We start from the raw sequence: 144,179 nt of genomic DNA, 5'->3' as shown, positions 1-144,179 counted from the left end.
TGCTGGAGTTTAAGGATGAAATTATGCAGCAGGTTGTTGTAAGCAAACCATCTTAAAAAGGATGAAGAAAAAGAAAATAATGGGTCCATAAGGAACGGTGTCAAACTGGAAACAGACCATACAGCCTTTATTTATTTAGACAGACAGAGGATGGATCTTTTAGGATCTTTTCTTTCTTTTGATTGAAGATCTTTAAGGATTGTAAATTTAGGGCTGCAAATCGGATTGCTCGATTTGAAGATTTTCAATCACACCGGGCTCAGGTTAGGGTTCAGGCCCATTAAAAATCTAAGAAATTCCCTACCCAACCCAAGTTGCACCGCTACTTAAAATATGCGATTTTCAAAAAAAAAAAAAGAACTAACAATACTTACAAAGAAGAAAACACATTTAAAAAATCTCAAGGATCTAGAGTAAATATTGAGGATCCTCCCACCATTGGTCACCACAAGTTAAGAATTCAATCAAAGATTTGATTGAAAGAATCAATCCATATCATGTTTAGCTTCACAAAAGCCACACAAAAACCTAGAGAAAGTACAGGTTTAGCTTCACTTTTGTCAGCTTTTGGGCCTGCATTACAGACTGCAATTCCTTTTTATAATAAAACAATCTATTCTAGGTTAATTCCCCAAAATTCAACTCTTGCTATAATGTCATATCAATCCAAAAGAGAATTTTATAAGTGTATAAGATTTCAAAGAATTAGTAGAGCAACCAAATATAACTTACTCTCGAACAGTACTGATTTTCAGTCCATTGCAGTTGACCACAAGCCTAACAGTCATATGAATATCTTTCCTGCAATATTCTCACAAAGACCACGTTAAGGAAAGGCCAAAATCTAACTTGTAGACAATGTGCAAAAGAAAACCCAAGTTCTTTCTAAAGATGCATGAAAAGTAGTAACAATATTTGTTTTGCAAGTCATTTGAAACTTTACAAAAAATCTAAAGCATTTTTCTCAAACAATACGCCACACTCCAGGAAGCATAGTTTTAGACTGTCTTAGTAACTAATCCAGTAAAATATTGCACTGGCATCAGACCACTTATCACAAAGTACACCTCAGAGATATAATTCACATGAAAATAACCAGTACAGTAAAGCATATTTAATCACTACATTGTTATTCATATTGGAACAAAATATATGAACAATATTTTTTAGCTTAAGGCCTTGAATGCTTCCAACCAAAAACATTGCTAGCATTTAACAAAACTACAAATAATTTTAAAAAATTAGGAAAATAAAAAGAGAAAAAAAAAGATATAGAACCAGAAAGCCTAGTCAATATATACCCCACAAATGACAGAAAACATGGCTACCTATTAGGACTATAAATGACTACCTTTATTAGGCCTATAAATGACAGAAAACATGGCTTTTAACACAGCACAATAGCAGGACAGTATTCATGTATATCCCTCAAATGAATCGTATTAAGGATGAGTTGAGTTGTGTTGAGTTATACCTCTGGCTATGAGGCATAACTCCCCTTGACAGAGCAAAGTTACAATTAAATGTGGTGTAACTCAACTGGTAGCATGGTATATCCCATTTGCATATAATCAAGATATCATTACCAGTAACATGGATTTCGAATATTTTGGATGCATTCCCTTTGAAAAGAAATCTTCTGTTTTTCTAAATTGACACTGCCATAGTGCCTCAAATTATAAATTCAACTTTTCAATTTTCGATGAATTTTTGCTTTGTTTAATTTTGAATGGAGCCAAAAGCACTAATAGAAGACTCAATTGTTGATAAATGATAGACACCCCATTAATGTCATTACTATTTTGGAAAGGCAAAATCTGCCTGCACATAAACTTTTTTTTAAACAGATTGTAGTAATTAACTTTAGAGGGTGAGCATTGATGTAACAGTTGGGTTACTCCATTGCAACCTGGCCACCTGGGTGACCAGGGTTCAAATCTTGGAAACAGCTTCTCTGTATGTGCAGGGGTAAGGCTGCGTACATCTGTCCCTCCCCAGACCCCACATTGGCGGGAGCCTTGTGCACTGGGCTGCCCTTTCTAGTAAGTAGTAATTAACTTTTATTATCATAAAATGGATTTTCTTTGGGCTCTCACATATGTACACTGCTAATAAAAAATGAAATGTCTCCAAACCAGCATATGGATATAAATGACTGTGGTTTTGATGCTTTAATCACTATAATCTCTTCTTTTTTATTTTTTAATAAAAATCCTTCACATATTAAAAAGTAAACAGGACATGAGATCTAGCAATAGGATATTCTTTTTTGTTTTTGTTTTTACCAGCAACAGACAAAAGAATTTATTAATTAAATGAGAACAAAGTTACAACAAGAGGTTGCAACTCAAGGAAAGTCCTTGTTACTCATGGAATGACTCAAATTTTAAATTTTAAATTGAAGAAATCATAGATTAATTTGGAAAACTAATTGCTGTGAATTAGATTATCAAACCAAAGTTCTCAAATGCTCCCAGGGTATCAATACAAAGAATACCTGATAAGATCCTCAAAAAATTCCGGCCGGTTGTTCAATTCACTGACTGACATAGAAGCATATTTTGGACCCAGTTCCTCACAGACAGAATCAGGGTTAACATCTATAAGAGAAAAACCAACCAAGAATAATTTGATTATTGGAGAAACATATAAAAATCAACTTTAGTAAAATGTAGGGTGAAAATTCCGAACAGGTGCACTAAGCTACAAAAAAGTTAAAAAGAAAACTATCACAAAATAAATAAAAGAAATTAAAAACAAAGAAAATCATCACCATTATGCTCTTCATTCCAGCTAAAATTAAAATACTAGAAGTTAAAAACATCAAGCAGAATTGATTTTGGTTTTAATACTAGAAGTACTCACAAAAGCCAAATGCATAAACTTTCAGAGATTTTATTTTGACAATTGTCATAGTTCTGGAACCAGTTCCAACAAGGACCTGAAATGCAAGTGGATGTTACTTTATAAAAAACTGACAACACACCAGAAAAAAATAAAATAAAAAAAAATCAAAGAAACCAGTAGCATTTGGGGTGCAAATGGGATTAAATAAAAAACCACCCAAAAAAATGTATCATCTGCAAATTTGTATTTGCTTTATAAAATTCACATGTATTCTGTTAGTCATCCTTTCAAAAAGTGCCCCTTATATAGCGCTCATGGAGGGTCATCTACTTAATCACCAAGATATTTTTTACATGATGCTCGTAGATAGTTTTATATTCTTAACTTTTTGATATTATGATAATAAAATAAACATTATGAAACTAAATTATTCAGTTTAAATTAACATATATACTTCCTTGAACCCATCATCATTTCTTTTCTTTTCTTCTTTTCCTACATAGAGGCTCAATCCCTCTATTTTCTGAAATTTATTTTTTCTTTCTTCTATTTTTTCATGAATATGTTAATTTTCTATGTTTCAAATGAATCTTATATATTTTTTATGAAGATTATAGACAATTAATAGCAAAGGATGGTTGCTGCTTGCTATGAAACCTAAGGAATTATCCTAGAATTCATGGTTTATTTGGAAAAAAAAAAAAACCCTCACCTAGGAGGCTAGGAAACAAGTAATAGTGAAAGATAGATTTTATTAAAAAAAAAAAAAAGCATCACCTAGCCTCACCTCAGCACCTTGAAAACCATGCATCCAAGGTTCACTGCCTTACTTTGACAATCAAGAAATAAAAAGATAGCTTAACATGTGGAGCGATGAGTTGACTTGATGATTTGGTTTCAATGTGTTCACATAGACACAAGTGAAAAAATAGAGATTGCCTCTAGGGTCTGCTACACTACTATGACAATTTAGAAACACCAAGGTAGTCTAACATGTTGAACAATAAGTTCACACAACCACAATACTTTCATGTGACCTTCCAATGAAACACAAGCATGTTATCAACCAAATGAAAAGAAAAATCATTGAATGAGTGCATGCCTAGGTGATTTGGAACCCTACAATAAAATACGTGCTACTCAAACAAAAAATCAAATCACCCAACAAGTGATACAAAAACAACCCACTAACATATAAAAAATAGAGACTACCTCTAAGGTCTACTGCCTTACTATGACAAGCAAGAAATGCCAAAGTAGCCTAACATGTGTTGTCATGTGCTCACATGGTCACATACTTTCTCATGACCTCCCAGATTGGGGCAGACAGGTCGATTGCCTACGCCTTCGAGGTGGTGTGCTTCAGGGTGCCGTTAAGCAGTCTATAAGTCTTCCCATTGGTCAAGGTCTAATTCATAGAGGCCAGTTTAGGCCGGCCTAGCCGGATGAGGTCCAGCCACATGTGGCACCAAGTGTCATTAAATGGTTCGGACTTGCCACATGGCGCAGCATTACTAGAGGGCCAAATCACCCCTCATCAAAGATTAAGACTAAAAAAAAAAAAAATCTCATCACCTAGGTTACTAAGCGACAAGGCGCCCCCTATCACCTAACCTCACCTTGGCACCTTGAAAACTATGCTTTATTACAAGTGAGAAGTTAAAAGCTAGTAGTCAATTACTAAAAGACAAATTCATACATCATCAAATCCCCATGTTTGGATTATAATCATGACTTGGTTAACATCCACATTGGCATCCCTCCTGAGTCCTAACCCTACTTGGACACTAAGAAGTAAAATTAAACTTATTCAAAAAACAAAATCATGCACCATCAAATCCCCACATTTAGATGATAATTATGTGTTGTTAACATCCCCATAGGCATCCCTCTTGACCCTAATTGGACTCATCATCATCTAAGCATTGTCCCAACTCCCAACTATATGGAGCCAGCTACATGAATTTTGTTCTCCCATTCTGTTCTACTCAGTACCATCCAATGTTAAATTGTGGGCCCTTAAATCATTTCTCACTCTATTGTTCTATGGACCAACAACCTCTATTGTACCCTGATCTCCACTCCTATTATTAAATCTACAATTGCATATATTCTGTTTTACTCCTACTATTATTAAAGCATTGCCACCAGAAAATTAAAAGCAGGAGTAACAGTAAAATTAATTGGTATAGGATTCCAAGATGCAGTAGAGGCAATGAAACCCCAAAGCTTTGGAAAAAAATGATAATATCGGATATTACTATTGTTCCAACAAGAATGGGTGATCACTTATATACTATTAAGTTTTATAAATTGCACATGCAAGATTTGAAAATTTTCTATAGATTTATTTATCAATTTAACTCCTTATATTTTCTAGTCAATCATCTTCATTTCAAGTCATCATTCAATATAATAGGTGCCCATGCTGCAAGTCAATGTCTAAGACCTCATGGCTAGGGCACATAATGGAAACAAATTTTCATCCAAATAAATCATAAATACCAGTGAAAGAAAGTTTTCAAAAGCACAAGCAACCACAAAAAGATGAGGTTTCAGCTTGCATAATCATTATGATCATTTATATGGTGGTTGTTTGACCATGTCGCAAAGAAAACCTCAATAATTCATAGAAAGTCAAATGGTGGAATGCAGAACAGTAACCTCAGAAGGCAAAGTGTATCTCTTTTCCCCAGCTAGAATGTTGTCTAAAACTATAGGGAACTTAACGCCTGTTCTTGGCTCAACTGTATCCCTGCTCCAGTTCATGTCCAGAAAAGAAAAACCAGCACATCCTTGGTGCTCATCTGCAGAGGATCTTTGATTCACGTTCCCACTAATTTCTACATCAGTGTTCTCCACTGGGACATTAAGGACCTTTGGGGATCTTGAACCAGAAGAAAATGTTAGAGTAGGAAGCAATTGATATGGAAAACAGAGAAATAATATTACTGAACTCCAGCATACACTCTCATGAAGATCTATTTACTGCTTCATGATCAACAAGGTTGCATGCAAAAAACTAAAGCTCAATTGCTTGAATGGATGTTAGATATCATGTTTTCATCCCTTCTAAAAGGCACAGGATATTCAAGGAAAAATCTACCAACCATAACAAGTGATCTATGTCAAAGAAACGAACACCTACCATGCAAAGATGAATAACAGGAATGAACTTAAGCAGATTAAATGGCTGGCAAGCAGAATGAATGTAAAGATACAATGGGTACAAAGATTTGCAAATGGGTTGGCTGGTGCTCTAGCCAAGCAAGTGGTCTACAAAAATCAGTTGTATTGGGCTTGCTTGTAATCTGTTTATTTTTGTAGGGTTAGGCCATTAGGGTAGTAGTCACTACCCTATCCAAGGGTTACTTTAATTGCCTTGTAATATTGCTGATTTCCATTTATAAAATTTTCTCAGTTCATCGTCGTTGTCGTCCAAACCTTATCCCAACTATATGGGGTTGGTTACACGATTCCTGTTTTTTAGTTATTTATCAAAAAAAAAAAAGAAAAATAACAGGAAAACAAACAAGGGCAAGAAAAGACCTTACAAGCTTTTGTCAAATGGTGGTACCAAAGCAGCAGCTAGCGAGAACACAGAAAAGGACTGAAGCTGTACAACTTCATTGCACAGGTATCTTATTTTGGAACTTACTGTCCTATCAAAAAACAAAGGAAAAGCAGCTTCTCTTGATCTAGAACTGAAGTGCAGTCTAGCTGGATTATGTCTACAAGAATTTACGTGCTTGACTTGCATACAGGATTTACAATTTCTACGTTTTGATCCATGCAGGCTGTCCGATACATTGTGATAAACATTGGAACTTGATCCACATGAAAACCAGAAAAATAAAGCTCCAGCAAATTTCGCAATGCAGTCAAAAGTTCCTTGAAGTGCTAAACCTCCATGGAAATATAAGCATCTGGACTGATAGAGAGAATTGTCAACGAACAAACCAATCTTGGACAAAAAATTGCCCCCAAAGCTTTGAAGAACAAGGGGATCCACAGGAAAAATGTATTGAGATCCTTCATCAAGATCCATAAAAAAGGACCAACTATTCCACATGGTTTGTTATGTGCCGATTAATGCTAAGCTTTAGAACAAAAAACTGCCAGGAAGAAGGAAATCCATGAAAAGCTCAACATAGTGACTGAATACCTGTAGAACAACAGAAAGAACATATACATAATTTCATGCATCCATGCATATCAATACAAGACTGGAGTGCTCAATGATCGATAACAATACTAATAACAATAACAATGACAATAAATAATGGTTACAACAATATGAGGAAAGCTCAATAAAATTAGGCGGGGACGTATACAACTTTTTGAAGCACAAATTGGTGGAATTTATAGAGACCGTACAAAGAAGACCAGCGTCATATATATTTCACAAGTAAGGTCAATACATTTTCAGGAGTCCGTTACTCAGCAGAAACAATGTTCAGAAAGTCCATACCAACCGGCATTCTGTTTATGCATTTACTAACTCCAAAATTTTGGATAGAAAGAGTTTGTTGAGGGAGAATAATAGGGTTCCCGCCAAGCTAGTACTTTGGCTTCTTGTGGCTATGAATTGTATTATACTACCTCATTTATTGACACTCCTATGAAAAATTTCAGCCTGAACGAAAAACGTGCATTATCTTTTACTCATTAATAGGATGTTGGAATCTGGAAAAATCCCATTACTCCCAAAGAAAACAGAGACATTTGATATGTGCAATAGAGGAAGAAATTCCATTGTTATCTGCAATTGTCCAAAATAAAAAACATCAAAAGAAAATCAATATCTCAACAATTCAACAGACCAGCAACAACTCCAGGCAAAGAAAGTAGTAAATGATTTAATCTACTAGTGGTGCAAAACAGGTTAAGTGATTCACGAGATGGGAAAAGCCTAAGTTAATAGAAAACCAAGAATTCCCAAGTTGTTAAAGAACAAAGCTTAGCTGCAGATACTGTACAAAGCTTAAACAGCATTGTAACTAGGTTGAATTCATTAGTGCACGAACAGTCAAATCGATTAAATGCTAATGATCATGAAGATTCGAAGAAAACCTCGAACAACGTCCGACGGGATTCCACGGCGAGATCGAGAGCTTCCGCATAGAATTGGTGGAAAATGAACGCGAGCCGCGAGGGAAGTGAGGAGGGAGTCAGGGAGAGATGAAGAGAAGGTGACGGAAGGAATATACTTTCTCTCTCTTCCAGGTCTCTTTTACACGGTTTTTTCGTTGGGAAGGTATGGTCTGCCGTCCGTGTTTATTTGTTTATAGTTTAATTACTTAAATACCCCTAGTCCGTGTTTATTTGTTTATAGTTTAATTACTTAAATACCCCTAAGGTTTCATTCATAGTTTTTGCCGTTAAATGGGACAAAAATACTATTTTGCCCAAAAGTAGTATTCCTCAAATTTTCAAATGACGAACCACTCTTGAATTGCACTTGCAGAACGTGGGTGAGGTTAGGAGTGAGTTCGCGGTGGATGAGCGGAAGACTTGTCATGAGTGAAATTATTTAGTGTCAGTTTGGAAAAAGTACAAATACATATAAAACATAAGGTTTGCATTCTACAAATTTGTATTTATTACTCTATTTGGAAAGAGTATAAATACAAATATGTAAAATGTAAAACCTTGCATTTTATATTATTTTGTATGTATTTGTACTATAAATATTTGTATTTGTATTCCTTCCAAACTGAGCCTATATATTTATACTCTTTTCAAACTGAGCATTAAGTAATGATGAGATACAATTTGAGGTCCAACATTCATCTGACCTTTCTACAAAAACGGCAAATAACAAAAATAGTGAATTTTGTTTTTTCACATTGCTTAGTTTGGAAAGAATATATATGCAAATATGTACAGTGAAAATGCATTCAAAATAATACAAAATATAGGGTTTTGCACTCTACACATTTGTATTTGCACTCTTTCCAAACTGAGTACACACAAGCAAAACAGAATAGAATATCAGTTCTCTTTTTAACATGGGTCCGGGTCTCATGCCTACGGCTACCCAAATTACTTTACCCCAATGAATTGGGAACATCTCCCCCTACATAATACTATGTAGGAGAATGAGATATTCTCCATGTATGACAAAATGGCTGGGTTATAATCCAGCTATAGCTTAAAAAACCCAAAACCTTTTACTCGAATTGTAGAATAGGTTCTAATCCAGATATTCTCCATGCTTCCGCTCAAGTTTTCACACGTCTCACTTCACATGCCATCCCTGTTCACATGTGTGGGACTTATTACACGGTCATAAGTTTTTTATGCTCACATACAAACAGAGGCACGCTTTGCAAAACTCCAACCCTTGACTAAGATTGAAAAACAAATGGAGTTTATTGCAATATCTTCTGGCTGAGGTACGAAGAAGAAATTGAGGTTTGCGATCGTCTATTAATGGTGTCTACCTAGTCAAGGTTGGGTTTGCAAAATATTTCCCTTATTTTGTTCTATCTTGAACTTTCCTTCTTTCACTTTTTCTATATTTTAACTTAAAAAAATATATAAAAGAATATATATATATATATATATATTAAAACAAAGTGGTCAAAAAATTTTCTCATTTTTTCTCATTTTTTTATTTTTTTTATTTTTTTAATTCCATGTCATTTTTGAAATAACTAATGAAATGCACTTTCCTAATAACCTAAATAATCTCGTCTCCTAAAATTGATCCTAAACTACCTCCCCCACTTTCTCCAAAACTATCTCTAATTCCTATTTATCTTCACAATTATCTCTAATTTAGTAGAGAGTTTCTCCCCTAAATTATCTATAATTTCTATTTATCTTCTCCCCTACTTTTTATCTATATTTATCTAAAGAAAGTTTGGATTAAAAAATTTAAGAATTATTTAAATATTCTACCAAAATTATATAATAAGCTTAAAATACTTATTAAAAACACAAAAAAATAATTTTATATTTTTACAATAGTCAAACAGAGCTTAAGGCTCCGATTTGATAAGTTATTTACCCATATTCTTTTATTTATCAAGTAAATAAACTAATGATCATTTTATTTATGAAAATCCATTATTGAAAAGGGCATTTTTGTCTCATTTAAGTATTGGAAACTTTCCCCTACATGGGAAAGTTATTTACCCACCTTGAAGATGGGTATCACTTACTTGAGTAAACGATGCCAAGGAAAATAAATTTTCCCTAATCCCTACATAAATCTAAAACAAAAAAGAATATAGGTTTCTTGGTCAATTGGATTCACAATATCATTAACCAACTTTTCCTCCTCCCAAAATCCAAAAAAAAAAAAAAAGCCCCTTAAAGGTGGATTTTTCCAAGGTTTGAAGTTTATTAAGACTATGCCAACAACATCAGAATCATCATATAAAAACTATAAAGATCTTATTCTCAATCAAGAAATCTCACTTCCGAGAAGAAACAAGAGAGACCGAGGCCCAATGTGAGGAAACCAAATTAATGGGCGGACTAGTTAAAATTCTTATTATCTTAGTGAATCAAAAACAGAAACTTTTAAATTGAGATTCTGGATCTCCTACCAACAAAATACATTCCAACCCCCTACCAACATGATATGACACCACACATCTCATTCATGGCAGGCCCCACTTTTATACTAGGTCTCAATCTCATGATGAAATGTGTAGTGTTAAATGAAGTTGGTAGGGGGATGGAACTTGTTTTCTTGGTAGGAGATCCCAACTCTTAAATTGAATCTGTGTAGATTGTAATATCCATTCCATTGGCGAGACTGGATCTACTCCTCACAGAGCATGTCTTACATTGATCTTGCAGGCACATCCCACCATGTAGTGGGAACATCTCCCATGAATAATAGCATATAAGTATAGGAGTTGTTCCCGATACATGGTGGGATGTGCTTATAGGGTCGGTGTGAGAATCAGATCTAGTCTCTCCATTGGCTTTTTGAGAACTTATCAGTCAATGTAGTCTCTCTCATTGAAATAGCAAAAACATGTGTTTTTTAAATCAAACCAGACCAGCAATCAAACTAGAAAAACTGGGAACCGGTCACCTCACTGATTCCATTTCACTCCAAAACCACTTTTTGCCAAAAACCGTTGATTTGGTCAACAAACCGTTGACCCGTGTGGTCAACCCAAACGACGACTTTTGATCGTTTGTTTTTTTATTTTTATCAAAATGAGTCATCCATTCAGACCAGATGGTTGGACCATTCAATCTAGGAACCGGTCCCATAATGGTTCCTTGTCCGGTCTGATTTTAAAAACCTTGGTAAAAATAAACTAAAGTCATAACTGGTGAAAAGCAGTAACAACAGGACACAGCAGTTCGATTTGCCTCATTTTTCTACAAAATCTCAACTATTTACAATATACTTAGGTTGTGTTTGGTTGTGATGCAAAAGAAAATATGTACTCTATATAATTACCTTCTTTTCGGTTCATGAATGCAAACATGATTCACATTTTTAAATCATTTTTGCACTCATCTTATTTGTTTGAAATCGACGCAAAGAATGGGCCCCATCATTAATGCTCCAATTCCTTAAACTTTGGTCAAGAAGCAAAATTATGAAATGCACAAAATTGTATCAAAAAATAGGTCTATTAATATTGTCTCCTCATAATACAAAAATATAAGAAAATACATTTTTAATATCTTAATCATTACTTTTTTAGATGTTAAATAAATGCTCACAAATGCAAACCAAAGTACTTAAATACCCCAATTTGACATTTATATCACAAACAAACGGAGCCTTATGTATATTCCTACTTAAGCATAAATACACGCTTTCATGAAAATTCTACATAATAAACTATCAGTCCTCTCTTATGCCGCGTTTTGTCACCGCTAAGCTTCGTCTCCTTGCTTCTCTATTTCTATCCATCTCTTTCTATTATTTATCATGCTTTCTACTATTTCTCATGAAATCATCAACTAGAAGCTTAGAAAGCTTCAGCTTCCAGCCCACCTCCAACCAACAACTAGAAGCTTAGAAAAAGGATTAAGATCACTTCGGGTGTTTGGAAAAAAACAGTGTGGCCATCAAGATATCTTAACTAATTCAGGTACTCATTTGTTTTTTTAATTTAAAAAAAAAAAATTGAGTGCAAATGCTGTTTTACCCTCACTCATGATTAGATGTCATTTAAAGCATGTTAACAAAAGAGCCAAAGTCTTTCCTTGTTGCCGCTGTTATTGGTGGTAGCAGTAGCTCCATAGGCCCTTGCCCTAGACCTAGTCACCAATAATCCACTTATGGGGGCAATTCGTATTCTCATGTTGTTCTCATATCTTGTCTAAAGTTTCCATAATTTGGACGTGTAGGCATAACAAGAATAATTAACCGTGTCAAATTTTCAAGCACGAATATGATGTATTTATTACACTCATAATACAATAATTCAAATTGGCATGATTAACCTATTTTATTCTATATTAATAAATAACATGTGTGACTTGAATTAACATGAAACCAATATGATTAACCTATTTAATTAAATAATAAATAAATTTAACTAGTAAAATAAGCCTTCAATCATTCATTGTCTAGACTAACTTATAAAAACATTTAATGTCATTTTATCTATCATAATAGTTTTTCATTACATGATCTAATACTTGAAATTGACATATTTATTAATCTTATTAAACAGGTCAATACAATTTAGTCACGAATATGATTGAAGTAAACCAAAACCCACCATGCTCACCCCTATTTTCGGACATGAACAACAACCATCCCTCCTCATGCACCTCACCTCATTTGTGTTTTCAAATTAAGGTGAAGGGACAAACGTAAAAACAAAGGTGCATAGTATTTTACCAATTTGTCCAAGACAATCTAGGTAGAAGTGTGGGGATGGCGTGATGAGAAATGATGTAGGTGCACATGGCTCAGACCAATAGCATGTACGCACGTGGCAGATGGCAGCGCTCAGGGCAGACCCAATGAGAGTGTGTGCAGAATAGAAGTTGACATGCGACACAGAGCCAATGGTATGGCCGCATGCAGCGGCCTCAGATGGCCATGCTTCTCAAACCCATGCCACATCCTGACCATCCGAGCCCACCTACTTCCAGGCGGCCTTGAGTATAAACAAGGGGCAACCCTCGATCTCAAGGTAAACATCTAGACTCTAGACTAGTAAGAGATTTATTGCTTCTTGTGTGACCTTGTCTGAGCACTCCTAACTCAAGCCTCATCCACCTCCTATTACCCCGTATTAACTTGACCATCGGAGTCTCCTCCTCGGATTAACACCCAGGGCCTCTGATGTCTTCTCTCTCCTCGCAGGTTTGACCTACCAGCCCTCAGCCATGACAGACCTCGGACTCCTCAGCCAGCCCTTGGCTCGAAAGCGAAATTGCCTTGTTGCCCTCAGCCCATCTTAAGTCGCAAGAGAAATAATATTGATAATCTATGTTTTGCATTTCAAAGCTTCTTGGGGATAGTGACTCCAGGCTTGAGGAATTTCTTGTTGTTCATGATGGCCTTAATCTTTGCTTTATCCAAAGACAAATTGAATGCCGACGTTTTGAGTGATAACAAGTACCTCATTGGCATTCTTCTTGGTAAGATGGAATACTCTTGGCAGATCCACCTACATATTTTGAGAAAATAAGAAGTACAGGTATTAAACATTCTTTTTGCCATATATACTTCAAAATTGTCTTTAGTTTGAAAGAAAAGGTAAGAAAAAGGAAGAGAAATATAAGGAAACCTGTACAAAGACAACTTTTCTTTTAAACCAAAGACAACTTTAAAGTATAGCTGGAAGCTTTTCATCTGGGTCATTATGGCCGGAAGCTTCCCTTCGTACAAACCTTAGTCACTACTTTGTAAAGGTTACTTGAAGACTTCCTGTTGCACATTGTAGGATCTATAATGGCCTTTGTTCTTTTACTAGTTGTATGCTTTGTTCTTTTTTAAGCCTTGTAATGGGTTAGGTGGATTACCTCCTCCTCTTCTATTTTTATTTCATCCTTTTGATAACGGTTAATAAAATTTAAGGTGGTTTAGTGGTAACATGACATCCTACAGCTAAAACCTCTACACATTCTGAGGGCATCTAATTACATATTACCCAATATTCAACTGGATGCGCCATACACACATTTTTGCTTGCAATAGATGGAGGCTTGACTTAAGGATTAAAAAGAAAAACTCTATAAACCTTACACAAATAGACAGTTTTGGTGAAATTATAGCTAAAACATAAGAAACTACAAGAGGCAATCTAAAAATAATTAATGAAAAGAAAAAAAGATATTACTAGAAAGAGTTATTTTCTTTTTCTCTTGGGTCGGAATGATATAATGGACAAGGCCCCGCGGCAAACCCATATGGCATACAAAGCCCAGTACTGATCCATACTATCCTTACTTAAACTCAGCGGCCCTATAATGAGTGCTCTGAATTCGGTTTTCTCCATGTGCTATCAGCAATGACCCCTAGAATGAGTGCTCTGAATTCGGCTTGACCAGTTATAGAGTTTCCTGCGCGTGGCAAGTTATTTATCCCAGTAGAGTCACAACAAAATCTGCGCCGCCGATTATGTTACAAAAATTTTGCTCGTTTGCTTATGGTGGAATTGTCGTTAGAGCTTTCCTTTGTTGCGTCCTAGATAGGGGTGTAAATGGATCGAATTTGAATTGAATAAGGTAATATTCAAATCTGAATTCGATATCTGACAGATATTAAAAATTAATATTTGAATTCAAATTTAGTTAAATATTCAAATATTTGATACGATTTGAATTTGACCAATTAATTATTTTAAGTAATTATTAAATATATAAAATAAAATATATTTAATTTATATAAAGTATATAAATACATAAACTATTATGTAATTTAATTATTATATAAATTATATAAAACATTTAAATATTTTATATTATATATATATAAATTAAATAATCGGTCGAATTTAGGTATTTATCGAATCGAATCAGGTCATATCCGAATTCAACCGATTAGATATTCAAATTATCTAGTTTCGATCCAATTATATTTTTCGAATACTATTGACACCCCTAATTGTAGAATAAGTTGTTCATCTATGGAGTTTAATTGTTTTCTTATCTCAATCACATTAATTAATTAGGGCATCCAAGTAAACCCAAAATCAAGGTCGGTTGCCAAATGGATTTGGTTGATAAGTTTGAAATTTTGGTGATGTTGATACAAAAGGTTGGAAGATTCCAATAGTAAAGGAATTGTTCCAATGGTATTAATACTTGTTTAGAAATTTAAAAAAAAAATCAACTACTAATTTTGCTATATAGTTGAACAACTACTTCTCATTCTCTACCGAGATCATAAACCTTTCTTTAGTACAATATGGATGGCACCCCATTTTGAGACAACACTTTTGAGAAAGATTTCGAAAAATAAGTGACTGACCACCCTTTGTGCATGTTTTAGAATGGAAGAGGGTTTATGGAAGGTCTCTCATGTCAACTATCGAGAAAATGTAAAGGACCTTTTTGGATTACAATGGTATTTTTGCAAAAGTCATCCAATTTACTAATTAACCGCATATCTCTGACATGGAGTTTTCTTAAGATTTCAAAATGTAAGGGTGAATTTAAGAAAATTGAAAAAAAAAAAAAAAAAGAGTGAATGAAAGTTCTAGATAATAACTTTTTTTTCAAAACAGTCATACTTTTTAAACAATATGCCATGTGCCTAAAGCATATTCTAAATGTATGACTGCAACATACTGTAAGGTTGGTGTAAAGTATGTTTTTTTTTTTTTTTTATTTTGGTATTCGGTGTGAAGTATGATGTGTGAGGAATAATCCCGATTCACTCAAAACAAATCTCATGTATGGCTTATGCACAGAACACTTATCAGTGAAATAATTATATAATAAAATTTTCAAGGTTAGTGGTGTACTGAACTTCAATTTCAACTATTAAGGAGTTCACAACCTCCATGAAAATCTTATTCGCAAAAAGACAAAGTAATATTTCAATTAGACATATCAAAGGCCCCTAAATCTGTGACAGGCTTCCCATTATAAGTGTAATAAATAGAATACCTATCACAAACGACTGTGGGAGAAAAGTAAAGGAGATGAGTAGAGTGCAACGACTCCAGAAGTCCAGATCTGTGGATGTGAGCAATCACAAGTAGTGTGCAAATTCTGTTATATAGTTTTTGTCCTATTTTGTTTGATTGAATGATGATGAAAGATAAAAAATAGAACCTGGAACGTAAGTAAATTGCATCCTTTTATATTTGAGTTTGTCTTTTATGGTTAGTTTGGAAGTAGTACAAATGAAAATATGTAGAATGTAAAACCTTATATTTTATAGTATTTTTTATATATTTGCACTGTATATATTTGTATTTATACTTTTTCTAAACTAAGCCATTCCTGCACCATTTTCACAGAAAGAGGGTGCACCTTTAACCTCGTGTGACCACTTAAAGCGTGCGGGCTATAGGAAATTGTCTCCTATCCATGCCGTTACATTATTTCAAAAATGTCAAAAATTTTCACACTTTCCGCTCCTCTCTCCCTCTCTTTCTCTCTCTCTCTCTCTCCTTCCAATCGGCAGCGACCAACAACCCTGTTGTTAATACTACATCCATATAATTCTTAACTTCAAAAATTGGAATACTAATAACAAATAATGTCCAATCCTTCCACTCTGCATTGACATCCGACAGGACCAAGAGGAGAAACAGATCAGTGCTAGCTATTAAACACTTTTTGCCATTTTGGAGCCTTTAATGTACCGGTAGAGCAGAACCTTTGTGGATTTTAGTTTCTTATCACCCACTAAGTCAAATTCAAAAGAGAACAGAGACCTTCGGCTATTGCATAATGAACAAATAAAAAATGGACTTAATTAATACATACCTAAGCACTGAATAGTGAAGACAATCCTAATTTTTGTGTATCTATCTCCCCTGATTTTCGTATTTTCGTTGCCACTACAATTATTGAAACTTTCGGTACCCCCAATTGAAATAGGATTATCCCGAATACTGAAATTCTAACCACTGTCATTCTCCAAGCCCATCTCCGAGCTAACCTCTTTTCCTTGTAAGAGATTCCTCCACAACCACCACCCACAAGTTTATACTATTCACTCTTTCAAACTATAGAAGAAAGGCTAGAGAAATGATCATTATGAAGTAGATCTGGAGCTGATATTGTTAACAAGACTTGATTGAACTGAGTAAGAGCTCTAAAACCTAATATACCCTTTAACTTTGGTTTACAGGCTCAATTCTAACTGAAAAATAAAAATGGAGACAAAGAAGAAAATAAACTATAAGGTATCCCTTCCACCCTCAGCCCTACAATTGTCACACAACTTGTTAATAAAACATGTAGAAAGAGAGAGAGAGAGAGAGAGAGCCTCAACCCTTCTTCAGCCACGCTTGGCTTATAGGATTAGATGAAATGAAACAGAAAAAAGGGTAGATATGTTGATATCGTTTCTCTCACTGCCAAGATTGTAGAAAGCCCATCGGGCCATAGCAGTTAGCTCCCCTACTACAGATGTAGATAATGGGATTTATAAGAAGAAATAACAAAGCATAAAAGAAAAAATAATGGACAACAAAAAGACGAAATGCAAACCGTACACGAAACTTGGGAGTTGATCCATTGGCCATTGGCGGGTGGCTTCTTTCTGTTAGTTCTAGAGCTTCCATTGATTACACCCGCTTCATTCTTAACTCACAAAACCTTTTCTTCTTCCTATACAGAAAACCATAACCATCATATAAGAAGCTAAGGAACTTTTTTTCTGCTCTTATGGTACACCGTTTTTCTTAAGACTGGCCAAAGGAACTTCAATTTCCATGGTGACTATTGTAATAGGGGAAGAAATGCAAAGGAGAAGGAAAAAATACTTGAAAAAAATTAATACCTAAGGTTGACCTCCTATATCTTAGTGATGGTTGTTGGTCGCCACCGATTGGAAGAGAGAGAGAAAGAGAGGAGATAACCGTGCTGAGTGCTAAGCGAGAGAGTGGGAAATATGCACTACAAGAAAAAAAGCCGGTAGTCTCAAAACCGCCGGCATATCTAAATCCGGCGATCATATGCCCGCCGCCTTTCCTTCCAGGTCAGAGAAGGTTCAAAATTACCAAAAGTGGCAGTTTTCCATGACCGCCGGCTTAACCTGGTAAAGCTGGTGGTCCAAACCGCTGCCTTTGGTTTTGTTAATAGCTAGTTGGCAGGCATTCACTGCCGCCTTAGGGCCCGTACTTCTATCTTGCTCATAGTAAGCTTGTGGATACTGACCGCCAGTATAGACCTTTTTCTTTTAAAAAAATAAATATGCCAATTTAATTTCAGCATTTTTGGTACTGGAATTTTTCTAATGATTCAGCATTTTAATATGCCTACTTATTAGAAATCCTATGACAATTGATACATGAACACTTTGATAAATAAAAAACAACTAGTTATTTAAGGATTAATTATATTAAAAAGTCCAAAACAAATTGTTCAAATACAATTTCCAATTGACATACTAACATTACAAGAACCTTAAAAACTTTCAAATTTTCCAATAATATCCAATTGACATATTAACGATACACACCACAGATGGTAATGATACTTGTCTTCCTTTTGGACATTCAACTTTGGGTTTCTTGAATTTCCTCACCGCACCTTGCAAGTCAAGCATTAGAATGTTAGCAACACTTTTCATTCAATAGATGTGTTGAAGTCAGCAAGCATTGAATATGGTAAGAAGAAACGAAGAGTGCTCTCCAAAGACTGAACTTGCTATATTTGATAAAGCCAATTAAGTAACAATAGCAAGGCAAGCCGGCCTTTCTGCAATCACAGAATTGAGATAATTCTTTATAGACTCTATTGGAACAACCTTGAACTCCAAATTCTGTGTTGGATCAATTCCAATTGCTCAATTGATTCAAAATAATCAATAAAAAGGTTATTACAAACAAAAAATATGTAAAATAACTTCAAATCTCCTACTTATATTCAAGCCAACATAAGATGCTAGGGTTTCACAAACCATGAAACTGAGGAAAAGGAGAAGATGCAATCACTCCTACCAGCCTTTCCAGATGCTTCTAGCAGGAGAAGAAATGGTGTTGACATTTCAGCCACAAGCTTCTAGCAGTCACAAAGAAAAGGTCATTAATCTCTAGCTAGACTTAGCCCTTTTCCTTTTCCAAAGCTAGGCCTTGAGCTGGAGTTGTCTCCTAAGTCCTAACTATGTGGTTTGAAAGTTCAGATCTAAAATCTGCATGTACTCTCATTTGCAACCAGTGACCATCTTAGCCTGCACATAAACTCCTCTTGTTGTGGTCCAGGAAGATATGACAAAGCACCACCCCAAAAGTTGAATATTTTTATGTATGGCTCATTTTTAAATAAAAAAACAATCGAAAGAAAAAAAATGTTTGTGGTTCCTTCCTTCATAAAGTACCTAACACCTTGGTCCAACTTTCCTTAGCTTTCCTTTCAAAAAAGATAATTCTAACCAAAACTGAATAGATAGTAGGAGATATTTTTTTATCACTAAAACAAAAATGGCTTAAATCAAACATTGCTACAAATGGCATGCAATTACTTAGCAGATTATGGATAATGTATTGAAGAAGACATTTTAGTGAAAAAACATAAAGGTTCAGTTTTTCACAAATAATTTCCAACTTAAGAGAAGAAATTCTGCAGAGCATAGTAACTAACAGAGGAAAACCAGCCAATATATTTGGATTCTCAGTACTAATTCCTCCAACTATTCTACATTTCCATTGCAAACAGAGGGAGAAATAAAAAACAGACATCATGAAGGAAAAAGGAATACATTTAAGAAACATCTGACTGGATGGCAAAGTAACTAAATCAAATCCTCCACTGTCTTTAGCTCCGGAAAAATGCAAAATCAAAGACACCAAATGCATGCAACATAAAAAAATCTAATCTCTGCTATGAAACTAGCAAAAAGCTTCGTAGTTGATTCAGAGTGAACGCCACCACCATGAAAGTGGTGGCTTGAAGTGTTGGACAGATTATTTAATATTTTCTAATTTCTAATAAAACGCAAAATCCATAGGGGAAACACCCTAGCATAGTTTATGAGATTTGTCTCCGCATGGTTCAATATATAGAAGCATCTAAAGATTCAAAACATCCTGTCAAAACAAGAATTAAGATAAAAGACTAACATCCTATTGAATAACTTTATTCGTGAGATGTAATATATCTTCCTCTTAACCATCCAAATAGAAGTAGAAGATACAATATTCTCAATAATTCAAGTCAATGTACAGACAAAAGTAAGGTTTACCATTTACACATCATCTAATAAGAGCTTTTTCCAATGCATAGCCTGGATTATAACAAAGTTCAATTAAATAGGTGAAAAGACATGAAGCTACATCCATGATGGGTTTCAAAATTGTAGTTCACTCCTTGGTAGAACATTGCAAGTTAGACATACTGACAGCTGCTTACAACTTGACTTTAAGAATAGAAGAGAAAAACAATTTAGCAAATAAAGAATAAAAAAATAAACCACATAAAACAGGTAAATTGAAAGGTATCAGTGTCCATCTTCTCTGCCAGCTGGGAGCCAAACTTTGGAAGTCCAGTTTTCAGTTCTTCAATTGAAACAATACCATCATTATCAGTGTCCATCTTCTTAAACATTTCTTTGATGTCTTCAACTTCTTCAAAGGATAAATGATCAGCAATAACCTATTTGAAAGCCCATTTTAGTAATAAATTCTTGGACAATTTCCTATATCAAAGAAATAGAAAATAAATAGGGTAGTGCTACAGGTCAACCAACCCTTAATGCTTTCTTCTTGAATTTGTTCATCATAGAAAACTGCTTAAAACTTGACTTGACAACATCTCCAAGAGGAACAATTGGAGTTTTTTAGTATTTTGGAGCCAAGGATGTTCTGTAAGGGAGGAAGAATGTAGGCATCAGATCCTAATTGTCTAGTGTTCAATAATTCATCTAAATGTCAGAAGTCTGATCATCATACTAAGCAGAATGATAAACCAAGTGCAAGCTGTAAGTTATTTATGCTGATTCAATAAGCAGAATGATAACCTTGCGGGTACTATTCATGAAATCAACTGGCTCAGCAAAACAGAACCAGGAAAGAATATAATAACAAAAACAATCAACTGCAAGTATATTCAAATCAACGATACTCTTGTGAGTCCATAACAAAATGATAATGGCACAAGTAAGAGTAATACTATCAGATGAAAATTGCTCTTGATGGAAATGAAACCCAAGTCTATGCTGTCACCACTCATATATCAATACAGATTTCTGCATGTGTTCTCTTCAAAGGATGTACATTTCTTTAGAAAGTCTATATAGACGCCCTCCCATTCTAACATGGGCATAGAGCTTACCTTCCATTTGGGCAAGACAGTTTTAGGCATGGAACCTATGGCCTGGCTGCCTGGAGCATCATAACCCATGAGAAATATGCCCCGGATGTTTTCCAAATAACCAAATCAGTACATGTAAGTTTGTAAGGAGTGTTCCTTAAGTGTAGCTTTTTCAAGAAGTTGATTTGCATTATTACATGTTCAACATGTACAGTAACACAAAAGAAGTAGGAAAATACCAAGAACTTGCTTTGCAGTCAACCAAAGTTTTGGGTCAGGCTCTAACATCTGTCGAACCAAATTCTTTGCACTCTCTGAAACATTTGGCCCTGGATCCCGTTTAAAATCTATAAGACCACGAAGAATGGCCTGCGCAACCCCTTGCTCAAACTGCATTTTATAAGAGAGCATGTCAACTTGTAGAAAAAGATCTAAATATTAAGTTCAAAATACAATTAAGACAGGAAGATTAATTGTTCTAAGTATCAATCAGATTCCAACATGTGTCCAAGAGTTTGACTGAGAAAGACAAGAAAACGTGGATTTACGGCATGTCTATGGAAACGTAAATACTATTAAAATTGTTAATATTGTTTGAACTTAACAACAATGGACGAACCCTCCATCGTTAAACCCTAACAAAGAAGAAAAAACACCCACAAAAACCCTCAAAAATCAGTTTCAGGTTAGCTAAAAACTTCAATGACAAAGAAGAGATCGATTGAGATGAAATTTGCGGGTGGACAAAGAAGCTGGAACAGAAACCATCCATCCCAGCCTAGACTTTTTCCGTGGTACCCATTGCATTTCCAACAGTCGCGGTTTCAAATCTCTTATCAGGTGAGCAGCTTTTCTTCTCCCGAAACTCTGCCTGAACTCAAACGTCTTCTTCCCTGTTGTGTGTTCTCTGGTGAGAAGATGGTGTTATTAGCTCTTGCTGCAGATATCAACAGAGAACCCAACCAAAGCCCGGCATCGCCACTGCCTCCACCACCTGCAAAATATGAGAGAACGATGATCAGAAAACTTAAAACACTAATCAAGAGTGGTGAAGTGGAAGAACTACAAAGAAAAGGGTACAACCCCAACCAGAAACCCAAATAAAACAATAACTTAGATCTTGGAAGATGAAGCAGGGGAGAATCGTGTGAAAAACCATCAAAACCCTAATTGTAAACCCTGCAAAGAAAAAGAGCTAGGGTTTCTTGTCATGATTTCGAGAGGTACAGAGAGGGAGAGGGACTCAAATGAGAGAGTGAGAGAAGAGGGAAGCAGGGAAGAAAGACGTGTGAAGAGAAGGCCCATCCCACTGTTTTCACACGAAAAAAAAATGATGCAGAGGACTATTTGTGGAGACCTCGAACGAAAGTACTCTTCTTGGTCAAAAATAGTCTTCTCTCCATCAAAAGTACTTTGCGTCTACATCTCAGTGGAGTTTTGCCTCAGTGAAAGGAGCAGAATCCACGCAGGAAGGAGAGCTTTCCTTTTGGTGTTTTGCTATTGAAGGAGAACAACGCAAAAAGAGTAGAGGTTTATTATCAATCGAATATAATGGGGTTCATGCTGGCTCAATTCCGATTCAATGTTATAAACGACGGAAAGACCGCCGCCCAATATACGGACGTGAATGTTTTGGTTTTCTACTTATTCTTGTAGTGACGGAACTCTTGACAATTTCGAAATAATGTAACAACGTTGATAAGAGACGCCGTTTTCAATAATCTGCACATTTTAATGCTTTCTCCATTTGCGCGAACGGTTCAAGTAAAGAGCGTACCCTCGCTGAAGCCGAACTCTTTACATTTACATGAATATGAGTACAAACAAAACAGGACGTACAGAAATATAGATGGATTCATAGGTAGGCCAACCATTAAGGTGAATAGTGGGGACTGGAGGGATAGTTTTACATAAAAATCTATATTACTACGAAGACTTTCTAAACCATAAAAGGGGCCAATCATTAGGCTACCCTGAATCCCCCTACCTCCGCCCTGTATAGAATACATCTCTCGAGAGAAGTAAAGACAATAACGTACGACCTTACTATTTATTACCACATTACCAACCGCTAACATGCTTATTTCTAATAGTAATACAGAGATCCAGAGCCTGCAATAATATGATACGCTCAAGTTATCTAACAAGAGGGAGAAGGATCTAGAATAAGCAGAAGAGTGAGAGAGAGTTTGTTTGTAGAAAAGCCAATGCCAACTCCATTCATTCCGGCTATATTTATAACCTTATGGTGCTACAAACTGGGAGTAGAAATAGGAACTACTGTCCCTTAATCTTAGGAGTTTATCAACAAAAAAACAGAATGCACTTATCTAGGAACAGAAATTGAAGACTTATCTAATGCACTTATCTAGGAAACAGAATGCAATTATCTAGGAGCAGAATTGAAGACTTATCTATTCTAACAGAATTAAAACTGAATGGATAAGGCTTATCCCAATTAAGAGCTAACATGACCGGGTCTTCTGCTGCTATCCACTTTGACCGGATCTTCGGCTGCTGCATGCATGCACGTATCATTCTCCTCCCCCCTGAAGGACCCTTGTCCGCAAGGAAGTCGGGATAAGCTTTTCTGAAGCGCCATTCATTCTCCCAGGTTGCATCCTTAGCTGGCGCCCCAATCCATTTGACCAAGACTTCGGATTTTGGGCGGTATTTGCCCTTGTGAATAATACGGCGATCCAAGATTGCTTCCGGTTGGGGTAGGATGGTCGAAGTATCCGAGATTGGAGGAAGCTGAGTGGAAGTAGGGGTGATGGGTCCCAAGTGCTTCCGCAACAAACTGACATGAAACACATTGTGGATTTGAGAGTCAGGGGGCAAGGCTAAGCGGTAGGCTACTGGACCAATCTTCTCAATGATTGGGTACGGCCCAAAATAACGTGGGGCGAGCTTCATGGAACGTCGAAACGCTACCGAGGTCTGCCGGTAAGGCTGTAGCTTCACATACACGAAGTCACCTGCTACGAACGAGACTTCTCGTCAGTGCTGGTCCGCTTGACATTTCATCCGGTTCCGGGCTACCTGGAGGTTATGTTGTAGCTCGCGTAGGATGATGTCCCGGTCACGCAAGTATTCATCAACTGCCCCTACTCGAGCTGTACCCGGTACATAGGTCAGGAGACTAGGGGGTGGGATTCCGTAGACTGCTTCGAAGGGTGTCATTTTGGTGGAAGAGTGAGTGGAGGTGTTGTAGCTGTATTATGCCCAAGGAACCCACTCTACCCATTTTCGCGGCTGGTCACCTGCAAAGCACGGTAGATATTGCTCCAACGTCCGGTTAACAACTTCGGTTTGCCCATCGGTTTGGGGGTGGTAACTGGAGCTCATACACAATTTTGTCCCATGCATCTGAAAAAGTGTCTGCCAGAATGAGCTGATGAATACCTTGTCACGGTCGCTAACAATGGATGTTGGTACTCCATGTAGGCGGACAACGTTGGCAACAAATGCCTTCGTGACTGTGGTGGCAGTGAATGGGTGTTTCAAGGGAATGAAGTGGGCATATTTTGTCAACCGATCCACAATTACCATGATAACCGTGTACCCATTGGAGGAAGGCAATCCTTCGATGAAGTCCATGGAGATGTCTGTCCACATTTGAGTAGGAATTGGTAATGGCTGAAGCAATCCCGTTGGTCTCATGCAATCTGTTTTGAAGCACTGACATACGTCACATTGTTGCAAGAACTCCTTCACCGTCCGACGCATGTGGGGTCAAAGGAAGCTGTGCTTGATGCGAGAGAGGGTCTTATGAAACCCAAAGTGTCCCTCTACAGGGGATGAGTGGCAGTCCGCCACCACCTTTGAAATCAAGGTGGAGGTGGGGCTCAAATAAATCTTGTCCCCCTTGAACCATACCCCATCCCGTTGAAGCAACTTGTGGGAGGGTCGCTTTTTCATCAATTTCCCATAAAAGGTGTCTTGTTTGACCTCTTCTTGTAGCATCGGCCACCAGTCTGCGTGTGGTATAGAGATGGAAAGAAACTGAAATTCAGCCATACGTGACAAGGAATCCGCACCTTGGTTCTCAGCCCCTTTTTTATACTCGATCTCATAGTCGTAGCCCAGTATCTTTGGCAGCCACTGCGTTTGTGCCGGTGTGGTTATCCTCTGCTCGAGTAAATATTTAAGACTTTTTTGGTCGGTGCGGACTGTGAATGGTTTCCCAAGCAGATATGGGCGCCATTTCTTAACGGCTTTGACAATAGCTAACATCTCCTTCTCATAGGTGGATAATGCCAAGGCTGAACCTTTCAATGCTTCACTGAAGTAGGCCACCGGTCGGTTTTGCTGGATGAGGATGGCGCCAATCCCGGTTCCACTCGCATCGCATTCAATCACAAACTGTTGGGAGAAATCTGGTAGACGTAGGATTGGTGGTGAAGTGAGTGCCTTCTTCAATTGCTGAAAGGCCAGCTCTGCTGCCTCGTTCCATTGAAATCCCCCTTTGGTCAACAGTTGGGTTAAGGGAGCTGCAATGCTTCCGAAGTCGCGGATGAACTTCCGATAATATCCTGCTAACCCGAGGAAGCCACGGACCCCCTTTGCTGATGTCGGTGTAGGCCATGCGAGAACAGCTTGTATTTTGGCTGGATCAACGGACACGCCTTGTTCTGAAATCACATGACCCAAGTACTTGACCTGCGAAACCCCAAATTGACATTTTGACATTTTTGCAAATAATTTGTTAGAGGATAATACAGTTAGAACAACTCTCAAATGAGATAGGTGGTCTTCCCATGATTTAGAATAAACCAGAATGTCGTCGAAGAAGACCAAAATAAATTTCCGGAGGTATGGGCGGAAGAGGTCGTTCATGAGGCTTTGAAAAGTTGCAGGTGCATTCGTCAAGTCGAACGGCATCACTAAGAACTCGTAATGCCCTTCATGTGTTCGGAAAGCCGTTTTAGGAACGTCTTCTTCTTGCACTCGAATCTGATGGTATCCCGACCGTAGATCTAGTTTGGAGTAAAATTTGGTGCCGTAGAGCTCATCTAATAATTCATCAATCACGGGAATGGGATACTTGTTTTTAATAGTGATTTCGTTCAGTGCTTGGTAATCCACGCAAAACCGCCAAGCTCCATCAGCCTTCTTCACTAGCAAAACCGGCGATGAGAATGGGCTATTGCTTGGTCTTATCAGCCCTGTCTGCAAAAGCTCCTTCACCATCTTCTCTATTTCGGTCTTCTGGTAATACGGGTATCGATATGGCCTCACACTCACCGGTCCTTTGTTGGGAAGCAGTGCAATCCGGTGGTCATGTGGTCGTTTAGGAGGCAGGCTTGTGGGCGGCTCAAACACATGGGAAAATTTGGTGAGAAGGTGGTCCATCTCGGGTGGAAGAAAACCTGGTTGGCCGCTGCTATGTGAAGGAACTATTTGAAAAAAAAATCCCGTACCTTGTAACCCATTGCATTCCTTGTTGGTTAAGGCTTCGATGCTGGCTCGTCCCAATCCTTGGAAGGTGCAAGAGAGTCCCTCCTTTTTGAACGTCAAGGTTAGTTGTTTGTAATCCATCTCGACGGGTCCAAGCGTCTCTAGCCATTGTACTCCCAACACCAACTGGCATGCTGCGACGGGAAGAACATAATAGTCAGCGGTAACGGGGTGTCCTTGAATGGCGAGGGTGAGAGATCGGCACTGCCCCATACACTCGATCTTTTCACGATTGGCCACCATAACTTGAAATTTCTTGTCTCGGTTCACTGGCAACCCGAGCTTGGAGACGATGGCTTGGTCAATGAAGTTGTGGGTGCTGCCGCCATCAATTAATACGGTCACGTTCTTGTTTTTCAGTTTCCCAAGAACACGTATGGTTTGCGGGTGCTCAGCTCCTGCAATAGTGTGGAAGGAGATTTCAGGGATGGCTTCTTGGTTTTCCTCCTCTGATTCGACAGTCTCCGCGTCCGCCGGTTCCGGATCCTCAATCATGAACAGTTGTGGATGTGCACAACGGTGGCCGGAGGTGAACTTCTCATCACAGTAGTAACACAGCCCCTTCTCACGACGTTCTCGCGCCTCCTGGTTGGTGAGTCGCCGTAATGTTGAGGAAGTAGCACTGGAAACCTGGTTCGCGCGCGAGCTTGGTGGAGGCCCAAGTACACCGGCCATGGGGTTGGGCGACGCCTTCTGGGTTGTCATGGCTGATGGGGATCGAATCGGTTGGCTAGCTTTCCGCTGTAAGTGATTTCGTTCCTCAATTAACCGGGCCACTCCAATCGCCTCTATCAAAGTTCGAGGCTGCTTGATCTTCACATCTAAACGAACGTCATCACGAAGTCCTGCAATGAAACAACCAATGAGAAAGCTCTCGGGCAGGCCGTCAACTTGGTGAGAGAGCCTCTCGAAGGCTTCTTGATAAGCCGTCACAGTGGTGGTTTGCTTTAGGCGGGTTAATGCCTCTGATGGGTCCTCGTAGTCGGTGGGGCCGAACCGTTGTAACACCGCTTTGGAGAGTTCTTCCCATGTGAGTGGTCCGCGATGCTTGGTCAACCACCTGTGCCACTGTAAGGCGATGCCTTCCAAATGGAAGGAAGCTAGCTGCACCTGTTGGTCCGGAACAATATTTTGAAATTCAAAATACTGCTCCGCTTTGTAAATCCAACCGCTCGGATCATCCCCATTAAATTTTGGGAATGACAGCTTGACGTGTTGATGAGGGTGGTCATGGGTGGAGCTTGAACGGGAAGTATGGGACTGTGAGGATTCTTCATGGGCGAAGGGGTTGGTCTCGGGAGTGGTATTGGGAGTGGTTCGTGAGGCTCGAAGGGCTTGGAGTTCAGTTAACACTGCTTGCAAGACAGTGTTCATCATTTGGTCGAAGCTCGACTCATGCCGTGCTAAGGTTTCATTGACCTCATTGCGGAACTCCGCGTTCGTCTTTCCACGGGTGTCCATGGTCGAACCGGCTCTGATACCAATGATACGCTCAAGTTATCTAACAAGAGGGAGAAGGATCTAGAATAAGGAGAAGAGAGAGAGAGAGAGAGAGAGAGAGAGTTTGTTTGTAGAAAAGCCAATGCCAACTCCATTCATTCCGGCTATATTTATAGCCTTATGGTGCTACAAACTGGGAGTAGAAATAGGAACTAATGTCCCTTAATCTTAGGAGCTTATCAACAAAAAAACAGAATTCACTTATCTAGGAAACAGAATGCACTTATCTGGGAACAGAAATTGAAGACTTATCTAATGCACTTATCTAGGAAACAGAATGCACTTATCTAGGAGCAGAATTGAAGACTTATCTATTCTAACAGAATTAAAACTGAATGGATAAGGCTTATCCCAATTAAGAGCTAACATGACCGGGTCTTCTGCTGCTATCCACTTTGACCGGGTCTTCGGCTGATGCATGCATGCACGTATCATAATAATACACTCACTTTACACATATTTATTTCTTTCTAATTGCATTTCTATACATGTCTTGTACGTTAGATTCTACTTTGTCCTCTTGTACGTTGGATTCTTTAATTTATTGAAATGCTCCGAATCCAATCTTCTATGGTTTTTGTTTGTTCGGAATTGCGCCTCAATATGTCCGAAATACCTTTTAAATACAAGTTTTACCCTTTTTAAACCGGTCTAATATTTTTCTAGAATATACGATTAATTAAAGGGATTTTTAGGAAGACTGGGTGCTGCCGCCGTCACCATAACAGAAGCCGGGACTTCTAAATTCGATTAAGACTGGGTGTCGCTATCGCAGTATCGCAGTAATAGAGGATGGGGACGAGTTCAAATCTATTCTATTTCTATGCACCTTAAAAACGTCTCAATCGTGTATTGGGAAAACCTCCTCTCCAAAATCAATTTAAATAGATTGAACATATTAGATTAGACCAATTGGGTCTAAAATATTTATTAGATTGGATTGGACCTGATCCATTTATAATAAATTTATAGATGTTAATGAATTAGGTTTGGATTTAAACCAATTTTAATCAAAATAAATTTGAACAGATTAGATGGTCCAAACATTGAATTGGACCGGTCCAAAATATCCATGGGACTTAGTCCATTTATAATAGACTCACATTAGACTGGATCGGATTGGACCAAATCCAGTCCAATTGACACTCCTAGATGTGCATATGAGACGTTTTTGAGGCGCATTCTATGGGGGGGACGGCAGATGTGAACTCATTGCCGACTTCCAAATTCCAAATTCCATATCCCCTCTGCCAACACGGCATATTAAACAGATCGAGCTAGTGAAAGACATCGTGATGGAATTCGAGCTATTCTATAACAAATTGATGAACACGAAGCTGGCGGTCGTGATTTCGATGGTATTGTTGGAACAACAGCACTTGGCATAGATGGCAAAGGGAGTGCAGAGGTTGATGGGGGCAAAGAACGTGAGGATCAAGACCGTGTTGGATTCGTTGCTCATTGTAGGGTGCCTTTTCAAGTTAAGGACTTCAAGATTTAGAAGATAGTTGGCTCTTGTGAAGTAAGATTTCGTATCGGGCTTGAAGGTCTTGCATATTCTATGGTGCCTTTTCAAGTTAAACTCAGTTTGGGAGGAATACAAATGCAAATATGTAGAGTGCAAATCTATGTATTTTGTATTATTTTATATGTATTTATATTGTATATATTTGTATTTGTATTCCTTTCAAACTGAGCCTTAAGGAGTTCAAAATGTATGTATTCATGTTTTTTTTTCCTTGTGAGCATGGTTTTTAAAAATGAACTGGACAGGGGTCCGGTTATCGGTTCAAATAGTCCGATCATTCAACCCGAATGGCTAGACCGTTTTGACAACAAAATAAAAAAAAAATTAAAAATTTGGAAAACAGTCAAAATTGTTCGAACAATTCGAACGATTTACCGGCTGGTTCAACGGTTTGCTGACCAAAATCAACAGCTTTGAGGGAAAAATCAGTTTTGGAGGAAAATGGAACCGGTCAGATGACCGATTCCCGGTTTTTCCAGTCCGACTGTCCGGTCCAATCCGGTTTTGAAAACAGTGCTTGTGAGTGAAAGAGAAGCCCAAACTCGCAGACAGGAAAATAGAGTTTTTTCTTAAATGTAAACTCAAATTGTTTAATAAGAAATTAGTTATTGAAATTTGACGTCTGAAAAAAAAAAAAAAAGATTTGCAAGCTTTGTGGGAATGCGATTCAAATATGTATCTGAATTTGTTCTTGTTTTTTACTTGAGCTTTTTCTCCAGAGTAATTTTGCAAAGATGGTTTCTTCTATTTTCTTGTTAAATTCTGCATATTATTCTATTTATATTTAATAGGGGTATTAGAAAAATGTAGCCTAATCTCATCATCATGAACAAAGGTTACAAAGAAACCGATTTTCATATTCAATGGGTGTATAAACAAAGATTGAAAAAGAGAATGGCTACTCTGCCAATTAATCTGGACCAGTAAATCTGTGGCACTATGTCTCTGGCTGGAGTTGTCAAAGGTGGAACCACCGATTTTGTTCCGATGATCCGGCGCTATGTCTCTGTCCGGGCGTTGTGTCTCTGCTTGACTGTAGAAGTTGGCGCTAATGGCGCTGCTCCCCCAAGAACTCTGCCTCTGGCATTAGGTATGCCATCTTCCGAAGTGAAAGTCTGAACAGGATATTCGTGGGCGTCGACCTAGGTGAGCACGGACAAGAATTCTTCTTGGGTCATGAAGTTTGGGGCTTTATGGCTATGCCCCCTAGCTCCAGTAACAAGATTTTGTACTAGAACAAATAAGGAGATTTTTTTTTTTATGCGAATACAGAGAATACATTACGGGTAAACCAAGGGTTTAAAAGGGGTAATTTATCAGCAGCAACAACTGAACACACTGGGATTTCTCTCCGGTAATGATTTCTAAGATGGAGTCGTCGGGGGCAAACGCTGCAACTTCGAACAGGACCTCTGGCGTTTGTTGTTAACAGAGGTTCTCGGTCTAAATCAATGAGGGTTTAAAAAGGGTAATTTCGACATTAAAAAAAAACATTTTCTCTCTTCTACAAATACCGCTAGGGTATTTGTGTCATTTTATTTATCCGTTAACGGTTTGACCAAATTGATTGTTTTTGAAAGTTTGGGTAATGCAATGATACATTTCAATCGATTACGACACTATCCCCAAAGGGTATTAAGGTGAAATTTTACACACTCGTAGGGGATTGTATGGATACAATTTATTCTCCTATCATACTACACTGCTTTCCACACCATGGTTTTCAAAATCGAAATGAATTGGAAAAATCGGGAATCAGTCAAGTCCGTTTTTTCTAAAGACCGGATTTTCCCCTAAATCATTGATTTTGGTCAGTGAACCGCTGAACCGGGTGGTTAATTATTTGTATGATTTTGATCATTTTTTATTTTTAATATTTTTTTTTTGTCAGAACAGGCAAAGCATTCAGTTTGAGTGGTCTGACTGTTTGACCTGGTAATTGGACCCTTGACCGGTTTGATATTCGGGTTGGTTTTAAAAATCATGCTCCACATATTAACATTTGATATGACTCAGTGATCAATACTGTAATTTCCATGGTTTTCAAAACTGGATCGTAGTGGAAAAACCAAGAACCAGTCAAGTGATTGGTTCCATTTTACCCCAAAATCATTATTTTGTCAAAATTTATTGATTTGGTCAGGAAACTGTTTATTTGGACAATCAAACCATTCAAACCATTTGAATTGTCTAACGGTTTTGACCATTTTTTATTTTTTTGTCAAAATAAACCATTTGTTCGGTTTGAACTATGGGACCATTGACCCGAGAACCAGACCCCTGACCAATTCGTTGGTATTGTCACTGCAAGTTTTTAATTTTTGAAACCAGTATATTAAAATGAAACAAGAAACTAATCCTAAAAAAAATACATGGAGAAGGGAATCTTAATATTTCCGTTTTTAACAATTGAGAAATATGGAAGTTTCTTTTTTTTTTTTATTTGGTAAAGAATTAGAGAAGCTTTTAACCCTTGATAATTGTGAAAGAGAAGGGATCATTTCCTTAATTGCCTCTTCAAAAAGCATAAAATTCTAATCAAATCCCACAAACCCGTCCACTCATTCCAGACTACCCTACCCAGTCCTGTCGGCCACAGCTCGATCTATGGAATTCGGGCTGGAGGGTTCATCTCCCATGATTGGGCCTTAAAACGGTCCTACCTCCCAAAACTTGGATCCCGACCCACCATCAAACGTTAGTCATGCATTCATTGACCAAAAAGGATTGAAAGTATAGACTCTATAGAGAGAGAGCAAGCAAAGCGGCTACTTTGTGGCAGCAGTATAAATGCTTAGTGGCAGGAAGCTAACCTGAATATTGGAGAATTTCCTAAGTACTCATCTGCATGTGGCAATAGAAATAGTGAATAATGTAGCTTCAGCTTCAGCATGAATTTGGTATATCAAAACTTCAAAATGTGATGGATCGCTCTTAGACGACATGAAATTACATATTCCCTCGACTCGATTAATAAACAAGCCTATACTTTAAGTTTGAGTTCATCTCAAAACTCAGTTTAAACCAAGTTCGAATAGCTCATGAGAATATCGACTCGTGACCATCAAACACAACCAGCAACTGGTTCAATGTTGATATATTATCACACATTATTATTAGATAAATTACATATATACTTTTTCAAACATAAACATTAACATTTCTGTCTAAAATGATTTCGAGTTTGATCTGATCTCTAAAATTCAGAAAACCATATCAAACCGCCAATTTTTTATTTGATCCGGCGCAGGTTTGATGGTCTAAACCATGCATGTAATCAATACCCGTACATCCATTTCATCCACCGTGCATTCAAAATTTTGCTAACAAGATGGCCCACACTGATATTTGGCCCAACTAATCTCCGAAGTCGGGCCCGTTTATTGGTGGTCCCAATTCTACATTCCACACCTCGTACCAAGTTATGGAGGGCCGGTCCATGGTTCCAGGCTTTCAGCCCCACGATTCCGCCAACTGGTATTTAACCATGTACTTACACGTGTATATATGTAAGAAAGGGGAAAATCAGAAAAAATTCCAAGTAACTCCACTCCATAAAGAACAGAGTAAGAGTTGAGAAGGACTTGTTTGACGATTTCATTTTCCTTGGGTTCCCCACGTCTCAATTATTGGCCATACGGATATCCTTCTCGAATCAACTGTGCTTAACTTATTATCTTTCCGAAACGTGGCCTGGCTGTCATTTCAAGTGAATAAGATACCATTCTGTTCCACGTGCTTTAATTGATGTTACACCTATCCCAACTGCTGTATCCAGCTAGAACTACAATTCCCTCAAGTTTGAAAGGTTGACCAGCTTATTGTTATTGTATAATAATATTTACATTAAAAAAAGAAGCAAAAAAGTAGAAAGGTAAAGGCAATTGCCGTAATGGAGTCTTAAAAAGGAGCTTCTTAATGAGGTTAACAGAACACCAACTCCGGTCTCCAGCCTATCATATCAATTGAAAAGGATAAAAACAAAATGATTGGGCAAATTCCTTTTTCTATAAACCGGGAGTGAGCAGGACAAAAGTGCTTTTTTTGCATGCATGGTCTTTCACATTTGAAATAGAAAGTAGTTTGTTTTATTTTAAAAATGCTAATAAAAGGAAATAGAAAATTGTTGATATGGGTTATAGTTTAGTTAAATGTATAGTAAACTATTAAGACTAATGACTATAATAACATAAATAAGTGGTTGCAACATACCAAACTCATCGAGGGACAAAGGGTAAGAGCAGAAATATACAAGGTGATAGTTCAACTAGTAAGGGATTGAAATTAGAAAATAATTTTGTTTTTCTTCTCGTATTCCTTTGAATGGGGTGACGAGGTATGTAGAAAAGATTGGCTTGTCCTTTCAACTACTTGTATTGTATTATATATATTGTATTATGGTGTTAATTTCTAACAAAAGTAAAGTTAATATGACATTTTATATAAATAATAACAGATGTAATTGTTTTTGGCCACGTACCAATGTTTTGTGATGTAAATTTTTTTGGCTAAGTACCTTGTTATTTGACCTGGTGGTAGCGTGCCTTAGTGATGAGCTACCTGGTGGTGAACTGCCTACTCGCAAACTGCTCGGTGGATAACTGCCTGGGGGCAAACTGCCTATTGGCGAACTGCCTGGTGGCGAGCTCCCTGGTGGCGAACTGCCTGGTGGCGAACTGCTTGGTGGCGAACTACCTGGTGGCGAACTGCCTGGTGGTGAACTGCATGGTGGCGAACTGCCTGGTGGCGAACTGCTCGGTGGCGAACTACCTGGTGGCGAACTGCCTGGTGGTGAACTGCATGGTGGCGAACTGCCTGGTGGTGAACTGCTCGGTGGCGAACTGCATGGTGGCGAACTGCGTGGTGGCGAAGTGCTTGGTGGTGAGCTCCCTGGTGGCGAACTGCCTACTAGGCGGTCGGTGGCTTAGAGAATGCTGGAGCTCCCAGGTGCGGCGCAATCCGACTGCCCTCAGCATGAGGTGGTCTTCTTTCCTTTGTAGGCAGCGGGAGCTGAGGGACCTGCGAGAACTCCATCTTTTCCTCCTCTTTGTAAGTGGCGGGAGCTGAGGGACCTGATAGAACTGAATCAGAGGTCCCGGGGGTATTTTCCCGGCGGGGGCTCTCCGAAGCTTAACTTAGCACTCTTATTGTAGAGGGCTTTGAAGATAATATGAGAGAGCTAGAGAGCAGGGGTTACTTCCCTTTCTTCCTCTCCTTTCCCCTTGGGGGGTGAGGTCATTATATACCGGAGTCCTCGCGGGTTAGGTGGGTGAAAAGCCTCCAAACGGTAAGACTCATCGCATCCTGTCAGAACTGGGGTACGGTGGTGAATTCCTCGAGGTCGTCAGGCTAGCGCTTGTGTCAGGCGGCCAGGTCGGTGCTTGGGTCGGGTTGTCAGGGGGGTGCCTGCGTCAGTCGGCGGGTCGGTGTCTGGGCCAGGTCGTCAGGTTGGCGCTTGTGTCAGTCGGCGGGTCAGTGTCTAGACCAGGTCGTCAGGTTGGCGCCTGTGTCAGTCGGCGGGTCAGTGTCTAGGCTAGGTTTGTCGGTGGGTGCCTTATGGGCGGCTTGGCCGGATCATGCGCTAGGCTGGTCCAGGTCGGCCAGGTCGCGCAGGCCGCACGCAGTTCACGCAGGCCGCGTGCAGGTCGCGCAGGCGCACGTTAGGCCGCGCGCAAGTCGCGCCAGGCCGGCCAAACTGGTGCCCGGGTGGGTCACCAACTTTGTAAGTTTGTTGGCTGGGTATTTTCCTAGTTGTCACGAGGTGCCACGTGTCACAATTTCACTGGAGGGCCAAACTGCCCTCATCAATAGCCCCCCACTCCCGAGCTGATATTAACTCAACGAAGGGAGTAGATTTCTTTTGGCCCGTAAGTCGATGAGCTAGTAAGTGCTTATCCAATTACTAGTGTGGCCCGTAGGCTTTGGGAGCGACTCGTAGTCTACTCTTCTTTGACTTTTGCCCGTGCCGGAGAGGCGACCCAGTCTTAAGTAGTAATGTGGCCCGTAGGCTTTGGGAGTGACCAATGGTCTAATCTTTTCTAACTTTGCTCATGCCGGAGAGGCGACCGTGTCTTAAGTAGTAATGTGGCCCGTAGGCTTTGGGAGTGACTAGTGGTCTACTCTTTTCTAACTTTGCACATGCCGGAGAGGCGACCGGGTCTTAAGTAGTAATGTGGCCCGTAGGCTTTGGTGTGACTAGTGGTCTACTCTTTTCTGACTTTGCCCGTGCCAGAGAGGCGACTGGGTCTTAGGTAGTAATGTGGCCCGTAGGCTTGGCCTGCATCAGCTTCGTAATGTCGGTCACCTACTCCTACAAGAAGCTACTAGGGGCTCGACCTTCGGGGGCAGCACTACTAACTTTAGGTTGCCAGCTCACACGGGAACCTTGGAAGGCTCGACCGGTAAGGGCGCCTATGTAGTCAGTTGGCCGCCAACTCCCGCGGAAGCCACAAAGAGCTCATCTTTGTAGAGGGACCTTGCGGAGAGGACTGATGTGGCATTATCTGAATCGAAAGTAAGGTTGGTGGAGCTACTTAGTCCGTTAGCTCCCTGCATAGTCTTTGAGTTCATAAAAAATGTAAATTATAAAGCGATAGCTTTAATTTCTAAAAAGCGAGGACTTAGCTTTGGCAAGATGAGAACTTAGCTTTTGTAGGATGATAACTTAGCTTTTTGTAGCGTGTTCCCACAGACGACGCCAATTGATGTAACCGTTTTCGGCCACGTAACAATGTTTTGTGATGTAAATTTTTTTGGCCAAATTACCTCGTTATTTGACCCGGTGGTGGCGTGCCTTAGTGATGAGCTACCTGGTGGTGAACTGCCTACCGGCGAACTGCTTGGTGGAGAACTGCCTGGGGGCGAACTGCCTGGTGGCGAACTGCCTGGTGGCGAACTGCTTGGTGGCGAACTGCTTGGTGGCGAACTGCCTACTAGGCGGCTGGTGATTTAGAGAATGTTGGAGCTCCCAGGTGAGGCGCAATTTGACTGCCCTCAGCATGAGGTGGTCTTCTTTCCTTTGTAGGCAGCGGGAGCTGAGGGACCTGCGAGAACTCCATCTTTTCCTCCTCTTTGTAGGTGACGGGAGCTGAGGGACCTCCGAGAGCTGAATCAGAGGTCCCGAAGGTATTTTCCCGGTGGGGGCTCTCCGACGCTTAAGTTAGCACTCTTATTGTAGAGAGCTTTGAAGATAATATGAGAGAGCTAGAGAGCAGGGGTTACTTCCCTTTCTTCCTCTCATTTCCATTTGGGGGGTGAGCTCTTTATATATTGGAGTCCTCGCGGGTTAGGTGGGTGAAAAGCCTCCAAACGGTAAGACTCGTCGCATCTTGTCAGAACCGGGGTACGGTGGTGAATTCTTCGAGGTCGTCAGGCTGGCGCTTGTGTCAGGCGGCCAGGTCGACGCTTGGGCCGGGTTGTCAGGGGGGTGCCTGCGTGAGCTGGCGGGTCAGTGTCTGGGCCAGGTCGTCAGGTTGGCGCCTGTGTTAGTCGGCGGGTCAGTGTCTAGACCAGGTCGTCAGGTTGGCGCCTGTGTCAGTCGGCGGGTCAGTGTCTAGGCCAGGTTTGTCGGTGGGCGCCTTATGGGCGGCTTGGCAGGATCATGCGCTAGGCTGGTCCAGGTCGGCCAGGTCGCACAGGCCGCGCATAGTTCGCGCAGGCCGCACGCATGTCACGCCAGGCCGGCCAAACTGGTGCCCAGGTGGGTCACCAACTTCGTAAGTTTGTTGGCTGGGTGTTTTCCTAGTTGTCACGAGGTGCCACGTGTCACAATTTCACTGGAGGGCCAATTCTACGCTCATCAATAACCAAAATGTTGATTTGTAAGTAACTTATTTTTTACTGAAAAATATATAATGTGGGAAGGATATAATACCCGAAAGGCTTTGATAAATCAAAATCCCCTGTGAATTTTGGTGAAAAACCATCTTATTGGTTACCACTTTTTTTCTGGATGTCAGTTGGTTTATTATTAAATTTTTCTGGTATCATAATCAAACCCTTTTTACACACCTGAATTATTAAATGATTTAGATTGGACTTTGAATAATATTTACATGTAAATAAATGAGATGTGCATATATATTATACAAATATATGAGAAATATAGTCCAATATGTAATTATATACATAAAATTCATTATAAACTTTAATTACTGGATATTAGGGAATATTAATTGTAAAACATATAACCGGATTTTTTTTTATCAGCAAACCAAACCATAGAACCAGATTGTTTAATTAGAAGTTGCCTGTTAAAAAAATATGGTTTTATTTAATTTAGTCATATTCATTCATGCTGAGCAATTAAAGATTTGAAGACGTCTGCTCCACAAAGTAGATATTTAATTTGATTGAAGACCGATCCACTAATGGCTTGCTTCTTACAGCAATAGTGGTTATTAGTACTGTTACTTCCTTCATTCAGAGTTGTCCTTTCGAACTTGTAGGTCTATATTTTGTGACGCGACACAATCTCTACATGAGAGATGGCAATGGTTTTCTTCTTTACTAATTTCTGACAAAATCAAAATCACCATTAAAACCTTAACGTGCTTTTCTATCTCCTTGAAGGAGACAAGTAGTAGAGAGCACATTTATAAATGTCTCTATGATCAGCAAAGGTAAAGCCCTAAAGCCCGTTAAAGTCTTAAATGTGACAAATAATTTACCCAGACTAAGATCTTGCTATGAGTGGAAAAAAAATTTAATGCTTTCTAACTTATCATTCACAAAACTATTACTATTTTGTAAATCTGTAGATGTATGCATGTTCCGTGCTGTTTCAACACCCAAGTATATATCACTTGCACGTCTCATCTTCCTTGGAAAGTACCAACCGATGGGTCAATTGATTGTAGTAGAGACCTCGAATCAAATCTCATTGTTATCAGGGATGGGGAATGGTCAAATACCTATCCGACAACCCTCCCTCTTCCACACAATCGATAAAACAAAAAATAAAATAAAATAAAATTCCTTAAAAATATTTGTACTTTGTAGACCTGTGGATATTGGATGGATTTTACGTCTATTTCAATCATAAATTACAATTTATGGTAAATCCTTCTTTGGAATAAAAGTCGTTGAGATATTTTCTTTTCTTCTTTTTTATAACAGCCGCCGTTGGATGGGCCTAGATCAACCAAGCTAGGGCACTAGTTCAAGCTCCTATCATTCGACTCATCCTTTTTTGAGTTGCCTCATTTAAACCCAAAATCTAAGGCCCACTACTTAAAATTATTATTAAGTGAAAAAAGTATGATAATAAATATAAATGTTTAGGCCTCGTTTGGTTTGGAGGAATGGAGGTTTGGAATCAAGAATTTGAATGGAATATTCTGATTCTAACTATTTGATTGGGCGGAATCGAAATTCCATTCTCATTTCTGTTAGAACGGAATGGGATAATAACCATTCCTTATACCTCTCTTGGAAATAAAATCTCATTCATACTGATTCTAATTCTCATTCTCATTCCTGTTTTGAACTAAATAGACTATAAAAATAAGCCATTCCAATTACAAACCAAACGACCCCTTATATTAAAAATTTAGAATCTTAAGCTCATTTTGATAATGCCCATTTCGGCTCTTGGCCAAATAAGCTTAGATTGATGCTCGGGTTAAGTCATGAGCGAGATTTGAATTCAGGCTCGTCTGATGTGACGATCTTAGTGTCATGCTGGCCTAGTCAAATCATTCAGAGCCCTAATTAGGATTATCTTATCACCAAGAAATAAATAAGCTAATAGAGTTTTTTGTACCTTGAACATTTATTGCAAGCCTGAAGCCTTTTATGTATTTCAAAATTCAAACATTGACCAGTGAATGCATTACGGTGGTTAGGTTTCGCAGGAAGTTGAATTTCGATAGTTTATTTCCAAATTGTGAGGTTTCCAATTTGATAATTTAGATATTTATCGGCGATAGGGGCTTCGACTAATATATTAGCCATATTACAATTGCTCTTAGTTAGGTGCAATATAAAAATGACTTAGACTTGACACGTGACAAGGATTTTTAGGTTGGAATGTTCCTATCAATGGTAGCGGTTGGCAAGGGTAACGGCTGCCACAAAAGAAAGAATATTCCTGGGTGGTTTGCATTTCTCCCCAAATAGCAAACTCGTTGTGTGTATAAAAGAAAATCTGTAACGTGTGATTAAGCTGTGTTAGTCATCCTGACTTCAATCCGGTGAGGTTATTTAATTTGTTCTGGGTCGACTGCTCCATCCATATGGATTTATCGCTTAAACCACTCAAAGAAAGAATGCAAAGAAATTCAGAAACAGTAAACATTTTTTATACATGTTTGCACCTTGTTATTTGTCGATACAAACCCGACATTTCAAAATCCAGTTTTTGGACTGGGTCAGGGTCAACCGGTTCATCCAGCTCCAGGTATCAAGAGCACCGGTTACAAGCCGCCTCAGCCATATGGCACAAATAGGAAATAGCTCGGATCTTAGGGTACGTCGTATATGACTATTTTGCAATTTGAATTTCATCCATGTTTGTATTTTAATTGCACAGATGATAAATTTCGGTTAATCTTAAGGTTGTGTTTGTAAAAGTTTCCACCAGTTTGGTTTTATTGGCATTTGGAAAGAGTATAAATGAAGATCAATGTAAAACTTTATTCCAGTTTAAGTTTGTTGATATTTGGATGGATTGGAGTTTTATATTACGGATGGATGTAAAATCTCATCAAACATAAAGTTTTATATGGATAGTTAATATGAATATTATATTATTTTTATCGATGTAAAATTTTATACTTTGGTCACTTATTATACGGTTCAATGTAAAAATCAGTGTACTTTTACACGGATAACAGTTTACACCGGATCCAAACGAAGAATAATATATTCCAAAAACCAAAAATAGTCCATTTAAAACACGATGTCACCAACTTTTTAACGTGCATTGGAAGTTATCTCGCATCTCGGATCTAACCCGCTCCGTTTATAAATAAAAATGATAAATTCCAAAACACCCCTTATATTATGTGGAGCCTGTCATCCTTCCAAACTTTCACAAAATAGTTGAAAAATGGTTATGCACATATCATGTGACATATTAAGTTTTTAAATATCCAAATTACTCTTATACCGTATTTGTTCTTATCTTCTTCATTTGACATGAAGAGGAGAAAACTCTGCTTCTTCTGCATAATTGACAATTAGGGTTTTGTTCCAAAGAAGCATTAGTTTTTTTTGTTCTCTTGGATCTGAGAACAAAATAAGCAAATTTAATTTGGTCATTTTACGGAGCTACACAACATCCCTCTCCCACCCCCTTAATTCTTCAAATCCTGGTGGCAGCGAAATTTGATCCCAAAGTCTATTTTACATTAATGAATCAAAGGATCTCACTAATAGAACCACCATTAATTATCAGTTGACGATTAATTTATTAAAATTTGGGCTTTGAGTTCAATTTAAAAGGAATACAAATATAAATATATCAAATGCAAAAAGCTGTATTTTGTATTAAATATATAAGAGTGTAAAATTTTATATTTTGTATGTATAACAATTAGAGAAGATGTACAACAATCAAAAGCGACCTTTCTGGCTTTCCATCACCATACGAACAATTCAGACAACGTAACCTAACCAATCCCCTTGACTTGAACGGGATGGCTTCGCAGAGGGGCCTCAATTATGAGGGCGTCATTCAATCACTTAATGCGTACGCTATGTTCATGAAGAAAATGATCAAAATTCCACTATTTGCAGTTTTAGACACGGTCTGATCCATGGGCCGGGTTCTTTTCCATGCAAATGGGGCAGAAAACAAACATTTGACCGTATCAAGGGTGGCCGACTATAATTCAAATTTCACAGTAATAATTGGAAAAAAAAAAAAGTTATGCCCCATCTACAGCCAAACAAACAGAAGCTCAACAATTTATTGGTTGGTTGAGTAAAGATGGAATATGATTGTGTTCTCCTAAATCAAAGTCACAAAGCAAAACTAAGCAATATATATATATATTACGTGTTAATGTAGTTAAGACGTAGAAGGATAGTGAAATTCTAGTAACTTCAAAGTAACTATTTTCCGAAGAAGCTTGCATGCCATAACTTGCATTGAAGTTCAAAGAACGCGTTGCTTTCCAATTAGAAATTTGAACCATCAGCATTGTCCCGAGAAAGAGGAATAGCAAGAAATGAAGTTTTCAATTAAGAATTAATTAATTAGTCTATTTTGTGTCTCTACCTCTCCTAAGTCTTCTGACAAACATTAAATCCTCTCGTACATTTTCATTTTAACAAAATCCTCTTCTGTAGTTTTGAAAAACCATGCACTTACTTCCATTGTCCCATACAAAAAGAGCTGATTTAATGTGTTTATTTTTTAAATACCTATTTTGCCCTTATATCTATTAATTAAGATATTAAAATACTAGCATACCACTATTCATCTTCTTATCCAAGAACTAAGAACCAGAGGCAGCAAAGACAACCAAGTGGTTCATCCTTCCATCTTTTCTAAACTCTACCCTACTCTTTGCCATTTCCATCACAGACCCATGGCCTTTCTTCTAAACGGCCATAGGTATGGTATAATGATAAATTACTTGTTCCTTGTGGTCAGTATGATATAATGATAACATACTTCTTTCCGTTTTTGGTATGCTATAAATTTTCATCATTCCATGGAAATATATACAAATATTCAGTGCTATCTTTCTCTCTCAAACATTTTCCTCAAATCTTCTACAAAACCCCCATTTTTTTAACTTTTTTTTCATCTTACAATGCTTGCGTCTTGGCTTAAATCCAAATTTCCTTGTTAGAAATCAAAAACTTTAATATATATATTAAAGTTTTTCTCAAATCCTTTAGTTGTAGCCTACTATTTATTTGTTACAGAAATTGAAGTTCTTGCACATCTTTTTCTCTGTCCGTTACTAGGTAACGACAATATGAGAAGTGAGAAAAGTGATCACCTGCTTAGATACCTACTTGTTACAATGTTTGCAATTCCATATTTTGTTGGATATATATATATATATATATATTGTCTTTTTGCCTTTATCCTGCTCCTATAGCAACAAGTGATCAAGGATGAGACCTCCAAAACTTAAAACTTGAGGCTTTCATGCTGATGCTCTCCCTTTGGGGTAGAGTCTTAAGCGCTTCATTGCTTTTACATGAAGTTTTAGGTCTTGGGTTTTGGAAATGGAAACCATAAAGAAGCCTCACTCGCATGTTGATTTAGAAGAAGGAGGTCATTGTCGTTTTGTTGTTGCAAGCAACTCAAGGAGTGAAGGAAGCATCTGCTTCTCCATTGGTTGTGGCATTCCCAATTTGGTTCCACTACTGGTGGGTCATATGATGAGCATAGGTTCTCCAACGTGTTTGATCTCGATATTGGAAGACTTTGGGCCATTGCCATAATTCTTTGACGATAGATTGTTCGGTTGGGGTAGATTTGTAAAGTGGTGTACAGAAATTAGGTGCATTTGGTTAAAGTGGACAAGGATTGCATGGTTTGTCATTTGAAATCGAAGAGTACTAATGATGAATTTGAAATTCCTATTGAATCAGGTTGTTCTTGCAAGGATGATTTGGCTACTACTCATAAGAAATGCACTGATGCTTAGTTCAAGATAAGGCAAATAAGTAAAAACTCAGGGGAGGGAGTTGAAAAGATGGAGGGATGAAGTTTTTGAAGAAGAAGATGAATAGTATTTTGAAGTATTTTAATTAATCTATATCTGAATTAATAGATATAAGAAAAGAATAGGTATTTTAAAAAAACAAATGCATAAGGTCAGCATTTTCCGAATAAGACAACGATACAAGAGTGATAAATGCATGATTTTTCAAAACTACAGGGAGGACTTTGTTAAACTGAAAAGATGGGAGAAGATTTTATGATTGTCAAAAAAACTTGGGGGAGGTTTTATATTTTATCCTAAAGAAAATTCTGCATCATGAGGTGAGGTATATTCCCATTTAGATGATCCGATCCCAATCCCATTAATTCTCAACAATATTTTTTTAATAGTCCTCATACCAAAACCATAAATAAATAACTATATATTTATCTTAACATCTCTCCGGCAAAAGAAAAACAAAATAAACAAGCCAAAGGAAAAGGACAAAATAAATTTGGTGGATGGTGCCAGGAGGACAATCGCCTACGATTGCGGGAGTCAAGTGGGAATCAGACGGCTCTCCAATTGAATTCAAATGGGCACATAGGTGAACGAACATTCGTGCATGGGATGGGATCCAATGATTAACCATTTATTGGCGATCATCGTTATACGAGCTGAGCAAAAACAAATATGATCTGATCAAATGATCCCAGCCATTCATCGGTTTACAAATTCAGAATATGTCAATTTCAATTTATCAAGCAAATAATGGTAATACAAAAAATAACAGTTTGGATGATATATCAGTGTAATCTTACGAATTTTCTTATTTTGGTAAAAAATCGTAGGAGTTGATTTGGCCAAAGAGAAGTATTAGGTAGACGACCTGGACCAGTTTAAAAACGATGGACCACCTCCAACAATATCACCCCTTTGGTATATCATATATGCCGTTTACATCTCAGAATCTACGTGTACAGAACTCATATGAAGGCCTGTCTCTATCGCAAGTCACAACTCAAAACGATGTCATTACTTGGTGGGAAGGGATATGTCGATTTGGTGACCATTTTAAGTAAGAAGTCTTAGGAATTCACCTGGTGCCTGGGGCACAGGGTTGAAGATCAAGTCAAAGAGACATGAACCGCTACAACTCGTCCGAGTCGCAACTCGCTATGGGTAATGACTGGTTTAATGTTGTCAGTTGTCATACCACTTTCGTTTCACCATTTTTACCTTTTCTTTTTTCTTTTCACTGCAGTAATAATTTCCCTCTTTTTTTATCCATAATACATAGTGCTGAGTACAGGTGGCACAAAACTGTAAATCTGTAATGTGCCCAACGGTATCGGCAGATCCGAACTCATGAATGAGCGAACATCCACCATCTTATTATTTATCGAATATTTAATCGTTCAACAAAAAATTATTATTCGTCAGGCTTTTCTGAATTTCAAAGCCAATGATTGACGAACACCGTAATGGAGCTTTTGATTTGTTCAGTGAGAGATGGCGCTCGTTTGACCACCAACACTGTTGTATTAACCCAAAGAAGCTTTTAACTTGAGACTTTTTAAAGGGTGTTCGCCAACGTATATGGTTTTATCGTTCAAAACAAAATTATTTACCACGTCATCAAAATTAATTGTGGCAGTTGATGTGGCATTTATTTTTTGTTTTCAAAAGCGAAATCGTACGGCCAACACCCATTTTATCTTTAAAGAACGCTTATAAAAGTTTCAAGTTGCCACGTGGCATGGGCTTATGCGCGGAACCTTTTCCAAAGAAGAAGGGAGGGAAATAGGGAATGAATAGCTGGGCTAGGGAGACGACGTTGTGCCCCAACAGCAGTACTGTTACGTGGAACATTCATGAGTCGTCTAGATTTGCTATCCAAACGACTCGACCAGCAAAAAATATTAATTATTATTATTATAAAAATTAAAGATTATAGAAAAAGAGAAAAATGAAAATCTTTACAAATTTTCTTATATATTTTTTCCTTTTCTTACTTTTTCCTTCAAACCAAACACAACGTTAATAGCTAATAGTTCGAACGAGTGTTCTTGTTCACGTTTGTTTTGATTCTTTTTCATCTTTGGTCTCGGACTCTCGGTAATAAAACAGCTAGATAAAAAAAAAAGGAAAAATCAAAATTTTCTTACTTTTGTTTTGTATTTTTGTGTGTGAGGATTGAGCGGTCTTCGAAGCTGTGGCTTTCGTTCGCTCTGAGGATCTGAGTCTCCTTCCCCCTTCTGTCTCTTTCTCCCTCCCCGAAGAACAGCAATTCTTCTTGCTTTGTTACCATATATTTCTCACATAGAAAGCTTAGGTTTTTTTTTTTTGTTATGCTGCAATTTTTCTAGATATCTCTCTCTTTCTCACACGCGCAGAAAGCTCCTTATAGGGCAGAGGAGCTTCTGTCTCGAATTACACTGTGTTTGAATCTCTAATCGATTTTGCCTTCAAGAATTGGCTCTTCAAGACAAAAGCTCGCTTTGTCAAGACAAAGAAGTTCTCTTCGCTTCGTCGCTGGTTTCATATTTCTCTTTCTGTGGCGTTGTCTTTTGTTGGTACGGTCTATATTCTCTTGGTCGCGCTGGATTGGTTGGTTGATCGCGCTTTGGCTGGTGAATGGAAGAGGAGGAGATGTTGTTGCGGAAGGTGTAATAGAGGGCTGAAATGCTGTATCTGGAGCAATCGAGTTTCGTAGCCGTGTTAGGGTTTCGGAGCTTTCTTCTCCTCCGGTGATCTATTCTCTTGCATGCCCCTCTGACTCTACCCGAGCCTGGGAGGCTCGGGATCCGGACGAACCATGGCGTCAGAGAACGAGCCGCAGGCTCGGATCGAGGAGGAGCCGGATCCGAGCACTGGCTACCTGCAAAAGTTCCGGTTATATGCGACTCGATCGGTAATTTGTTTTCACGAGTTTTGGTGATTTCTTTTGATGATTTTGATTTGGTCTGGTGGTTCGATCTTTAGGAACGCCTTGGGAATTCTTCGATTTTTTATGATAGTGATGTTGATTTTGATGCTCAGTTTAGGAGACATGTTCAATTTGCTATTATGTGCTGGTTCTGTAAGGCAAATTTGTAGAACTAAGTTGCTTGGGTGTTATGAAGTTGTTCTTATTGATCGAATTCTGTTGTTCACCTGGTCCAGAATCCAGATATGTTTGTTCTTTGATGAAATCTTATTTGGTGATTTGATTTTTCTCGCTATTTTTTCTTATATGAAAATTTGAGAATTTTCTTTTGTCGTTTTTCTCTCAAGGGTTGAATTCTCTTTGCTTCAAGTTGGAAACTTTAACACATAAAAGTTTGTTTTAGAATATGATAGGCTCTGATAATGTTCTTAGCCGTCCTGAGATTCACTATTATAGAATATACCCCTCGGAAGAAAACTAATAGAAAAGGAAAAATCTGAGCTTGTTTATTGCAGACTATGTTGAGTACTGACATAATTTTCTATGACCTAGGAATCGACTATCTTGTATATACTATCAGTATTGTGGTGTGCACTTGAAGAATTGAAGCATCACATGTATTTCCAGTTAAATCAATTTATTTATTCTTGAGTCTTGTATTCTCAAATTGAGACTTTAATATACTTTTAGAAACTTTCTATATCACTAATTCAAATTATTCAATATAACTTGGTTTCCCGGAAGTTATTGTCATTGATTGAGTTAATTTCTCAGCTCGCTTCTTGAATTTTGTCAATGCATTATAATCACATCCAAATGTTTGGGATCACATTACGTTCTTTGGATTGTTTTCAAAGTATCCTCCATGAAAATACTGCTATGATAGTCGGTGTAGTTAAAGCCTTGAGGCAGTGCCTAACTGTTTTGCCCTGTCATCCAAAGAGTTGACCAGCCTGTGCCTAGGCCATAACAAATTGATTGGAAAATGGAACTGCTAATTTAAATGTAATGTAGCAATCAGGGCCAGAACGAGGAATTTTATCCTTGGGCACCAGGTAGTGTGGGGGGGGGGGTGGGGGTGGGGTAGGGTAAACCTATTTATCATCATGTTTGAGTCTAATTATATTCAAGTCCAAATCCATAAAAATAAGTGATATATGACTACAAAAGTAAATAGTCTTGTAGGATACAGTTAATATTGGATATTTTAGGTTTCACCACCATTCTGAGCTTGCTTCCTGAAGGAACTGCATTATGACCACATCATAGCATTTTGAATTGGATACCATTATTCTCTGTCTCAATTATTCTGTTAATTGATCCATACAAAGCTGTCAGGTGGTGACCAGTCGTTTTGACTTAGGCAATAATGAACTAACTAAATGCCTCAGTTATGACTTAGTGGAATGGAGAAAAAAATCTGCTAAATAATGATACAATGCAGCCCAGGCTCCTGTCAATGCAGGGTTTGGGGAGTGATAAATGTACACAACCTTACCCCTGCACATACAGAGAGGTTATTTCCAAGATTTTGAACCCTGGTCACCTAGGTCGCAATGGAGCAACCAAACCATTGTGCCAAGGCTCACCCTCAGTTTTGGTTGAACATGAGCTTTCCAAATCCGGTTCCAATTGTAAGTAGATTGACCTGGGTTCTCTGAAGATAAATAAAATTCTTTGGCTGAGAAGACACCGGATCCGATTGCTATCCAAACTCTAGAATCCTGTCCCCTGGTTGAATGTGATACCCATTAAAACTCTCCAGTAGTATCATTTGGGAAACCACCTCCCAGTCATTCATATTTTGTCGAGAATGAGGCATCCAAACAATGCTGCTGCTCACAGTCTCATGGCATTCCTGGGCTTGTGGTGTTTTTGTTTATACTTTAGAGCAATATTGGATAAATCTTGATATGCAGAACTTAGAAGCTTATCTCCACATCACAAGTCATTCCAAAATTGGACTTATCCCTCCACATCCAGTTTGAACCTAATGAATTCGGAGGGCTTCTTTGATCAAGCCCGAGCCTCAAGTTTGACAGTTGCTTTAAATCCATGTCTGTCAGGTATAGTATTAGGTAGCCACAAGGGGTAATTCTGCAGGCTCATTTGATTGGATTTGGTGATTTGGTTTGTGCATCTCTTACTAAGGGCCTTCATCTCATCTACATCTTGGTTCTGTTTACACGTAAAGGTAGTGGAGGACTCCTAAGGTGGTCATTGGCTGGATGAGAGATGGTGGCTCTGGGCCCTTGGCATCTCCAGTAGTTTATCTGATAGGGTAGCTCTTTGGTTGGGAGTATCTGGTTCCACTTGATCCTAAGGTCTGCCAATGAGCTTGTTAGTTTTCTTGAAAGAGTTTGGACTACATTAGTGTTTGGGTGTAGCCAGGGGTTTTCTATAGTAAGCCGAGTGTTAATATTTGTCTTTTCAGTATTATCATTGGATTATGAAGCAAAAAAAAAAGTACTATCATTTGGCTTTTTGATATTTATAATACAATGTCAACTGATAAAAAACTAGTGAACATTCTAAATAATATATTTCACTGGTTGTGATCAACATGTCCAACTCACTATAGTCAAAGTGTCACCTAGGTGTTGATGCTTCGATGATCAACTAGGTGGGTGGTATGGATATAAACATGTTAGTGGGGCAAATAAGCGATTATGCCCCCTTTATATATTAATATGAGTCCCATGCAACTCATTTTGGATTCTTATCAGTCTGTGTAAAGCTAAATATTAGGGCTTTTGGTCCCTCCATGTTTATGTTTTCTTTATGTTGAACTAGGGAAGTTATTCAAAAATCTCATTATTATTTTTTTGAAAATGAGGTTTAAGTTGCCATCTTTAATGAACAATGATAATTTTATTAAAAGATAAACTGATTTGAGACTGAAATCACAAGGAAACTAAAGGATGACAAGGAAACTAAGGCTATGTTTGGTTTGAAGGGAAAGGTAAGGAAAGGAAGGGAAAGGCAAGGGAACCTATACAAGTTTTGTAAAGGTTTCCTTGCCTTTCCCTTCCTTTCTTTACTTTTTCCTTCAAACCAAACACAGCCTAAAGTAAAAAAAAGACAGAAATCACAACTGAGCCCAGAACAAGACTTCCCTGTTTGCCCCTTGCTTGGCTAACACATCAGACAAAGCTTTTACTGATCTCCTTACACACTGTATAGCAACAGACATATTCCTTATCAGCCATATGAACTTCCTAACTTAATTTTTGTAACACCAAACAGCGTTCTTGGGGTTCTTCAACCAGCCCACCACTACCTTAGAATCCCCTTCAATAATCAGTTGCTCTATTCCCAACTGGTTTGCAAATTGCACCCCTTTAGGCTGCATTTGGAATTGGTGTAAAACGGCATCGGTGTAAAAGTACATCGATGAGGTTTTACATTGAACCATAAAAAGTGATCGTTGAGTTTCGAAAAGTGTAGAGTTTTACATTGATTTTATCGATGTAGATTTTACATTGATTATCAATGTAAAACTTTACTTTAGATGAAGTTTTACATTGATTTATCACGTAAAACTCCACTCCATCCAAATGCAGCCTTAAGTTGCCATCAAATCATTTCCTTATTTAATTTGTAGTTTGGTATTCTGTAATAAACATGTAATTACCTAATACTTTTGTGTGATTACACCAATAAAAAATACTTTTATTTATTTATATCTATTTGTTGTAAAATATGTATATGTTTATTTATTTGTTTCTTTTCTTTTCTTTCCTTTTTTTTGTTGCCTAGGTATTCCTAGTTGTCGCTGAGGTGCCAACTGACTTTGGCAGGCAAAAACACCTTGGTGTTGCCTGGCCACCTTAACTATCTTGGTTCAAAGTAAACAAATAAGGATTAAATGAGAAATTTTACATGTGTAACTGGAAGAAATTTTAGGAAAATTCTAATTACTGATAAAGAAAAAAAATTAAAAGATCTGATAACCTTTTAATTAGATATTTTATATGAAAATGGTTTAGTATATACAAATACTAAAATCCTTAAGCACATAGTTGGTCAACTAACTGGTACAAGTCATAAACCTCTACTATGGCGATTATTGAACATTTTGACTACACTATGATTAATAAATTAATGTTAGTATCCTTAATGACAAAATGGTAGAAAGTATTTACAGTAATTTTGCACCCTTGGTGTAGTATGACTGCATTCTTTATATGATCCCAGAGATTTTTTCCTCTAAAGTCTTCTCCTAAATGTGTTTTTCTTGTTTTATTGATTTTCATGAAAAATACAAATTTCTTATTGCCTTTTTTTTCTTTGCTACAGAATTTTTATATGATAGGAAGAGACAAGAGTAGAACGTTATGGAGAGTATTAAAAATTGATAGGTTAGAGCCTTCTGAGCTGAACATTCGTGAAGATTCCACCACATACTCTGAAGGTGAATGCTCTGATCTGCTAAAGCGGATACATGAAGGGAACATGTCTACTGGTGGACTTAAGTTTGTCACCACTTGTTATGGAATCATTGGTACGTAATATTGAAGGGCAAACACTTAGTTCAATGCCTTAAAAGAATCTTGTTCTCTTCATTTTAACACTTTTTGCTTGTTCTTAGGTTTCATTAAATTTTTGGGGCCTTACTACATGCTGCTTATCACAAAAAGAAGGCAGATTGGTGCAATTTGTGGCCATACAGTATATGCCGTCACCAAGAGCGAGATGATTCCACTCCCAAACTCTACTGAGCAGTCCAATGTGGCTTATTCTAAGAATGAAAACAGGTCTTTTGTCCATTCTTATGTAAATGTATAATGTCTATGGTGCTTCTGAAGGAGACATTAGAAACTGGCATCTGGAGTAATTCATTATCCAACATGTATAGACATTGAATGTGTTCTGATGTGTTTGTTTTGGTTGTCTTTTACTTTACTATTTTGGAGCCAATATTCTAAACTTTGGATGTCTTTCTAGAAATGCGCAAAGCATGTACTGTGGAGGTAAATATTCAAGCAATATAATATTTGTGTGATAAACCATCCAGTGTTAATTCAATGATGTTGGCCCTTCTGCTTGAAGAAGGATCCATGTTTTGACCAATAGTTGACGTGTTCATAAAAAATGAAACAAAAATTAATGCAAAAAAAGTTATGTAATAAATAATTGTTTATATGGCCCAATTGCCGCATTCCATTTAGTTATTACAGTTTAATAAAGGTTATGTGACATTTCAATTCCTTCAAATGTACCAAGGCAAACTTCACGCTGTTGTGAGGTTGATATGTCATTTTGAGTGAGACAAGGTGTTACAGGGTTTGAGGACACAGGTTACATTTTACTATTTTCTTATTAGGTTTATTATTAAAATTGACTGCTTTATGTTCTATAATCTCTCCTCTTGTCTTATTCAGACCTTTAATTATGTGTATTCATGTATTTCTGTTTTTTTTTCTTATTGATGGCATAGATACAAGAAGCTCCTATGCACAGTGGATCTTACAAAGGACTTCTTTTTCAGCTACTCATATCACGTAATGCGTAGTCTTCAAAAGAACTTGTCTAATCATGAGACAGGGCAGGTACTTTATGAAACGATGTTCGTCTGGAATGAATTCCTGACTCGGGGAATCCGGAATCACCTTAAAAATACTCTCTGGACAGTTGCATTGGTCTATGGTTTTTTTAAACAGGTAAAGGTTTTGAGATGATGGCTTAAGATGTTGCCTCTAATCCGCTCATGACAAAATGCTTTCTTAATGTAGCATATTTATTCATAATTCCTTCGTTTTTCCTTTTTTTTTCTTTTTTTTTTTTCCTTTGTGAATGAATTACTGGCAAGTGTGTTCCTCTAGTCAGGTTGCATTGTGAAAATTTCTTGGATTCTGCATTGTTCTCTTGCTTGTTTCCCTCATCCTGGACTTTTTTGTGGAAAATGCCATACATATCCAAGTTACTTTTTTGAGCTTTAACTTCAAATTTATTTACTTAATAAAGCAGTGGTTGTGTTTGTATTTCAGGAGTAATTTATTACTAAAAGTATTGGTTTCATATCGGTCAATGCCTGTTGGGGACACCTGAATTTCATTTTTTTTGGATATTTATCTCATAAAATGTGATTTAATAATTAAGGACTAAATGTTTAGGCAGTTGTGTACAAGACTTGGTATTTACAGGATTGCTTGTTTCTGACAATGCTTGAGAAGTTATAGATGCAGCGTTGTAATCTTGTGATATCACTTAGTCTGATATTGTATTGATGGATATATGCTTTATTTTTTCAGGCTAACCTTTCTATATCTGGGAAAGAATTCAAGTTGACACTCATTGCTAGGCGTTCACGTCATTATGCTGGCACCAGGTTTTCATAAATTTGGATTTGTAAATTTTATTTTATGTTCTCTTGGTTAATCATAGATCGGTCATGTTCTTTTGAGGAAACATGTGATATTCCTTGGCACAGAATTGTCCTCAAGAAAAAATGAAGCCAAACTAAGTGATGGTTCCTAACAAATCTTTATTGACCATACTAGCAACTATTTTCCCATGAATATATGCTATCTGGTTGGTTTAATTTTTTATGTAGTAGATATGACCAATGGGTGGTAATGAATGCTGGATTTACACACCATATGTCCTACTTTTGCAGTTTGATTAAGAACATAAAAAATTCCTCTCTTCTCAAGAGCTTCAGCATTTTTTTTCCACATTTGCTATTGTGTTGAAAGTCAACATAATTCTGACTTGTATGCTGATCAAAAACAAAAACAAAAACAAAAACATAATGCTGACTTGTTTATTTCTTGTTCTAGGTATCTGAAACGAGGTGTAAATGAGAAGGGTAGAGTAGCTAATGATGTTGAGACAGAACAAATTGTGTGTGAGGATGTTCCTGAGGGATGTCCAACACAAATTAGTTCTGTAGTGCAGAACCGAGGCTCAATTCCACTTTTCTGGTCCCAGGAAACATCACGCTTGAATATTAAACCTGATATCATATGTAAGTCTCACACTCATCAGACTAACATTTGAGAAGTAATTCTAGTTGTATAACTTATATTTCTTTCTCATCCAGTGTCAAAGAAGGATCAAAATTATGAAGCAACTAGACTTCATTTTGAGAATCTTGTCAAGAGATATGGGAACCCAATCATCATTTTGAATTTAATTAAGGTAGGTACCTTAATTTTTTTTTTATTGCTGGACCAGTGGTTTTAATCCACAATCATTCAGAGAGCTTCAATATCTGAATTTTAACAATTGTATATTATGTTTTATTCTTTTACTAAATTATATATGTCTTTGCACAGACACGTGAAAAGAAGCCCCGGGAATCTATCCTCCGTGCTGAATTTGCTAATGCTATTGATTTTATCAATAAAGATCTATCAGAGGAGAATCGCCTAAAGTTTCTACATTGGGATCTACACAAACATTCTAGAAGGTGCATGACTTTTATGTTAAATCTATGGCTTCTAATTATTTTGTTGGCACTCTTTTTTTTAGGAATTTATTACTGACTTGCATACAACTTGATTACTTTTCCAGCAAAGCAACAAATGTTTTGGCACTTCTAGGCAAAGTGGCTGCATATGCGTTGAACCTAACAGGCTTCTTTTATTGTCAAGTAACACCAGGTCTGAAGCCCCAAGAATCTTTAAAGGGGTCCTACTTCGAGTGAGTACTCATGAAAAGTCCCTTAGGTATTTTGTATTGGTATACCTGATGGAAAACCTCATTATTTGGAAACATGGATCAAATATGACCATACAATGTGATGCCCGGAGCGCATAGATCTATGCCTTGGTACACTTCGGTCCACCTTCCATTTGATGTAAAGTTCAACAAAACATTAGTCCAGTTAATAATATTATTAGATTTCTAATATCCACACCTAGTCACCATTGACATTTGAAAGATGAAATTTAATACATCCTTCCAGTGGATCATAAGGCTGGTCAATCAAAAGGCAATGTGTTACAAATGGTTCACACTAGGCATACGTGGCAGGCAACTTCATGGTCATCAACTTTACCATAATATCATGGTGTTTGTGTAGTGATTAGTGCTAGCACCACTGGTCTCTGAAATCTAGGATCTCCTTGGCTGCTGCAACCAGAGATACATGAAATCTGCATTCAGAGCTTTGATTCCCAACAATTCCAGATTCAGGAATATTGAATGCAGATTCATAAATGGGATGTTAGCCCCAGGACCTAGAAAACTTGGCTAGTGGCTGGCTCTTCTCTGAAACTTCAATCCCCACCTTGGACTTTCTCAAGGCAAACCTTAGATTTATAGTCTCAAAAGAGACAACTTTAAGTTTTACCAGTACTGGACAAATGGTGCCTATCAATATCTTGTTGGCTTACGGGTTTTGTTACAGTTTCAGTGCTTACAGTTCAATATATTACCAGAAAGATGATGCTGGTGACCAGTCTCCTTCAAACCATTTTAACAACAGTGCAGATGCTGATGATTTGGAAAAGAGACTTAATCAGCATAGTAGTGATGTCAATGGAGACCATTCGGTTAAGCCATCCATGTTTCAAAAAGGTGTTCTCAGGACAAATTGCATAGACTGCTTGGATCGTACAAATGTTGCACAATATGCCTATGGCTTGGCAGCTCTAGGACATCAGCTTCATGCCTTGGGATTTATAGATGTGCCAAAAATTGACTTGGATGCCCCTTTAGCTGATGAGCTAATGCGGTTTTACGAGACAATGGGCGACACTCTTGCACTTCAATATGGAGGGTCTGCTGCACACAACAAGGTAATTCTTTGAAGGTGTTGGTTAACTTCAAAAGAGTTGATCCATTTTATGCTTCTACTATATCTAAGTAATGGAACTGAAAATTTGGGGAAATTACAAGCAGTAGAAACATGCATCTAGATGGAGTAGGCTTTGTATGCTAGACTCAACCATTTTAGTAATTGACCAGTCCTCTCCTTTTTGCATTTATCAATCCATTGAATTATTTATCTACTCTTCTCTACTAATCCATTTCTCAATATGACATTATATGGCTTTATATCTAACACATCCTTCATACATTTGTGACCTAAATAGATATTCTCTGAGAGAAGAGGTCAATGGAAGGCGGCAACCCAGTCCCAAGAGTTCTTTAGAACTCTGCAGCGATACTACAACAATGCCTATATGGATGCTGAGAAACAAGATGCGATAAATGTGTAAGTCATAACCTTCTTATTTACCCCTTTTTCTAAATCTTATTTCATTTTTCTTTCATTGGCAATTATTAGTAATCAATATGCTTATTTGCATTTGGCTTTATGAACAAGCAGGTTCCTGGGGCACTTCCAACCACAACAGGGTAAACCTGCACTGTGGGAGCTGGATTCAGACCAGCATTACAATGCTGGGAGGCGTGGACACACATATGTTGATGAAAACACTAGGTACATCATTACGAATAAAACTGTCTATGGAACGGTTGTTCTATACATTCTTACAATCCAGAATGTTATTACCAAAAAATCTAGAATTTGTTTCTGTGCACGGGTGTAATTTCTCTTTTCATTGGAGATGCATCTTGGGCTTCCCAAGAGTCCCAACCTAGTTTATGCATCGATTAAGCTTGGGTTTTTGGGCTTTGGCTGGACTTTGAAAATTGGATTTTACCTAGATTGGGATGAAACCTTGGTAGCCTGATCTGAGTCAACCTGATCTTGTCTGACCTATGTTATAATTTATGTTGCATAACTTATACTTCGTACTGTATAGATATACAAGTATATAACATAGGTAAACTTTCCATATATGTATAATATGCATGCCTTGTTTAGTGAGTTTCCCCAAATGACCAAGGAATCTTATACATGGCAAAGTATTTGGGGCTCAATAGGAGTCCTCTAATTCCTCTCCCCATCATTTTGGCCCCAAAGACATTGATTCATGATCTAGATGAGCTCTACATTATGGCAATGTATGGTCTAGGCTCTAGATTAACGTTGACTATAAGATTCTTGTTACATGGCTAAAATAGGGTAGGTCATCTTGGGAAAGCCCCTAATTTATTTGTTTAGGAATCTTTTTTTTTCCTATTTTCCAACTCCCTACTCTCAGGTGGAAGTTACTACTGCATTATATTGACACAGATGCCTTCTTAACATAAGCATCTATAATTGAATGAGGGGATGTTTTTGTCATTTCATCATCATCTTTTTCCTATAATCCATTATCTCTTGATGACAGAATTTAAATGGAATGGAAAGCTCTCAAGGGATTTTTTTAGTTGATCTGAATAAGAGAGATGGTTGTAGGGGGTGGAACCCCTATTTTAGGTATCTTCCAAGACCAAAGCTTAATTGGACATTTAATCCAAAAGAAGGTTTATGGTCCAAATGATTGAAAAAATAGATGTAATTCAATGCTTGATCCATTTGCTTTGAGATAATAGTGGTGACTGTGAGACATGAAGGTTAGAGAATTATTGTACTTGTATTATTGGAATGAAATGAAAACAAAATTTCAATAAAAGATATGACTGAAAAGATTACAAAATGTTGGAAGATGAACATTATGGTATTGCAGTTGCTCTATGCAGACAGTATGTTCATATCTCAACAGAAGTATATGTTGGACCTACTCAGAGGCACAAGTAAACCAATTAACAACCTTGAAGATTTTTGGCATAAGATTAGTGCTACTAGAGAGGGGGAGGCTACTGGGAGATCATGACATGCATTAGAGATTGGTGGATAAGTTGTTTTATCTGTGTATGACATGGCCAGATATTGCATATGTGGTGAATGTCAATTGTCATACATGCATGCTTTTCATAGTACATGGTAGTTAAGAATTCTTCAAGGGGAATCCTAGAAAGGAAGTTTTATATTCACAACATGATTATATGAAGGTGGACATCTTCATAAACACACACATGCACACACATATGTGTCTCTGTATGTGTTATTTTATTTTGTACATAGTATAACACGTATTTATATATACTTAACATAATATATTTATAGGCCGGGACTTAGCCCATGTAGGGCTGGCCCTGGGCTTATATTTCAGGCCCTAGGTGTAGGCTGGACCAGGCCTAGGCCTGAGCTATGCCCCTTATAATAGGTGCCAAGCCCAGCTCAACCTAGCTCATGATTATCCCTAGTTGTTAGATGACAGGAGATTGGTATCTAGGTATTATGATTTTCTCAGTGGTAATCTTCTGTCACAGTCTGATGGAGTAAAAGAAATTTATTGTTGCTTAGTCAAGTGTAAAGGTAGAGTACAGAACCATGACACATGTAGTATCAAAGGCCCTGTGGTTGAGTTCACTACTTGAAGAGCTGGGCTGTTGATATACAGGTATTATTGCTATGTTGTGACAATCCTATACAACATGACAGGACAAAGCATACTGAGGTCGATCACCATTTTATATGGGAAAGAATTTGTCTAGGGAAAAGTATGTCATCATCATAATCATCCATGCCATATCCCAACTATATGGAGTCAACTACATGAATCCTGTTTTGCCAATCCATTGTATTTAAAGCCATAACTCTTAAATGAATATATGCATACTAAAATAAATAGAGTAAAAAGGTCAAAAGTACTGGCATCACTTAATTGAAGGATAGGTAAGAACATTTTTGTCCATGGAACTATGCTATCCCCTCATAGTATGGGAAGGTTAGCCTTTACCATGTCTACATATAAAGATAAGAGGTATAGGAAAAATACAATAGACCATACACTTAAATAGCAAAAATGGCCAAACCTCAAACTCAGCCTCAAGTTCTACAAGGAATTAGCTTGGATTGAGTTTGTGCTTTCTAGCTTGGCCTTTGCCTTGGGTTAGGCCAGGACTTGGGCTGACCTAGTTCTTAAGGTTAAGCTTTGGATGGCCTTAAAATCAGCCTCGGCATGCCTAATTACCCCCAAACTTTTAGTAGAGAGCTTCAACCTCAGGAGTGGTTTTGGGCCCCATCTTTCTCATTCAACATGTTTTAGCAAGATCCGTGCTTGGGCCTTGGAACATCCTTTATATAGTAGGTCATATTTGAGATTGGGCATCTTAACATCCTATATTACTCAGATTGGGTTTTTATCTGTATCCCTTCAATTCAGACATGATCAATATGGGACTTAATGAAATTTATCAAATTCAACTTAATTGATTCTCTCTCTTTTCCAATGCGAATCCAACTTGATTAACAGCCCCTTGATGGGACTGTGGCACATGCAGAGATGTTTGGAACCTTAGCAGATTGTGAATCCTATTTAGGATGTTTTTATCAGGTCAACCCTGTTTACAAGGTAGTTCTACTGGAACAGGCCATACCTCTCTTTAGAAGGACAAGGGTTGTGATTCCATGAACTTTTTCAATAAAATGTCTAGTTAATACTTTCATTTATTTCACACAAAACATCTCTTCCATATTATTTTGATTGGTGAGAACTATTGATTAGTAATTATTGAGTTTCTCTATGTAGGTCATATTTCAAAAGATCCTTATCAGATGGAAACATTCTTTGTGAAAGCAATATACCTGCATCAGCCACAAATTCTGGGCAGAAGAAACTTTCTAACTCAGCTTTGCCTGAAAGAACACAAGGAGGCAGCAAGGGACTTTCTGACTCTACACCAGAAATCTCAACCTGTGAATGTGATATATCATATTCCAGGTTGGCTTTCTTAACTTTGAATTTGATGCTGAAGAGCTTTTTATTTCTCTGGTTTTCTTTTCCTCAACACTAGCCAAGAAACACGTTTTATTTCTTAGTTGATGGATTGCCTGTTGTTCCCAATGTATATGTATTTATTTATTTTTTGCTTTATAATGAAGTGGAAAAATATCTTTACATCTTATTTTGTCTATATATGTGCAGCATTTCAACTCGGTTCCTATAGCTGTTTGATGTCTGGGTGAGCTTACTTGTTGTCATTTTGTAGGTTCACACCCTCAACTCGAAGGCAACTTTTTGCAGACATGCAGAGAGATAGATGTCCTGATAGTGATCAGTTCTATTTCCACGAAAATGGGGATGCATCTAGCTTCTCAAACTTTCTGGACCTTGACTGGCTATCTTCCTCTGGAAATTCATGTGAGGAAGAAACCTATGAAAGGTAACTTTATTGTGATCTTGTCCAGTTAAGCTACCAGTAGTTGTGCAGTTTTAAGTGGGTCTGTGAAATTATTTTGATTTTCTTAATGTGATAGATGATTTTTTTGGTACTTATATAGTTATACATGTTTAATAATTGCTAAAATCATGTTATTCTGATTAAGTTATTCAAACAACCAATTTGAACAACGTATGTTTATGGTTCTATAAGTAAACCATAAAAACTCTCTTGTATGTGTGTGCACCCACGTGCATGCGAACATGCTCAAATTTCTGATAGGAGGCTTCTAGGTGGCAGCTTCCTTGAAGTTTGACATGCATTGGAGAGAGCACTATTGGTAGAACAGTGAAAGTTTTTCTTGGCAGTAATCATTATTGAGAGGGTTCGAAATTAAGGTCTATTCCTTATTATCAAATATATTTGTGGTTAACTTAGATGGGTTCTGATACTTTCAATTGTTGCAGATCTACCCTTACAAACTCTCCAGTTGCCAGCCTATCATCAGAGAATGTTGCAAATGGAATTACCATGGAAACAACTCCATCTCAAAGTGAATATGGTTCCAGCATGAAGGTCAGTATTTTGTTAATAACATGTGTAAAATATTCTTTTTGTTGGAAAGAGATTTCATATTTTGTTAAGAATTTGTCAATTAATAGGGACCTGATATGCAAGGGCATTGTTGACCCTGATGATAGGCAGGGCGTGTGTAGTGTGGCAACATGCATCAGATAGAAAACAGTTCATCACCTATGATACTTGAATACCTTTTTATGGATGCCCTATCATGTAACTTTAGTGTAAACTCTGTATTTAACATCTTGACCAGCCATCTGCTTGTGGTGTCTCGGAAAACATAGCTTCTTACAAATATCTGCAACCATTGCAATAGTGGAATGGCCTGAGAAGATATGATTACACCTTATTGATGGCGAGACTCCAAAAAAATCAATTGAATGTAGGGTTAACTGGTGAATGAGTTGAATGTTAGATAAACTTTATTCTGTATGTGTTATGGTATGAATGGTCTGATTGATCAAAAAATAATGTTATGAATGGTCTGACCCGTTTTAGATCCCATCCCAACTTAATTAGCACTGTTCTTTAGTCAAGTAAATTTGCAACTAAATATAAATCAAGTAAATTTGCAATCATTCATTAATGAATTTCAGACATAAGATGAACTCCATTTCTTTAGTCAGAAGTAGCTTATTAATATATCTAGCGCATCATCTCCCTTAAACTCTGCAGGGAAAAGAACAGACAGAGACGGATGTTTGTTATGATGCTGCTGGAGAGAATTTGGACACTCTAAGTGAATTTTCTGACAGCTTTGTGCACTGGGTAACATATGGGGAGACACTATGCCATTGATGCCCAGCTATTCCAATTTTTCCTTCAAAAACAATATTTATTTCCCAGCCTGACTGACCCACCATGGTTCGATGGATGCCAAGCACAGTGAGAATAACGAAAACGATATGTGGAAGAACCAAAACAGTGCTACTGGCGTTATTTAGAAGCTTAGGAGGGCTCTCCCTGGCTTTCATGTATAATTTGCAGCATTGATGCGATCGTGAAATCCTCGATCCGAGTGCAGTACAAAGGTACAGCAGAGTAAATAGTGACAGTTAAATTCTTTCTGGAGCTCTCTATTTCTTTCTTCTTTTGTTTTTTTACAACATACTTCAAAATTCTCAATCTTGTAAATTTTATGTATTTATATATATATATATATATATATATAATATGTTCAACTCGGAGCTCCAATTTACAGTGGCGGGCCATTATTTTCTTTTGCATTTCATATTTCATTATGACTGATCATAATTTTGAGAATATCTGATCCAACAAAAATTATGTTGATGAGAATCCTAACTCCCAAGGACGTGGTGGGAGTTGGGACCAATGAGGCAATAAGAATCTGGTTTAACGGAACAAAAAAAGGCTGATGTGCTGACGGGAAATCCAGCGCCTTTGCAAGTCTTGCTCGTCTCAAATACAAATTTGTAAAGTACAAAACCTTGTATTTTGTATGTATTTGCATATTTTGTATGTATTTGCACTGTCCATATATGTATTTGTACCCTTTCCAAACTGAGTCTAATATTTGTATTTGTATTTGTATAAATATGTACAGTACAAATGCATACAAAATAATACAAATTAGTAAGGTTTTACACTACAACATACTTGTATTCATACTCCTTCCAAACCGAGCCTAAGGGTAAAAGACTTAAACCCCCCTGAAGTTTAATATAAATATTTATACCTCCCCGTGATTTTTGAAAGCCCTTGTCATTAAAAGATACCATTATATCTAACAGAGTCAGTGAAAAGACTTCATTACCCTTGTTTTGGGCTCCTCTGCTTTGTTATCATTATTGATGGGTTTGAATTTGAGACAATTGAAAGGAGAGATTGGTGAAGGTCAGAACAGGTTTGAGTGGTTTAACAAATGGATTGAAGTGTCAGAGTTCAAGTGCAGGTGCTGAGACTAGAACGGGATATGGGTTAAGATGCAAAACGTATACTTTATTTCAAGGTTATGGGTTGAGATGCAATTTCCAAGGCTAACTCTATGATCAAGCCAAACAAGATTAACCAAGTTCTGAGACTAGAACGGAAGGCTTTGGTTTTCTCGTTTCATCATTTTTTGCGAATGGTACTTTGTTTTCCCTCTTTAAATTGAAGCCGGAAGGGTTCAATAATGATTTGATATTCCTTTTCTTAGTGGATGTGGGAGTTGAATACCATGGTTTTGTTAATTGAGGAATAATTTATTACTAAAATAAGGGCCCGTGAATTGTAAAGGGTGGAAATTCATAGAACAATTTGGTGTTAGTTTATTGCACTTCATTGTTAACTTTTGGTCATTTCTGGTAGGCGTTTTATGGAACGATGGAGGGGTATTGTTTGGTGCTTGGAGGTCTCATTCTGTTGGGTAGTATGGGTGGGTCTATGGGAGGTTGGGGTTTTTCTGTAGTAGTTGTGTTGGTGTTCCACCTCTTGGGTTTTTTATTAAAACAAATGCAATCATACTAATTTTGTGAAGTCATCTTCTTTCCCCTCCGATTCTGAGATTAATGCAGAGAAAAAAGATGGGGTTTGGAAGATAAAAACAGGGGATTCACCAGGATTTTTTATGAAATAAAATAATACCATCTCCGGTGGCAAGAAAATGGAGGAATACACTTTTACGATTTCTAGTGTTTTTTGAATCATGGCCAAAGGGCAAATTTGGGATTTTAAAAACATGTCAGGCACAAGTTATATAAAACATATATTATCTTGATGGGTTTTTACTGGAAGTGGAGAGGTATTTGTCCGATGACATCATCTAACAGGGGAGGTCTCGGTCCATTTTAAAAAGAGGGGGGTCTTAGTAAAAAAATCAGGGGAAGTTTAAGTCCTTTACCCTTTTATTAAAATTATTATTAATAAGATGGATCCAGTTTCTGCCAAACTCGTTTTCCATCTTCCTCAAGGTTATGATGGTAACGCGATTGTCATTGTGATCCTAGTAATGGATATTTGTTATTTTCACGAGGGATTGAAAGAGTGAAACGTTCCCAAGTTTTTGATCCGCCTACAACCTTGTTTTCCACGACCACGAGGAATAATTCAGATTTGCTCCTCGCACCAATATCACAGTGCATTGGAAAATGAAAACATCTCCCGTACATTTTATGTTTGTCGTTTTTAGGGAATGTTCGCAATACAGACGGCTGCGATGAACTGTGAAGCAGCAAATCTGGTTTTGAGCAGGTGTCGGAGACGTTTTCAATTCATTAAATGAAAACATCAACCGCCAGTCCACCAGTTGCAGGTGCAGCTGAGTCTAACCTCGTCTCTTGTCTATCAACACAAATAGTGAAATCTTAGTTTGGATTGTCTCTTGATCAGGACGGCCCTGGTATGGGCGTAGCGTCTTCCTAGTTGCTACCACAGATGGGACATGGGAGGGAATTTAAAAGGCTATTGAAGAAGTGAAGTCTCACTCTCACGTGAGTCGATGTTGGATAGCACTCATTGAAGCATATGATATTCAGCCATTTCCAAACAATGCTAGATAAGTCCTAGTTTAAATTGTTTGGTATGTGTTCGTGTTCGGAAATCCATAGAAATCAATTCAAACCAAACCACTAATAGAGAAGAGGAAGTATGCATGCATCAAGAGCAGAGCACAAAACCAGGTCCACCGCCAACATTTTGTACAAATCAGTGCTGAAACGACTGCAGATGAACGAACATGCCAATGGTGTTTCAGGCATTAGAAATTAAAATTTAGAAAGCAAAATGACGATGCTACCTCTTCTTCATAGAGAGTTAAGTGGCGAGGCAGAAATCTTGTAGCTCACCATAAACACAACACAAATTGGTGTTTGGAAGTTAGAACGGTTCTGTTGGCTTGTTGAAATACAGCGACAGCGTCAATGATGCACCATAGTCCATACTCCATAGGTTGCTTACTTACAACCCACATTCATCCTCTCATCGCAGTTTTACTTCTTAAACAACTTAGCAATGCTAGATGTCAATTTCGTAAACAAGGGAAATTTCAAATTTGGCTACGACCATTTTATCTTTGCTTTGGTAAAACGCAAAGACCAGAGTCCAGAGATATGACAAAATCGCCGTCTGTGGGAATCGAACCCACGACCACGTGGTTAAAACCGGCTGAGCTAAGACGGCCGGCTGTGTAAGCATTCTTATTATATAGTGTACGGACACATGAATGTATATGAAGACGCTGTATTTCTTTTCGTTATTTCAAAATTCTCCGTAGTGGCTCGAGCGATAATTTAGTATACGAACTTTAAATTGCGACAATCACAATCTAGCACTCTTGAAACGCATATGAATTCATGTGTGATTTAAGATATTTAAAAATGTTAAATTTATCTTTAAAATAAAATATATTATTCATCATCTTCTCAAGAAAATGAAATAGAGTTCAAGTTCTCAACGGTGCAAACCATCATTTCATGATGAAAGCCCAAGTGTGATAAGATCACAAGCCCTCTCCTCACTCATCAGACTTGGTGATGCAGTGAGAACGATGCTATCGGGCTTCGAATCGGCAATTCAGAAGGATCCATCGAAATCCTCTGGTGGTGACCATCTTAGTCGATATGTGATGAACTACTTGAGCTTATTGGCCGATTACAGTGGAAGTCTTTCCGATATTGATGTGGGCGAATTTGGCCCTCCAATGACAGCATGATAGATGGCATCTCAAAACAGTTGGACGACACCCAAACACCACCTAGGCGATGACTTGCCCTAGCCAAAGTGATGGAATTCCATTTCACGATCCAACTTTGCCACCGAGTTGGCGACCTGCCTTTGCCGTCGACTTAGTGACCTGCCTCCTCCGCTGACTTAGCGACCTTGACCACAACTTAGGTCGACTAGAAGCACCTCGTCACCAGCTGAAGTGACCTCAACGCGAGAAAAGACCTCCCTTGAGGGCTTGCCAACCTAATTGAGGTTCAGGTGGCAACCTACGAGACGTGTTCGCTGACCAATTCTGCACGCACAAACCGTCACTACTGGGTCTCTCGGAAGTTGGCCCCTGTACCAAATGTTTTGGAGGAGACCGAGCAAGGCGCTAAGACTGGTCTGTGTACGGCTACCTTTGTGGACTTCGGACCAGTCATGAGATCTCAAACACAGTGCGTGAAGCCCATGCCAAGCAACGCCTATATAAAGGCCTCACCTCCAACTTGACAAGGTAAAAGAAAAAAGACGTGCGATTTATTTCATTCTAGCCTTCTTGCTATAAACTTTCAGCTTGCGTACATTGAATGTTAACCTAAGCATCGGAGTGATCACATGGAGTAAGCCACCCCGAGTCCTCTCAGCCCTGTTTGCCTTGTAGTTCTACCGGACAACTAAGACATCAACATCCGAACTGCCCTCGGACTAAGAGCAACCAGATCGCGCATCATCATATATCATTGCCAATGGACCTACGCAGGTGCAATCTCCACTTTCATAGTGTTACTACTCGGGCCCAAGTTGGATGGATAACCAGTCATGGACGATTTCCCTCGGATTGGTATGGATCATACTAATCGTCCTTTGCAATCTCGATGGTAAGGCCGAGTTGTACAAGGATGTCTCTCTATCATATCTCTTCCCGTCGTGTCAAAGGTACGCACGTCAAATCTTCGGTACCTCCTGGGAGAGGTTAGGAGATTACATAACTCAATCCGAATGTGTTCCGCATCTTTTCTTTTCCATTCGAAATTCAAACCAGTTTCTTCATCAAAACCAAATCAGAATCATTAAACATCGCCAAATCGATCCATGAGTTGAGACGGAGTTTCACCATTCCTGTATTCACCATTGAGAACGTCGAATTCCGATCGCGCCCGTCTCCAGTTCTCCACTCTACAGTAGTGTGGAGCCCCTGATTTCTCTAAACCTCTCCGAATTTGTAATGCAATTTACAAACCGAGGAACACGATACGAAAGAGAACACATTCAGCTGCGAATCGCTAGCGTGAACTGATTCTTACCATAACCCCGGCGTGCCCGTATTTCATTTGGGTTCGCAAAGGGTGTGGTGCGGCCACGATTGCAGCAATTCATATGGCGCAGGACGATGATGGTGTTACCTGTGTGTCGTTGCTAACATGCGCACCCTATGCCTTGGATCTAAAGGTACGCAACTTTTAGGGAGGGAAAGGGATAGATGACCCGGATCAGTTACAAGTTCCAACTTCCAAAGAAATAGTAACGCCAAAGCGCAAAGGAAAAGGAAAAAGAATCGTCATTAATAAACAACATGAACTCATAGATCACAGAATTGATCATTCACGAGGAAGCATTTATTGACGCAAACAAATTAAAACTCAAGCTCAAGGTCGGAAGACCTCGTCGAAGTCCTTACATTGCATGCCTTTTGGTTCACTTTCGGTTAAACCACAGTCCCAACCATGGTGCCGCCGTACTGAGGAACACTAAAATTCCCAGTTGCGCATTCGTAAACACCTTTCAATGACTGCGCTGAAGTCACCCGTAAGCTATTCTTTTCCACCACAAATCTACCGAGACAGGAACCGCAGAGAAACAAAAAGCCCAGATGAAAAATCATAGCTTTCCCCTCATCCTCTCTCCAGAAGAGAGAATCCAAACCAAATACGTCACTTGCTCAGAGGAACCCAATCGAGAATAGAAAGGATACCACCAGCCAGATCACAGAAGTTCAATAATAAAGAAAACCCGCATCACATTACTTAACAAAATATAAAAATAAAACCCATATCATAATAAAGTATTATTTTTACTCCTTCCCTCGAAAGTTAAAATTTAGATCAGGAAAAAAACAGTATGAAATTTAAAAGGTCTTCATAGTTACAGGTTGATTATCGGTGCATTCAAACTCTAGTTTTGCTAAGCTCTTCAGCTTGCTTAATTGGAAAGGTGAAGTTGTGAAGAAAGAGGAGGATTACTAGATGGTTGTTCCTGTATCTGAACCGGAAACTTCTTTTCAAGATTGTAATTGTATTCATCCACCGCTCCACGATAACAAATAAAACTGCGGAGATCCGTCAATCCATATTGTAATTTAATCTAAAATCGCCATCGCAACAGGAATCATCTTCTCCGACAACAGCACTGGATTCTTCGACTTCAACTTTTCCTGCATCGTGTTCGAGCGCTGATTTCAACTTTTCCCGCAGCGCATTCGTTTGATATCACCAACGTGAGGGAGCTGGTTTTCGGAATCTCAATAACTAGTTCCCACTTGCATTGGTCGAAATTCGAAATAGCTGATGTGGTCATTTTCGTAATTTCAATGGGAAATTCATGCATTACTTGAAATAACTTATGAGTATTTAGGCCCTCTTATCTTCTAACTGATTATGAATTAACGTAGGGTATTGATTATGGCAAAATAAAAGATGTAGTACTAAATTATCACTTTGGATAATAAATTGTCACTCGACGTAAAGTATAGGTACATATCGGAAATTTTCTCTTTTTTTATTTTTTATCGAAAAAGAAAAAAGCATCAAGATGTCCACATCTTTTTTTATTTGGTAAATAACTTAAAACCTCCATAGCTTACAAATGCTTAAACCTCCCCTTGACTTTAACCTTACCAAAAAAAACCCTCCCATGATGTTTGGGTAAATAATACTTACCCCTTCCCTTAGTCCGCCCTTAAAAAAATTGATAAAAATAAATGATAAATTACTTTAAATTTTTCGAAATTCCAAGATTGCTTATTGACCTTGACATTTGATTATAGTATCGGGTGAAATAGCACCATAATAATCTATTTTTAAGCCAAAGCTTAATACTAGTCAATTCATAAGCATTATAATGACAATTCCCTACCTAAAAAAGACTCAATAAACGTACGAGTACAAGAATAATCGGCAATAGAGAGTGCGCAGCTAGATTCCGACTACGAGAAGCAACAAGCTAAGTGTGATTGAAATGAAAATGAAAGAGCCTAGAGGACTCCCCCCAGAAGAAGATTCCTGCACAATATATGACCAACTAACATCTATTACGCCAGAGTCAGCAAATTTGGCTTCTACAGGAAATTAACCATAAACTGGAAGCCTCCTTTCAAGAATTAAAACCAAACACAGGTGGAAGGCCCTCCCTAACCCTAAACATCTTCAAACACCACTCTGCAACTAATCTGCCAAACAAACAGATGCCCATGTCAAAGACTCCCAAACCTCCGAATTCAGTCCCCATAAAATTTATCCTTACATCTTTCTCACAACACTTGCAGCTCTGCATTAAGAATATATTGTCATGGATGAAAAATATATAAATATCCAAAATTTTCAAATGCACTGCTAAGTGTTGTGAAAACAATGTAAGAACAAATTTTGTGAGAACTAAATCTGGTATCAGGGACTTTTCTCTTGTCATTAATTTTTTAGACGGTGTCTATTGAGATCGCTAAAATTTTTTTTTTTCAAGGCAAGAATCATATTTCATTTAAATTAAGGAACTTGGATGAACACAAGAAAGTAATCACAATACCAAGCAAAAAGGCGCAGATACAAATCCTTAGAAAAAATAAAATATAAACTATGGATAAAGAAGAACAAGAAAAAATACTTCTGCAACCCACATAAGGTGAGGCAGAATAACTAACAGAAGAAATAATTGAGCGCATCTCCAACCACCGAAAGTAAGGAATAAAGATAGTAGCGGCTTGCACCAAGAAACTGGAGCCAGCCGGAATTGTAACCACTAGAACTTTACCCCAGGGTGAGTACAATTTGGTTAAAATCGAAAAACCAAACCAAAATTTCGGTTTTGGTTAAATCAGTTTGGCTTATTCGGTTGTTTGGTTGAGTTCCGTTTTTTTATTCGTTGTTGTATATTTTGGTTTTCAATTTCGGTAATCATATTTGCTAGATCGGTTAACTGAATTGGTTTTATAATTATATATTATTAATATTATTTACATTACAATTTATTCTTTTATATTAATAATTAATAAATATAATTACATACGTCAAACTTCGAAGACCTGAGATGTATTTGGCTATATGCCAAATTTCCTTATTAAGCACTAACGTAAAAGACTAAAACTAAAAGTCGGAAAGTTTCTACAGTAAAATCTAAATTTCTAAAATCTAAACTATAAGTTTGTAACTAGTAATTTCGTATTAATCACGAAAACAATGGAAAACAAAATAGAAAAAAGACTTCGACTCTTCGTCTTCTTCCACACTCCACGTCCACAGAGTCGGCTTTGGCAGTTCGGCGCTTACATAGTACATACTCCAAAGCAGACACCACACTACCACAGGCACAGACCAGATCACCATTTCAGTTCTTCACCGGCTCACCGGCACCAGGTAACTCCAAAACTAACTTCTTCTTCTCGAAAAGTCCAGAGTCCTAGCCTCCCAGGCACTCAGGTAGTTTGTGTTGACTCTGTCTGGTGTCTGCCGATTCTTCTTCTTCTTCTTCTTCTTCTTCTTCTTCTTCTTCTTCTTCTTCTTCTTCTATTTTTGATAGAACACAGAATCACAGACTGACTGAGAAGACCCGAAGACTTGCTCGGTTCTACACTTCCTTGTCTACACTCTGTAATGGGCCCTTGACTTTTCCTTGTCTGCACTCCAGGTTCTGCATCAGTGCATCTTCGGATCTTCCTCAGTATTACACGATCCAAAATAAACAACCAAGACACAACCTATTGCATAGAATAATGGAAGTTCTTGGATATTTAACTGTAACTTTTCCTTCTGTCCTTCCGGCCGGTACCTATTGCATAGAATAACAAAACAAAATATTTCGGTTTTAACCGAAATAACCGAACAAAAATTCTGATTCGGTTTATTCGGTTTTCAAATATTTTGGCTTCGGTTTGGTTTGTCCTATAGATAAATCGGTTTTTAAAATTTCGGTTTGACTTTAAACGGAAAAAATTGAAATGCTCACCCCTAACTATACCCACTACAACTATAATTATTGGAATTGTAACCACCAGAACAATAATCATCTAAAACCGTAACCGCCAGTGAAATACACTCTAGAAACAGCCACTAACGGTGAAAGTCAAACAAGCGATGAAGGCCACCGCCCAAAACCAAATTCTTCAAGGAAGAATTAGCCTCTTGTATCAAAATCCTTGAATAAAAGAACAGAAAGAAAAAACAAAATATAAAAGAGAAGAATGAGTGAGAGGAAAGAACGAGTACTGGGCGAAGAACGGAGAAGCAGAGAAGCGGAGAACAAAGAATAGAGGGGGGAGGAAAAAAAAAAGAAAAGAAAGGGGATAGGAGTAATTCTCAGAGGGGAATCACCCCAAAAACTACCGAAGATGGAAGAAAGATGACGGAGACTCAGGAAACCAAGAAACCTGAGACGACGGAAGAAGGACAAAGACGGAAGGACGACGGAAGAAGGGGAAGGTGGACGAAGAAAAATAACCAACGAAACCCTGAGACAAAGACTCTCTCAAAGTAGAGAGAGGAAAACTCTGAAAACCCAGATAGAGAAACTGGAAACCCCGAGAGGGAATACAAAAAAGTTTTTCTGATAAAATGGATTAGGATAATTCAGTAATTTAACTCTCCCTCCATTGAATTGACGGAAGCGGTTAGTATAAACCGTCAGGGGAGGTTTTGGGAGTGGGACACGTCAAACCGTCAAGTTCGAGAAAGGTTGAGCATTTTTCAGAAACGTCACGTCAGGGGTGGTTTAAATAATTTACCTATTTTATTTGGGCTATTCTTTAGATTATGGAGGGCTACACGGTAACCTGGGGTCAGCCCGTTATTGAATATTGATCCACCTAATCTTCAACCACAAATTTAGTCCTTTGAAAAACTCGAATGGCTAATCAAATTATCACTTCCATCAATCTTGGATTCAAAAACAAAGTACATACTTAGATGAGAAAGGGGGTTAAAATCGAATACATTGTTTTTGAAGGAAAAATCTATGATACAGGAAAAACTTTGATCAATCAAGCATTCCCGTAAATTTTGATTGTGGTTTTTATTATTGGGTTCAAATTGTAAAATCAAATCAAAACGAAGCAAATTAAATTTGTCAAATTATAAAATGCAAAATAAAATTTTATATAATATAAGTATATAAATAAATAATGTTTAAATATATAATATAATATATCTAAACAGAATGTATAAAATTATAACTAATAAATAAAAGTTTTAAATTGTAATTTTTAAGATACTATTTGGGTTTTCTAATTGGATTAAGCCCAATAGAATAAAAAAGGGTAAAATACATTTTTTTGCAGCCCACTCTAGAATATTAGTAGCGCCCCCCCCCCCCTCCCCCTCTAGTAGTCATCCCTTGTTTGGTAAATAGTCTCTGTTATATCTTGCATACCAAAATAATAGTAAACCACAAATTTCACTCATAGAAAAATAGAGAGAAACAAAAAAACGAACACACAAAAAAAAAGGAACAGAAAAACCAACAATCGAAACCATAACGACCAAAAACTAGGAAACAAGTTTTTGTCCAGACGTTCCATGTTCCATTGTGCATAGAGCATCGTCATCTTGAACATCTCTGCATTCATCTTAAAATGTTTCGATTGAAAATGATATGCTCCGCTGTGATTCGGAGTAACAAAAAATGGCAAAAATTTTAAAAGAAAAGAAACTATATGTGGCGTATATGAGACCACTGTTTTGCTCACATTAGAAGCTTTGAAACTTAATAGTTCCACAAGATTGCGTGCATTTCCTCGGTAAAAAAAGCCACCACCCACTCGTCGGACGTTCAGGGGAGGCATTTGTTAAAATAAAACTAAAGGGCAGGTATTTGTTAAAATGAAACCGAAGGTTTTTTTTTGTCAGAAACTTCGGGGGGGAGATTTATGTATTTCACCCTAAAAAAAATACTCATAAGTGTCCTGTAAGTAGCATTAAAAATCATATCAAATCGTAATAAATTACTGATTTTATCTGAAAACTTCTCTAAATCAATGTGGTTTGGTTTAATTTTAAAAAAATTCAAACCATAATTTAATGATTTTAGCAGAAAACTTCTCTAAACCACACCAACTATAATTTCCAAACCCCTTCTATGATCACAGTGGATAGTAGTACACTTTTCAAAACTATGTTCCGGCAATTTGCCTAGTGCCAATAAACCAAGGCACAATCCAGCTCTATGAATCGTAATCCAGATAACCCATTAAACCAAGGCTTTGCCTCGAACCAACATAAATTGTAATGTTTCTCCTAAAAATATGAAATTATGAAACGAAATACATTACTCCCAAGTCATGTGACGTGAATCGTGTAGATATTTGTCCAAGGGTGTCGATCCTTGATTTCTTCTCTTCAAGACTTCAACATTAAATTACATGGTTCCGCTATCAATGAAAGTCGAGCCAAAATCCATCGCGATCCAAATCAAGAAATACGGTATTTAATCTTTATTCTGTTAGGGTGGGGGGAGGGAGGATTTAGCTCCTATTTGAAAGAATATTTCCAACGAAAAGGGTTTCAAATATTACCAAGAGTCAGAGAGCCAATGATCAAGGGTCCAAACAATCCAAAGAAAATTTACCATTTTAAGAAATTGCAGATATTAAACTAAGAATGTAAGATCACATAGAATCCATGGCATCATATATGCAAGCAAGGGAAAAACAATAACAGATTCGCCTTACAAGTAAAATCTCCAAAAAAAAAAAACCCTAAGTCTCAAACTACACTCTCTCAAAACTCTTGTCCGTTCATTCCCCATGGAGAATGATAGTACTTTAAAAAAGTTTTAACTTACGGAAAGGGATTTGAAATGATGCTAAAAAAAGGAATGTTTCAAACGAGAGTAGCTCTATCATTCCCAACCTGTAGCGGGAGCTGGAATATCAGTCACTGGTGGTGCAGCTGCTGCATCCCATCCATCACCACCAGACAATGGAACTGCTGCTGTACAAAATGAAGCAGAAATGTCACAAGTTAGAACAAGTAACGATTGTCTAAAAGATCTGAAAGTGAAATAATAGAAATAATCAAACACTTGAAATACATATAGATTCCATTCGAGTCTGGATCTGCCGAACACAAGACACAATTATGCATCTACGAGGTCCAGGATTGGAACACTGCCCAACATTTTGTTCTCAGAAATACGATCTCCCGTTCCATTAGGCAGAAAACAGCGAGTACTTACTACATACTTAGTACCCAAAGAACAAGAAAACAGACAGGTTTTCTGTATAGTTGCCTAACTGATAAAAAGCAGCCAAGTGGATAAAACACTTACAGCAAGCACAATATATGGCTTCTATTTTGGAATAACCAAAGAGCTGTGATGCCTATGTTTTATGACAACTTAAAAAGATATGCATCGGATTCATGTTTTGGACATAAGGATGAGAACTTATGATGACCTGGAGCTGAGGTCCAATCAACAGTAGCAACAGGAAGGGCGGGTGCAGCAATTTCTGGAGCCCACTGAGCATCAGCTATTTGAGCAGGCCATTGATCAGTTGGAAGACCAAGTGTGGCTGACGAAAATTCTTGTACTCCATAATCAGGGGCAACAACCGCCTCATCTTCTTCATGTTCCTTTGCTTCCTCAGGTTCTCTGTAGAAAAATAAATCCACCTACACATAGAACAGATGGATGAACAAATACGACCAAACCTGTTCAATTCTCTTCACAAAAATTCCTGAATGGCATAAAAATATTGGGCAAAATCTTTATGATTCTCCACCAACTCACGTAAATGAAAACCATACCATGGAGGCATGGGGTCTTAGTGGTCCATTTTTGGACTCGGACAACAGGGCAAGATTTAGGTTTTCAAAGTCAATTTTGTGTTTCTAAAAAAATCACCAAACTAGTTATTTTGATCAACTACACAAATCAATGAAAATCATCTGGATTAGTGATTCATCCAGGACCCAAAAGAGCAATGTGGAGACTATTTCCTGAATCCAAGAATTTATAGTTGTGATAAATACCATTGAGTCACAGTTTTATTGCAAAAAAAAGCAGGTGATGATCCTCAATCCTACATGTATTGAAGACTCTTAGAATGGCCAATCCACCACATCTAATTGCACAATGTAAAATGAAAAACATTTAAATGTTCTAAAATATCACACTACAATATGGAAAAACTTTGGCTGTTGGAGTAAAATAGTAATTGCCCCTATTTCCTTTTGACCAAAAACAAAGCACCAATAACTTTTACATTTCAACATATTCTAAGTGATTAATGGAAAGGATGTTTAAGCTAAAGTGCTCAACTAAAAATCTGGTTTTGTCAAAAAAGCAAAATCTAGGAATTTTCCCCATTGTGGACTAATCATATGGAAACCACCTACTCTTTATTCTGAAGCATGACCCAGAAAGAAACAAATAAAAATGCGGATAAGCATTCACTGGATCTTTTCAAATGTTTAAAGAAATTGAACTTATTACCATGACATCCCATTTCTGCCCAGGAAGAATAGTGCCACGCATTTGAAGAACCATCCTTGCCAATAACCAAAATAGGCATCCAATGCTGTGCTTTCCCTTGTTATTTGCTGGAATCCCAATATCAACATACCGCATAGGTGAATCAGTGTCACAGAAAGCAATGGTTGGAATGTTACTAAGAGCAGCTTCCTTAATAGGCTGCAAGAAGTCACCGCATGATTATGTCAAGCAGAATCCTATAATAACAATACAGCATCATCATAAAGTTCAAAGAAAACAGGGATTTACCTGATGATCAGTTCTAGGATCTGTGAGGATCAGAAGACGAGGCTCACTAAATGAGGTCTGCAACTGGTTGGTGAACGTTCCCGGGGTGTGCCTACCCGCTATAGGGTGAGTACCAGTGTATTGTGCAAACTTCAATACTGCCCTCTGACCATAAGGTCTTGCAGATTGAACAATAATATCTTGGGGATTTTCTATTGCAACAATAACCCTAGCTGCAAGTTGCAACTTCTCCCATGTTTTGCCAAGGTTAATAATGAATATACCTGAGAATTAGGAATATAAATAAGTTATGCTTAAGCGTAGTGGCAGAGAAAATTAATACACCAGAACATCGCTAACAATATTCAAAATCAAAAGATAGTCACAAACCAAATGCATGGCATTTTGAAAGAAAAAGTTTATTATGCATAACTTAACAATATAACTTGTCAAATTATTTGTCACCTGCAAGCAAGTATGAAGTTGAAGATCCTATATGCATCAGGCAACGTTGCAACAAATGCGGAGCTAAAGTGCTAAAAATACTGTTAAAATTTAAATATAATCCACATGGGGAGGGGGAAGTAAGATCATTAAAATAAATAATAACAGTTTCAAAATTTACTAGTTAAGCCTTGTATAATTTTCCAAATACAGCACACAACAAAATAGATACAAATGGAAACCATAAAGAACACACTCATTGTCACTCCAATTCTTCCCAGTCTATACAACTCCATAAACAACCCATAACTTGCACAAACCACTCGTTAAGTTTTGCTATGCACTGTTAAATACTCCTTGGTCAACTTTTAGTCGCCTAGGCCATTCCATACACAATTTACATAATACACAGAACGACGCAAATTTTGCTTTTTTTCAAAATGCCATGAAGCAGCTTCAAGTATGTAAGCCTTAATTAACTAGATATATAAATTATCAATCTGAAACCCACATAAATATTTTATACAAACGTATTAAAACTAAAATAGAACACGAATTTTCCAATAAATAATCGAAAAGAACTTAAAGTACCAGATATAAACAAAACACGAACCAAGAAAAGCTAACTCCTATAAGATAACACAAAAATCACAAGACCACCCCTCACGTCTCCAGAAAAAAAAAAATCCAAATTCATGAAAAAAAAAACAGTAGGAAAAAAGAAATAGATGGGATGCTCTCACCGTCAGTTCGCCTCTTGAAGACATAACGTTCCATCTGGAAATCGCAGTTCTTGGTCCCGAGATGGACGTCCGCGGCCAACATCATCTGGATGTCAGCCTCCTTCTGTGACAGCCCCTTCGTTGCGGTCGCCATGGCTGCTGTTAGAGTCGCTCTCGACCGAGTAGATCTGACGGTAACAGAGGAAGAACGAAAAGAATGAGTGAAACCCTAAACCTCCTCTTCTCTGTTAGGGTTTGCCTCAAGTACGTACCCTTATATAGTGAACTATTGTAATCTAGGGCTCCAAACGGTATTCGAATATCCGAACTCAAATCCGAATTCGATCCGTTCACAATTGGATCAAATATGCACGTACCACTATCCGATCCTCATATAATCTGGTGCAGTTCATTTAAATATATATGTTCATATATTTAAGTGGGTATTAATGTTTTTATATCAATTAAATTGGTATTAGTGTTATAGTTTCATTAGGTTGTCATATTTAAGTTTTACAAATTTTAATTCATTTTTGTTCATAAAATATAATGTTAAAGTATTTTTAGGTTCATCTTATTGATAGCATATAATATTTTGGTCGTTTTTAACCTAATTTATTTATATTATTTTTCAAATACAAATATCATATTTCATTCAGAAACTTATATGAATACAGAATAATAATGACAATATCAAACAATAAAGTACAGAATAAAACATTCATAGTGGATAAAAGAGGAAATGAAGAAACTTTTGCACTAGATAAAAGGTGAGGCAAAATCACCAACAAAAGAGATAAATGAGTAAATCTTCAACCATCGAAAGAGAGAGATAAATATAATAGCGATTTGTCATAACTTTAACCATCTGAAACCAAAACTGTCATAACTTTAACGAATCAGAACTAACTAGAACTTTAAAAAACTAGAACTATAATCGTTCAATTATTATAGTCGAAGCTAGAACCAACTAGAAGTTTAACCACCCGAAAAAAATAACCGTTGGAACTATTATTGCCAGAAATGGAACCAACTAGAACTTTAATAACTCGAAACTGAGACTGCCGAAACTATTATCACAAAAAGTGGAATCAATTGGAACTTTAACCACCCGAATTTGAAATTGCCGGAACTATTGCCGCTATAACGGGAACCAATTGGAATATTAACCACCCGGAATTGTAATCACCGAATTTGTTAATATCGAAACTGGATCCACCCAGAATTGTAAGTGCTGGTAAAGTAAAAATAAGGAAACAATCACAAGCGGTGAAATTCAAAGTAGCGGTTAAGGCCATCGCCCAACACTTTGCTTCCTATACTAAAATCCCTACAAAAAACAATAAAAGAAAAAACAAGAAAAAAGAAAAAAAAGGAGAAAAAACAAAAGAGAGTGGAAGATTGGACCGAGTTAATCAAGAAGAAGAGAGAGAAGTGAGGGAAATGGAGAAAGGAAAAGGAAAAAGAAAATGAAAGGGAGAGAATGAAAAGAAAATGAGCGACTGAACCCAAGGGCCGCCCCAAGATGGAAACTCTCTCAAAGAATAGAGAGAGGGAACCTCTAGAAACCCAGAGACTCTTAAAGAAAAGAGAGGAGAAACATCGGGGAAAAACCAAGAGATAGAGACTCTCTCTACTCAGAGAAGAGTCTATCAAAGAAGAGTCTCTTATAGAGAAGAGACTCTCTATACGCAGAGAAGTCTCCCCCTCTTTTGTTTAATAATTGAAAAACAAGCTAGCATAATAAATACATTTCGTTTATTTAGATTTGAAAAAAAATAAAATAAAATAAAACTCAAAATATCCATGTTTTCATTCGTTCAATTCTTGGTCATTAAAGTAGCAGATGATTTCCTCTTCTTTATTCCTATCAAATGATGGGTTAATTCTTCATTTTGGTTACCTTAAATCTCAAATCATCATTATGACAATTTATTTGTAAGATTAGTGAAGTAATGATATTTTTTATAGCAGTTAATTATAAGGTTTTTGGTGGTTGAATGAGCTGAAATTTGATTTATCATTAGGAAGTTTATTCTTGTAATAGTAACGAGAATTCAAATCAAAATCTGTTGAAGGCAACTACTATGCGTTGTTTTATCCCCAAACTTTACTCTGTATGGGGCAACTACTATGCGTCATAAAGAATAGATAAAAGGGTAAGACATAGCCCGCCTTGCCCCAAGCCCAAGAACAAATGAACTCTCCTTAACACTCTCAACCCCATGTGTGCTCGTAAAAAAAAAAAAAAGCCTGAACTGAAAATGTAATTAATTGAAACAACCGGTTTGGCATTTTTTTAAAAACTGTGGCTCAGTTTGGAAGGAGTACAAATGCAAATATGTAGAGTGCAAAATATTTGCATTTGTACTCCTTCCAAACTGAGCCTAAAGGATGGTTCAGTTTTCGGTTAATTTAGAAAAAATAGCAAATAACTGGATTGATATATATATATATATATATATATATATATATATTTATGATATATAATATATTATACATTTATAATATTTAAATATTTATTATGTATTATATTTATTAATAATATATGCTATAAATATAAAAAACCAAACTGAATAATAGAATCCGATAAACTGGTTAATCAGTGGTATTGGTTCGGGGAATTGAAAAAATGAGTGGTATCGGTTTGGTAGAAATAGCAATTTGACCCATTCCCGTGGGCTCCACCCCACCCCACCCTGATTAAGGTGAGCTTTTTATCGATGATCGAGTTCAGGTGGGTTTAAGGGAAACTTCTAGCTTTGGTGATTGGGGACGTAGCAGTGGGTGGTATTTGTAAACCTGGCATCGAAACTCACATCGACTAAAAGTGTGTGTCTTTGGTACATTATATTATATTACGTAATATAATATGGTTTTAGGTAATATTAAAAAAAAAGAAAAAAAAATCAATTTGCAAGTAGGACTAGGCGGGGTGGGGAAATTTAGAGTTCTATGCTCCTTACATTATTGGGATTTCTAGCCCCGTTGAGGTATAGGGGTGGTGATGGAGTTAGGACTCTAAGCGGATCGAATTCGAATAAAATCTGAGTAGATTCGAATTTAAAATCGATTATAAATATTAATATTTAAATTCGATTAGATATACGATGGATATCAAATCTATCAATTCGATTTCGATTATTAAATTGAATATTCAATTCGATTCGATTCGAATTCGACCGATTGGTTGAAATTTGGTATTGATTGCAAAGAAGGGGAAAAAAGCTGAAAAATCTAACTCATAACCAAAAACCCAAAAATTGATAAATCATCTAAATCACTATCAGGAATTTGTAATCTGTTCTATCTCATTAGAAATATAGCATACGAAAATGAGCTAAAAAATCTAACTCATAAATAAATCAATAAACCAATATGTAATCTATGAAATCTATGAAAATCTAATTACCTTGACAAAAGAGGCAGAGGATTGACGGCACCAGTCGTCGACAGTAACTGGTGCTTGACTGCTATCACTAACGCTGTCGTCGGTGATGGTGGTTGCTTGGGCGATGGGTCACTGTCTCACTGAGACTCTAAGAGAAGAGAGATGGAGGTAAGAGAAAATATGACTAGATGAGCGACGACAACGTCTAACCAAGGGCTGGTGGTTGCTCGGATGATGAGGGGCGGTGACCAGTGATGGATTGATGGTGATTGCTCGGATGACATCCAACAACGACGAAGGGAGTGATGGAGGGTTAGGGTTTTAGGGTTTTGAAAGTTGAAACTTGAGAGAGAGGTAAGGTTTGAACTTCAAATTCAAAAGACTGAACTAATTTATCATTTTCTTGTTTTTTTTTAACCTTTATATAATATAATATTATTTTATATTATATATACAATCGGCTCAGATATTTATCTGATCGGATTAATGTATATCCAAATTCGATGAAATATTCGATTCGATTATATCAAATCTCAAATTCGAATTCGGATTTTGGAATAACATTTACGGCGTAGATGGAATGGATTTTTTGAGTTGAGGGTCGCATGGCCATTCCCATGGTTTTGGTTTAAAAAAGAGTGAACGATTCAGTTAACCGAATCGTGACCATTCCTACATTATACAAGCATAGGGAGAGGCGGCAAAGCTAAGTAACCATCCTGAATTAGAAACTTTGTTTGAATTGGCATTTGGGAGAATAACTATAAAAATAGCACGGGAGCCTAAAACCGATACTCTTATTTGCCAAGGAATCTGGCGGTATATTAGCTTCCTTATGCACATGGGTGATGGCCACATTCAGATTCACTGGTGACATCAACGAAAAGATCTCCTGAAATTGATAGTGGATGGCCCAAGGAACAATACTATGTTTGTTTATTACGTCCACCAAAATTTTGTTGTCACGTTCAACTAACAAATGGATCCCATTAGATTCAAAACAAGGATTTAAGCCATGAAGACAAGCTTCAACTTTCATACAAGTATAAGCATATTATAATAGAAGGCAAAAACAACAACAAACTTACTCTTTATGTCCCTTATCCTCCTCCAGGCCCGAGTTTTGTCTAGAACCACCGTCTTTATTCAATTTAACCATACCTTAGGAAGGAAGGAAGACACCAGTTAATCCACTTGACACGTATGCTTTTACTTTTAGTAGCCTTAATTGGGATTTGAAGATCAATATTCCATCGTGTTAGGGGCCAAATTATTTATTTTGAAGAGCCACTTTTAATAAAAACAATTACTTGGCTAGTTGTTAAATACTTTAAGCGATGACACCTTCCAACCCAAAATTCCCATCGAAGATCTCAAGGAAGAATCGTAAGAATTTGATTTCACTAAGAATTTATGGTGCAAAGGCTCCAATTCGTAACTCTACTCCTCACATTTTGGTATTTACGAAGCGGGATCTCAAAAACAACAACAAAGTACTCTTAGCATTTCGAAGCCAACACTCTTGTGGACAAAAACGTATAAGGTTTTTTTTTTTTTGGTAAGTAGTAATCTATTCAAATCGTTTAGTGAAAAGTTACAACATTTGGCACTCGAGAGGGCAATCCATCTTTATCACTTCCATCCATAGCGTTTGAATATGTTGGAGAGATATCATAGATAATTTATTATATATAGAAGAATGATAAGAAAAGGGTTCATGTAAACCTAAGGAGATTTATAATGAAACTCAACAACAAAGCAAAGATTTAGTCAATTCAATGTATATCTTGTCTTGAATGCCATTTGTGCAATAAATAAAAGCAATACCAGAGCCAGAGGTGCCTATAAATCTTTAGCCGAGTAAACCGAGTTCATAGCAACAACAACGAGGTGGAAGAAGAACGAGAGTTCACGTGCACAATTTCTGGTTGATAGCATTACGCAACTAATTCAATTTCATCTTCTAAGGTGCTGAGATGGCAATTTCACCCATCTGCATGGAACTGATTGGGGGCAGTTTTTTTTTTTTTTACCACTGATCAGGGTTTGGGCGGGTTTGGAAAAAACCAAGAGGAGGGGACAATATTTGTGCACCCTACCCCACCTATATTATTAAATAATATATATATATATATAAAATAGTTTTAGGTAGGTTTCAAAAAAAATAAAAAATAATATTACAATAAATATACAAGAATGATCGGGGCAAGGTGGGGCAAAGTCGGGGAGCCCCATTCCCCACGGGGACAGGGATGAAGTTAGGATTTTTAGTCCTATTGGTGTTTGGGGTGGGGAATTTGAATTCAGGGTCGGGTATAAAACAGGCAAAACCCGGCCCCACCCCACCCTGTTACCATTCCTACTAAGGTGAGGGCGATGTTATGTAATCTTTATAGATGGGTTTAATTAGAATGATACCACATTTTTTGTTTATCTATTTATGGCTTATTTTATCTATAATGCTTATGTGATGTATTGTTTAGAAAGGCATCTTGGGCTGATTTACCCCGGAGTTCAATCCAAAAAGTCAATGGATTGTGTTGGAATTGGAATTGGAAATATATTATGGAGTAAATAGGAAGCCAAACCCATATTGTAAAAACGAAAAGCTTATAGATTGAAAAACCCACTGCATTCCATTATTTTGATCATTTGAAAAAAGAGATTTCCTTATTATAAATAAGAAAAATCTGAGAATACATCATAAGATATTACAATAATAGAATTCAAATCCAACAAAATCAAATAGATTTCCTTAGGATGATTTATTCTTATCTCCCACTCCCAAAGAAAAAGAAAGAAAAAGAAGAAAATTAATTACAGATTCAACAATTTCACTTTCACTTCTATGTTTAGAAATTTACTTGGGTGGGCTTGTTAAAACTTATAAAACAATGTTTAAAAATTGGAGAATTACTCCCAAATGCAGTGAAAAGTTAAAACTTATAAAACAATGTTTAAACTATCGAAAATATGCCAAAGTGGTATGTGGCACAGGTGGAATGACATAATTTTTCTGGGACTCTACCCTATAAACATCCAATCCATGGATATATAGTGACTAACTGACTATTGGTTCATCGTTGTCACCCCATTAACTCTTATTTTTTATTTTCTTTTTATATACTTCATACAAACTCATTAATTTCTGGGATTCTACCCTATAAAACATCAAATCCATGGATATATGAGTATTGGTCCATTGTTGTCACCCCTTTAACTCTTAATTTGATTTTTTATATGTATTAAATACAAACTCATTAACTCGCTCTACTTCCCATTAAAGGACCCAATTAATTCCCCTGATAATAATTGTCACCGCATTGACACACTTCCAGGTCTACTAATTTAAATTCAAACAATTCTTAAAAAAAAAGCCATGCGGCATGCCATTTGCTAGAATTGAAGTCATTGCTAAACAATAAAGACTATAACCATTGCTACTGTGCTATATTACACTTATTAAGAAAGAACCTGCATTAACTGTCAACATTTTAAACAGCCGGATGAATTTCCGCTATCCATCATACAAAAAAAAAGTTAGGAAGAAAGAAAAATATTTATATGATAATTAAAATTAATCATTTTTAGTATGATGAGATTTATATAATTTTATTTACCCATACATTATTTTAGTTCCATTTTCTAACAATTTTCAGTGTATATCCTACTACACTATAAACTATATATATATATATATATATATATATATATATATATATATATATATATATATGAAAAGAACTACATATTTACAGTGATTTGTGGTTTGTTCAGCCCATGAAACCATCAATTCGGTCACACTGCTCTCACAGCCCTTTACAGCCGTGCATTGGGAACATGTATCTTTTCATGTTCCCAGTGCACGGCTGAAAAGGGCTGTGAGAACACAATTTTGTGAGGACTGAATCCGCCGTCCACAAATCAATGGCTCCAATCCGAATCTGACAACATTGTCTTTAGTTCTCAAATTGTTGGTTCTCATAAAAAATTGGTTATAACAAGTTAACAGTTTCTTTTCAATGGTATTGAAATGGTATAAAATTCGAACCAGGTAGCAGTGCAGTCAGGTTTCAGAACTGAAGTCTTTCTAGTTTACAACATAAAATAAGAATCAGTAGTCCCCCATCATTGATGAATCAACTACTAGTAGATATAAAATATAAACTAGGATTTAACGCAAGAGTTGCAACATAATCAGAGAATCAGGTGGAACAATTTGCGTCGGTCTTGAATTTTCCATTGGAAACACGAAGAAAAAAAAATATAAATGTGAACATTTTGTTCAACCTCTGGCCAGAAAATTAGCCAAGTATGGGGAGGATTCGGGTAATATGCTCTAATGGGATGCTATCGGCTGTGCTTTTCTTGAGCTCTGAATGGTTGAACTCATTGCGAGGAAGGACAATGAGCTGACCTCGGCCTTGCCCCTTCTCCAGAACCCAGCCGCAGTTGGCCACCTGGTGCTCCAGGAACTTGTCCAAAGAGAGGCCTTCAATATTGATAGCCTGTCAGGAGGGAGGTTCAATCAGTTAGGAAACTCCACCATCTTAAACTTAATCGCCATATATGCAATAGTTGAAAAACAAGGTGGATAAAAGAGGTGAATGAAAGACTACAAAATGACCAAGGAACAATTCACTAATGTGGGTGCATATCCATCATGCACGTAATTCATGTCTGTCCTTTACAAACCATAATCTTACCAGTCATGATGGATTAAGAATCCTCCATCCCATTTTGCAAACTAACAGCAAGGGCATTTAGTAAGTCAAAACACAAACACAAAGCAATCTTTTTGGACGTGCGTTTATTTTCATTGGATGAATATAAGAATTCTGTGGTCAGTGGACCGGAGGATCCAGACTCAACATTACAAGTAACACACACCTCATTGACAAAGAACGTGACAAGATTCTTATTTCTTATTTCTGTGGGTGAAAACCTTAATGCTTCATGTTGAAAATCCTTTATACATAAAGAAACAACCAGCAAAGCAACAACAATCAAATGAATTATCACACTAAAGCATCTTCTTATACTGGTTAAGGACAAAGTAATTTCTAGTACTCATCCAAGCCATTTATCAACCATTTTGCTTTGTCTTGCAACCCTTTCCACTACTCAGGTAAAATTATATTTGATTGACATCTCATGCCAAACATAGCAAAGAAAATTAACAAGTTAAAAGGTAGTGAATTGTACCTCCGCAAGTACAGGTCTGGGAACCTTTTGGTAAGTCAGAGAAAGGACATGAATTGCATAAGCTTGGACTGCTTGCTCAAAACCTGCATTATATTTTCTTGTGAGTAACAGCAATAGCCAAACCAAGACAGAAAAAAAAGTGCTCCAAAGACATCTGGAAAATGAGGAAAGTGGGGAAGTTATAAAATTATAACAGGCTTGCCATTTACTTGTTAGGTTCAGTTTGGAAGGAGTACAAATACAAATATGTAGAGTGCAAAACCTTGTATTTTGTATGTGTTTGTACTGTACATATTTGTATTTGTACTCTTTCCAAATTGAGCCTTGGTGATTAGCATAAAGCATGGTGTCCACAGAGGAGCAAAAACAAACATAATCTTGCTAGTCTATAAGCACACCAGACTGGGAATTGTAGATGTTGTGAAACATCTGCAATCACAACATCAAATGAATTTATAAGTTAAAGCATTTGCAAGTTGCAACATTCAAAAAAAGCACACCAGACGGGGGCAAAATAGGATTACAAATGCCAAGCTTTAGATGTTTAATTTCTCTCTCTAGATGATTGGAATGTGGCAGCACCAAATATACTTTGGTTCTCCTCTTACCTTCTCTGAGTAATTGTTATTTATGTTGATCAAAGAATTTATAGGTCAATCTAAATAACTAGAGTGATTAAAAGAACTGACTAGTTAGGGGTTTTTTCCTTAGTGGGGTTTGGGTAATATAAGGTGGATTTTTACTCATTGTAACTAGTTTAAACATTTTCTTAAGAAACTCTTGTCAGTATATCTGGCAACCAGTCAAGAAGCCTTAGTGCTAAGGACATTTCTCCCCATAACACTCACATAATTCTCCTGTTTATTATCCAATCTGGGGCTGATTCCAAATCTGGGATCTCCTCCCAACAGAAATTGTCCCAACACAGTTCCAACTTATCTGTCTCCACATATCTCACCATAAAACTGGGGCCCACTGTGATGGGCCCAGGCGTAGGATCTCGTCACGGGGCGGTCTGTGGGGAAAACTCCTTGCCTTCCCTTGCCCTTGGCTTTGCGAGTTGACCCTATGGTGGCGGATTGAGGGTGATTTGTTCAAGAGATCACCTAACTCTCCTTGCTCTCCTTCTTGACTGAAAATTTGATGCCTTTATTGAATAAAATCAGCTCCTTAAATAGGAGGTTACAAGAGGGTTTCCTTCTTGTATTCGGCTAAGGTAGTCCCTCTCTTATCACAACTTAAACTTCTATCGAAACTCAAACTCCTACTTCTAAGGGAAACACAAAAATAGGGGATAAGGGAAAGGTACAGCTGGCGTTGGCGTGCAGGGCTGTTGTGGCCGGATAATTGTGGGCCCACCCGGATGAGCTGTCGCGTGGGCCTGCTCTACCGCTGGCGCATGCGTCTCATTTTGCTGCTGCTGTGAGGTGTGTGCTGCTTCCGTGTGGTGCGTGCTGCTGCCGGGTGCTGCTGTCGTGCGATGCGTGCTGCTGCCAGGCAGTGCGTGCCGCTCGGCGTGCGGCTGGCAGCCTGTACCGCGGCGCGCTGCCGGGCGGTGCGTGCCGCTACGCTGCTGCCTGCGGTTGCAACACAGCATGTTGTCGGGTGTTGTGTCCGTAACACCCACCATGCTTAGATGTGCAGACACTAGCGCTGTTCAAACAATGACAAAACCGACCAAACTGACTATATCAACCCAACTCGATCCGATGTGGTCAGTTCTCAAATAGGTCAGTCAGTTTTTTATTTAAAAATAAACATAACCCAACTGATCGATTTGGTTGTGGGTTATAAGTTTGTAAACCAAAGTAAACCTGAACCAAACCGAACCAAGTATACATTAATGGGATATATCCCGCCAACTGATCGACTGTAACCATAGCCCATAGGCATGGTACGATGTACAGGTGAAGTGAAAATTGACAGGTGTGTGGGTCTGACCCCTGGCCCCTAGGCATAGTTATTATCTCTATATGGACCTATTAATTTTTCTCTCTTTTATCTCCATTCTTGATTTAGCTTTAATAATACTGACTTTCAAGAGAGAACAACCAATATTTTTAGGGAAAATATTGGTACTGATCAGGGACCAAATTGTCGCATTTTAAAGTTCGGGGACCAAATTGTCACTCGAGCCAAAGTACAGGGTACTGATCGGGAATTTTCCCTATTTTTTATTAGTAAATTAAGATTTCATTAATAGAAGAATAAAGCAGTTACAAGCTCCCAAGGAGAGGCGCGAGCTGCGACCTCACCTAACATCAGGAAAAAAGCAAAGTAGAAAACAGAAAACAGATTCAGTTTACAGTTGAGCCCAATACAATCTTTCCCTATTTAACCCTTGCTTTGCAAGACCATCAACCATAGCGTTTGCTGATCTCCCCATCCATTGTACTCTCACTGTCAAACTCCTTATCAGCCAATTGAATTTTTTAATTTCATTCTTAAAGCACCACAGATAGAATCCGGGTTTTGTAGCCAACCTACTACCACTTTGGAGTCCCCTTCTATTAGCAATTGTTCCAAACCTACCTGCACTGCTAGTTGTACTCCCTGGATAGCAGCTAGAAGTTCCATCCTAGTAGAGTTTCCAAGTCCTATGGGGCCTGAGTAAATAAGAACCACATTCCCAGACACATTCCTTAGTACCCCTCCTACCCCTGATCAGCCTGGATTACCAAGACTACTACCATCAAAATTCAGCTTCAAGAAGCTTACAGGAGAGAACAACTAATATTCAAACAATAATAATAGTTTTTTAGGACCGTACTGACTGTTCTCTCTGGTCTCTATCTAAACTAATAAAATATAGGGTCAACTTTTTACTCTAAATAAAGGTGTTTGAATGGATCATTTCTAGGGTCGTGGGCCCAAATCAAATGATCAAATCATGAACAAGGAGTTCTTGGTTCAGTATAACTGATCAAACCGACAATTCAAGAGTTCCCATTATACATCAGCTTTTGTTCTATTTCGGTAGGTTTCAGTTGGCATAACATACAACCCAAGATGTTCAGTTCAGTTGACAAAATTGTGTGCAACCAAACCAAACCGACCTGTGTACAGCCCTTGCAGACACAGATCATGTTGGAACATGTTGTGATGGTTTGTTGTTGGGAGAGGATCATCCTAATAATTTGTTTCACTTTCTCTTGCTGCTGCACTATTCCCAATCTAGATCATCTGGTTATAAAATAATACCCCTTCGGCCCTTCCATTTGCCCTAGCAACTTGCCTATTCATTTGTTCCTTGAGGACAGCATATATTTGAACTGCCTAGTAATTGAGCTAGTTACAGCAAAACACAAAAAAAGCACTATCAAATGGTCTAACCAATTTATGTGATTAGATAAATTACTAAATCAACCCAAGACAAAGCTCTTTTCCTAGTCACAAACTCCTACACAGAATTTTCAAACCAGCCGTGGTTTTCAATCTATTTCATCAGATCCTCAACAGGAAACCATGTCTACAAAATTGAAGGAGCTAGCAGCAAAAGTTGAATACATATATATAAGGGATAACTTGGGACAAGCTTACAGATATAGCATTGTTACCTGGCACAACTTCAAGTATGTTGCGATTCTTTGCAGCCTCGTCCCAGAACTGACGGAACCTCGCTGTCTGGAGAACAAAAAAGAAATGTAAGAATATGACAGCCCATTTCATGAATGTGCAATTGTGCAAGTCATGGAGAAAGTAGAAACAATAAAAACATACCTCTAGGTAGTGTGAGAGAACAATCAGTGTCTTGAACTGCTCCTCCATTTGCTGACGATTGAAACAGAAAATAAATATATCACATCACAGTGCATGTATAATTCAAATCTAAAAACAATTTTAAGAGGAATCGGTATGAGTGTGACTGAGATGATTTGAAATGGATGAATGGTAAGACTAGAAAGGGCCGAATCAGAAACAAAAATATAAAGAGGACTTGGGAGTAGCTTCAATTAGTAAGAACTGACAAGACAAGGGAAAGTCAACTAGGATGGTTTATCCATATGCACATACAAGCAATGACTGCAACAGTGAGGAGTGATTTGGTTTAAATAGAAGACTATAATATTGCAAGAGGAAGACCAAACAAAACGTAGTCTTTAGTGGTAAAAATTAACCCAAGGATTAAAAATACGACAGAAACATTATTTGCCAGCAAACAAAAAAGTTTTCTTAATTATATCAGAATGTGCAGTGTGTATTTACACTAGGCCAAGACACCATGTTGGTCCCAGCTAAGTGGGGTCTTGGAAGGGGCAGACTAGGTATGATCCTAATCTGTGGCAGTTCTTTTGCATTAAGTGGCTGCGCTCAGACACAAAGCTGTGTTTTCACACTTGCCAGCCCAAGGTTTTATGTTATGTAAATACAGTGTGTATTTACACTTTACACTATATATATGCATTTATGCATTTGACAAATCATTGCATATGAAACAGGTTGATATTGCTCCCATCTAGTAGAGCCCCTCCAAATGCAAAATAATGTTTGTTTTTACTGTAAAGGATATTCAGTCTACACCATTGCCTATCTGCTAACACCCTCGTGAACTAATGAATCAGCAAGTCTGCCAGCACATTGTTGGCACCCATGAGAAAGATGCATGCAATCCAACCACCAAAAGTCCTGTTTTTCTAATTTGGCTTCTACAATACCATGGTCCAACCATTTCGTATTTCAGGCTTTTCAGCCATATAATAGTCTTGGAATCCTCCTCTGCAACCAGTTCCTGGAAACCAGAAGAGGTTGCCAATTTTAGTCCCTGAAGTGTAGTTTGTAGTTCCGTTCTTATGGAGTTTCCTAATCCTATTAGCCCAGAAAACACCAATTTGATGTCCTTGTTGTTGTCTCTGAAAGAACCCCTTATTCCCGGTTCACCAGGATTACTTAGGCTGCAGCCATGGAAATTCTGCTTGTTGTGTGTATGTGGGGTGGGGTGGGGTTACAAATATTACCCTAATACTTCCAGTGCGAAGCCACTATTTACAAAAAATGTGGTTCTTGATAGAGCACAATGGCAGGGTAGGATTTGTGTAGCCAAACCCAAATAGTTGTAATTAAGGCTGACTGGCTAAATTGAGTTGAGTTCAGTTGCAGAACGATTTTAAGAGGAAAAAGTAGAAAAAAAAGTTGAAAATCAATTGAGTATTTAAGGGAAGGAAAAAGATTCACCACATCCACTTTACATCAGCTTCTTGGAGGCAGATGATCCTTCAAAACCCCTTAATTGAAAATTCAGAGGCTTTCTAATTGTATTGCCATGGACCATTTATTGGTTTATCATTATTTGCTAATTTCAAAGGCGAGATAAATGTTGCCATAAAAGCCATTAATGGGTGTCAGTATCCAACACTAACTTTTGTACAAAAATGGGGGAAGATGTTACACAGTTTAATATAATTTTCGTATCATACATCAAATCTGGCTTTAAGAACCTGAGATTTTAAGATACTAAGAAGCCAGGAAAAAGAAGCAACAACAGAAACAGGAAGGCACATGCACAATACATGTCCTTTTTCTTAACAGATAAGCATGCATACACCTAATATGAATAATGAATCAGCTAATGGCATGCTGATTGCTGAATGATAAAAGGGGAAGAAGGAAAGTGTACCACTCTTTCTGGGATTAAAAATAGACAAAGGCTGAAATCTGGAGCTGGCATTGCCATAAGAGCCTGCCCAACATTGAAAGAAGAAAAAAAATGACATTGCAAACAAACTTAGCTAGCATTGACATGAGCGCCTCCTTAGGAGACAAAGTGGCAATAAATTTTGGTTGCAGAAAATAGGTAGAAAACTTATCAAGTTCTTATGAATAGATTTCGCAAACCTTAACCAAAATGCGAGCAACAATCTGGGTACTCATCCTCTCTGGCTCAAACTGCAAAAAGAAAACCAGATCAGAAGATAGAAATGATACAAATGTTACATCCCTTTTATCGACTACATTAAATATGAGGGTGTGCAAGGACATGCATGTAAGCATGCAAGTGAATGAATATATATGTCTGTGTGTGAGTGAGAGAGAGAGAGAGAGTAAAAGACATATCTGACCTGATAGAGCCGAAGAAGGCAAAGGTTTGCATCTAAACTGTATGTTTGTGATGAAACCTAGTTGGCATGATAAATTACCCGAGTTAAAAGTTGTAAGAATGCTAGTTAGAACATGCATATGTAGGAACTAGAAGACATAAATAAATAACAGGCAAAGAATCAAGTGAGAGCTATTAATTTCAAGCTAAGGCAGTATAAGCAATTCATAATAGGTGCACTATTGACAAATTATAAGCAAATAATATGTGGTCTTTCATAAGGCCTGCTTGTTCCTGTAATGTCATGGTTCAAACCAGTTATATCTTGTTACTAGGATAACTACAAATAAACAGAAAATGTTCGCTGTAATTTTCTGCCACTCTAGCCAATATGATTTCATACTTGTTTTAGAAATGACATCTAATTAAAATTAACATACAACCTAGTGAGTGGTGACCTACACAACCCCCATTTCCTTGTCAAAGCTGTTGAAGATCCAAAATTATAGTAAGAGTTGCATTGAAACTATAGGCAATATTTTTAGATTATTTAACTTACAATCCATTGAGACTTGCAAAATTCTAACATGGAAGTTTGGGAATATTGCCCACTAGGCCATGTTTAATCCAGAAAAGAAAGATTTTTTTTTACATAATTGTTTGGCCATCAAGCAAAATGATCAGGAAAATGCTATGCAACACACATACCCTAGAGAACATAGAAGATCAAGCATTTCATTTAGAAAATGCAAGCTGCCTAAATGTGTTGAAAAAATTAAAGCAACAATAAATTAGACAACATTTTATCCTTACACAATGTTTAATTTCTGATGAGAAGCTTTTCTAAATGCCTAAATACCTAGAAAAAAGTTCCATACATTCATATTTATTTTCTAAGCAACTTCTATAACATAGCAAAAAAAATCTCATGAACAAAATAAACAACCATTATTTGCAGTAGTTTATGCATCATCATGATTAGAAAGATGAACCATATTACTTTTTTCATTGAACCAACCTCTTTGTATTTCTTTCTTCTATAAATAACAGAACCTTCCTTTGAATGCTCCATCCATATAACCCAAATTTGCTGAAGGATTGATGCTCAGAACTAACCAATAACCTCCTTCATGGTACTTGTAAGCAAATAGCATATCCAATTCTTTTTTTCTTTATTTCTTTTCGAACATTGAATCATTGGTGTCACCTGGACTCGAACCGGAGACCTTCAGTGTGTTAGATTGACGCAATAACCAAGTACACCCTCAGCACATCCAATTCTTTGATGGCATAATATTCTACTCTTACATGGCTTTTTCTGTCACTAACTTGTATTTCAATTAGCCCCTAGTAAACAACAGTAACCTCCCCCATTCTAACCGCTTAATACTCTTCCAATCCCTGAATATTCTGGGTTGTCAATTGAAAAGACATCTAAATTACATTTGAGTACTCTTTGGAAGAGGAGACCAGTTCTATTACTCTAACTTGTCTACTCAGCATGAACTTACTATGTGAATTGTGGAACCATCTCCCCCATCCCCTATCTATTGCATGAAGAAAAAGCCCCAGACATCCTTTCTAGTCCAAATCCAGTGAGCAATCCTGATAGAAATTAAAACAAAAACTAGAATGAACTACTGTTAATTGGAGAATAATCAGGCCTTCCTGTCTTCCCAACTTCCATTGGGACATTACCCAGTGTTAGTTGTAGCTATCCAGGGTCTTGGGATGGGTGGATGGATGCAAACCTAATATTACTATAATGCCACTCTCAGACTTGAACCTGCATTCTCTCATTTGTCAGCCTGAGAATAATGTATCTAGATTCTAGAGCATCAGCAGATAGCCTTCCATCTCATAGTCAGAGGTGAAAGAAGTCCTGTCTCAAAAAAAATGAAAAACAACTATCAATGCTACCAAGATGTTGCCGCTGAGAACCAAAGAGAGGTATGAAATGGTCCTCACTCTCAATGGCAAAAGCAAAAGAACAAGTGGTTAATTGTCTAAATATAAGCCTTACAAGAGATACACACTTGAGGTGCTTCTGACCAAGCCATACAACAGAAATGGAGCATATCAAAGGGACTAACTTTCAGTGTACCTCACAATTAAAGACATTTCCAAGAGTAGGACACAACCAGTTAGTTTTCACCAGGAACTATTTGGAGTTTAGGAACAGAGCTGTAATTGTGCTGGACTCGAATCAGATCCAAACACATCCAAATCCAATCTGACTGTTAAACTCCGAGTCCAAACGGATATATGGGTCTTGGAACGGAATATGATATTAATCCAAGTTTGTTTCATTTATTTTTTGAAAGAAAGAAAAACTAAAAAATATAAAAAAATAATAATAATTTAAAAAAAAAACATTTTTTGAGTTTCTCTTAGAATTGGAGCAGGTCTTCAACTGAGTATTGTATTTCCAGAAAACCTAAGTTCTAAGAAATGCCATGGGGAGAAAGGGAGAAAGAGAAAAGATGGCTAATTCCTAAACTGTGACAAGAAGCAGAGTCTGATAAAACAAAGATTCTCCCGAAATATAAATTTATCACCCAAAAGAAGCAGAATCTGAAATAACTCTTGCAGAGTCTGACATGAAGTCACTACAGCATTAGTTGATTTCCAATGGTCAACTGAAATAACTCTTGCAGTAGAACCAACACTTCAGCAATTTGCACTGATTTCAATATTTTCTTTACCACTGAATTCCATAACCTTTGTTGTTCCTTAGAGAAAGAACAGAGCCAGTTATCTAAACAGTAAAGCTTCTCCCTTCCTATTAGAAACACATAAGCAAATTACAAAATCTCCACACCCCGGGACGAATGTGCTTTTCTCTTCCAATCTTCCAATTTCTTAGATAACCTTTCCATCATAGCCCAAAAATCACGTACCTTGGAGAACGGTTATTTAGGTGAAGCAATTTCTACCTCTGACAAAGTTTTTTTTCTGTATTTAAGTGAAAGCTTGTAGTTTTTCCTAGTGCTATAGGAATTCTACTAATACAGCCTCTGTAGACAAACAAGCTAGAATCCACATAAAAAACGTTGAATTGACACATTTATTATTTCTTAAACAAACAACATAAACCCATCAGTCTACAGCGAACAGAATTTCTTTCTATTTACGATGACATACCAGAAGATTAAACCCACTAAAGGTTTGAAAAAAAAAACAATATGATAGAAGAATATCAATCTAAACTCAATGTTCATCACCCCCAACCAATCAGACTCCACCTAACCTTTATTTTTTATCCTATTCCTGTATGATTTCTATTCTTTGTCTTTTCAGCGATTTATTAACTGAGAAACTGACGAAAAACTAAAGAACTATAACGCATGATGGAACCTGATGTTGCAATAAGCTCTCAATTTCTAGGTCTAGTGTCAGGAAGTCACCTGCTCGTTCACAAAGTTTTCGAGATCAGGAAGAATGTCAGGATTGTACGGGTTCAGAGCGACGAGTTGTTCCACCGTATACGAGACCTGCTGCTGCTTTGGAGCTTCTCGTTCTCTTCCCATTGTATTTCACGAATGAGAAGCAGAAAACTTTGCTTATGCTTCGGATGTAGAAATCCTCCTTCAACTGTTCGAGAGAGAGAAAGAGGTGAGATGGTGAAGGGTTTAGAGGCTAGGGCAACAAAGAAACTTACAGGAATACTTCAAATCTGAAAATTACACGAAACACCTTTAATTTATTGCGACCCTCTCGGCTCTCGTTACAATCCTAATTCCATATGGCTGGCCTGGGGTTTTAGGTCCATGGGTTGGCATGGTATGGCACGACCGAGCGGATCACATATATATATTTTATATATATTTATATAATATTATATAAATTATAATTATATGATAATATATAGTATATAATATATTAATAAAATAAATATATTTTATAATTTTATTATACTAATTTATTTAATTATTATATATATAAACATTTTTATACCCAAAATTCATATAAAATTAAATTTTAAATTTTTTATTAATTTATTTTAAATAAATAGCTTTAGCCTGATATATAGTCCGACCTGACCAAAGACTCAGCCCATGGACCAGCCCGACCAGCGATACGACACAGGCCCACATGAGCCTGGGCCATGGGCCATACCGAGCAGACCCCCAAATTTTTTATCGGGAAAGGCAACACAATCCGTGATGACCCACAAACTAACACGACACGGTCCTTACTTTACAAAGACCACCCACGAGCCATACCATGGGAGCCCAGCACAGCCCATTTTACACATCTATGTATAGCTCGATGATCAACTGATCATAGACTATTTGAGAAACAAGTGCTTGGTCGAAAAGTATCATTTATTCGAAAGAGGTACCCAAATAGAAGCTGAGTAGTGAGTACCCATGCCATATAGCATTTTGACCAAGGCAGCATAACGGTAAGGCGGTACTGCAACTTGAGCCCGGTTGAGTTGGAAAATTGATAAATTTTCAATATGGTTAAAAACCAATAAGATTTGCACTACTTAATTACGTATACTTTTATTGTCAATAGATTATTTATTTATACACACATGTATTATAAAAAATATCATATACCATATTTATATATGCATTATTATATTGCATATAACTATACTTAAGTTTTTATGGACGTATTATTCTTTGAAAATTGTAAATGACCACCTAAATTGATTGAAATAATGTTTAAGGATCCATGGTTATTTATTTTGGAAATATCCCTAGTGCTTCTTATCAAATTTTTATAACAAAAAAAAAACAATGTTTGATTTTAACATAATGAAGATAAGAGAGAACAAGTCATTATGATTCTTACTCTACAACAAAATAGCTAGGAGTGCAAGTTGGGATGGGTTAGGTCAACACTAGGGGTGGCAACAAGCCGAGCTTTTCACGAGTTATTCGAGCTCGGCTCGTGAAAAGCTGGGCTTGGCTTGGTTTTAACCGAGCTCGAGCCCAATTCAATGACTCGATTATTAAACGAGCCGAATTCAAGCCTAATAGAGCTCGGCTCATATATTTAATATATATAATAATATTATAGAAAATAATATATAATAAAAATATTATAATTATTTAATTATTATAATTCTTAATTTTTTAAATATAAAATAAATTATATATATATAATCTTTATTTTTATAAAATATTTTTTTTTAAAATCGATCTCGAACCGAGCCGAACTTGAACTTATGAATTTTTTACTCGAGCTCAAGGTTCTGCCTCGAACCGAATTCGAGCTCGAGTCTGATACTATTCAACTTGACTCAGCTTGAATCCACACCTAGTCAACATAACCCAACCCATGTTGTTGATGATTGGGTTGGGTACTTGGGTTCATGTTGGGATTGGGTTGGTCTAGAGTTGGCCCAACTTTCTCTACTTACTTTTGCCGTGTACTTATTTCCTAGACTCTAAGGTCTCATGTTAATCCAATACTATCACTATTAATTGTGTGTAAATGAACATAATTATTGCATTTAAAAAAGGCCTTTAAACTTATATTTTTTGTGTTTGGACTAATTCAGTCCAAGGTGAGTACACATATACATAAGTAATTACTATTAATTTTTTGCATGCATATATAGATAGATAAATACATAAATACTTGCATGCATGAATAGTGAATGGTGAATACACATATACATAAGTAATTACATGTAAATATGATATTTATACATGTAAATATGAAGTTAAGTCGAGTTTGGAGCGAGGCGGGTTGGTCAATGTCTCAACCCTAACATGAAATCTGGACTTCAACCCAACCTTATGTTTGTAGGTTGTGTTTGGACTAATTCAGTCCAAGGTGCAACCCTATGCATACCTTCCCTTTTTTTGTGAACAAAGAATAAAAGTAATTGAACAAAGTATTTACTTGTGTTTTAACTAGGGACAAAAATGATATTTTCATTTTTTACTTTCTTTTGATTAGATTGATCTGAATCGACATTAGGGTCCAACACTGTTATTTCCATATTTTTTTATGACAAAAAATGGATGAAGTAAATTAGATTCAAACCATAGGAGTGTTTTACCAAAAGGCTATGTATAGGGTAGGTTTTAGTAAATCCATGATTTGATAAATCACCATAATTTAAATGTGCTATTTCTTCATCTTATTCTTCTTCTTCTTCTTGTTTATTATTATTATTATTGTTGTTGTTGCCTTGAATTGGATTAGCACCAAAGACAAATCCATCTCTAATCCATTTGGGTTGAGTTAAGTTGGTGATAGGATTAGGGTTGACTCGATTGAAAAACTGAACCGAGTAATTAGAATAAAAAATCTAGTTACCCAAACCCATCAGTATTTTTAAGAAAAAAAAAACAAATGTACCAGTTTAATTTTTGGTTAACCTAGAAAATCCCATATTAACAGAACCATATATATATATATATATATATATATATATATATATATATATATATATATATAATTTATATTTATAATATTTATAATATATATTAGGGTAAATTACAAAGACCCCCCTGTACTTTGTTTTGTGACAAAGACCCCTTGACCGTTAAGTCAGATGACGGAATGCATTAAATTACCAAAATATCCCACTAAACTTTTTGTATTTTCTTTTTTTTTTTGTCATTTTTCTCTTAAAACCTATTTAACATATTGTCTTGCCTTTCTTCTCTTCTTTTCCTCTCCCTCACCATCCTCTCTTTGGCCACGTGGAGAACTAAAGGATGGATACGACCCTTCAGTTCAACACCTCATAACGCGGAAAACTGCGCATCCTCCATCTCTTATTCTCTCTCCTCAGAAAAACAGAAGACACAAAAAGAGTGAATTGACTGCGCCTCGTCTATGAGGTTGGTGTTGGTCTGTTAGGGTAACTAATGTTTTGTCAATTTTGCATTCGTGAATTGTGATTTTAGTACGCAAATAGCTAAAAATGAATAAAAAAAATATGGTACCGAACCAACCATTAATTCTATAGGCATTTAGAAGTGAAACATGCAAAGATGGTTTTAAGTAGCTCTGATTCGTTTTCTAGTTTGAGTTTGTTAACCAGATATTTCATTAACAATCGAACTGTCATTCTCCCATAGAGGGGGGGGGGGGGGTGGATAAATGCTGTTGATTAGACGAGGAGTTGTTTTAACCAATAACCACGGTTTTCCTTTCAGGAAATTAACATAAAGCAGAGACATACAGAAAAGGAGTGAAAAGAAAGAAAGAAAGAAAGAAAAAGGAGGCAAGAAAGTTTCTCTTGATAGGGTCTTCGGTTTCTTCCATTATTTCTTCATGATCTGATTCTTCCATCTATTCAGTACTTACTGATTTTGTGATGCTTGGAGAATAAACCAAACACCGGATTGCGTTCTCGGAGGAGCCTCGACGACTCTAACATCTGAGCTTGGACCGGCAACGTCTAAAGCTGGTTGTTGAAACTGTGGGGCGTAATAAGTTGCAGGCAGCAGCATCGGAGAACAAGAAGAGGATGAAGTTGTTGGATTCCATGGGTTAGGCCTATATCCCCATGGGACCTCAGGTTGAGGAAAACTCGAACTGGTCCTCGGGTGCGGCAAGAACAAAGGCATACCGATGATACTGGTACCACCACTAGAACTGCTTGGACGATGACTTCTAAACTCGTATGGAAGAAAGGATTTAATAATGGTTTAACTTGTTGTGTGCTGCTTCTAATACTACTGCCGCTGGGTGGTAATAGATCGAGCTCCACCAATCTGACTGTTGGAGTGGTTGCTTCCATTTGATTATGCTTAAACTCGGTTCTTCCCGTCACGTAATCACCGATTCCCAGCTGAAGCCAACCTTCGTCTTTCTGATCTTGTTGGAAATCCTTGGAGCTGGAGCTGGATTCGTTGAGGCTACTGATTTTGGAGTCGTATTCAGCCATTTGACCGACCACCAGATCGGATTTGGGGAAAAGAGAGGGAGAGAGAGAAATGTGAAGAAATGGATGGATGGTATTGGAAGGTCGGAAAAGACGAACAGCATTTTTCTCGTCTAATTATTATAAGAGTAGTATAGGGATTAAAATATATTACAGCAGCACTTTTGGACAAGGGGTCTTTATCTCACGGTCATAGTATCGGGGTCTTTATCGAAAAACAATTGTCACATACCCATAGTACAGTCGGGGTCTTTGTAATTTACCCTATATATTATAAAAAAAAAAGAAAAAACCTAAAAACTAATATACCGGTAAACTAATTAATTGAATTGATTTGGTTAGGTATTTATCAAAAGCCAACAAGATCGATTAGCTGGCCGATGAGCACTCATGGTTCGGTTAACCAGTTCATGAGCACCCCACCCAACCCATGGGCAACTTGATCCAACCTGAACCCAACTATATTATTACTATCTTCATATGTATTATAGTACAATTACATACAATAATTATCAAATTGTCATAACTTTTAAGCCCTAACCCTAATGATAACTTGTCATTTGCGATTTTTATTCCATAAATTTGTGTTTTATTATTGCTAATTTTATAAAATATTTTTTTTCATTTGTAATAAATAATCTAATAAAAAGATCAAATGGGTAAATACCAATAAAAATATGGATGTTTCATGGTCATAACAGATTAGTATATGTTTCTTATTCAAAGATTAAAAGAATTTGAAACATTTTATGAGATGTTAAGAGCACGGGAGAAAGGATGAGTTGGCCCAACCCAACCCAACATGGAGTCAACTTTGGGTTGGCTTAGGGTTAGTATTGAGGATATATGTCTGAAACATTTTTTCCTTCAAAAATGCTTGATTAGAGATCAGATTTGGTCCTCACAACATTTTAAGTGGTGGACGGGGAACATCTCTATACTTGTTTGTTTTATTTATGGGAAGATGTTTTTTAGGCTCAGTTTGAAATGAGTACAAATACAAATATGTACATTACAAATACATACAAAATAATACAAAAATATATAGTTTTGTATTCTACATATTTGTATTTTTACTCTTTCCAAACTGAGCCTAATGCATGGTTGTGATATGTTGTGAATATGAAATCCAAATTCCAAATTGGTATAGATAGGGAAGCTCTATTGGGATTTACTTCCATAGAGTGCATCTCACATAGACCTCATAGCCCCATTCTATCGTGTATTGAGAACATCTCCTCATTAATAACAATACAAAAGGACGGGAGATGCTTCCAATACATGGTGGAATGAGACTGTGAGGTCCATGTGAGCCGCTCTATGAGGAGCAGATCCGGTCTCCTATCTCATCCCAAAAAGTTTATCTTTGTCAATAATGTCAAATCTTTTAAGGGATTCAGTTAGTGCAAGCCTGTTCGAACAACCATCATAACCTATTAGCCTTGCATTGGGAATATCTCCCCATGAAATAAAGCACAGAAATACAAATATGATAAGGCCAAAATCAACCACCAGTTAAGAACTACCAAGTGGCAACATGCTAGAGGGGGCAAAGTTGTCAATTGGCGAGCTGACCTGGTCCTGACAAGCTGATCTGACACCAACTCATAATATGCACAAGCAACACGTAACTGAGCTGATTAGAACATCAATGTCAGTGCACTTCATGCAGGCCCATTGCTTACCACATGCACACAATGTGTCAATTGAGGGTGTGACAAGTAGACTGAGCTCCAACCATATGTGAGAGACGTGTCAGTTCTCGGACAAAGCCCCTCTCCTATAAATAGGTGAATCCCCCATTCATTTGAACAACTCAACATGGTAGTAGAGTACTATGAACAAGGCACATTGAACACCTCGGCACATATAGAGCTCTCAAGCTCTCCCTACGAGTTCATCAACTCATCTCGCGAAGCTCACCAGCTCTCCTTACAAGTTCTCTAGCTCCCCCTATGAGCACATGGAGCTCTCTAACTCTCCTCATGAATCCTCTATCTCTCTACACAAGTCCTCTAACTCACTTTATGGTTGCCGGTCTCTCTTATTAGTCAAAGTGATGAGCCGAGGTGACACTCGAAGACGATGTCACACTCTACTCCAACAACTTTCCATCATTGTCCTTGTGGTCAATTTTGATCATCACCGGAAGATATTCCCGATGAAGGCTCTAAAGGCTGTTCGAACACTCAATTGGAAGCCGATTTCGTAGTTGATACTTGATAGGGTAGTGTTGGAACCATTTTGTTGGCAGGTGATCCCGAGTCTTTACTTTCTATGCAGAGATGATTTATGGGGCGGAGCTACCTCCGTCGTGTCGTCTTGTGACTTGTATAGCTCCTCTTATTTATACTAAAAAAATTTGGTACGGGCGTACGGCAATTAATTTCTTATTGTATGCTTACTTCATAATGAAGTTTTTAGTATGGTCAATGTTAATAAATCGCATACATGATGAAATTGTTTTACTTCTGTCTCTTGTTTGTTTTTCTTAATTTTTAATGAAAGGAAATGGAGTCCGTCGTCATCAACAAGAACACTGATAAAATCTCCAAGAATTCTTCAAAACCTGCAACCATAAATCGAGAGAAGACGATCCCACTCATCGTCTTTATTGTCCTTGTGACTCTCTTCTTTGCTGCATTTGTCAGAGAATTGCCTCGCCGGCACAAGGGATTGACTGCCTCTGCAACTCCATCCTCACACCCAGTTCTCAAGAACACCTGCGCCAAGACCCTCTATCCTTCCCTTTGCTTCTCCACTCTCTCTTCCATTCCTTCCTCCAAAAACGCCACCCATCCACGACACATCCTCGTCATCGCTATCAATCTGACCTTCAACTCTGTCAATATTTCACAAACCCATATCATGGGTCTTCTCACCCGTCAAGATTTGAACCCACAAGAAAGGAATGCTCTACAAGATTGTCTGGAGATGCTCGATCAGACACAATACGAGCTCCAACAAGCTCAAGCTCTCCAAGACCTACGCTATTTCTCCTCGGCATCAGTAGGCTTCCGTGGTAGATTGTACAGTAACCTCCAGACCCTATTGAGCGCGGCCATGACCAATGAGAACACATGTATCGATGGATTCTCTGACGTTGAAGAAGCCGACCCAGAAAGCCAGAAGGGTCTTAAAGAACACCTTCATGGATTGTTGGCTCCCATATATCGAATGATCAGCAATTGTTTGGCGATGGTCAAGCTCACTGAGAACATCAGCCGGGACATCATGGTCTCTACCCAAAAGATTCAATATCCTGAAATGCACCCAGACGTGTTCCCGGAGTGGATGACCGCCAGCGATAGGAAACTTACGGATGTGGCAGCGCAGATAAGACCGAACCTCATTGTTGCCACTGATGGTAGCGGAGATTATCGCACAATCGGTGAGGCAGTGAGGATGGCGCCAAGGATGAGCCGTTCTAGGTTTATGATTAAGATAAAGACGGGAGTATACAAGGAGAATGTAGAGATCCCAAGAAGCAAGACAAATATCATGCTGATTGGAGAGGGGATGAATTCGACGGTTATCTCCGGGAGTAGGAACTTCGTCGATGGATTCTCTACCTTCAATTCTGCTACTTTAAGTACGATGTGTTTTTCTGAATCGATCTCCATGCATATGTTTTCATTTTGTGCTCATCATTCGATGAAAATAACAGGTAGGCCTTGACTGTAATTTGAAATATCTCTGCAGCTGTGATTGGAGACAGGTTCTTAGCCAGGGACCTGACCATCATCAATACATCTAGTCGGGAAAAGCGCCAAGCAGTTGCCCTCCGAGTGACCTCCAATTCTGCATTCTACCGGTGCAACTTCATCTCCTATCAGGACACCCTTTACGCTCATTCATTCCGTCAGTTGTACCGAGAGTGCACGATCCAAGGCACGATTGATTTCATATTCGGAAATGCAGCGGCAATATTCCAGAACTGCCTGATCCTGGTGCGCAAACCGATCCCGGGCCAGAAGAACATGATAACTGCACAAGGAAGAGATGACCCAAATCAGAACACGGGCATATCGTTGCAGAATTGCACAATAATGGCTGCACCGGAGCTCAGGTCGGTGGGGTTAGGCAGCTTTTCAACGTTCTTGGGTCGGCCGTGGAGGAACTATTCCAGGACGGTGGTGATGAAGAGTTACTTGGGGGAGCTCATACACCCACAAGGCTGGTACCAGTGGGACGAGTATAGCAGACTGGACACGGTGGAATACGTAGAGTACATGAACACGGGTCCGGGGTCAGACACCCGACGACGTGTTACGTGGAGTGGCTACAAGAGCAACTGCAGCGAAGAAATAGTTCGGCGCTTTACGGTGGGGGAGTTCTTACATGGAGCTGATGATTGGCTCCGGTCTACAGGTTTTCCTTTCTTTTATGGTGCCTAGCTATAATAGCGGACGACTTGTTTTGACTCCAACACACTCTATGGACCAATCATGGTGTGCCACGTCAACTTGACACATTTATGGAGCTGACGTGCTGTAGTGTGATTGGCCCAGCAGCATTACTAGTAGACGCAGTTTCATTTTTAATAATAGGGACAAATAATATTGAGATTTTTTCTTTCTCCAGGCCAACGATGTAAACTGCATCGTACATAAATAAAGCCAAGAATATCCACCGTAGGGAGCTCGCATCGTCTGTCCCTCCCACCCTCCCCTCTTTCCAGCGGCTAACGGCAGTCTTAGCCGTCGAGATTTCCTATTCACTTTTCATACCCACTCTCTATCCGCCGTGATCTGAGATGTGTGACTCCGATTTACAGGTGGGTAGGAAAAGTTTGTATAAAATCTGGAGTCTAGATTCAGAAACAATTTAAATTTTGTAAACCCATTAGAGCTCAGATTTCCTATTCACTTTTTCTATTACCCATCGTTTAATTATAATTACACATCTCTCAATTCATAAAAGAGATGTGTGACTCCAATTCATGGCAGATAGAGAATGGATAGGAAAAGTGAGTAACAAATCCCGAGTACAACCTTTTTTGTTTCAACCTCTCCCAGTCCCACCCGCTCTGGATCCACACTTCCACTTCTTCTTCCCTCTCTCTTGTATGCAACTCACCGCCCCTCTTCCATTTCTTCCTTCTTACTAGCAAAGGACCTATTTTCCAGCAACCCACCGTTGGATCAAAACCCCATGACTCATGCAATGTACAAGGTGGGGTATTCTGTTAATTTTGAAAGGTGATAATTCCCACCAAGTGTGAGCGCCAGACAAAGGATTGCTCTCGACTTGCAACTAGATTTTGATTGCTTTATGAGTTAATGTATAAGATGGTAGATTTGAAGCCCTATATTTTGTTATCTTAATGGTGGTTTCTCAGTCATAGAGAGAGGTACACAAAACACAGAATTGCCGTTTTACTTCTATTATACCAAAGTTGCAAACCTTGCATACATAAATGAAAAACCCAGGTTTCTCTAATAAATGATAGCTATCTACATGTAAATATGGAAGAAAGAAAAAGAATGCTGAAAAGTGAAAACCCAGAAGAAAACTTCTTAATACATTTCAAGCTTTTGTTGCTCAAAGTAAAACCATCGCAAACAAACTCCCCAACATGGCAAAACCACCCACAAAACCATTCATCAACCCATGTCCAATGAGTTTGAATTAAGAAAATGCTTGAAAAGAAGAGAGAACTCATATGAGGGGAATTGGCTTAAGTGTCTTGGATCACTGAAGCTAATGGTATTTATAGGCTCAATTGAAGAGTTTGAATTGCATATGGAAACATACAAAATAGCAACTAACAATAGAAGATTAGATAGAGTACATGAGAGATCATGTTGATCTAGTCTTATCCTTATCTATCTCAAAGTCCTTATCAAAGTCCAGATTAGATCTGGTTCGGTTAGGTTTATCTCCAATATGCCCCCTCAAACTGAACGGCCAGATGTAAAGCTTGGACCGTAGAAGATTGAACCAAGGTGTGGCTAGAGGTTTGGTGAAAACATCAGCTACTTGGTCTTCAGAACAAATGTAACGGATGGATAGTTTGTTAGCCACGCAGAGATCCCGTAGGAAGTGAAAGTCTACTTCCACATGCTTGGTCCGTGCGTGAAAGACAGGATGTGCCGCAAGATAGGTAGCACCGAGACTGTCACACCACACTGTAGGCTTTAAAACAAGAAAACCCATATCGGTTAAGAGAGATTGAAGCCATAGAACTTCAGTGACAGTATTGGCAAGAGATCGGAATTCAGATTCCGTATTGGAACGAGCCACAGTATGTTGTTTTCTTAAGCTCCAATTGATGAGGTGACAACCTAAATAAACAACAAATCCTCCTGTAAACTGCCAATCATCCGAACAGCTGGTCCAATCAACATCTGTGAAGGCATTCAGCAGAAGAGAGGTAGAGGAGGAACCAAAATGAAGACTATGATCAAGTGTGCACTTGAGATAACGCAGGATGCGTTTCACAGTAGACCAATGCTCGTCAGCTGGTGTCTGAAGAAATTGACAAACCTTGTTGATGAAGAAGGAGATATCCGGTCTGGTTAAGGTAATGTACTAAAGTGCACCAACAACGCTCCTGTATTCAGTAGGGCCGGAAAGAGGTGTCCCTGATGTTCTGCTTAACCGAGTAGATGTTGCCATCGGAGAACTACAGAGTTTGGCTCCATCAAATTTGGTATGATGCAACAAGTCTAGAATATACCATTTCTAAGAGAGGTGGATGCCGTCATAGGTCCATTGTGCCTCGATTCAAAGAAAATAATGCAATGGGACGAGGTCCTTGATAGGAAACACTATTGAATGTTGTTGAAGCATGGAAGAAATAGCAGAGGGAGAGTTGCCAGTAACTATGATATCATCAACATACACCAAGATGTACATAGTAATGGACTTACTCTTGTAGATAAACAATGAGGGATCAACAACAGAATTCCGAAAGCCCAGAGTAAGTAAAGTGGAAGTCAGGTGAGCATACCTGGCACGAGGGGCTTGCTTTAGTTCGTACAGGGCCTTCTTCAGCTTGCACACATACCTGGCACGATGAACATAAATGTCTTCAGCAATAAGGCCATGAAGAAATGCATTGTTAATGTCCAGTTGCCGAATAGACCAGCAATGAGCAGTGGCAATAGCCAAAATGGTGCGAACTGTGACTAGTTTTACTATTGGACTAAAAGTGTCAGTAAAGTCAATGCCTGGTACTTGATGAAAACCTTGAGTGACAATTCTGGCCTTGTATCACTCTAGAGAGCCGTCTGACTTCCATTTAATTTTATAGACCCACTTAGTACCTACAATGTTCATGGACGGATGATAAGGCACAAGATCCCATGTGTGATTCTTCAAGAGGGCACCGAACTCCAACTGCATGGCAGATCTCCAATGCGAAGATTTGGCTGTTCAGTATAGGAACGAGACTCCATTTCAGAAGAAAGAGAGTTAAGCAATGCGGTTGGTATAGGGCATCTCGTGGTTAGATGGAACCGAATAGGGAGAGTGCCATCCATGGAACGTGTAGTCATAGAATGCTACCGGGTGGGTGGTGGAACAGCCGGTGTGGTAGCCAACAACTCCTCCATCATACGAAAGCGAGGCTGTCTGCGGACAGGAGCTTCAACTAGAGAAGTATGTGCATCTGAACTGGAAGGAGAGCTTTCTGGTAGAGGCGTTGTAGAAGGTGGCTGAATTGCAGAAGGAGATTGCTGAAGTTGAAGGGAAACATGTAGATAGAAACCGGGGGGATCACCAAAAGTGGACGATGGAGATGGAGATGGAGATGGAGGGACAACAGGAAAGAGATCCTCATCGAACACTACATGACGTGCAATAAACCCTTTACCTGTCGATGGGTGGAAGCATTTGTATCCTTTATGAGAATGACTGTAACCTAGAAAAATGCACTGCAATAAACGGTACTGAAACTTGTGAGCATTATATAGCCGCAAGAGAGGAAAACAGGCGCATCCAAAACATCATAACATAGAGTAGTCAGGGTTCTTCTGAAACAACATCTGAAAAGGAGATGAACCTCGCAAGGTGGGAGACAAAACCTGGTTAATCAAGTATACGGTTGTCTCGAATACATCGGCCTAGAAGGAGAAGGGGAGCTTGGAGGTAGCTAGTAGAGCAAGGGTGGATTCAATAATGTGGCGATGTTTTCTCTCAACTGTACCGTTCTGCTCATGGAATCAAGATAGGAAGAGAGCTTGTAATACTCCCCTCCCCAATCAGATTAGAAAGCACGGATTTTGGAGTTGAAAAATAGTTCAACATGTCACTTAAATTTTAAAAATGCCTCAAAAACATCAGATTTTCGTGCTAAGGGATATATCCAAAAAAACTTGGAATAATCATCAAGAAATAACACATAATAAGAATACCCTTTATTAGACTTAACTAAGGAAGGACCCTACACATCAGAAAAAATTAGTTCCAACAGACTCTGAGACCTAGACGAAGATGAAGGCAAAGACAAATGATGGCTCTTACCCATTTGACAAGATTCACAAACAAATAAACTAGAATTTTGACTAGAATACGGTAAACCATACTAAGAGATGACTTGATGGACGGTACAAAGTGCTGCATAACCAAGACGCTCATGCCAACCCTGAAGGTTTGTCCATTCACCAACAAGAGCAGAATGTCCAATTGTCGAGCTGTGTGAAATGGCTGTTGTTGATGGAAAGCAATACAATCCTTCTCTAGTGACTCATCGAAGCAGGATTTTCCCCATATAGTCCTTCACAAAGCAACAATCACTGTGAAACTCAAAGAATATATCATTGTCCTTTGTAAACTTACTAATAGATAATAAATTATTGCAGATTGCAGGAACATGACAGATATCAGCCAATGTGAAGGCATGCTGATTAAAGAGAAGAGACGAGGAACCAGTATGTTTTATTTGCAAACCTTGGCCATTACCCACTATGACCTGATCCGAACCTAGATACCTTGACCGATTTTGGATGTTATCAACGTCGAATGTCATGTGACGTGTCGTGCCTGAATCCGGATCCCATGTTGGATCAAATGATGAATTACCACAGTTGTATGAAGGCGCAGTATGGCTGTTGTATGCGGCGGGTTTGTTTGGTCATTATTATTTGCAAAAATATATTTCGCCTTCCTGCAGGTAAGCGCACCATGTCCTAGTCTATTGTAGATTTGACAAATAATTGGAGGTTCCTTACCTTGTCCACCATTGGAGAATTGGTGTTGATTGTAAATTTGTTGTGGATTAAAATTCTAAAAATTTTGTTGTTGACCTTTCCCTCGACCTTTACCACGGCCGTAGGTATTTTGAGATTGTTTTTGCTGATTTTGGAAACCCGAATTTTTTTTTTCGGTTTCACTCCAACTACATTAGCAGCCGATGAAATACCCGAACCAGATGAGATGTGTCCTTGCTCTTCGAGCTAAATCTCATGGTTCGGAAGAGTGCTAATAATATCATGCACAGCGAGGGTATTCGCATCTAGTCTGTTGGTTATAGCAATCACAACAGACTCATATTCATTCCCTAACCCAGCTAGAATATAAAGAACCAAATCAGATTTACGAACAGGTTCAACAACAATAGACAAACCGTCCACTATAAATTTTGCTTTTTAAATGTAAGCAGAAATAGATAGAGAGCCTTTCTTTAAACTGCGCAACTGCTTCCTGAGTTGCAGTATGTGAGATCTAGCATGGGTTGAATAAGAGGTAGCAAGAGAGCACCATACCTCTGCTGAAGTCGAAAATTCCACAACTTGGGCCATGATGCCCTCAGTAAGAGAAGAAATTAACCATCTCAGAACAAGTTGATCAGTATCGTACCATTTAACATATTTAGGGTTCAATATACTCCCTTCGCCTGCTGGATCAGGTATCATCTTTGGTGGAAGTTGCTTTTTCCCTTCAACAAGATCCATCATATGGTGATGTCGGAGTATAGGAAGAAACTGCACACGCCACAAGAAGTAGTTGTCATTGCCTAGCTTGATGGGGAGATAGCGCATCACATTTTGAAGACTTGATGGGGAGATAGCGCATCACATTTTGAAGAGAGGGAATTGAAGATGTCGATCCTGAAACATTTGAACCAGCATCCACATTGGTTCGGTTGCCATTGCTTCCTTGAGAGAACTCCATCGGCTTTGATACCAAGTTTGAGTTAAGAAAATACTTTAAAAGAAGAGAGAACTCGTATGAGGGGAATTGACTTCAGTGTCTTGGATCACTGAAGCTAATGGTATTTATAGGCTCCATTGGAGAGTTTGAATTACATATGGAAACATACAAGATAGCAACTAACAACAGAAGATTAGATAGAGTACATGAGAGATCATGTTGATCTGGTCTTATCCTTATCTATCTCAGAGTCCTTATCAAAGTTCATATTAGATCTAGATTGGTTAAGCCTACCAGAGTCCATATTAGATCTGGTTCAGTTAGGTTTATCTCCAATACCATGCTAGTGGGGCCACCGTTGAACCATCAACTGCCACCCAGACTGGAGCCAGAGTAGACACAGTAGCCCCATTTCTTGGCAATAGCACCATGACGATTGGGGAGAGCAATGGGAGACTTAACTGCAGTTACTCCATTCAACAACCTTCCGTCTGACTTTGCTTGCTCGCCCCCTATTATCTTTTTCTTTGTTCACCACATCCGACTTCACAAAGTCCAACACAAGTGGTAGTTCTAGAACTTGTAAAAGACGTAGTTCCAACTACAATCTCTATTTTGACACCATTTTAGTCAGTGCTACTCCACTGAACTTCTCAAAATTCATTCTTTCATCAAATCCTCCTGAGAGTACTACTCTTAAAAATAGTATATAGGGGCTTGCCATTTTTCATCCTCGAGTACTACTCTCTCCTCGAAAGTCACAACATGAACGAATCTTCTTGCAAAGAACCACCCTGTGTAGAAGAGCCAATGAACAACCCTCTTGGTGACAACGTCCTCATACCACCAAATGAAATCAACCTTCTCCCAAGCATTGCAGAGGAACCCATCGACACATTGGTAGTTGATGAGGGTGGATTTGACCCTCCAGTGACATCATGACACATGGAATCTCAAAACAATTGGATGACACTTTGGCATCACATAGGCGATGATTTGTTTTAGCTAAAACGATAGAGTCCGACTTGGCGACCTGCCTCCGACACCAACATAGCGAAAACCTAGCTGGCAACCTCATCCACAATTTAGGGCAGCTTGTAGCACCCCATCCAGGGCCGACCTATGGCACCTCGTCACTAGCCGAAGTGGCCTCGATGTGAGGAGCGACTTCCTTTGAGGGCTTTCCGACCTTGTGGCGACCTCTGAGACATGCTCGCTGATACATTCTGCATGCACATCCCATCACTCTTAGGTTTCTTGGAAGTTGGCCTCCGCACTGAATGCTGGAGGAAACCGAACGAGGTGTGAAGACTGGTCCATGTGCATGGCTACCTCCGAGGACTTCGGACTAGTTAGGCACGACCTCCTAGAGATCTCAGATGCAATGCGTAAAGCCCACGCTAAGCAATGCCTATATATAGACCTCACCTCCAACCTCACAGGGGGAGAAGGTATGCACAATTATTGGCTCACTAGCTTACTAGCATACAAACATTCAGCTCGTACACAAAGTGTACTGACTTAAGCATCAAAGCGACCACGCCCTCCTCTGACATTGATTCCTTGTAGGTCTCTCTAAAGAGCAACACAGCTCGCTTATCTACCTAGCTCGGCACCCGAACAACCTCCTAGTTCTGCCTAGTCCGCTCGACATCCAAGCTACCTTCCAAGTTCTAGCAGGAATTCTCCAACTCGACTTCAGAGTCATCAGCCACCTGGAAGCTGCCAGATCGCACATCATCAATCGACATCCAAATTACCAGTAAACGGGGTTCTGCAAAAAAACCCATAATCAATTGGCGTCGTCTGTGGTAAATGCAACAAAAAGCTAAGTTTTAACCTTCTAGAAAGCTAAGATCTCACCTTCTAGATTGCTAAGTTTTCACATTCTAATTCCCATTTTTGTCAATTCAATGACATTTTTGAGTAGCACCAACATCAAGAACAAAGTATCAATTATTAGGGGGTAAGAACATCTGTGATAACCTTGAAAACCCCTCTGTGACAATCAAGCAAGATTAGTGCCCCTAGCACTTCCTGTAGTCGTAACCACACCAAACCCAACACTCCCATTACCCCAGGAAAACACTCCGCTATCTCATGTGAACGCCCCTCTCCCCATGGTAGAGCCATCAATGGCTCCCACTGGGATTGAAGCGTGACAATTTTATGAGCTGAAGCATAGATCTTCAGATGTGGACATGGGAGGAGAAGTTTGGTGCATTCACAAAATAATTAGCAGCAGAACGGCCTCAACCACTAGCAATCTAGCAACCGGCACCTCGAAGTAAGGTCGCCCCCGTAGGTCAAGCCCTTTGTGGCTCCCACAAGAGTTGATTTCCAATAGATCGAGTAACTCTGCCGACCTCAATTTAGCCCGAACGAGCCTTGTCAGCTCTCTTCACGAGGTCTCCCCTATAGGTTGAGCCCTTCGTGGCTCCCACGGGAGTCAGCAACCTACGGACTATGCAAATGCCCTTGTAGGTCGAGCCTTTCAAGGCTCCCGTGTGAGTTGGCGAGCTACAGTTATTAGAGCTGCCCCCGTAGGTTGAGCTCCCTGTGACTTCTCATAGGAGTAGATGACCAGCGTCTTCGAGGGCTGATGTAGTGTAGCCGTGGCATCAACCTACCGCCCAACATAGAGAGTAATGTGCATATCAACAAAACTCACAAGCAAAGCATAAATGAACAACCAAGTCGGGCGAGGCTCAACAATCTAGCCTAGACTGTCTCTAGCCCGGACTGCGAAGCCTCACTACTGATCGAGCTCTTCATGGCTCCCTTGAGAGCTGGAAGTGAACTGAATGTGGAACTGGCCTCATAGGTTGAGCCCTTCATGGTTCCCGTGAGAGTAGGCGACCCGCAGATAGTAGACCCAACCCCTCAAGGTGAGCCTCCCATGACTCCAGTAGGAGTAGGCAACCAGTAGTTCTAGGAGCAAGTGATACACATGATCTTGCAAGCACCTACCCGGGGAAGCCAATCTCAAAGTGATGACATAGAAGCAACCGCATTCAAGACTACAACTGAATGACCATTCTGCTTTGTCGACCTGGTCAAGTTGAGTTGTAAGGGAAAGCCTTACCGCTTTTTAGCTAATGTAACCTCAAGTCAACTTCAAAAACACGATGGCAACAGGAAGACCGACTTCAGAAGGTCGGCCCCCGTTTATCTAGCTCAACAACATTGCCACCACTATGCTTAAATCGACCTCAAAAGGCATCAACATCTCATCGCCGACCTAATTAAATAAAGGGAGAGAAAAAGAAATGAAGGAAAGACTAGTTCACTTTCAGCACCATGGTAGATGCAAACTTGGCCAATCTCTTCACAATCGACTTCCACTTTGGTTTTAGGCTCCACATCGACCTCGCTGGCTACTCTTTTGAGAACCGACTTGAGGGACATTGTGTTATAGTTTACCCAGGTGGAGCGATCTGACGAGGCAGTCATGCAAATAGAAGCCCCTCTTGAAGACGGCATGGCGAATTTCGCTATTGAGGTATTGGGTTAAATTGCAAAACTTCTTGATGGTTGCATCTTTGGTAAGGTAGATGTCCTTAGAGTGCTTGCTTTGCCTCTCCTCGAGTGGATAAATTTGCCCTTGCACCCCGATAATCAAGACAATGGGATTCTACGTAAGGCTGCACTCAACACTTAGATTCTTCCAACCTGAGGAGCAAAACTAGACTGATGCCAACGGCTATGAGCTCATCAAATTAGTTACTTGGGCCAAATAAACAACTTACTCCCTTCGCTGAGCTGATCTCAGCTTGGGAGTGGGGGCAATTGATGAGGGCGGATTTGGCCCTCCAGTGACATCATGACACATGGCATCTCAGAACAACTGGATGACACCCCGACATTACATAGGTGATGACTTGTCTTATCCAAAATGATAGAGCCCGACCTGGTGACCTGACAAAAACCTAGTTGGCAACCTTGTCTACAATTCAGGCTGACTCGTAGCACCCCGTCCAGGGCTGACCTGTGGCACCTCGTCACCAGCCGAAGTGACCTCGACGTGAGGAGTGACCTCCTTCAAGGGCTTGCCGACCTTCTGATTGAGGTCCATGTGGCGACCTACGAGACGTGCTCACCGACCCATTCTGCATGCACATCCAACCACTCTCGGGTTTCTCGAAAGTTGGCTCCCGCACCGAATGTTCTGGAGGAAACCAAACAAGGCACGGAGACTGATCCACGTTTATGGCTACCTCCGAGGACTTTGGACCGGTTAGGCATGACCTCCCAGAGATCTCGAACACGATACATAAGGCCCACGCCAAGCAATGCCTATATATAGGCCTCACCTCCAACTTCACAGGGGGGAAAAGGTACGCGAGAGTATTGGCTCACTAGCTTACTAGCATACAAACATTTAGGTCGTACACAAAGCATACTGACTTAAGTGTCGGAGCGACCACGCCGGGTAAGCCACCCCAGGTCCTTTGACACTGATTCCTTGCAAGTCTCTCTAAAGAGCTACACAGCTCGGCACCCGAATGACCTCCTGGTTCTACCTAGTCCACTCGGCATCCAAACTACCTTCCAAGTTCTAACAATAATGCTCCAACTTGACTTTAGAGTCATCAGCTACTTGAAAGTTGCCAGATTGTGCATCATCAATTGACATCCAAACTACCGGTAAATGGAGTGCTGCAAAAAACCCATCATCAATAGACGAGGTGGTTTGCACCGTCTAGCTAATTGGGTTTAGGGATCCCCACTCCGAAATGCTGAGTCTTGCACACCTTGGAAGAGTCCGAGGTGTAATAGAAGGAAGTGTCGTTGTTCCATTCGAGGTGGTAAATAAGTCAGCCCAGATGGTCTTGGATGATGTTGGAGTTGCGGCCATTGGGCCAGTCATATCAGAGATCGATAATCTCTAAAAGACGTTGTAATTGACGAAGAGAATGAGTAAAATTGTAGAGGCCATAGGGTTGGTGTTGGAACTGCGTTTTTTGAATTTGAGCTTGAGGACAAGAGAGAGAAAAGCAAAGAGAGAACATGAAGAGGAATATTAGGCTTGTTAAGATGATGAACTTAGCTGCCTTCAACGTTATGTGAGAAAAGTATCAGAAAGAGAGAGAATTGGTGATGGTCAATGGTTTCTCTCCTTACAATTGAAGGGGGTTCAGTACTCTTTAGGGGCGGTGGGAGGAAGGAGAACAGAAGAGAGATGGAACAAGAAAAGAAGAGGATTAATTGAATTTCATGTTTTTTTCGAATCCTGGACTCCGCTAATTTGATATGTAAAGGGAGGAGAGCAACGTGTTCGATTCTCGTTGGTTGGGACAAAAGTTTTCTGTCCGTTGAGGACAGACGATGCGAGCTCCACCACCATAGGCCATAGCCAATTTTCATCGCCCCACTCCCGCATTTGACTGAGGAAAAGAACAACGGAGTGATGTATGCGTCACACAAATCTGCCGCGACCGTGGGCGCATGCGAGCCCTATGAAATGCGAATCCACTAAAAAAATTTAATTCGACGTAACATGTCACAGCAGATGCAATCTCGCTATATATGTAAGTGTTGGTATGGTACCCAATAAGAATGAGCGCGCGCAAATTGGATCACCGCTCTTGGATCACCACGTCATCATTTCCAATAAAGAATGGGACACGGATATCTCCTACCCACAAACTACTCGTACATCCCAAGTTCCAACCTACATGATACTACACCCGCACATTGGGAATATCTCCTTTGTCATCATAGGGAGATATTCCAACCAATACACTGCAGTAGGATTTTGGGTAGGGATATGGGAAGAGCTTGTGGGTAGGAGATCCGGAGTGGGCTGGCCTCTATCAGGTTGCACTCGGTTTCTAATGGTCTTTCGGAAGCACACTACTCTGGAAGACCTGAATCGTGGCAAAACCATCTGCTCATAGTTTCCCATCTCTACCTTATAAATCAAATCTTCAATACCGAATTAGTGTCTGCAAGTCCTGAATCTTGGGTGAGTTTCCCCTTCTTGCTGTTTCATCTCAAATCCAAATGTAAACGCATCAGTTTCTTTTATTTTTCCTTGTTTTTCACCTATGCTGTCGTTCGCTACTTTTGATCCAGGATCATCAATCGAAAGGAAGTCTTTCCGGGATTTTTTTTTTTCTGTAGTCTGCAATCCATAGCTTTCTTATCTCTGTTAGGTATCAGTTTCAATTTCTAAGATTTCGCCTTCGAATTTGGGCCTAATTTGTCCTACTCTGACTTTAATGGTTTTTACCTCGCTTATCTGGACACCTTTCATGTTTATTCGGGTTCCTCTCGTGTGCGTGGAATTTGAAAGAGCACACTTCCTACTTTATTATTATCTTTTATTGGTCAGTGGTTACTCCCTGTTGGGGGTCAGAAATTCCATTTTTTTGTGATAATTTCTGAAGTTCTATTCTATAAGCATACGAATGTCGATTCCACATGGTTTCTCACTGACTAAGTGACTAGTCAGTTCCAGTGATTTACAACAAGAGAACCTGAATTTACTATATCTCGGTAGGTTAGCACTTACCAGTGCTAAACACTTGTACATATTTGTCTAAGAAAGAAAAGGACAATGCGTAGAGGACCAATAGAGAACGTATGCATTTTTTTTTTTTTTTATTTAACCATTGATGAAGGTGTCTTCTGTGCCATGGTTGCAGAAGTTAGTGAATCGGTCATTATAGAGACTAGTATGGCATTACTTCCATCTTCTCTGCCAACCGTCGAATGCAGAGGACATTTTCTGAAGAGTTTTGGAGTCTGTAGATCTAAGTGTTCTACAAGCAAGCATTTCTTTCTCAAAGTTGCTCCCAGAAAGATTAATAGGCTCTGGCAGATGGAGTTGTGGCGAAGCTCCTGTGCTGTGTCTCCACGTTTTGGCCCTTTTGGGGAAAATAGAGCTGTTGCAGTGAGCCCAGCTAAGACGATGGTTTCCAATGGATATGTGGGCAGGGAAACCTATAGAAATAAAATTTATAGAAGGTTGGATTCTTGTTTGGTCATTCCTCCATCCAGAGGCCAAAAACCTCGTGCCATTATCAAATTCTTGGGAGGTGCCTTTATCGGAGCAGTCCCAGAAGTTACATATAGGTAAAGATCTGACTGATGGTTTGCAATCACCAGAGAACAAGGTTAGCCGGTTTTTTCAATCTTTAGAGATGCAATTAGGTGGATCAAAAAGATTCATGGCCATTTACTACATCATTGCTACCGGTGAAAAATGGTTATTGTTTTGTTCGATTATGGAGTACAATAATGTTTTTACAAATTGATACAGAGTTACAGTTGCATGCTTATTGCTTATTTGTACAAACTGTACCCATTAAACGGTGTCTTCCTAAGGACTCCAATTTCTCACTAGTTTTCTAAGAATTTGGGTTTTCCAACTCAGGAGCAGGAACTATTGTTTGACCAATCTAATTTTTAAATTAATTTCTTCTTGACACGTATACATTATTTTTTATTAGTACAAATAACTATTTACTTTTATTATGACTCACTTAAATGGATGCCTCTCAATTTCTTGTTATTTGCAGCTATCTAATTGAGCTTTTGGCAAAGGAAGGATTTCTAATAATTTCTGTTCCATATAATGTGACATTTGACCATTCCCAAGCTGCACAAGAAGTGTATGAGAAATTCAATTCATGCTTAGATATGATTTTAACATCTGGGTTACCTGATGCTAATCTATCAGCTGGTGAACTTGTACACCTTCCAATTTATTCTGTTGGTCATAGGTAAGATTTTGCAATTTTGCTCTTCTGATATTTGAAAGGTTGCATGTTTCTAATGCTGGGGTTTTTATATAGAATCACTTTTTAATGAAAAATGTTTGATTAGGAACCATTCCATGCAAATACAGAAAATGCCATATATTTGGTACATGTATTCTCTATTGTTATGGGCCCTTAAACATTATCATGTAGGGGAAAATGTTTTGTGGTGGAACTCATGCCTTCATGGAAGAAGAAATGAAGCAAATGCTGTTTCATCTCCTTCTGGTTTTCTAATGTTTGCATATTTTGTCTTTCCACTATGTAGGCCCTTAATGGAATATGTTCAGAAATAGTTACTGTAGGATGGAAAGATCATGAAAGAGCTTAAGGGCGGTGGGTCTTGGTTTCTAGTACTTGTTCAGCTTATAACAATGGATTCGTATTCAAATGCACTTGTGCACATACTAGAGATGAGAGGAAGGGTATGGAACTAACAAATGTAAGCAATGATAGACTTTCAATAGAACTTGATGGTATTCCAATATGACCAGTCTCTTGCCTTTCTTATGCATTTCTGGATTAATACCAGTCAGTCATAAGTGGATTGTGAGAATTTGCTTCCAGAGTTGCAGAGTAGTAAATCACATTCAATCAAGCCATCAACTTTCTGAACTAATTCTTTTGCAAGATTTGTAATCATAAATAGAGATTTTTTTTTTCATGGAAAGCTACAGTAGAAGAATTTATACGAAATTCTTGTGTTTGATCAAGAAAAATTCTCATTCTTTCTTTTTTAGGCTTCATGATCCCCCATCCCCTTGACCCCCCAACCCTGGTGGCAGCGGGATTTGATCCCAGGTCTCTGCTATAATGAGTCAGAGATCCTACCAACTGAGCCATCATCAGTTGGTTCAGAAAAACTACTACTCCAGTCAAGTATAATTGTTATGGAACACTAAAAATAATGCTACATGCTTTTTTTTAAGCAAAATACTACATGCTTTTAAATGCTGATCAGCTGCTAGATTCCGTATCCGTTATCCATCAAATTTCAGGATCTGTCAGATTTTGCTTGAGCATATGAAATTCATTTATTGTTCTGATACAACTTTGTAATAAATGGTGAACCACAGCAATGGCGCATTACTCCAGTTACTCACAGGAAGCTATTTCTCTGAGAAGATACCAACGGTTTGGCTTTCCTTACTGTTTCTAGTTCTCAAATAGTGTTTTATGAGTAGGCATATCAATTGAGAGTTTCTACCAGCTAGTGGAATGTAATGAAGAAATTTGGCATATCTTTTGTCAAAGGCTAATGCTGTAATCTCATACAACAACAGGCCAGCGACAGAGGCGGTCCCATACTTTGAGCAGGTAATTATCAAATATGTACTTTTGTCTCTTTGCGTTGATCTTTATTGTCCATTTCTATTAATAACAAGTTTAAAATTTCAAATATGCTCATACCTACATGTTGGACTTATAGAAGTGATAAAGAGAGTACATAGATTGAAAGGATCGATGACCATGCCACAGAATACTTGTACAATACAAGCATGAGAAAAAAGGTTTGTGTCTGAGAGCAACAACTTCATGTTAAATGCTGGAGGTTAGGACTATTTCCAGTGTCCACTGTTCACAAGACCCTGAATGGCTGGGATTATTATTTGATCTACATGCATATCTAAATGGGAACTTTAAAATCTATTAAAATTATAAATAAGACTTCCAAATTCTTGCCTAAGTACACTGTACATGACAGAAGCGGAATTAATCATCATTCGTTCATTTTGATTTAGATCTGTTCCCATGTTCTTTCGTAATTCATATTGCCGAGTCAAACTCCTGGACATGCATCAGATTATGAATTCTGGTGCCTGCATCCATGCAAGCTTGGTTTCTGATAGAGCTAAGGTTTGACAAAATAGTTTAGAAGTAGTATCACTATGAGCCAGAATTTGTTGTGTATTGAAAAGTCTGTTAAAAAACATGGATTTGAGGACATTCAAGGGAAAACAAAGATTCCCTTCTCTTGAACAATGACATATTTTGAAACTTTGACGGTTAATATTTTAACTCTCAATAACAAAGGGTAGTAATAGTAAGAAGATCCAAAAAAGTCTCTAGACAAAAAAGGGTATGAACACCCTTGCAATTTTAGTTGCATCACAGTAGGAGTGTAGGACTTTTCTCCTGCGTCACCCATTCTCTAATCTTTAATGGATTTGATATGTTTATTTATTTATTTTTTGCATTTTAGTGGATATTATATATTTATGTGACACAATAAATATATAATATCAGGCGTAGGTGCAATAGGCCTTGTTAATTTTGATTCCTCTCCCCTTCTCTTCAAGTTTGGGCTTGCCTTGATCTGGGTTCAAAGTCAGCACCTTGGGCTAAGTTTGGCCTGGCCAACCCAACACATGATTGTAGGGCCAGGCTTTTCTCTGCTAGGTAGTGTTAACCCTTATGTGCATTGAGCAACATATATTATGTGGTGCTGTTGGTTCAACTTTACGAAATTTATTTGTTCTAAGTGATTCTAAATCTATTATGCAGTTGGGTCCTCTGGTTAATCAGATGATGCCTTTAATGGAAGCATCTCCCATGTATTCAATGGCTAGAATTGTTTCAGGTTTCTGCTGCATCCTAACTTTGGCTATCTTGGTCTGTTTCACTTACATACAGCATTCTGCACATCAAATATCACATTCAATTTTGTATAGCCTTGTGACCTTGTCATTATTTTCATGTGAGGATCTTAAATGTAACTTACACTGTCATTCTTTCTTGGAACATTGGAGGCTGTATAATTCCTTGAGGCAAACCTTATTTTCTACCTTTTCTTTTGCAGAAATTTCTTGCTTTTGTCTTTTTAAATTTTAACTGAGCTGTTTCTCCTTTAACACCATTACATTGCTACCTCATCCTTCTTGCATAAAATGTCCCATTTCTTGTTCTCTTCATTTTTGATATTTTCATTCTTGCTTTTCCTGTGATTGGCTCCTCTCCATCTGTTCACACATATATAAGAAAATCACCTAACTTTTTCTTTCTATGTGTACATCACTTTATTTTGTTACTTGCAAAAGAACAAATAGCATGATCTGAAAAAAGTATCATATTAAGTAATAAACCATTTGATTCTGTTTTATATTCGATTTCCAGGAGATGCATGGAAGGCTTTACTTGATACAGCTGGAGCAATGATACAAGAGTATGATCAGGAAGCCATGGTGTCTTTAACCAAATTTGTAGATCAGTTACCATCAGTAATGAATCAGGTATTTTGGTAACTCCATAATATGTTTCTTTTTTAATGGCAAATTATTACGGATTTTGAAAGGAAAAGTTTTGAGAATATTAAAATAAAAAGAATATACAAAATGAACATCAGACAACAAAATAAGAATCCATCACAAGCTGTACCAGAAAGAGGCATGTTACAATTAAGATTCACTATATGTTCCTTCCCAATTACCCCTGATCCAGCAAGATCACCAGAGATTACATTTAGTTCCCTGGAAATCCATCTCAAAACTTGTGGACAATGAATTTTAATCTGACTTCAATGGGCGAATGAGTAAGTCTCCAAGGATTCCTCTGGAAGAATTTACCCCAATTCTGCATTCGATATGCTTCCAACCAACACTGATGTAGACTGTCTAGTTACTGCAATCTTAAAGCTGAACAGTAGTTATGACCTTAGAACAGGTACAGTTGACTTCATCAATGGGCTTCTGTAGGTAAGGGTGTGAATGGACCAGTTTTGGATTGGGCCCCGTCCAGTCCAAAATCAATTTGGACGGATTGGACGACCAACAAGGCATATTGGATTGGACCAATCTGGTCCAAAATATTTATTTGATTGGATTGGACCTGGTCTGTCCATGATAAATTTATATTGGATTGGGTTGGACCACTGGATTAAGCCAATATGTGGTCCATTGATATAAGACAAGAATATAGGTGTCAATGGACCGGGTTTGGGTTGAAACCAATCTAAATCAAAACGAATTTGAACAGATTGAATGGTCCAGACATTGAATTGGACTGGTCCAAAATATTCATTGGATTGGATTGGACCTGGTCCATTTATAATGAACTCACATTGGACTGAATCAGATTGGACCAAATCCAATCCAATTAACACCCCTATCTGTAGGTATAAATTGTTTTGCTTCCTTACTAGATATGAAGCCACCAATCCAGGAAAGTCTTGCATTTCAAAAGAACTGTTAAATTTCTTTCTCATTTCCGCACTGACAGAAACTTTTGTTCCATATGACTGCAGTCTTCAGGCTGAGCAAGACCATAATAGTAGGTACAGTTGCCTTTATTTATGGGGCGTCTGTAGGTCCTAATCATATTCCCCTTCCCTACTAGATACGAAGCCACCAATCCTGGAAGGTCCTGGATTTTGAAAAAGCACTGTCAAGTTTTTGTCTCATTGCCTCACTGACAGATTGTTTTTGTTCCATGGTTTCCTCCTAGAAGAGTCCTAATAGCAATGAAGAACCTTATGAAGTTTGTGACATATTTTCTCACGGGACATATCCCTAAATTCCTTGCCCTCAGTCCAAGATGCTGCTAGGAGTAGAGTCTAGCATGGAGTAGTGGCTGAGGAGATATTTATTTTGAAAGACCCTCTTGTTCCCTTCTTCCCAAGGATCCCACACAACACCATAGGTCATTCCTTTCTAAAATTCTCTTTAACACCTAAATCACGTGATATCCTTTGGTTAAGGACAAATCGGATGCTTTCAGGTCCATTCCAACCCTGGCATGTTGAGGATGTGGTTCCAAGCACCTCTGGTAAAAGTAGACTGAATTAAGTGGTTGACTGATTCCCATCCAGAATAAACAAAATACAGACATGAGGGGTCTCTCAGGCAAAAGACCTCACTCTTGAAGGGGAATTCCATAATCAAAGCTTTGTGACATGGAAAGAAAAAGAGAGGTTAGTGAAGGCTGGATATTGAAAGGGCTTTGATCAGAAGAAAAAAAAAAATTCTCTGGAGTCTGTATCCTGTGATCAATAAAGAGAGAAAGGAAAATAAGCTTAAGGTGTTCCAACATAGAGGCCACTTACCTAATTTTGGCCTCAAAAGTTTTTGTAAAATTTTAAGTGCCATAAAGTGTCACTAGGACCAAATAAATTGATTAAGACCATTGTGGTTTATGTCTGTGTCAGAGAGAGTTAGGCCTGTTCCCTCACCAAAGTTTGACTCTGTTGCATTTACCATTATCAAGTCTATTTAGAGAAATTAAAGAAGGGTAAATACTAAGAATACCTTCTAAGAGCTAGCTGAAGTGAAGGCTTTAAGCTGCAGATTAAGAGTGTGAGGTCCAGTTGAAACTTGAAAATAATCCTAATAGTGGAGCCTGGCCCCTCTAACACGCCATCAGTTGTTGCAACCTTGAATCCAGTGTGCCTATTTGGTTTGTATTCTGTGTTGGACATGCATTGGAGTCCAAAGAGGATGCTTGTACATAGCATTCCTTTTTATCTCCTGGCTTATTTAACATAAATGAACAGCTAGTGTACAAGATAAATGCCATTTTCATATCAAATGTTACTTGTAACAAAGGCAACACTATTTTTTTGAAGCTATATAATGTTAGAATTCAAAGTGTGAACTACTTTAATGGTATATACTTTTCCATGGATGTGTCCACAACACAAGTCCATGTTTCCTCATCTTTTCTAGTCAGACTCTTGGCCACATGTAGGATTCTGACTTCCATGTCTATATCCATGCAACAGTGGTTCCAACAATTTGAACCATTAAATTTCCCTTTTCTTTTCTTGGCAACATCAATGATATCTGAGAGGTATGGTACTGGATGAACTTTGACCAATCAGAACCCCCCATGAATTTTAACGAATGCCAGCTGATTAGTTAACTGTTTTTTCTTTGGGGCAACATTTAGGTATTTAAGATGGGTCAATGGATGGGTAATATTCCTCAAAGGAAAAAAAAAGATGGGTAATGTAAACTAATGAGCAAATCCACTAGTATGAACAGTGGGGAATGACATGTCCGTCACATGATTCTACCATTTAGCTCAGTTTCTCGTATATCACCATTTTGCACATCCTCTTCAGGTTAATGACGCGTCCGTCGCATGATGATTCTACCATTTATCTCAGTTTCTCATATATCACCATTTTTTTTTGATAATTCTCATATATCACCATTTTGCACACCCTCTTCAGGTTACGCAGGGGGTATCAGAATTCAAGCCCACACCTTCTGAGAACCGTGATTGTTTCAAGAATTCTTACAATGTCCAACACACATTACTGGTACTTGCACCTCTATCTATCAATTATGAGATTCCTCGAACTTGGTCTTTTTTCTTTTCCTTTGCACATTCTAGAATTATGTTTTAACTTCTCAGGTTAAGTTCAACTCTGATGCGATTGATGAAACTGATCTGGTTGAAGAGGTCTTAAAACCTCGTGTAGATGCCATGGCAGGGACACTAGAAAAGGTTGTGCTGAGTGGGAACCATCTTACACCATGCATACAGGTGCGAACTTGTAGGTTGTCTCAAGATTCTTTCATTTACGGACAGGAATTTCATGAAGCACCAACTATGGAGAGTTCACATGGAGGACATTATATATACGTGTGTGTGAATGCATTCTTTTAGTGGAATAAACATCATAAACCATGGGATTTATGCATCCGCTAGTGTAGAGAAAATGACAAGAAATTTTTATTTTTGTAGCGAGTGATTTTCATGCATCAACTCGTGTTTCTATTTTAGTTCAAAAAATTCTTTTTGTGTTCTCCCACCCCCTACAAAATTTGTGGCATCTCTGTTCCTTTCAAGTGTTTCCAAGATATTTTATATATAGCTTGAAGAAGCAGAGAGCAAATCCAAAGCAATTAGTTTGGACATCCTCTGTAGTTTTTCTCCAGTATGAGAACTTTTGGTTGTAGTCCAATGTTTGTTTATAACAGGGAATGTATAAAGGGTATCCCAGTGGGGATCTGGTATGGCCAGACGAGATCTCAGCTTTTTAAGAAAAAAAATTCAAGGCATATAAAGCTGGGTCCTTTGATACAAATTTTATGATTTTTATGGTTAAGACTACAGAACTTTAAATATAAATTGTCATTTTAGCATTCACAGGATTTGGCCGGTTAATCTCCATTGATTTATTCCAAGTGCCATCTTTATCCCAAAAAAATTGTTCTGTCTAAATAAAAAGCCATGGTTTGCGCCAAAATGGTTCACTTCTTCTGACCATTAAAATTCTCTGGTATGTGCAGGATCCAAGATGGCAAGTGGGCAGCCTGTACACCCCGGCGGATGCTATTGCCCAGGGGCTCAAGGCACTTTCACTGAACGACACCAGGGTGCTTGCCAGAACCATTACAGATTGGTTCCAAGGTCTCAGCCATCATGGATGAATCAAATCCACTCCATGGTTTGGTTTGTCCACAATTTCAATTTGGTTATCATTCATACCTATAATATTTCTGTGCCGGGTTGTACGGTACGTGGCCTCGACAAGGCACTAAAAGCGAAAAAAAAAAGTATCATCAAGCCAACAACTATTAATTGATTCATACAAATGCGATTTGGGACGAAGCTAATTCATGTACTAGCTACAACTTACAATGATGAGGATGATAACCAAATGTGCATGTACAGTTGGTGTATCAAGTGGGAACCCCCTATGCAAAAGCATCATCTGTTTAGCTTCTAATCTAGTATATGGCGACTTGGACAGTGTTGGACTTGGGAGGAGGTGGGAGCTTCTCGACGGTGACGGTGAGAACCCCGTTTTCACAGTTGGCCGAGATGGTCGACACGTTGGAATCATCGGGTAGCCGAAACTTCCTAATGAACTTCTGGGAGGTCCTCCTTTCTAGTCGTATGTATTTGCACCCTCCCTCATCTCCGCCCTCTTCCCTCTTCTCTTGCTTGGTGTTGCTTCGTATCACCATCACGCGGTCGTTCTCCACTGTGACCTGGATATCGGGCTTGGAGAAGCCAGGAATGTCCATGTCGAAGACATACCCCTTGGGGGTTTCGACTTTCGAGGACGTCGACGGGGATGCTAGGTGCGCTTCCTTCGGTTGCTTTGGTTTGGACGAGCGGGCGAAGGAAGGATAAACGAACTTTTCTACGATGGTCTCGGGGAAGTTAAGCAACTGATTCACCGCCGATGCGAGGTTGTCGTTATAGAGCGTCGACGCTGTGCTCATCCTGGCTGCTTGCCTTTTTCAGATTCAGGGTAAAAGATGGTTAGATTAGATTGTGGAGAGATCAGATAATGATAATATCCACGTAAAGTCGATGCTGATAACCGAACTAGAGAGGTTTCAGTCAGAGGATATCGTTTTAATACTTGGGGGAATCTTCGCGAGAAACAGAGAGAGTGAGAGTCCCCAAGAATGATCTAGAAGAAAATGACCCCTACATGTGGGAAGCCCCGAGCACGCAGTAGTCAAGCACGCATTGGCCATTGCCCACTTGTTACGAGGATAATTGTTGGTGCCCTGTGCGGCACTTGAAAGGGGCGAATAAGCCCACGTAACAAAGTAAATACACAAAAAGGCAATAAGATGGAATGCGAATTAGTAAAATGTTATTTGTATTGTAATAATCAGTCGCAAGGACAAGCACATAATACAGTGTAGAGGGGATCTCGTGCTTAATTTTTACACGCTTATGAACTCATTTGACTACCTACCTCTCCTCAAAGAGTACGTTAAGCTTTTGAGGGAGTGATAATAAGAAACATAAAAAAGGTGAAAAAGAATACTATGATATTACAATAGTGCTATTGGCAATCCCCCATACAAAAGTACATGTATAGTCCATCCATGGCACACACTTGGACGCTGGAGTGGTGGCTGTAGGCATGGTGGTTGGCACTTGAAGGCGCGGCGAAGAGAACACTTGTTATAGTCTCCCCCACTTAATTCAGTCTTCGTCTTCGAAGACTATCTTCTGTTTGACGCTTGAACTTCTTATTGGTGAAAGAAGGTTCTTCGACTGCTCCACGAATTGGGTTTCTTCTAAGGCCCATATGGTAGGTTGGGTAGGTTGTTAGTGGATGTTCTTGATGGTGGGAAAACCTATGGCTAATCCCTAAGTTAAGTCCTTGCTTGGCTGCTTCAAAGTAGGATTTTGACTTGTTCCTTATGGTGGTAGGAAAGTTGGTGGCCAAGGCTGGGTCAAAATGGTATTCTGGATTGTTAGGGTATTGGTTCCCATGCATTTTTCCCCAATGGTGACTCACAAGGCTACCACGGAATTTATCTTGAGGGATGATGTGAATGTGGTCCCTAGATGGCTCGAGTGGCACTCGCTCTTCCCGATGGTTGTGGTAGTAGGCGTGGGCAAAGTTTGATATGGCCTTGGGTCTTCTGTTGGGCCCACCAGTTGTGGGTGTGTGCGGCTTCTACTGCAACGGTGGATTCCATTGCTGCTGTTGTGCCGGCATTGGCACTGACGCTGACTTCTTCCCAGAGTTGTTGCGATCACTTCCTGTTGCAATGGTGGTAGTTGTAGATCTTTCTGCCAACAATGGTGGAGGGTGGTGTTGGAGTTGTAAGGCAAAGACGTGCTTCTTCTTGGTGTTGGCGGTGCCGATCTTGTTAACCATGCAAGGTGATTGCTCGTCCAAGATCATCAGGGTGTCGAGGTGAGGTGCCGATGCAGTTTTTGCCTGTATCATGAAGTCCATTCCAAGGACAATATTGAAATCATCTATGTGGACGACAGAGAGGTCAATCTCTCCATCCCAGGTACCGAGTTGTAGTTTTACTCGGCTGGCCATGCCTTCAATAGGTTTGGCACCTGTGTTAACTGCTTTGAGCCAGGTAGGTACTTTGGAAATGGCCAAGTTTAGTCTCTTGGCCTCTGCAATGGATATGAAGTTGTGAGTGGCTCCTGTGTCAACTAGGGCCCTGGTTGGCTTCCCGCCAATGGTTACATCAACATACCTCAGTCCTCTTTTGACTGAGGAGGGCTGTTTAGAGGTAGCCCCCTTTTTCTTCATGGCATTGAAAAGTTGGAGGGCGCCCACTCTTGGCGCCTGAGTACTCCGTTGCCCATCACTCTGCTCATCATCACTTAGCTTGGCAATGAGGGCGTTCAACTTTGCTCGCTTTGGGCAATTCCTGGTGAAGTGCTCCTCCCCACAAATGTAGCAAATGGGAGGACGGCTTGGTCTCCCTTAATATCTGTTGTTGTAGTAGCTTTGACTTCCTTGTGGTTGCTTCCCCTTGTGGTGCTCGACTGGTTTGTGGTTGAAGGGTGGTTTCTCTTTCGGGGGACTGGATGTCTATCTCCCCCACTCAAATGTGTGGTATGCGGGCTGACTGGTCTGCTTGCTTTGTCATCCGACAATCTCTATTCACTAAGTTGTTCGGCCACGGCCATGACGGAGGCAAGGTCTTGAACATTGCGTCGTTGGAGCTCGAGCTCGGCCAATGCTTTAGACCATCCATGAAGTTGAACAATAAGTCCTTGTCCAATATATCGGTGACTTCTATTGTGAGGGCTGAAAACTCTTTGACATAGTCATGGAGGGAGTCGCCGTGCTTGAGAGTCTTCATCTTGCGACGAGCGAGGTATTCCACATTCTCTGGGTAGAACTGTCTCTTCAGCTCTCTTTTAAAGTCAGCCCAAGTACGGATAACACATGTACCACGTCCTATATCAACACACCTTCTGCGCCACCACAACATAGCGACATCAGTCAAATACATAGTAGCAGTACGTACCTGAGTCATTTCATCAGTCACATTGGCGGCGGCAAGGTATTGTTCCATTTGCCACAAGAAGTTGTCAAGCTCTTTTGCATTGCTGGTTTCCGAATAGGGGGTTGGCTCCCTAATCTTGATGTGGGAGGGAGTATGTGTAAAGGAAGTGTTGGTTGGATTAGCGACGGCCCTCTTCAGGATTGCACATTCTGCTTTGAGCTCCTCTAATTGAGCTTGGGTGTTGGAGGAGGAACATGTGGCAGACTTCATTGAGGCCCACTCCGCTTTCATTTCATCTAGTTGGGCCTGGATGACCATTGATGTGGAGGTGCTTCTTCTCCACGTTGCCCACTCGTTCTTCATCTCATCGAGCTGGGCTTGAAAACTATCAAGCTTGTCTTGGACCTGCGAGTTGGAGGAGCTTGCTTCTTGTTGGCGCGTAATGCTGTAAATTTGCTTGAGCGTGCCATTGATTATGTCTCGGACCTCATCCACGACTCCACTTAAGCGACCTTCAATCTCGACTAGTGTGTTGTCCATGGCTTCCATGTTTTGATGCAGCTCGTCTATCGAGTCTCGCATCTCACCTACGGTGGCTTCACAACATAGCATGCGCAACTCAACGGCTGCATGCTTGTTGGAAGATTTCTCACGTTTGTTGGGCTTCGGTTCCTTATCCTTTCCGATGTCATCGGCGGGCACATCATCGGCCTCATGGGCTATGGAGAGTCCATGCTCGATCTCCACCACGATGTCCTTGTTGTGCTTCATGCTGTCACTCACGTCGCGGGTCGAATGGCTTAAGAGGAGCTCCTGCTCTGATACCAACTGTCACGGGGATAATTGTTGGTGCCCCGTGCGGCACTCGAAATGGGCGAGTAAGCCTACGCAACAAAGCAAACACACACAAAAAGGCAACAAGATGGAACGGGGAATTAGTAAAAGGCTATTTGTATTGCAATAATCAGTGGCAAGCACAAGCATACAATACAGTGTCGAGGGGATCTCGTGCTTAACCTTTACACGCTTATGAACTCACTCGACTACCTACCTCCCCTGAAAGAGTACGTTAAGCTTTTGGGGGAGTGACAATAAGAAACATAAAAAAGGTGAAAAAGAATACTAAAATATTACAATAGTGCCATTGGCAATCCCCCATACAAAAGTACATGCATAGTCCACCCATGGCACACACTTGGACGATGGAGTGGCGGCTGTAGGCATGGTAGTTGACACTTGAAGGCGTGGTGAAGAGAACACTTGTTACACACTGTCAGCCCTCCTACCACGGATTCACGAAAAGTGTGATGTCAGGTCGGGATTGATGCCAAGTCACGAGTGGGTATTGGTGCATAGGTGGGGGTAATTGGCATTTTGAATGTTGTAGATATGCGGTAAAAATCAGAATTCTGCAATGGGCCTATCCATATTTTTCCATAATAAATACATGTATGAGGCTGGTATAAGGCATGCTTTGTGAAGAGCGCATCCGGATAAAAGAAGAGAAGCCAATAATGATAAGTCACATTAACTTGATGTGATTCTCACTGAATATAGGATTGACATGGTTCGTCATGATTTGATGTATCACGAGCAATGTTTTAAAAAATAACCCAGAACTGGAACCGTTCTGGTCACCAGTTTTTGGGTTAATGTTTTGACCATCTGATCTAATGGATAGTCCGTTTCGACAAAATAAATTAAAAAAATAAAAAATAATTAAAAGTTAAAAATGATAAAAAATGATTGAACGGATAAAGTGGATTGACGGTTCAACTACCTAGATCAATGTGCCATTGACCGATTCAACGGTTTTTGGCCAAGAACTGCATGAGGTAAAACAGAACCAGAACTACCTAGAAGATTCCTATGCCAAATGGTTTGACCGTCTGAGTCAACGACAGTTTGAAAACCATGATTATGAGTTTAACGGGTTCAACTGTAAAGGATTTGACTCATCCATCGGTGACGTGGCCTGGATCGACAAATACATGAATCACACACACAAGTATGATGAATGGCGTCTGTGAATCAGGGGTTTCACACCATCACTTCACAGGTCCTTAAATCAGATGGCTACCAATCAATATAATCTTGATCGGTTCATGTACGATCTCGGTTTGGAATCTGATCTGTTATACACAACCATACGATATCGGTGTTCTCTAACTTAGATCGGACAGACATGGCACCATTAATGCTTACGGCGGGTGTTGATGTTCAACAATTCAACCGCTAGGATGGAACATTTATTCCCTGGTTGTTTTCAAACGTTGTACAATGTGATTGCTCATTGTCCTTAGATTTATCAGCCTGAAATAGTATATTTACCATTAACCAAACAATGGTCTCTGATAGAATGAATGTTGTTAGAGATTATCATATGAAAAGAGTTAAAATTGGGGAGACAGGCTACCTAACCCAATCAACACCAAACATGTTCATTATTAGTACCGGACGAATCGAGATAAATCCGTTTCTTATTTGCTTGAATTTGAATGAAAGCTCTTCTTCAGTACACTACCACCCACCCATGATTCATGATTCAAAATTCATACAGAAGAAGATCAAGTTCTTCGTCAGACATACATATCATCTCCAAGCCTGCAATGAGAGAATATATATATATATATATATAGATGATAGAGTTGGAAACCTTGGCATGATCAACCAGGACTGAATGAATTCAGCTTACCCGTTTTCTTCCCCAATTCTGTTCCTAATCCATCCCACTTTGGCTGTTGCGAGCCAATAGCCTATGCTTTTGAGTTTTGAGAGCGTGTTTAGGTTAGACGTGTTGACCAACCCGCCCCCCTAAATACTAAAAATACTTTTCTTGATGACGAGATTTTGGGATTGGAATGGGGCTCGGCTGGGCCAGTTGGGCTATGGCAACAGTGGGACTATGACCATGTAGGGTCATGTAGGGTTTCAACTTTCACCCCAGTTCGATTTTGGGTTGGACCCTCACAAAGTTGGGACTCAACCGCGGAACAGGGGAACAATTTTTTCTCCATATTCAGGTGTTAATGAAGTGGAAACGGAAAGAAGAAGCAGGTGTATGCTCTGACAATGATCCATATGCATGAAATATCCTATTCCTATCCCCAAGCGCAATCTTCGATTCATTGAATCTGATACAATGATTTCAATCTCATTATTCTTACTCAAGCCACATGCTCCAAATCCTATATTACAGATTTGGTCTTATATGAAAGAGAGAGAGAGAGAAAGATTCCTATTTTCTGTCTGTGGAGGCCGACATGGGTAGTTGATATCTCCCACAGTCGGCAGTCCCACCTGCGATGATTGGAATTTGTTTAGAATAAGAGAACCAAAGTGGCATACCTTCCAAAAGAAATAACTCTACATTGATTTTAAAAAATAAATTTTATTTAAACAGTTTTTTTTTTTTTAAATATTTGGACGTGAGATTCGGGAGCACTTTGTCCTTAATTTTATATGAATAATCTCTACCGACTACCGGGGTTCACCCTAGTCCCTATTTTGGGGTTTATTAATTAGTAAGGATGATAAATGATTAGGTAGGTGGCCTTGAATGTGGGGAACATAACGCCGTCTTCCAAGTAGCTAATTATAATTGATTCATTTCATTGTTTACTATTAAATGTTATCTTCACCCCTTTTCATATTTGGCATTTGTTACTTGAAGAAGAGTGAAGGCCCAACACCCATTCACTTAACATCAAAATTTGGAAAAGTAAAAGAGAGTAGCTTTTAGTTCGAATATCGGGTTGATAAGGTCGACAGGCCAAGTTGTAAGAAAATGGTGTTACATACTCGGGATGCTTTAAATAAAGGTGTGTACTGGATGCTTGAATCAGTGATGAGAGTGGGAAAAAAAACAGAAATTTCAAAATAAAATTTAAAATGCAAGAACAATTTTAATACATAATTATGTGCACCTTTTGTAGGTAAAAGATGTGCTTTTATATAGGCATCCATCTCATGTAGCGCATTTAAGATTTTCAGGGGAACGTGATTTAACCGATAGTGACAAAGCTTATCAAATTATCTCCAAAGCGAACAGCATGGAAGTCAGTTCTATTGATTAGGCGATATAATCCTGGAAGAATCAAAGACGATGAATTACATGTAGCAGAATTTGGTCGCCACGTTGGTCAGGTTGGTGAGTGCTTGGCGGGAGGTCAGCCCTCCTACCAAGGTCCTTGGTCTGTTTCTACCGAGGTCTCCGGTTTGCTTTTATTGAGGTCTCTGGTCTACTCCGTGGAGGTGCATACGCCGGGTAAGGCTATGCCCATCTAGGCCCTAGCGGAAGTGATGCTGAGCGGTCATTGTCTCTTGAAGCGTTTGAGGTGGTTCCGAGGTGAATCCTAAGTGATTTCAGCTGACTTGGTAAAAACACATTAGTGATTAAATGGCGCGAGGTGTTATGTAATGATTCGGAAGTGACACGTGACGACGTCACTGGAGGGAAAATATAACTTTGATTTTCCTATTTGGTTGAGTGCTTAAGTAGTTTTATGACAGCAATTTTTAAAGGAAATATAATCTTATACATTTAGTGTAATGGAAATAACATTGTTACTTTTTTTTTTTTGGGTAAAATACAAAAATCTCTCTGTAGTTTTTGACAAAAAAAAAAAAAAAACAACTTTCCCTATATTTTTATTTTAACAAAAATCTCTCCTAAAGTTTTAAAACCTCGAAAGAGACCTCCCTTCCGTGTAACAACTTAGACGTAAAATGTTTAACCGATCAATAATTGTTTTCAAATACCCAATGAAAAACGGATGAAGCCAATCAATAACAGCTGCCGGTCGTTAACTTTTTGGGCATTCCTTGATCAAACATTATTTAGTAATGCTATTTTAGATTTCAGTACCCATTTTATAAAAGGATAAAATGGCTATTCGGAAAAAAATTATGGATCGGTTAAATGTTTTGTGTGTGGGTGAATGAAGAAAGGAAGTTTTTAAAAGTTGAAAGCAGGTTTTTGTTAAAGTGAAATTACAGGAAAAGTTTTTATATTTTACCCTTTTATTTATTTATTTATATAATACTTAATAGCATGACATTAAACAATGATATAAAATATGTATAAAACACAAAAATACTTTATTAAATTTCAAAACCTGGCCATTGTATTAGATTGACAATAATACTAAATCTTCACAACATCTATGATCTATCTCTATTAAGCCTAAGAACGAAAACTAGTTAACATTTTTAAGTTAAAAAGAAAAATAATTACCATTCATGATTATTAATTATTGGTTAGTGTATATTTAAATAAATAAATAATATTAAAATTTGCACGGAGTCGTAGAGGAGAGATAGGGGCATGCGGCGATGCCCCAATTTTGTTATCCCCCGCCAACATGCATGTCAGTGTTTTTAACTCTTTTATTTAATTTAAAAATATAGCCACATGGCATAAGTGCAACGTGTCACTTAACAACCAAACCACACCAACCCGATGAGCAGGGGGCGTTGGGCAACATGAATGAAAATCAATCCATTATTCCATTCATACATATATTGCCTGGATTGCGGATGGAATGCCTCTTTCTTTCAATTTCAATGGCGCAGCCTATGCTTCGCTTTTAAAGCGTTTTCTACTTTTTATATTTACGAGGCTCTTTTTCTAAAACCACAGCTGTTAGTTTGTTTGTTACTATTCGGTCCTTTAAATTAATCAAATTAAACCTTGTTTTCTACTCTTGCATGAAGAAACAAAGACATCCCCCGCAAGGCCGCAAGAAAGATGGTTATACCAAATATACGTTTCTTCTTCTTCTTATTATTTTTTTGTCTTATTTAAGACAGACAGCCAATGGCAAAGTTGAAAATAATCCAATTAATAGAGGGTCAGAAAAAACAAATGCGTCACGTATTACCACCTGGAAGATTCCGTCTTCATTTTCAGCTCTCCAAATCGCTCCCAATGATAGAGTAGATAAATTGGAAAACAACCGTTTGTAATTTTGTACTCTATACTCCAACGGGTGTTTGTTGTGGGATTTACATGTTGAAGCAAACAAATTGGCTGTCACCGGATGGTTGATACATGCATTCATTACATTGCATAGAAGTTTAATTAACTTGTAAGGATGGTTGATACATGCATTTAGAGACTATGTACTTAATCACTAGATGTAGCATTATGAGCCAGCCGGTCAGTAGTTTTGTTAGCTTCATGATACGCATGATAAAAAGCGATACCTAAATTTAATCTTCGGAGTAGCACGTCACTAATTAATTTTTTGTCTCGATGCAATCATCTAAAAATTCATATAATTTAGAAGTATTTTAGAAATAAGGTTATAAAAATTTTGGATATTAAAAATTGGATTATAACAATTTGGGGTATTATAAAAATGAAATTATGAATTTTTAGGGTTTTAAGAATATTTTCTCCCGTCCCTTCCCCATTTAAGATTGGACCCACTTTACAAGGAAAATTGCAATCCCTACTTTCTAGCATTCTAACTCTTTTATTACATTAGTTCACTTGCCTTCAAATTCCCCAAGTCGGTTAGGACCAATTGGTCCTAAATATTTTGGCTTGGCCGAACTCTTTATGGACTTGATTTCTATTTATTTCTTTGCTTTCAGTTATTGTTTTCCTGTATTATATTTCATGTTTTTTTTTTTTAAGATAATCAGATATTTATTAAGATAGAAGACAATAAACAGTGTCTTCTATTGGAGGATAATTTTTATATTTTCAATATATAACTAATAATCGACTAAACTAACGATAGAGACCAACTTAACACTTTTTAAAAATTTAGGTACTGCATTGACAAATTTAAAAGTTCCGATACAAACTTAATGCTACCCTCAAATTTCAGGGTATTAAAGTTTAATTTTTTTTTTCTTTAAAATTTTTCTTGATGTAAATCTATGTAATTAATTGATGGCAATTTCTATGATCCCTCTTTTTCTCTTTTCATTACTTTCTGGTTTGCAGTGCCAACTGTCATCACTTATGCTGATCTGCGGTGACATTACTATTTTTCAGGTGTCAAGCATCACTTTAATTGTGCTATATTCAGGCGTACCCATGTTGCCAAATTTGAAAACTTCTGTAGTAAAATAAGCCATAAGCCTGCTTACCTTGTAATTAAGTACAACTGTACAAAACCAGGGGGGGGAAGGAGAAGGATCATAGCTGGTTTTTAATGAACGGTAATTTGGTTCCCATTTCCCTCCCGCTGTTTTTTATCTCATCTTTACAGTGGGTCCACACGTGCTAATCTAATCCTCCGCGACGATGATGCCCCCCCCCCCCCCAACTCCTTTATATATGAAGCTTCCTTGCTCCTTCTCAGACAGCTCTCGTCCCCCCACCATTCTCTCTCTCTCTCTCTCTCTCTGGTTTCTTTTTCGGTTTTTCCATTTCCGTCGATAATACAACTTAAAAAAATGTCCAAAGGTGGTAGACTGACGAAGCTGAAATCAGTGATAAAGAGATGGCACTCCATGAGCAGCAGCAATAGCAGGCTAAGTCCCGCCAATGTCACCTCCATCGTCGCTGCTAATCCCTCCGACGACGTCGACGACCGCTCCGTTCTCTCACCCGAGAAAATCACCCCAGAAGGAGGGCTTCGACCCGTCTACGTAGGAAAGTCTCGGCGGCGGTACCTTGTCAGCTCCGACCTCATTGATCATCCGCTCTTCCAGGAGCTCGTGGACAGATCATCAGCCGAGTCGGACTCCATCAGGGTGGGCTGCGAGGTCGTATTGTTCGAGCACCTGCTTTGGATGCTCCAGAACGCTGACCCACAGCCGGAATCGTTGGAGGAGCTGGTCGAATTCTATGCTTGTTGATGTGGCAGAATCAGAGTCCAGCCGACGAGTCCACCCTATCCCTAATTCCCTATGAATAACCCCCCCTCCCGAGTCATCTCTCATATATTCGATCGAATTTCTCCGCAGTTCCACCCTCCCAGTCCCGGGGACAGTAAAAAGTTGTAAATTCTGTTATGTTCATTAATCGGAGGTAATGATGCACTAGTGTAGTAGTAGGATATTAATTAGAGAAGTAGCTGTTGTGTAGTCTGAAAGGATGAAGACGGATTAACCCAATTCATTTCTCATCAGCTAAATCTGATCGGGATTGTTATTATTCTTGTTGTTATGCCAACAGGTTGAGAAGATGTGATGTGATGTTTCATTGTTTCTTATTACATGTTCATTGACGGACAATCTTAGCTCTCTTTTTATATATATATGGTACCAGTGTGACTATGACGAGACGCTTACAGAACAGACGAATTAAGCACAGTTACAGACACGGATGGTGATGATGATGTGATGCTTATTTTTAACAGCAAAAGAAGTTTGGCTTAAACTAAAACTAATGAGCGTCACATAGACACATACCCACAAGAATAATAATCTCCCTATTGGCCATTTCATTGCTTTTGGACGGGTAGGTGTTAGGTGGTAGCCACTACCACTAGCCAAACCAAACAAAAATTGATCTCAATGTATGACACTATTAAACCAACCGTTTATAAATCAAATGAAATGAAGAGTAGTGGTATAAGAGGAGCGAGCATATATATATATAAAAGAGACATTGCCACTAGTTTGATTATGTTCCGTTCCTGTCCTGTCATGTCTAGTCCAACGCTAACAGCATCAACGGAGAGATTGCTATTGGTTGCGGCTTTAATTTCTTTCCCCCTCCAATACTCCGAACCAGGCAGGCTTGAGTGCTTCACCTTTGTTAATGGAATATTATACATCGATCTCTTTCTCTCTGTAATCAATCAATTGATTCTGCGCGAATAACAACATCTTAACATTTTTAACCAACTCAAACTAGTCTATCATCGTCTAAATTTATTGGTGAGCGAGTCAATTATTAGGCTGGAAAGAGGAGTGAGCCAAAAGAGGGACGACGGGATGTCAGATATGCCATGCCAGTTGGACAACATCTTAAAAATATAATTTCCTTAAATTTTATTTATTATTTTTTATTATCTACTAAATAACAAATAATAATTAACAGTTTAAAGTTCTCTGTGGAAAATAATTAAAATATAAAATTGTGTGTGGTTTGAACATCTAATGATAGGGTAGTTAAAGATGCCCTTGCAGTCTATTATATTATATTATAGCAAAATTAAGCCCTCAAGGCTTTGCAAAGCATGCAGCTATCACCTATCTTTGACTGTTTATTGTATTATCCTATTTTGTTTTGTTTTTATATAAATATTCTTTATTGTTTCCCAGTTTTTGTTAAAGATGCCCTTGTTTATATATATATATATATATATTCTTTCCCAGTTCCCACCCCAAAACAACCACCGTGTCTTGATGATTAGTTTTCAATTTCTTGATCAATGACATTTAACAGTGTACAATAAGGAAAGTAGTAGCTGGGCTCTAGTTATTCATTGTGTTGTGTGGATTTGTGGGTCACAGTTTGTATGGTTATCTACTGACGACTACTACCACATAAGGCGTTTTCAAAAACCTAAACAAATTCCATAATCCAAAATTCAAAATCCAAACGAAAACCAAGCTGGGGTGGGGATTTCAGTTTCAAGTTTCAACATGATGACACTATCTGTGCATTGATCGATGGATCGATCTCATGTCAGATTTCAATCCACGTTTCGACGTCCGGATCCATGCGCGTCTGTGGCAACCAACCACCATCAGTCTAGATGTTCGATGATACTGTAGACTGTAATGTGGAGCTGGCAGCAGGGAGGCCTTGAACTGCGGAAAAACCAGCTAGCCCAGCCGTGCCTTGGCCTTTTTAAGTTTGAACGGCCCATTCCCACCCATCACCCATCACCCATCACCCATGTGGGAGACCATACTTGGGAGTGAGAGGAATCGTCCTTTCTTTCTTTCTTATAAAATCAGGATTCAGGACTGGACCATATGGTTGACCAGTGGCATGGCATGATCTCTTTCTGACAGCTACCCAATCCATGATCGTAAGAGTTTATATTTTTTTTGGTTTGGCCTGATAAAGTCTGGCAGCTGAGTCATTTCCACCGTCAGATGAAAAGTCCCTCCGCACCATCTTCTTAATCCTTCCCGACAAAAGGACTGTGCGTGGATGGATAATGAACGGCCGAGTATGAATTGGGTTTCTTAATTATAACGGGCTTATTATGAGTTATGAGATTGAGAGAATAATGAAACCAACACAATTCATTCAAAAAGGCTGGAAACAATATATAATCCATTCAAAAAGGCTCTCTGCTGCCCTTCCCTGCCCAGCTCAATAGTCAATCCAATACACACACCCATGACCCATCTTCGTATCTTCGTACCTATGAGGTCCAATTCACAACAAAACGAAGCCGACAAATTGGGTATTTGTCGGGTTGCCGAGCGTTACATACAATGCCGATCACTTTTTACGCCTTTATGGCAACAGGGTCTGACACCTAAGGCATTTAGGTTGTGTCTAAGCTTCAATTCCGCTAGTCATTTGCGACCAGCGCATGTGAGAGAGTGGGCTTCCTGGCTCCACACTAGCCATCATGTTGCCTGCAAAATGATCTTTGTCTATTAATATTATACATATACACCAATATCAGAATTAAGGGAACAAATTTGGCATTTTCACGTGCGATGGAGATAGCTATTGGCTATTGATTGCTTAATGTAAGGAAAAAAGACAAAAAATCTAATATAAGATAGAGGGTCATTTTAAAACCTACAAAACAATTTAATTTAAAATGGGAGCAAAGAGGGATGCATTAATGCATTCCATCAGAAGTCTGAACTCCCTCCCTCCCAAACGAACCACTGCTATGCTTACTAGGGACAGAGCGGAGTGGTACTAGCTAGCTAGAACCTAGAGGCAAGGGGGTATGGGTTCAACTGATTGATTGTTGTCCTATTTTACATTTTTGGCCTCGAGCCAAATACTTTCTGTATCATTCTCCCTCTGTAAGGATGTAGCCATGCAACATGCAACTCCTTTGGTTTAAAAGTTGGTGAGGCTGATTGCAATCCTCCTTTTTGTGAGTGGTGGAAGCATTAATTCATAGCATGAGACACTATGATCATCAACATTTTATACTTATTGCTTCTATGGTGTGGATCATATGAAAAAACTGTACTGATTTTAATCTGTAGCCTTGTAGATGTTTTTTTTTTTCTTCTTTTTTTATTTGTTCTTGTTTTTACTTTTTAGGGTAGTTTGTCTTTCTTCTCTATTGTGTGTGGTTATTGTTTTCATTGGTTTTAACTTTTAATGAAAATATATATATAAAATTGGTGGTGGTGGTGGTTGTGGCGGGTGGGGAAAATATATGAATATTCACTTTGATGCGTGGCGTGGGTCTTGCCAGCTGCCAAGCAAGTAAAAATAGATACACAAGACAAGGTTATCTCATCTGTCTCATCCACTTCAAGCATCGACTACTTCTATTTTGACCAGTCACTTGATGAGTGTCTTATCTCTCTATGTATGTATGTATGTTTTATCCTGATTCAGTCAAATGGAAATTAAAGATGATGTGGACTAACTCAAACCGCTCATTACATCTATACCATACTATTGTAGACCATTTATGCATCGCTAGCTAGCTACTGGACCATCTTGGCATTATAGATGTCTACCACTAATATATAATATGAACATCGTTATTTTGATACCTGCTACCTTTACATGATCATAGCCATTCATTGAAAGCCTAAAAGGAAAAAAAAAAAGAAAAAAGAAAAGAAAAGGTAGCCGTTTCTGATGAGCTTTTGGGGTTGACACTTCGTAGTGGTCCTATACTGCGAGATGGTGCCACTCTGTGGCAGATTTTCTGATGAAACCCGGCATTTAGCTCGTTTCACAGTTGCACAATATCAAATCAGGGCTAAATGCATTTAGGTTGTGTTTGGTGCTGTTACTTTAAAATGTTTTGAATTGATCAATACAAAATGATATTGACATACAACTGTTTGTGAAAACGTCAAACTTAGGTTTCTTGCTCTAAGGGAGGTGAAGTCTAATTGTTCTGGCTGAAGTATGTGATGCGACAAAGATACATATCTCTTAGCAACTAGTATTAATCAACCCAAAACGTTTAAAGTAAAAAAAAACAGCAATGGCACCAAATAGAACCTTAAATTGAGGATCAAAGACAAGTTGAAGTTGTGCATGGAAAGTGGGAACAATTAATTGTTCCTTCGCATGTATATACCTAGTTTGCAGACTCTGACTCCATGAAGCAACCCGGCCCACCAAGCCCAAGATGATATTGCGGTCCCAACTCCCTAGCATGGAGAGCTGAGTCTTTGTAAAGGGCGGAAAGAGCTAGCAGAGGTGCTGAAAGGTCTGTCTATAAAGCTTAAAACTTACAGATTCATGGCTACGAGCGCTGCAGAAGCAGCAGCAACTAGTCCAACTGTCCAAGGAAGCTAGTAGGGGGTCCACTGACCCTAACTGCCAAGTAAAGGTATGGTTTAATTTCAATCAGATCGTCATTTGACATTTTGGTTGTTCTCTTCGTACACACAGTGCAGTTCATCAATAAATAAGAGGAAAGGTAGTTAACCCAATTTGCACTATACATGTCTATCTTTTCTGTGTTGGGTGATGGAGGATAAAGAAAATGGTGACACTGACAATTCACATTGAACAAACTCAAGTTTCATCCTTCTTCTGTTGCACCTGCATGCACTGTGTCTCCGCTGTTAGACACAGTCTCATACTCTCATGGAATTTATCTTTAATTGATGTTATTAGGGCTCTCTACTCTACTCTACATTGGTCTTCTATGGCCCAAGGACCGGACCTGTCTTGCTCAGCTTCGGACATGAGCATTTCAACCTTGTCTGCTAGTAACTAGGATGGACTTGGACATAATATAGGCCCAACGTTGACTTTGGGCTTGGCTCAAGGGTCCGAGGCTCACACTAACTACTCTTACGTATATGATAATACATATTTATTTGTATTAACATAGCTCAACTTTGGGCTTGGGAATGTATTAACATTCCCAAGTATTGTGGCGTCAGAGAGAACAATACCCATATTGTCAGTTTGTGTCTTTGTTACCTTAAAAATTCAAATTTTAATCATGAATTAATTAACTCGAAAATCGGAATAAAACACTTGCATTTGCATCACAAACAGTGAAGAGCTCGTTGGGTTTGATATTGGACATTGCACCTTTCTGGATTCTTATTAGATCTCAGGAATAAGAAATGTAAATCCCGCTCTTCCATTTGGTGCAGAGTTTTTTTTTTTTTTTTTTTTTGTATTCTATTATATATTATGCTGTGTTAACTTGATTTAATTAGTGATTAAAGTTTACAGTGAAGAATACCCGTCACAAGCGTCATACTCCCGAAGGGAAGAAGGGGGAGCAGAAGTGGAAGTCAGGAGAGTCGGGACAAATTAGCCCAACGCCGTTTGTAAAATATGTAAAGCCCAGCCCAATCATCAATATGACATGGCAGAATAGAGGAATGTGAACCAATAGCTTTGTATATTATGTTTCCAGAAAGGCAAAAACAAAACAGGTCAACAGTGTTGTCTCTCTCTCACCCCTTTAATATGCAAATACAAATATTTAATGCGCAACCACAACAAAAAAAAAAAAAAAATGAAGGGAGAATGGTCAGAATTTTTTAGCTCTACCGTACCGTGGATTGATGCCAAATCCACGGATAGGATGTCATTTATAAGGGGCTATTAGTGGATTATGGGGGCTGTAATTTAAAGTTCTGCATTGAACTACAATGTACTAAATCCAAAAATGAAAATAGTGTTTTGGAACTGTTGTTGACCCAGGCAGTCAGATTATTTGGCGTGGGAATCATCTAGGCAATAGGTTCTATTTCACCCTTAAATCGACCCTTGGTAAAAACTGTTGACTTAGTAAACAAATCACTGACCTAGCCAATCGAACCTTGACCTATTCAATTTGAACAACATTTTAAACTGTTTTTATTTTAATTTTTGTTTATTTTTAAAGTTGGAATGGGCCATGCTTTCGAATTAGACAGTTGAACTGCTAACCTAAAAGCCGGGGGTCAAAGCGGTTTTGATTCTGGTCGATTTTTAGTTAAAACGGAACCGTACAATGAATCAGTCAGGGGTCCAGTTCCTGGGTCAAATGGTCCAACCGTTTGAACCGAATGGATGGCCCATAATGACAAAAAAATAAAAAATGACTAAAACCACTGAACATTCAACCGCCCGGATTAACAGTTTACTGACCAAATCAACATTTTTAAACAAATTAATGGTTTTTTGGGTAAAACGGAACCGATCACCTGACCAGTTGGCCAGTTCCCCGTTTTCCGGCCCAACCGTCCGGGCCGGTCCCGTTTTGAAAACCATGGATGAAACCATCATTCATCTCGGCATCTGAATATTAAAAATGAAACGTAATTAATTAAAAGGTGTTTAATGGATAATGGGTATAAAGATTGCACATGTTTTTTCAGTGAGAATTCAGAACCATCTACAAAGTAATATTGAACATATATTGTTGAAACATTGAAATTTGATGCGATCGAATCAAAATCGCTGTTCAAGGCCAAATGTACGGAGATGGGTGGGGGGTCAAATAAATAAACAATAATAAAAATGAAAATTTCAATGAACGCAATCTCCGGAATCTCCAGTACGCGCGTAATTAAAGTGCCTTGTATTCCTTCTTCTTGCCTCCAACAACAATTGGTTCTGCCCCAAAATCCTAGCTATATATACTTCCCTATCTTCATTTTAATTAGTTGAAGCAGATTGAATCTTTTCGCCAGTGTCGTCGTACTTGCATCAACAACGAAAATCCTAAAATTTGGATCTCTATACAAAATCGTGCGTTACGTACGTGATTATTGTTCTAACCATGCACTTCTGCAAAAAAAAAAAAACAAAAGGAAAAAAAGAAAAAGCCAAAGCACAGGTTAATCCTTATTATGATCGACCATGAATAAAAGTGGAGGAGAACTCCATCTCCATGCATGCATGGAGAATATCATAGATAGATAGATAAAGTAGGTAGAAGAAGTGAAGAATCGTAGGTACCGGCCGGCCGGCAGCGTTGTCATCATCAATCAGCAGGTGGTTGATCCTTATTATGGGTTTCCATGCATGTGAGCAGGTACTTAAAGGTCTCAATCTCGCAAGGAATGGTCAGCCCGCCCTTGTTATCAAAACCGAACTCCTCCTCCACCTTCTCCAGCAAAACCTTGAAGACTGGAAGGCTGAGATAGCTCGTGGGGATGATGAACCTCCGAAGTTCTGGTCCAACATAAACTGCAAGAAACCCTCTGGGAACATCAACCGGGAATTCATCATGGCTGTTGATAGTTTCCCCGTCTGAGTCACAGGCAGTACTAGTGTAGGTGTTCCTCAATCTGTTAGTGATGGCTGGAGAGATGCCTCCATGACCTTTGCTGCTAGTGCTGGAGGAGGAGCTCCTCCTTGATTTTGAGGTGTTGGAGTGCCACTTTTGAAGGATCCCATTCAGCCGGACTATTTGTCGGATTCCAGTCACCTTGGCAGCAGCACCCTCATAGGCAGCCATTAATTTGAGGTCGAAGGTTGCTGTTGATCACGATAATATATAGTGATTTCCCGGGGTTCCAAATTTGCAGCTCTCGGTTTCCGGGGAGGAGCTGCTGCTGATCTGCTCACAGTTTCATTCCTACAAATAATTAATTAAAGGTACCACGATTAATTGTACCATTTGATTGATAAAATTAAATTAAAAAAAGTATTCCAGTGTAGTAAGTACCTGATCAGATCAGAAGGAGAAATGGAGGGAGCTCCGGAGATTGGAGGGGCGGGCTCTCCAGAATCCTAGATAGGGAAGGAGAAAGAGAGAGATTCTAATCAACTCAGCAAAGTTTATAGAAATATCTATCTACCCGAAGAACTTTCACCAACATAGGTGCAGACTTATACCACCATTATCCCACAAGAGATTTGCTTCCCCCCTTTCTCTCCTCCGCTCAATGGCGGACCGTTTCTGATTGAGCGGTTTACGAAGATCAATACAAGGATGCCCCCCTCTCTCTCTCTCTCTCTCTCTCTCTCTCTCTCTCCCCCTCTCAAGCCATACCTGACTCGGTCAAACTTGGACGTGTCACTTCACCAACAATTTTCTTTTTTCATTTTTTCTGTTTCGTTCGATTACCCAAAAAAAAAAAACCTTTAATATCAGCTTTATGACCCGCAACAGATATAGATCAATTGCTACCGGATGGTGAGATGGGTTCGGGGTTTGGATTCTATTCTGTTATTGGAGGGTGATGACAAATATATCCACATGTTCTTGTTGTTGGGCCAAAACTTCGAAATTTGTTAACGTAAAATGGTTGTGCCCCAAAGGCCAAAGCTAAACTGAATTATTATACCCACAAAATCCATATCACGCCGGGGGCCTTGTGCCTTGCCTACGGACTTACCGCCTATAGCTACAACTATTTCTCTCTCAACGTATAGATTGAGTGTTTCTTAGATAAAATGCCATTTTAAATATTTATTATTTTTATTGTTTGATTTGACATTTCAAGTAATACCTCGTAAAGTTATCTTTCACCTTAATTAATTTATAATATTTCATGTAAACATTTCATTTTAATAAATGTTGAGGTGTTGGGAGAAATCAGAATTCGAAACTTTCCCTATTTTTTCGTACATATAAATCTAAGTGTTTCTGCTTTTTTTAATATTTATTTGATAAATATTAAAATCAAATAATAATTTCATGCACAATAAATAAACACCCACGGAACCAGACTTAACCCTTCTTATTTTATTCCTTGAGCATTAAGGCGCTTACGCCTCCCCACGCCTTGAGGCCTAAACTTCACTTTTTTTTTTTGGCCATTACATCTCAATTGTGAATTTAGCCTTTTAAATTGGCTGCACATGATTGTCCTTAGTGATATACATATTGGAAAGGATGCCAAGTGGCATCTGACCTACTGGGTCATCTTCCACAGTTGTAGGTCGGCTGTCCTATGGGTGATAGCTACAGTTTGGAAATACCAAAAGGGGTTTTTATTGTTTATTCCACCCCAATAAATCTTAGTTGTACTCTATAGTTGGGGTAGGTATCTGTTTAGAATGGATGCCATTACACGTATTAGTTTTATGGGTGGGGGTATTTAAAATTTTGAATTATTATAGGTGTGCAGTAGAATTTAGAATTCTGAGATATATACAATGTAGTTTTTACTATACCTAAATTCTGAGATTTAGGGTTCATGGTTATATGCAAATTGAAAGGTGTAATACATGTGTTATATTTCCCCCCCTATGGGTAAATGTAGACTCATTATCTCAGGCCATGAACCCTAAATCAAGACCTATGGCAAAGAGAGTCATTATGGACGATTTAGGTTGTAATCGACACCAATGTTTAAAAAAATGTTCCGGATCTAGAACTGTTTTGGTCGTTGGTTTTCAGGTCAACGGTTTGATCGTCTGGTTCGAACAAGCGGCTTGTTCTGACAAAAATTAAAAAAAAACTAAAAAAAT

At 38.6% G+C, this 144,179-nt stretch overlaps 7 protein-coding genes, 1 long non-coding RNA gene and 4 pseudogenes across 26 annotated transcripts in view; 4 read left to right on the top strand and 8 right to left on the bottom strand.

Annotated features, from left to right (window-relative positions):
• Positions 1–8,098, bottom strand: part of LOC148846821 (fatty-acid-binding protein 2-like) — a 12,052-nt gene extending 3,954 nt beyond the window's left edge. For 2 of the 8 annotated variants that reach the window (XM_088948519.1, XM_088948522.1), the window contains exons 1-7: positions 7,921–8,056; positions 7,501–7,609; positions 6,402–7,012; positions 5,512–5,734; positions 2,866–2,941; positions 2,498–2,600; positions 733–801 (exon numbers count right to left, since the gene is read on the bottom strand). In XM_088948519.1, coding sequence (XP_088804645.1) covers positions 733–801; positions 2,498–2,600; positions 2,866–2,941; positions 5,512–5,734; positions 6,402–6,919 — 989 coding nt within the window. In that variant the 5' untranslated portion in view covers positions 6,920–7,012; positions 7,501–7,609; positions 7,921–8,056. Of the gene's footprint in view, positions 1–732; positions 802–2,497; positions 2,601–2,865; positions 2,942–5,511; positions 5,735–6,401; positions 7,013–7,268; positions 7,363–7,500; positions 7,610–7,920 lie in introns of those variants that run through there. The other 6 variants (XR_016100382.1, XM_088948523.1, XR_016100384.1 and 3 more) reach the window with 5 other exon arrangements.
• A 12,062-nt stretch (positions 8,099–20,160) lies between these two features.
• Positions 20,161–22,932, bottom strand: LOC148846820 (uncharacterized). 2 transcript variants are annotated; one of them, XR_016101237.1, is made up of 5 exons: positions 22,583–22,932; positions 22,024–22,219; positions 21,465–21,615; positions 20,663–20,777; positions 20,161–20,568 (listed from the first exon to the last, which is right to left on the bottom strand). It is a non-coding gene; the product is annotated as an uncharacterized LOC148846820 (long non-coding RNA). The 2 variants fall into 2 exon arrangements; XR_016101238.1 differs by having other exon boundaries at positions 21,831–22,219; positions 22,583–22,840.
• A 22,462-nt stretch (positions 22,933–45,394) lies between these two features.
• On the top strand, positions 45,395–61,162 carry LOC148846819 (phosphoinositide phosphatase SAC3-like). Of its 3 annotated transcripts, none has more exons than XM_088948518.1 (16): positions 45,395–46,237; positions 50,552–50,756; positions 50,844–51,009; positions 51,744–51,915; positions 52,507–52,583; positions 53,035–53,222; positions 53,298–53,395; positions 53,533–53,666; positions 53,771–53,899; positions 54,609–54,999; positions 55,297–55,418; positions 55,533–55,646; positions 58,690–58,881; positions 59,150–59,323; positions 59,788–59,896; positions 60,575–61,162. In XM_088948518.1, the coding sequence occupies exons 1-16, from the start codon at positions 46,142–46,144 to the stop codon at positions 60,695–60,697; spliced, it is 2,490 nt and encodes an 829-aa protein (XP_088804644.1). In that variant the 5' UTR covers positions 45,395–46,141; the 3' UTR covers positions 60,698–61,162. The 3 variants fall into 3 exon arrangements, with proteins under 3 accessions (XP_088804644.1, XP_088804643.1, XP_088804642.1); XM_088948517.1 differs by having other exon boundaries at positions 51,693–51,915; positions 54,615–54,999; XM_088948516.1 differs by having other exon boundaries at positions 51,693–51,915.
• An 11,256-nt stretch (positions 61,163–72,418) lies between these two features.
• On the bottom strand, positions 72,419–75,925 carry LOC148846818 (small ribosomal subunit protein uS2-like). 3 transcript variants are annotated; one of them, XM_088948512.1, is made up of 5 exons: positions 75,697–75,925; positions 74,531–74,793; positions 74,243–74,440; positions 73,203–73,419; positions 72,419–72,738 (listed from the first exon to the last, which is right to left on the bottom strand). In XM_088948512.1, exons 1-5 carry the CDS (start codon positions 75,827–75,829, stop codon positions 72,647–72,649), a joined length of 903 nt encoding a protein of 300 aa, XP_088804638.1. In that variant the 5' UTR covers positions 75,830–75,925; the 3' UTR covers positions 72,419–72,646. The 3 variants fall into 3 exon arrangements, with proteins under 3 accessions (XP_088804638.1, XP_088804639.1, XP_088804640.1); XM_088948513.1 differs by having other exon boundaries at positions 72,419–72,735; XM_088948514.1 differs by having other exon boundaries at positions 72,419–72,732.
• Positions 75,926–83,197: 7,272 nt separating this feature from the next.
• On the bottom strand, positions 83,198–94,110 carry EIF3K (eukaryotic translation initiation factor 3K). 3 transcript variants are annotated; one of them, XM_088948511.1, is made up of 9 exons: positions 94,002–94,110; positions 93,713–93,899; positions 90,328–90,384; positions 90,104–90,154; positions 89,886–89,948; positions 87,992–88,042; positions 87,829–87,895; positions 84,272–84,354; positions 83,198–83,574 (listed from the first exon to the last, which is right to left on the bottom strand). In XM_088948511.1, the coding sequence occupies exons 2-9, from the start codon at positions 93,833–93,835 to the stop codon at positions 83,371–83,373; spliced, it is 699 nt and encodes a 232-aa protein (XP_088804637.1). In that variant the 5' UTR covers positions 93,836–93,899; positions 94,002–94,110; the 3' UTR covers positions 83,198–83,370. The 3 variants fall into 3 exon arrangements, with proteins under 3 accessions (XP_088804637.1, XP_088804636.1, XP_088804635.1); XM_088948510.1 differs by having other exon boundaries at positions 93,967–94,092; XM_088948509.1 differs by lacking the exon at positions 94,002–94,110 and having other exon boundaries at positions 93,713–93,983.
• Positions 94,111–97,242: 3,132 nt separating this feature from the next.
• LOC148846816 (uncharacterized) lies at positions 97,243–99,119 on the bottom strand (annotated as a pseudogene).
• A 1,561-nt stretch (positions 99,120–100,680) lies between these two features.
• LOC148846815 (pectinesterase pseudogene) lies at positions 100,681–102,566 on the top strand (annotated as a pseudogene).
• A 6,397-nt stretch (positions 102,567–108,963) lies between these two features.
• Positions 108,964–114,175, bottom strand: LOC148846814 (uncharacterized protein At4g14100-like; annotated as a pseudogene).
• LOC148846813 (initiation factor 4F subunit (DUF1350)) lies at positions 113,973–123,662 on the top strand. Of its 4 annotated transcripts, XM_088949598.1 has the most exons (11): positions 114,066–114,235; positions 114,346–114,768; positions 114,918–115,347; positions 115,794–115,997; positions 117,110–117,167; positions 117,288–117,350; positions 118,539–118,614; positions 119,148–119,263; positions 122,200–122,289; positions 122,385–122,516; positions 123,266–123,662. In XM_088949598.1, exons 3-11 carry the CDS (start codon positions 114,950–114,952, stop codon positions 123,404–123,406), a joined length of 1,278 nt encoding a protein of 425 aa, XP_088805724.1. In that variant the 5' UTR covers positions 114,066–114,235; positions 114,346–114,768; positions 114,918–114,949; the 3' UTR covers positions 123,407–123,662. The 4 variants fall into 4 exon arrangements, with proteins under 4 accessions (XP_088805723.1, XP_088805725.1, XP_088805724.1 ...); XM_088949597.1 differs by lacking the exon at positions 114,346–114,768 and having other exon boundaries at positions 113,973–114,235; XM_088949599.1 differs by lacking the exon at positions 114,346–114,768 and having other exon boundaries at positions 113,982–114,235; positions 114,918–115,388.
• Positions 123,663–123,706: 44 nt separating this feature from the next.
• Positions 123,707–124,207, bottom strand: LOC148846812 (17.4 kDa class III heat shock protein pseudogene; annotated as a pseudogene).
• A 9,711-nt stretch (positions 124,208–133,918) lies between these two features.
• On the top strand, positions 133,919–134,911 carry LOC148846811 (auxin-responsive protein SAUR76-like). Its single transcript, XM_088948146.1, has one exon. The coding sequence runs from the start codon at positions 134,129–134,131 to the stop codon at positions 134,531–134,533; it is 405 nt and encodes a 134-aa protein (XP_088804272.1). The 5' UTR covers positions 133,919–134,128; the 3' UTR covers positions 134,534–134,911.
• Positions 134,912–141,417: 6,506 nt separating this feature from the next.
• LOC148846810 (uncharacterized) lies at positions 141,418–142,567 on the bottom strand. 2 transcript variants are annotated; one of them, XM_088949594.1, is made up of 3 exons: positions 142,429–142,567; positions 141,717–142,338; positions 141,418–141,545 (listed from the first exon to the last, which is right to left on the bottom strand). In XM_088949594.1, the coding sequence occupies exon 2, from the start codon at positions 142,216–142,218 to the stop codon at positions 141,742–141,744; it is 477 nt and encodes a 158-aa protein (XP_088805720.1). In that variant the 5' UTR covers positions 142,219–142,338; positions 142,429–142,567; the 3' UTR covers positions 141,418–141,545; positions 141,717–141,741. The 2 variants fall into 2 exon arrangements, with proteins under 2 accessions (XP_088805720.1, XP_088805721.1); XM_088949595.1 differs by having other exon boundaries at positions 141,717–142,320; positions 142,429–142,564.
• Positions 142,568–144,179: the final 1,612 nt, after the last annotated feature.

The sequence above is a fragment of the Nelumbo lutea genome, chromosome 6 (genome assembly GCF_056320005.1).
Source record: "Nelumbo lutea isolate HS-2025 chromosome 6, American lotus-T2T, whole genome shotgun sequence".
Lineage (NCBI taxonomy): Eukaryota > Viridiplantae > Streptophyta > Magnoliopsida > Proteales > Nelumbonaceae > Nelumbo > Nelumbo lutea.
This window is presented reverse-complemented; position numbering and strand designations above follow the sequence as displayed.

Bases quoted from the DNA above. Each gene is read 5' to 3' on its own strand.
- LOC148846819 (XM_088948516.1), top strand. From the start codon at position 46,142: ATGGCGTCAGAGAACGAGCCGCAGGCTCGGATCGAGGAGGAGCCGGAT. The intron at 55,419-55,532 runs GTAAGTCATAAC...ATGAACAAGCAG, and splicing joins AAACAAGATGCGATAAATGT to GTTCCTGGGGCACTTCCAAC. The intron at 59,324-59,787 runs GTAACTTTATTG...CAATTGTTGCAG, and splicing joins GAGGAAGAAACCTATGAAAG to ATCTACCCTTACAAACTCTC.
- LOC148846818 (XM_088948512.1), bottom strand. From the start codon at position 75,829: ATGGCGACCGCAACGAAGGGGCTGTCACAGAAGGAGGCTGACATCCAG. The intron at 74,441-74,530 runs GTAAATCCCTGT...GACTTCTTGCAG, and splicing joins ATCCTAGAACTGATCATCAG to CCTATTAAGGAAGCTGCTCT. The intron at 72,739-73,202 runs GTCATCATAAGT...CATTTTGTACAG, and splicing joins TGATTGGACCTCAGCTCCAG to CAGCAGTTCCATTGTCTGGT.
- EIF3K (XM_088948511.1), bottom strand. From the start codon at position 93,835: ATGGGAAGAGAACGAGAAGCTCCAAAGCAGCAGCAGGTCTCGTATACG. The intron at 87,896-87,991 runs GTATGTTTTTAT...TTTGTTCTCCAG, and splicing joins TTCTCTCACACTACCTAGAG to ACAGCGAGGTTCCGTCAGTT. The intron at 84,355-87,828 runs GTAACAATGCTA...AATATAATGCAG, and splicing joins CATACTTGAAGTTGTGCCAG to GTTTTGAGCAAGCAGTCCAA.
- LOC148846813 (XM_088949597.1), top strand. From the start codon at position 114,950: ATGGCATTACTTCCATCTTCTCTGCCAACCGTCGAATGCAGAGGACAT. The intron at 118,615-119,147 runs GTTTCTGCTGCA...TTCGATTTCCAG, and splicing joins AATGGCTAGAATTGTTTCAG to GAGATGCATGGAAGGCTTTA. The intron at 122,290-122,384 runs GTACTTGCACCT...TTAACTTCTCAG, and splicing joins ATGTCCAACACACATTACTG to GTTAAGTTCAACTCTGATGC.
- LOC148846811 (XM_088948146.1), top strand. From the start codon at position 134,129: ATGTCCAAAGGTGGTAGACTGACGAAGCTGAAATCAGTGATAAAGAGA.
- LOC148846810 (XM_088949594.1), bottom strand. From the start codon at position 142,218: ATGGCTGCCTATGAGGGTGCTGCTGCCAAGGTGACTGGAATCCGACAA.